At 38.2% G+C, this 141,110-nt stretch overlaps 2 protein-coding genes across 2 annotated transcripts; both read right to left on the bottom strand.

Moving 5' to 3' along the window:
• Positions 1–56,766: 56,766 nt before the first annotated feature.
• LOC132552111 (zonadhesin-like) lies at positions 56,767–58,374 on the bottom strand. Its single transcript, XM_060216253.1, has one exon. It carries the CDS (start codon positions 58,372–58,374, stop codon positions 56,767–56,769), a length of 1,608 nt encoding a protein of 535 aa, XP_060072236.1.
• A 12,754-nt stretch (positions 58,375–71,128) lies between these two features.
• On the bottom strand, positions 71,129–135,185 carry LOC132552087 (neuropeptide receptor 15-like). The gene is made up of 3 exons (XM_060216229.1): positions 135,165–135,185; positions 106,657–107,172; positions 71,129–73,214 (listed from the first exon to the last, which is right to left on the bottom strand). The coding sequence occupies exons 2-3, from the start codon at positions 107,151–107,153 to the stop codon at positions 72,503–72,505; spliced, it is 1,209 nt and encodes a 402-aa protein (XP_060072212.1). The 5' UTR covers positions 107,154–107,172; positions 135,165–135,185; the 3' UTR covers positions 71,129–72,502.
• Between the last annotated feature and the right edge of the window lie 5,925 nt (positions 135,186–141,110).

Below are 141,110 nucleotides of genomic sequence, written 5' to 3'. Positions count from 1 at the left end.
TTTGAAACCTATCTAGAGCCGCCTCTTGCCACCAGTGGACAGTTCAGCCTCATCTCTGGACTTCTAATCAGAAGGTCAAGGATTCGAATCCCGTCATGGTGTGGTTTTTCATTTTTATTTGGCAAAGAATGCATGACTTATCCATATTCGGTTTTCAAATGTCTTGGTAACAATTCTTGAATTCCTGTTGTTCATAATTTCTCTTTGACAACGAATTGAATATGTGACCAAGGAAGGTTTTCTTTAACACTCACAAATATTTGAATAGGTACACTTGTAGATGTTTCGTTTACAAAAGAGACATCCTTGTAATTCAGCAAGCGAAGTCCCTTATAAAGGCACCGTCATATCTGGGTCAAACGTCATTAGTCTAATGCCATTAATCAAAATTTGTCCTTCTTCAGCATCCTTAACCTTATATTTGATCTTTGTAGACTTTGAGGAAAAAAGGAAAGCCTTTCATGCAATCCAAATTATTTATTATGACACCGAAAGCTAACTGCTCCTAACAAGGAGAGACTGACAAGGACTGGTGCTGGTGAGGACCATAAAGATAGATAACTCCTCCGGGCTTAAAATGAGACATAAGACTCTGATCTAGAATGTCCACGATCAAGACCGTCCGCAGAGAATTATGGATCACATGAGTCTCCGGCGTGATAATCCATGGCTGTACCAACTGAGAGGAAAAAAACCATGTGCTGTCATATGAGTGACTGTTAGCGTAATGTACACCAAGCCATTCGGGCCAGTTCCTTCAACAGTTTATAATAGGACACGAGCAAATGATATTTTATCACAAAATATAATTCTCAGTATCGGCTGGAATAAAATCAGTCATTAAAATCGTGTAAACCGTGAATGATTACACCAGTTGTTATCAGTTTTTTTGTGGATTTTTCCATCGGTCTTTGCTACTGTTATATGAAATGGTTGGAAATAAATACATTGCTATTTTAAGTTTGTTGTAAGTAACACAGAGGACATGATAAAAGGGAGGCAACTCTTGTTTTATTATTCCATTTAATAGCGCATGCAATGCTTTGGTATAATTTCAGATATTCATAGCGATCAAGACTTTAATATCCTCTATTTGATTATTCCATCTAGCTGTCTTAAACAATAATTTGGGTTCTCGTGCCTGTAAGGGTAGTTTTGGTGTTGGACTGATCATGTGTGCTATATATTGGTGATGGAGTCTGTTCTATAGCTTTTCCTTGTTGTGATTTAGTACTCATGCTTTTGATATCAAGTTGTATTTCTTTGTAAGAGTAACACATACTTTACTTATTGATAAATAAACTGTTAAAGTTGCATTGATTTGATCAGTTCCAAATTACACTGATACACTTTTTAGAATTGTTCATAGTAACTAACCATAAAGCTGGTCATTGGTAAACACAAATACAAAGTCCTTTTTCACAACTAAAAATCAGGTGTAACGACAGTTAGTTATTTATTTCAGGGACTAAGTTCTAAAAACCGCAGTTACTTACCCAAATACACATCTAGTAACATCATGTAACAGCATTTACCGAATCCACAGCATGTAACCTTATGTATCTGTATTTATGCTACATCCACGGTCTTTACCCTTCGGGTCACCACTTAGTAAAGTGTATAATATATTGATGTATATACTTGACTTTACATGGTAGCAATTAAGTGGAAATAAATCCATTTAGTAATTGGTGTGTAAAATGCTTAATCCTCCAATATACTCTGTGTGTGTGTGTTTGTATATTATGATTGGAAAGTATATAATCTTAATGTCACCCAGCATGTTTTTTAATTAATTACATAACCCTTTTTGATAATCAGTGGCATAGTGTACATAGACTATCTATATATGTGTGTGTATGTGTGTACATTTCAACTACACGAATTGGCTATCGTTAAATGTGATGAGAAATACTATTATTGAATCAGTAGATATAATTTGCACACTTTCTGTCAGTCTACCTCATTAGATGGTTTTAAATCTTGATGTGTTTTTAAAGTATCTCATTCATATAGATTCATTACAGATAGAGAGAGAGAGAGAGAGAGAGAGAGAGAGAGAGAGAGAGAGAGAGAGAGAGAGAGAGAGAGAGAGAGAGAGAGAGAGAGAGAGAGAGAGAGAGAGAGAGAGAGAGAGAGAGAGAGAGAAAGAGAGAGAGAGAGAGAGAGAGAGAGGGGGGGGGGGAGAGAGAGAGAGATTCTTTATTTCTTCATTCATTTGAGATTACAAACAATTTAACATAGTGCAGTGCATAGAATCATAGTATGTGACAAAAGAATGACCTTAATATTTAAAGATGAAAATAAAGTTTTTTTCCCAGTTCGATATTTCGTCAGTTCAGGATTTAAGTGTTATGATATCATTTCATTCATTTTCATGTACAATGTCACTTGTGCGTTTTCCAAGAATGAGGTCTGTTTGTTGTCTTTCACTCATTTCTGAGAATCTTATATAGTCGTTTACCTGTAGGAAGTTAACAATTATTTCTAGAATCAAATCTCTTTCAGCGAACAGGGTGTGACATTCTATGATAAAATGTACAGCTATGTCAGCGACAGTTTTACCACATAGTTCACAAACAACGGGATCAGCTTCGGAGACAAACGATAGATATATTAGTTCAGATAATATCCATGTGTCCTTCACATTAAGTTTGGACACTCTTCACAGCGGATGTATACCTAATTTTACATGAACATTTGAGAAAATTTGTAGGCTACCTTTATCGCCAGAGTTTCCCTGCATTTCTGCTCTTTTTTCGTCTTTATAACTCGTTTCACAATTTTTTTCCATGAAGATTTAACCGGAATTTCGTCTTCAGGGTGATATAATCTAAAGAATGTTTCTATATCGTAGTTTTTCATAGTTTTTTGAATGTCTGGTATAAAACCTAGAGATTTGTCTTTGTTTGTTGTATATTCGTGTAATCTAAACCTTGCAATGAATAATTGTTTCCACAGAAATAGATCGTCTCCTAAACAAAGCTTATTCCAAAGAAGCGGTTTTGCTTTATGGATCTCTCCGCTTATTTCTTGTAATCCCAAGGAAGAGATAGTTACGGCATTCGGAGACCGTGTATCAAAGCCTTGAATACGTCGCGCCGCTTTACGTTGAACACTTCCATGTCATTCAACGTAGTGTTGGAAAAATTACTCCACAGTTCACATCCAAAAAGAAGAGACGGTAATATTACTTTACACCATATTGACACACTGGCACCAGGATTCATTCCATTATAATGAACACCATTGATATAGGGCTATTCAAGTCTGAGTTGGAATTATGTCTTGTCCGAGGGAGATATTGCATTTTCCATAGTCAGTCCTTCTGCCGCCTCCTTTACGAAATGATATACCTGCACTTTTGCTAGAGTTGTATTTTAGTCTCCATTTACACAAGTAATCATATACAATATCTAAGAGTGCTGCATTGCTTCCGTATATGACACAGGTATCACCTGCTAACAGTATACAAGGAACATGTATGTTTCCGATTAGTATTCCATTTTGAGACTCATCTAATTCTTGCGCGAGACCGTCTATCATTACCAGAAACATCCAGGCGGATAGGATTCGGCCTTGACCGACCTCCAGTGTTACGTCATAGGGTTCCGACATTTTCCCGTCATAGAATACCCTAGATTTTACTCCTTGGAACGAGTTGTACAAAAGTCTCCATGTTTTCAAATTTATTCCTAGCTGATAGAGTTTGTGAAATAGCCCTGCGATCCAGACACCGCTAAATACTTTCTGGTTATCTAGAAAGGCTACACATATGGGGGAGGAAGACTCAATATAACGAGCTATGCATTCTTGTAGGATAAATCCCGCTGTAATACTGCCGCAACTCGGACGAAACTCTTCTTGGAATTTTGAAGGAAAATCAATCATCTCCGAGAACAAACGTAGTCGTCTATAAATCACTTTCTCAAACAGTTTTTGGATAACTGACATCAGAGTTATGTCTCTATAACAGTTAATATCAAGTCTGTCTTTATTATGTCCTTTATGCAATGTAACAACTGTTCCTAATTTAAAATGTTCTGGACAGGATTTTAACTAGTAATTCTATTATAATATCAGCCACACATTGAAGGTGTTCAGCTGTTATTCTGTAGTGGCCAGCCGCCTTACCTTTTACTCAGTTTGAGTTCAAACAAAATGTCGTCTTCAGTTATTGGTGTATCTAGAATTGTTTCAACATGACTAAACGACCGCACGCGAATATCGTCTATTTCCATTTCGATTCGATTTTTAAATGCTTCATCAAAATGTTCCATTTGTGCAGGATTACTTAGAGTTTTGTAGTGTTGGTACCATACATTCCTTAGTGCATCGGGGTCACGTACAATTTCAGGTAGAACTTGAATTTTTTGTGGGGTAGATAATCCTTTGCAGCTCGGTTTAGCAGAGAACAAAACCTTGTCAACAGCGTATCAGTGTCGTTACAATTTACAGAAGTAATATTGTCAAGTTCTGTAATGCCTTTTTGAACTTCTGATCGGAAGGTATTCAAATGGTCCCGGGTAACTCTTTTCCAATTCATTGTGAAACCCTCGGTGCGGCGCGTATTCGAGTCTAGCCTATGGTATGTGTCTGTAAATGATACGCTGATAGGTAGATGCACTGGCGTAGGCAAGGGGGGCAAGGGGTGTGTGTGACTTTTGTGAAACGTGTAAATCCGTTATTTTCCTTCAAAATACGCTCAAAATGCAAGAAATGGAGCCAAAATTTTCAAAATTCTCTGGGGGAGGGCCCCTAGACCCCTAGCCAAAGCTTCGCGCCTTCGGCGCTCGCGACGCACGGCTTCGCCGGCGTTGCCAGATTTTTGCCCCCCTCCAAATTTAGATCCTGGCTACGCCACTGGGTAGATGGTCGGGTGTATTTGTAGCATACTCGTCTATAACTCCACTTCTTAAATCTTATAAAATCCATCAAGAGAAAGTGTAAACACGATTGATAAAATTTGTCGATAAATTACACAATTATTTCAAAGAGCTGAACAAGGGAGATAATTCTAATGAAATCTAGGACAATGATATTGTACATGGAGATGGAAGATTTGATGACCTTTTGAATGGAGAAATTATCGGAAGTGAAGTTACAACATTTTTTGTTTGTTTGTTTTTTGTTTAACTTATGATAAGGCTTTAGATTGTGATGGAATCCTGAATGAGAGACTAAAGTATAGTGTAGAAACATTTAAACATTTGTATCATAAGCTATTTGATATTATATCTAATACAGGTTAGACGCCTCATTCCTGGAACACATGTGTTTCTAAACCTATATATGAATAATTAATTTTTTCGTTGTTTGTACTCAAAATACAGCTTTCTAATTCGTCGATGTTTTCTTTTCGATTCTCGAAAAAGATAATCTAGCTCTGCCCACTTGATAATAACTGGAGGAGTCAATGAAAACGCGACACCTTGTGGCAGATTTAATGGAACTTTTTTGGTAAAAATATAATATTCGTTTACATTAATCTGGTGTGTGTGGATTGCTGTCATTCAAAAATGATAAAATATACAAATATATTACAATGTACATAAACAATAAAAACCCAATAAATAATGGCTTAATCAGGGTGAAAATAGCATTATTGTAAACATAACATTACTTCAAGGTCATCACTGTAAACATAACATTACTTCAAGGTCATCATTGTAAACATAACATTACTTCAAGGTCATCATTGTAAACATAACATTACTTCAAGGTCATCATTGTAAACATAACATTACTTCAAGGTCATCATTGTAAACATAACATTACTTCAAGATCATCACTGTAAACATAACATTACTTCAAGGTCATCACTGTAAACATAACATTACTTCAAGGTCATCACTGTAAACATAACATTACTTCAAGGTCATCGCTGTAAACATAACATTAATCCAAGGTCATCACTGTAAACATAACATAACTTCAAGGTCATCGCTGTAACTATAACACAATCATTATTCCAAGGTCACAGCCTACTTTTGTAGTGTAGGCTGTACAGTGAAACACAAGATAAAGAATATATATCGTTGTTGATCAGCTTTTGATCCCAAAATTGGTTTAGAATTCACAATATAACTTGTTGCTAACGGTATACCAACCACAGCGATATGAAGTTTATCACGTGGCTTGTGAAAACTACATAATTCACGAAACACGGAGAAAATGAAAATGGCCCAAAACATACTAGATTAACGTTATGATGAGGAAGATTCTCGTGGGAGACATTGTGACTAATGTCAGTTGGAAGGGCAGTTATAGGGTAGCGGGTTTTCTCAACAGTCAATTAACTAATCAAGCTATTTAGTCCTTCACGGCCTTGCTTTAAATTCAGCATCTGTACCTATTCTGTAAGTTCTAACCGATGTCCCTTCGGATTTAGTCGTGAACACCAAAATTATGTGTTAGAGAGTTCAAAACGTATCATAGCCCTGACGAGCGATAAGGATTATGAGTGAGTTTGTCGTTAACATCCAATGTTGCATTGGGTAACATGTTAACCTATGATCGCCAGAAAAATTCAACAGACAGCCAATGATATTGTCAGCTAGGACCAATAGATTACCGAGCTAAGCATTGTCATAGACGATTTCGATCTTATGAAAGCAAACTGTGGCCAAACGAAGAAAGGGCCTGGTAACAGCGTTTTCAGTTGTAGGGTTTATTTAATTCTTTCAACAAGTCATGTGGATGAATGAGTCAAATCTTGATCGTTCTAAAGAATTGTTAAAATAAAAACAGCATCATTCAGCTGTTTATATAAACTTTATTTATTTTGCAAAAATGCGAAACAAAGCCTAAGATTATATCAATCAGTTTAAATTGTTAAAGCGGAGGAAGCGATTGAGGAATCAGAACGGACAGCAGACTGACATTTACACGTCACACATGTCATGGAGGGTAATTATCACCAAAGTCTTGTGTGATATTTTACTTTTATTTTAAGTCTATGGTTCCAGCTCCCGTTTATGGACATCAGACGTACCATCCCTACATGCACGAACCTTAGATACTGCCAGATTCCTTAAAGTAGCGGCGAGGCGATTTATTGGCAGTAGATAATCTTACACAATCGGACGACGAAGGACCAATATCATTATCCTGGATGATACTAAACGTCTGTCTACATGATGACAACAGACCAACACTACCAGTATGAGAGGCCTATTTCGTAATACTAACCTTTGATTTAAATATTTATTTCCAATAGAGGTCAGCATCGATGTCTTCCTATGTTTTTTTATGTCAACATTATATCCGTATCATAGAAAAAAATATATGGGTCATGGTATTAATGCCACGAGTCGTCAGAGCTGAACTTCTTATATAGTTTGTACTTACATTAAGTATACAGTTGTTTTACTTATGGTATACACTGGAGAACATTTATCTTATTTATTGTGAAATAACCTAAATTATTCCCAACCGGTGTAATAAAAATCTGTATGTAATTGTAGATCACATCAATTAAAAAAAGTATATCTCAGTGTTACTTCACCTCAGTGTTACTTCACCTCTATGTTACATCACCTCAGTGTTACTTCACCTCACTGTTACTTCACCTCTGTGTTACTTCACCTCAGTGGTACTTCACCTCACTGTTACTTCACCTCTGTGTTACATCACCTCACTATTACTTCACCTCTGTGTTACTTCACCTTAATGTAACTTCACCTCAGTGTTACTTCACCTCACTATTACTTCACCTCTGTGTTACTTCACCTCAGTGTTACTTCACCTCTGTGTTACATCACCTCAGTGTTACTTCACCTCTGTGTTACTTCACCTCAGTGTTACTTCACCTCAGTGTTACTTCACCTCAGTGTTACTTCACCTCTTTGTTACTTCACCTCAGTGTTACTTAGCCTCAGTGTTACTTCACCTCACTATTACTTCACCTCAGTGTTACTTCACCTCAGTGTTACTTCACCTCTGTGTTACTTCACCTCAGTGTTACTTCACCTCACTATTACTTCACCTCTGTGTTACTTCACCTCAGTGTTACTTCACCTCACTATTACTTCACCTCACTATTACTGGAGAGTTACAAACACCATTTACATCAACAACATCCAGGAGATACTATGGAGTCTGAAGTCACCAAGGATGCTACTACAAATGATGCTAAAAAAACAGGTAACAAACGCCCGTTTGAGGTGTTTACAAAGACTCAGATCAAGTTAATTTCTGGGTTAAATTAAAGCGGAAGGCACTAGAACTGTTGAACTGATTTCTTGAGACGTTGAGTGCTTGCTGAGTGACCGGGCTGATCAAACAGATATCATGTCAATGGGTCGAATGAAATGAAATTTGGAGACTGATTAAATGTCATTTCGCTGATTGAGCTGATTTCTTGTGACGTTGATTAAATGTCAGTGGGTCTATTGAGCTGATTTCTTGTGACGTTGATTAAATGTCAGTGGGTCTATTGAGCTGATTTCTTGTGACGTTGATTGAGTGTCAGTGGGCTGATTGAGCTGATTTCTTGTGACGTTGACTAAATGTCAGTGGGTCTATTGAGCTGATTTCTTGTGACGTTGATTAAATGTCAGTGGGTCTATTGAGCTGATTTCTTGTGACGTTGACTAAATGTCAGTGGGCTGATTGAGCTGATTTCTTGTGACGTTGATTAAATGTCAGTGGGTCTATTGAGCTGATTTCTTGTGACGTTGATTAAATGTCAGTGGGTCTATTGAGCTGATTTCTTGTGACGTTGATTAAATGTCAGTGGGTCTATTGAGCTGATTTCTTGTGACGTTGACTAAATGTCAGTGGGTCTATTGAGCTGATTTCTTGTGACGTTGACTAAATGTCAGTGGGTCTATTGAGCTGATTTCTTGTGACGTTGACTAAATGTCAGTGGGTCTATTGAGCTGATTTCTTGTGACGTTGACTAAATGTCAGTGGGTCTATTGAGCTGATTTCTTGTGACGTTGACTAAATGTCAGTGGGTCTATTGAGCTGATTTCTTGTGACGTTGATTGAGTGTCAGTGGGCCGATTGAGCTGATTTCTTGTGACAATGTGTACCAGAAGGCCGATTTGACCTATTTATCGTGTGTTGGGTGCCTTAATGACTCTAAAATATTTCAGTATGACGTCATGGTATGCCACTATGGTATGAACATATGCCAAACGAAAGTTATTACAGCATCTAGGATGTGTTTATTTTCGCCGCCATAATTAGCGTACTTCGGCGAATATACCTGGTAATGAAAAAACTGGTGATCTAGCCAGAACAGCTCTTCATTAAAACACAATAGAATATAAGGTGAAGCTATCTCAGACAGAAGTATATTCTGTTATCAATCACCATATCAATGATAAATGGTCAGAAACACGGAACAATTTGGATAGATCCAACAACCTAAAACACATTATAGATCAACCAAATACTAAAAAGCTTTAGGCCGAAATAAATTAGAAGATATTATCATCACAAGACTAAGATTAGGAACCACGAAATTAAAAAAGTAACATCAGTATAATGGTAAAAGATATCTCACCACCCTGTACGAATTGTAGAACAGAGGAGATGATAGGTCACAATTTTTCAATATTGCAATAAATTCTATCATGAAAGAAAAGATCTCATTGCCGAATTCAAAAGAATAAAAATCCGATATACATCCATCAACCAGATTTTAAAATCATGTGAAAATAAAAGACTAGTGCATAGACTACTCGTCGAATTCCTAAGAAAAACTATCTACTTTAAACAAAATATAGACGGTAGACAGAATGGTCAAAGGGAGACAACTCCCAAACATCAGAAATCTACAGAACATCATACACAACAGGTATAATACCGACACAAAGTGACACCTCATGAGGTATGTGGTGATCTCATCTGGGCCCCATTCCCACCTTCACATTTGTAAAATTACATGAAACAGTACAAATAAATTAAGCAACACACACAAGTAAACACGCTCCTTCAACTATTGATTAAAACATACAACTAAAAAGGAAGGAAAATACACAAAGTCCACATTTAAAACCCTACGACCAATATAGATCAAACATGGAGGGAACATCCGGGTACAACGGTCATGGACTGGTTTACAGTCGGATTCGTGTCTTGTACCCTGGCTTATAGCATATGGAACCATGTTAGGTAGGGCAATGTGGATAAACAGTTCTCGATAATTAATGTACAGAACTGTTTATTCAACACTGGCGATAGGGTCTAAAACTGGAAATCTAAAATCTCACATAATTTAACTCAACACACAAACATACAAACCAAATAAACACTTAACAAGACCTCCTCCCCACCCACCTACCACCTCACCACCCCAGCGTCCATCACATCTCAAACCTTATTTAAATGATACTACGCACAAACTGCGTGGGGTATAATAGTACATAGTTTAGATTACACAACTTAATCCCTCTCTATCTATACTAAAATGTAACTAGTTAGAATTATCAAATTACTCTTACTAAACACATAACCTAAAACATGATCCAACCATCCTACCCATGCATGCACAAAGAATCTCTCTGGCTCCAAAATCTTTCATCTTTTACAGATAATCACAGTCTATTATAACACTTTCTACTTCAATTTAAGTTATCGTGCCGAAACCTCCCATAACCCTTCTAAATCAGCACATTCACACAGAGCACATATATAACTATAAAAGTCGGTACAGTGAACAGATGTTTGTAGAAGGAATGGAGTGAAATCACAGAAAGCAATAGACATTTACAAAGTGATCAAGTAGCTTACACCTTATGATTGGAAAGGTTTTCAAGACGGGACAACAAAAGATAAGTGTTAATAATAATGTTAATTATAATTTCACTTGCACCGAACTAATCACTAACCATAGTCCGACGGATGGGACTTTAAACGGTGGCCCGTGTGAGGATTGTCCACTCTCGCACGCTTAAGATCCCTCTGAGACTGTTAAAAGAGTAGGCGTGATAATGCCGATTCATGGGTCTAGGGATAGCATCAGACGATACAATTGTTTTTAAGATATTAGACGGACTTCAAATTTACCCTAACACAGACCAAATATAGATAGGCCCCAAACTTTCTCTCAGCTTCTGGACATGTTTAACTGCTAGAGTTAGGTTACGGCAACATTAGGTCCTGGAGCCGTCTTCTAAGACTAGTATTATTAAAATGATCATAGCTACAGACGGTTCCATCCCACTGAGGGGGATGCAGGTCGCCAGAATACTGGCGTTCGTCGGTGAGACGATAACCAAACACAGGATGAGTCAAGGAGACGAAAATCCTATTAACCAACCGACCAATGCCGTCAGGTTCTGTCGTTCTCGCACAGACAGATGATACGAATACTTAAAAAGGTAAACAAATAACAGAGACAAAGCTGGACAAGTTTGGGTCTAGCTGCATGAGTAAGAGGTCCGGTATCACAGTACACAGTGACGTACTGCCAGTACAGGGTAACGGTACCAGGGCACGTGGTATCACAGTACACAGGGTGATGTACTGTCAGTACAGGGTTTCAGTACCACGGCACGGAGTATCACAGTACAAAGTGACGTACTGTCAGTACAGGGTAACGGTACCACGGCACGTGGTATCACAGTACACAGGGTGATGTACTGTCAGTACAGGGTAACGGTACCACGGCACGGAGTATCACAGTACAAGGTGACGTACTGTCAGCACAGGGTAACGGTACCAGGGCACGGGGTATCATCGTACACGGGGCGACGTACTGCCAGTACAGGGTTACAGTACCACGGCACGGAGTATCACAGTACAAAGTGACGTACTGTCAGTACAGGGTTACAGTACCACGGCACGGGGTATCACAGTACAAAGTGACGTACTGTCAGTACAGGGTAACGGTACCACGGCACGGAGTATAACAGTACACAGGGCGATGTACTGTCAGTACAGGGTAACGGTACCACGGCACGGAGTATCACAGTACACAGGGCGACGTACTGTCAGTACAGGGTAACGGTACCATGGCACGGAGTATCACAGTACAAAGTGACGTACTGTCAGTACAGGGTAACGGTACCAGGGCACGTGGTATCACAGTACACAGGGTGATGTACTGTCAGTACAGGGTAACGGTACCACGGCACGGAGTATCACAGTACAAGGTGACGTACTGTCAGTACAGGGTAACGGTACCACGGCACGTGGTATCACAGTACACAGGGTGATGTACTGTCAGTACAGGGTAACGGTACCACGGCACTGAGTATCACAGTACACAGGGTGACGTACTGTCAGTACAGGGTAACGGTACCACGTCACGAGGTATCACAGTACAAAGTGACGTACTTTGTTACGGTGACTGAGACAACGTATGGCTGCGTTTTGGTAAACGGATGACTCGGTCAAAATAGGTCTCTGTTTTGTATATGTTGTCGGCAACAACTATATATTTACTAGGTTAAAGATGGAACTTGGTAACGGAACGTAGACACGCAATCGTTATAGTATAGACATAGATATCAGGTCAGCTGTCAAATTATCACGGCCCATTTTTAGTTTTGAACTTTACCTTACATGGTGACCACAAGCACACCCGTTATAGACATTGATTAGATATGAAGTCAATGATTCCAATTTTCTTTTTCAAATTTCTATCACAAGGTTAGCGATACTAATAGCCCACTGGCCGATGATGCCTTCCGCGCGGCAGTGTCACGGCATGAATAATTGACAAGTCGACCGAAAGTTGGATGTCAATTGAATGTGCATAATTAGGAACAGTGTGCGAGAAACGGAACGACTTCAGCATGAAATCAATCAAATTTTAATTTGCTTGAAACCAACTTCCCTACGTAAAAAAGAATGCAAAAATAAAGCCAGGACAGAAAAAATAAAGGTTCGCGAAAAAGTACAGGTCATTAACATGATGTTTTCCTTAATGTCATTTCGTTTATTTAAAGGTTTTGTGTGATGTCCGTAAAATTGCTATGTTCGATTCCAGTCTTACTTAAACATTAGAAAATCTGTACACACATACCGTGCCATGTTTGTAGATTTATTGTTTATCAACAGCCACAAGTTGCCTATCGAATTCTTCTCGTATCACTGATGGTTTAAACTGAATTATCCCACAAACGCTGTCCCGATAATGACGATCTGTGATGAGGTTAATGACTACCAGTCGTGGTCTCTACCTGATCGTCTGCTCAGATTAGGGTCACTTCCTGTCTGACGTGAAGCATTCCTTCTGAATTGTTTAGTAATAATACGTGTATTTTCACAGGTCGTAGTTCTATTTAGACATACATCATTAAACTTGCTATGCTGGTATCTTTGGCAAGAAATCAATGGTCACCTAGCATCCGTTATTTTATCGAAATGAGGCTGTGTCACGTGACCCACCAATTTCCTGTTCCACTCATACGATAGATAGCACGGTTATTGGTTGAATTCCGAATGACAATCGGACGATATCTCTTTCGCGCAATAATTGTGCCACAGGGCTCTATCTTATGGCGAGGTTGTTCAGGTTGAATTTTCTAGGAGGGAATAAAGATTAGATCTCATAGAGACACATTTAATCAAGAAACTAAAGCCCTTTACGTAGCTTCTATAAACACCGGATTCATGCTTATTCAGACTTTGGTGAACCTGTGTCAGTTTGAAACAACAATCAAAATTAAACACAAGCGCAAATCGAAAAGATGAATGTCCAGTGGATTCAACAAAGGGTTCATAACAAAATATAAAATGGTTTAGAGTCAAACATTTCTTACTGTAGTAAACAAAAACAAATGAAATAATAAGATGAAAAAGAAGGACCTGTTTAAGTTATGGATCTATGTAATGAAAGAAAAGACAAGTATATATTACATGAGAGCAAGATCACTCAGAAGGTATGACATCAGGTTATGATCGATACTGAGGTATGACATCAGGGTATGATCGATACTGAGGTATGACATCAGGGTATGATCGATACTGAGGTATGACATCAGGGTATGATCGATACTGAGGTATGACATCAGGTTATGATCGATACTGAGGTATGACATCAGGGTGTGATCGATACTGAGGTATGACATCGGATTATGATCGATACTGAGGTATGACATCGGGGTATGATCGATACTGAGGTATGACATCAGGGTATGATCGATACTGAGGTATGACATCAGGGTATGATCGATACTGAGGTATGACATCAGGGTATGATCGATACTGAGGTATGACATCAGGGTATGATCGATACTGAGGTATGACATCAGGGTATGATCGATACTGAGGTATGATCGATACTGAGGTATGACATCGGGGTATGATCGATACTGAGGTATGACATCAGGGTATGATCGATACTGAGGTATGACATCAGGGTATGATCGATACTGAGGTATGATCGATACTGAGGTATGACATCGGGTTATGATCGATACTGAGGTATGACATCAGGGTATGATCGATACTGAGGTATGACATCGGGTTATGATCGATACTGAGACGCACGATACAGTATCGTGCTCACAACTTTGCGATAGAATCGAACATTTTGTGCGGTTAGATAGATTTATCTTGGTGGTATTACGGATAGAAAATTAGGATGAAAAGTTGTGAAGTTATTACTAAATAGCGATCACACGAACCTTAAAATTGTTCGGTTTTATAAAAGTAATTTCTAATTTGACAGTTTTCGAAATAACACTGGACCTGCATCAATTAGTCTTGTTGTATATAGTTTTACACCTGAGAAAGTGGCTAGTACTAGTGTCTCGGGCAACAATAATTTACTTGTATACGGGTATATACGCTACAGGTCCGATCCACACAACACTTAGAATTTACCTGAGCATATTTTGTTTTGTTTCACAAACAAATGAAAATCAGGTTTCTGGTTTTGGTTTTCCACAGGGCTTTATGATTTGTCAGTTTTATAAACGTATTTATGTTCTCTCTTTTCATTGGTGGAAGTCCGCACTTTCATCAATGTAATATTCTCGATTATCCACTAGCAAGAATATAATGTATTAATGGCAAGTACAGTGCTTAATCTATATACATAAATATACACATAGGTATTGAAAATTGTGCTTTACGTATATTTTTTTTAAATCCCATTGCTTTAGTATGTTCCCACACAATCACTCAGAAAACTCATTTTCATTCCTGTCAGTTCCAGTTTGAAGTTAATATCTCACTTGCGTTGTACGTCATGGTTTTTGCTGAACACGTGACTCGAACTATGTCGCGTGATATATGTACTTAAGCGGACCATATCCCCCTACAATATGTCACTCTGTAGTACATTATCTCTTTTTGAAGACTTTTCTACACCAAAATGAGGCCACAATTCTTTTTCTGTTTGTAACCTTTATAAACATTTATATAACAAACGACCTGTCATAGAATTTACTGGAACTTCATCACCTGAGTAGGCCTATTTAATCAACGGTTATCAAAAGAAAGCGACTGTGTTTTGTTTGGTGCATGTACATGTAGCTCAACCAGAGGGTGTTGGGTGATCTTAAGTTGTCGAAGACGGGGCTTGGCTTGCCGAGTGTTTGAAAGCTTGATGTTTTCCCGATGGTTAAGATCCCCCTATCTCAGCATTAAGGAGTTTAGGATTAGATTCCCTTATATATATCTATACATTATTAAGACGTGGATTAAGACGAGTTTCAATCTTGATGATAACACCGGTTTTTTAAGGTTTAAAGCAGCAAACGAACTTGTGTATATGTGTGACGTCACTTAAATTGTTTTCTGAACGTGCAAATAGCACGTGTAGCTTGTCTCAACCCCGCTGAGACAAGGAAATCTCACACCGGAAAAAAAATGTTCCCTGTTCAGGGGAAGAGGACAATATTTGCTCTTCTGTGCTAAAAACGGAAGTAAAAATCTGTTATGAAGGTTGTTTGGTTTGATTTAAAGCTTCATGTGGATATTTTTTACACGTATCACGGACATTTTGGGAGCCATAATGCTAATAATTATTGATATAAGCGAGAAGACTTTCTGAAGTATTCAGTCATTACTGATACCGCTTATATATGAATTTTGTTTGCTCACATTCCGTAACGTAATTTAAACGTGTTTGAAAGGCGATGAGACATTATGATAGCTAGATTAATTTTACGTTGTACATGGACGTCAGTTTAATATTCTATTTTTACTATTGTGTTGCTGTTTCCGTTGTCGAGGTCCTGGCGCTGCTTTCGTTATGACTATTTCATCAATCTTGACGCTATTGGATTGGCGCGTGTGAAATGTTTCTTTTATTTGTTTTTTTTCCTTAAACTTTATGAACATCGATAGTTTTTTTAATGAAATGTTCTCAGTTGTAAAGACTCTCAGTTATTTACTGTAAATTCATCGAAATGTATTTATATAGGAGTAATAACGCTGATCTATCGTCACGTGACCTGCTCCGAACACTACATAGTAATCCTACTACAGTTTCGACGTAAAAAATATCAGCCTTTATTTGTGATATATGTAATTGCAGGGGAAATTTTGAATTGCGTCATTATTCGTGTTCCAGATACACACATTTCATTACATGTTTGTATTCATATTGAAAATAATAAGATGGCGCCGCATTTCGATTTAAACATATTTTATTGCCATAATCATCAGCCTCAGGATTGGGCACAAGTTACTACAACATTATTTAAGCCTCCTCCCAAAACACATTTACAGCATTTGGTAAACAAACAGGTGATGCATTAAAGCTTATAATTAAATACGTAATAGTTACCTTGATCTCCGAACTAAGAAAACAAATTAGATTTATTGTAATTTCAATATACCGGTATATTAGATAAACGCGCTTATATGTATATAGGTGTGCTGTTCTTGAGTTTTTCTAGAGCTGAACATTTCTTTATTTTCTTTTCATTTTACACATTTGTTTATATTTATTTATCTATTTATTTATCTATTTATTTATTTATTTATTTATTCGATTTTTAAGAAGTAGCAGATTGAAGAACATTTTTGTTAAGAAACCTAAGAAGGGAAAAAGGTTTATGAAGAAGAAATTCCGTATATGGTGTTAGCTCCGTGTGGGTTCTGGTATTAGCAAAAGCGTCAGTGTTATTAACAGTAATTCCAGGCTAGAAAGAGATCTACACTGTTGGCCATGTTTACCTGTCAATCTAACGTCGTTGATCAGATCCTGAACCAGAGTGAGGGAGGGGTTTCCTTTCTATTAAAACCAATCACTGGCAGGCTCTCCTGGGAGACATATTTAGTGTACTGTAGTAAACGTGACACGATATTGCGTTTATCAGGGCAAACCCTGACATTATTGTGTCAATAATACTTGACCTCCCACCGATAATGTGTCCAAGTGTCCGAAGTGGTCATTATTAAAACGAGGGACCGGACATCGGTTTGATTAATTACACGAGGCAAAAAGTCCGCATCATGACATTAGGATCCCTATGGATTACATCTAAGTGAAATTCGGAGACAGTTTTAGAAATAGAGAGAGTAGTCATTGCCTCCATCCAATACTGCTGTTCTTCAATAATATATTTTCTACAAAATATCACTGACATGATTTCCGTATGAAGTGACATACACACGTGTATAAATTATCATAGATAAATTAATATAATAAAGTATGATAAAATGATGATATGTCAGAGTCTTTTCTGTATTGTACATGTGTATTTCTAAAAACAAGTTATTTATCATTTTGAAAATATTAGCACTATGCTACGTATAGCTCACATGAGCACATTTATGAAAGCTTAAACTTGCGTTTTTCAAACTTTGCCTTCAGAGGTCATATCTAAGTCGGCCGTCGGAACCGTCAAGATTTTACGAGCGTCTCGATAGCTTTGGTCGATACCCAATGGAACACAAAATCTAGCATATTTCCCAGTGTTACTTCCCAGACCAAATATGGTAATCTGATTAACGGGTGTTAGCCTCGAGATATCCACGAGCTGCTATAGAAACGATGTACTTAACGATGACTATTCGTAAATGTATCTTACGCACTTGATATTAGTTTTTTGTAAGGGCTACGAATGTATTTTCTCGTGAACATTAAGGGTGTATGCTACCATACGTTTGACATGCGTTTCCGCATCAACGTTATAGACACGCATTTCATACGTAATTTCGTTTCAAAGTTACATGTAAAGGTGCACGTGCATGCTGCTTTACGCATTTTACACGTGATCTGTGTCAAAGTTGAGGCTACACGTTTCTTACGGTAATAACATGTGCTTTTGTGTCAAATTTATGCATTTTAGACCATAACGAGTTTTCCGCTTTCTCCTAATACCTATAGATTACTATTTAGTTAGATATTAACCACTGCGTTCCTTTGAAGAACTCTTGTACAAAAGTACGAGTGATGGAGTAGTACTGGTGACAAGCATCTCAAAAACACCACTTGTAACATACACGGAGGATAATTTTAAATCAGACAGGTAATAGTGAGATACATGTATGTAGATAGGGTTCTGTCTATTACCTATCTACATAAACGTGTTATCTCTTTTAATGCGGAGATATTTGTGACGTAGTGGCGTTTCTGTTGGACTGGCAAACTTGGAACATTCCTTGAGTGATGTCGATGTCAGAGTTATTGCTGTATAGGTGTTACGTATTACAAAGATGTCACAGGTCTAGCATCGTACCCCTCCCTATCACTCTCTAGAATTCCGATATTATTCTCAATGCTATATAAATTCTTCCTTCCGAATTATGTCTCAATCAAAAATTACCTCCATTAAAACAAGAGGCTCTAATATCTGACTAGCAATTTAGGAAAAGTTTCTTAACTTCATGAACCAATCGACTTCGAGACATGGAGGTGTTGGAGTGGGGCAGCGGAAGGGGAGAGGCATCTATAAATATAAAAAATGTACCGAATACGTTCACTGCCACAAATAGTATACCCAACTAAAAAAATAAGTGTTGTCTTCGATAGAGCAAGCAGGAAAATAACATTACACCTTTAATATGTGTGGTAAGGAATCATCCTAGCTTTGTTCTAATTTATACTTTATACAGCAGGACGAATTAAGTACATACGTCGCCTTAGACTTTTTTTATTTAATAGTCAGTACCTTAGTATACTGTGGATTCATTTTATTTCGTGGGGGTCCAATTTTCGTTGTTTTCGTGGATGAGCAAATCCACGAATTTAAAAACACAACGAAATATGAACTACTTACTAAAGTAATTTTGAAATTTGACCAAGTAATCTTTGCCGACACCGGAAACGTCCACCGGTAATGACAGAAGCCCCGTAATTAGTCGGGAGTCGGGTAGTCTGAGGCTCGACATGGATACGCTAAATTGGTGTCAACGATATATAATTATATATTATTAAACATAACAAAGGGTAAGTACACGTTGTGATGCTAAGTATGATGGGATCGCAGTCGTTAGCGACACTGTGGACACTAGGCTTGATCGGACCATCCTGTCGATTGAAGATTGGATCCGTATTTCTATCCGACTACAGGTTCACAATAATTATTAATAATGCAGATCTTGTTTACACACCTGTTTACACACATGGTCCCATCGATACGCGTGGTGTTTTCATATGACTGCGGTACACCGACTGATCAGCACACAATGTTTATCCACTGAAAACAATTGTTTCTGATAATTACCGATTGATTACACGCCAGGATATATACTGATTTGTGGTTTGATATTAATGCGAGACTGTTGTAAACAGCGTTATAAAAACACAGGACGCCATCTTGAAAAAAAAACGTTCTTTTATTCTTGTCATTAGTGTTAATTCCTGTGAACATAGCCTTAATACAAACAGAAAAAAATTCGACTGGAAGCAAAAAGAGAAAATTCTAACGTTTTTATTTTTTTCCCACAGAATCAAAAATCCACGAATTTATGAGTCCACGAAACTGTCTAATTTGTAGAAACAACGAAAATTGAACCCAACGAAAATAAATGAATCCACAGTAATACCTGTGCTAACAATTTTAACGGACAAAACATCTTCTGATTTTGCCAACGTTCAGGGATCTTTAAAAATATATTAAAGATCACACGGGCTTACAAAACACAATTTTGAGTAACTGTTAGACAATAAGATGATATATATTCAATATTTCAAAATTCCGTCGAGTTTTTCGTCAGAAAAAAAATGGATTATAAGATAACTTGCCGATATGTGACTGAAGATGTAGTTACCTGTGTATTGTACGTCTTCAATCTTACGCTTAGATAGTCTACTTATTGTACCTTACAGAGAAAACTTCTCTATTCTAACTTCAATTAATTTTATGAAAGCAATTTATGTGAGAGATTTTTTGTTTTTGTAATGTTTTGTTTTTGTTTTTACAATACCGTTCAAATTTTTGAGGGTCAGATGGAAACTCTGTAAATTTGACAAAATGTAGCTGTGCTTGAGTAAATAGCATTCAATTTGGTTAAAGGCACCACGTCGTATAGTGTTACTTCACGTGCGTGTTGCACGCGCCGTGTTACGGCCATGATCACGTGAGTATGTGCCTGCCAATGTGTCAGCTACTGGTGACGTACTTTCAGATACAGGTGATGAAACAGAGATGCTCTTCAGGTGAAAAGCTAATAATTAATTGACGAGAACCCCGGTGTGAATTGATTGTCAGTTGTTCTGGAGGAGAATAGAACAATAAAACTTGTCAACATACATTGCATTCTGTCGAAAAAAACGACGAAAAGAACTTTCGGCAACTCAAAAAACGTGCAATCTGATTATCGAAAGTTGCCATGTTTTTTTTAGGGTCAAATACCTGATTATAGTACAAACATGGCACTGACCGACATATGCTGATCAAAATAAGACTCAACCGAAAACAACAACTTCCCGTAAACTTGTCAATTCAGGCATTCGTTGTTATTTGTTATGACAATGATTTTATTGAACTTTGATATAACAGCAAGTTTCTCAGGGACTTAACGCGTAGTTTGTTCATCATCGTGACTTTACGCGTAGTTTGTTCATCATCGTAACTTTACGCGTAGTTTGTTCATCATCGTGACTACGCGTAGTTTGTTCATCATCGTGACTTTCCGCGTATTTTGTTCATCATCGTGACTTTCCGCGTAGTTTGTTCATCATCGTGACTTTCCGCGTAGTTTGTTCATCATCGTGACTTTACGCGTAGTTTGTTCATCATCGTGACTTTCCGCGTAGTTTGTTCATCATCGTAACTTTCCGCGTAGTTTGTTCATCATCGTGACTTTACGCGTAGTTTGTTCATCATCGTGACTTTACGCGTAGTTTGTTCATCATCGTGACTTTCCGCGTAGTTTGTTCATCATCGTAACTTTAGGACTGTATGTGCGTCTCGACCCCGCACCCATGTGTCTCTTGTCTCATTAAATAATCAAAATAGCGCTTCATCCGATGACGTCATATCCGATGCCCGTACGTCACGTCCGTCACGTCACGAAGGTGTTGTATGTTGTTGTTTCAGAATTATACTTCGTGACGTTATCATCTTAGGATAGAAGGAGGGCTGACTGATAAGTTTTGAGTCTTGTATTGAAGAAGTTAAGCAGGGATGTCCTGTTTCAGCCCTAATACTCCCTGACTATTTACGACTGAGTACCAGAGGACTGGCGTCATTTGGTCAGTTTGTGTCGAAGAGGTAGCACTCTAAAGTAAACAAGACACGTGATTATTGCAAAATGGACAGAATCACTTAAATGAGCAGTAATTCAACATTTGTGTAAGAAAGGTCTAGTACCTAAGGATATCCATACTGATATATAGCAACACTTAGGAATGATGTTCCTTCATATGCTAGTGAAAAGGTGGGTAGCGGAATTTAAGCATGGCAGGCAGACAGCGTCTATGATATCATTATGGCTGACAGGCGAGTTACAGAGAGACATAAAGCCAGAAAAGTTGGGAATTCACCTGCTTCGGAATTGTTGTACAGTTTGTTATAATTCTAACTTTTTTATTGAAACATTTTTTCTCTTGTGCGTCTTTTTTTACAACTTGAATAAGTGAATTATCACAAAAATATACGCATTTCCAGAACAGAAAAAATAAGCAAATAATTGGAATTTTCATTTTTGATTTCCTATATTACAGGTCTTGTACATCTTCATGATTCTCGATAAAAGTTCGTCATGGCTACTTCGATAAAATTCTGGATGTATTGGGGATGAGGGATGTGTCTATCGTGGTGCTGGAGTTTATGTCGTAATAACTTGCGTGCTCAGTCCGTTTTTATGTCGTTAATATCCGTTGAGGGATCCATATCTATATAACGGATGTGGAAATTTATGGTGAATTTCTGTCTGTGTCGGCTATCAGGGAACGCGATTGAAATTCTCTCAATACTTATTGTCTCCAAGAATGAGCATTGGTATATACCTAGCTCAGCTTAATTATGGTTAATTACCCGTTTGTTTACACTGGCTAACCCTGCCTCCGTCGCTATATAGCCGATAAAACAATTACAACAGAAAGCAAGGATGCATCAATATTCTAATTAAGGATATCTATGTTTCTATATATGAAGTATGACTAGTCAGTGATACGATCAGTAGGTCTGTATTCACAATGCAGTTTTGTTTTTATTGAAATCAATACACAATTCGAGCAATGTCTTATCATACTCCTTGTAAATAGAACAAAGTATATACTTACAGCTTCCCGCTTTATCACTGATGTGAATCTTATTGTTTCCAACCCTTTATAAACTCAGAGCTTGTAAATAAAAGTGTTTTAGAACGACTCGACATAATTTCTCCTTGCGTTGTATTTTTCATGTGAACGTATTGTCAACAACAAAACATTTTTTTATCATTTTTCTTACTCATCGTCTTTATTATTTTTGGATAACTTTTGTAAACAGGAAATTCCTAGAAAAAAAAGTTCATAAAAAATATCATTGCGTTTTTGCCAGTGAAATATAGAGAAATGTCTCATTAATAAAAACGTTATTGAAACAAAAATAACACTTTTGTAGACTTACGCCAATGAAAAGAGACAACACAAATCATCTGACAAAATTAACGAATCATAAAGCCCGGTACAAAAAACACAAAACCAGAAATCTGAAGGCGTTGTTTACTTGTGACACGACCCTCAATTCTATGGTAAACTTTAATTTCCATGTAAGTAGGCAAATTACCTATCAGAGGTAAAATCCAATCCCCAACCGAACGTCTTGAATATGGAGCTAACACGTTAGACATTTGAATGGAATTCGTATCATAAACAGCAACAAATGTAGATTGCCGCAATATTTGCATCCGCCTAGTAACTTGTCACAGGCTTAACTAAATCTCTTACAGAGTTGTCGTTCCTTTACGGTCACAAAACACATTGTAGTACCGCAACGCACTCTGGAAGATATTGGTTAAACTATCTTTGAACGTTTTACAGCAAATTTTGTCTCTTAGTGACATGAATAAGTAACATTTTCTATATGAATATCAAAATTAATTGACATTGAATTTTACTTTTTGTGTTTATATATTTTTAATGTTTTTTTTTCAGGAAAATGACTATTTTGTCCCATACAGCGAAGTTACACTGTACAATGAGTGAGTAGTGTCAGCTTCCTCGTTTTATTTTTGTTCTAAACATGACAGTAATTTGGCCAGTGTGCTTATGAAAATGTGATAAACAGAATATCTAATAGTGTCTTCAGAAATAACAAATATATTTCACTCGCCTGTCTTATATTTTTTATATCTTTCATACGAAAATATTAGACACGCTTGGCTAGCCTATGAAGTTAGATAAAAAAACTGGATGATATATATTTTTTTCTCCTGCCAAACCTTCCTCCCTGTGAGAAGTTAGGGATAATTTAAGACAATAACATTTATCGGCTGAGTTAGATATGAACGTATGATTTATAGAGTTCTATTTGATAGTTCTTGGAATAGTACGGGTATGTTATCCAGTAGAAAAAACACCCTCTAGCGATTTATTTATGGGCTAGTCTGGCCTGCTGTTTTCTATCTCTGCTTCACATGTAAATAGATATCTTAATTGCCGGAGACGTATACTTCCTGAAATGACAGTCGATATTATCTTACCTCAGACTGGAGACTTATCACAAAGCACTTGTCGCCATCTTTACATGTACGTAATAATTCAACTGACTTCAATATATTGGTATAACAGTATATCTCACATATATATATATATATATATATATCATAGTATATCTCACACACACGCATATATATATACAGTATATATATCTCTCTCTCACACACACACACACACACACACACACACACACACACACACACACACACACACACACACACACACACACACACACACACACACACACACACACACACACACACACACACACACATATATATATATATATATATACAAAGTATATCTCACACACACACAAACACACACACACACACATATATACAAAGTATATCACACACACACACACACACACACACACACACACACACACACACACACATGTGTGTGAGATTTACTATATATAATGAATGAATGGATGGATATAATGAAATTATTTTTATCATACAGCTGTTTCATCCTTCTAGGGCCAGATAGTCACGCTATTGGCAAAAAGTTTTTAAAAAAATCTAATTCCATCACTAAACATGAAAATCTTGGAAGGATTAGAATATCGGACACCAGACATGTCAATCTTTGACAATCTAAGTAAGTAATATCGCTTTCTCTAGTGAGAACACTGACAACAACAACAATAGAACCAGCTTGTATATTGACGAGTAAAGAGTGACAGTATTTATCAATGAGATCATGACAAGGCCTGTAGTTTTGAGAATCCTTCAAATTGCATCTCTTGTAATTTTATTTGTAAGTTAATCTAGAGTATCGATATTTCCGTTTCATTTGATTACATCTTACTACATTTCTAAGAAGAAGGCCAACATCAGACATGACCTATATGAGTTCTGTTCAAGGAAACAACAAACAATATTGTAAATTATTTAAATTTTGCGAAAGGTTTCTTTTTGCGTTAATACGCGAGGAGAATCAATCATGAATTCAAATCCCTAGCGATTATTTGTGAAAAAAATTTTTGCATGGCTTCCATGTTTATTTGCTTACCGATCTTGGAGTCCTGAAGAGTCTAAGTAGCGAATTCAAAGTCATTTCCAGATCAGCGGTTCCGACATCATGTCTTTATATTTGTATAGGAAATGTAAGAAACTGATTTTGTATGGTACATGTATGTGTTGTGCACAACGGGTAACAAAGACTAGATTGGAAAAATTAATTTGTAGTGGCCGTAGTCTACTCTTACTTCTGAAGTAAGTGTCCTCTGTAGCGGCCGTAGTCTACTCTTACTTCTGAAGTAAGTGTCCTCTGTAGCGGCGGTAATCTACTCTTACTTCTGAAGTAAGCGACCTCTGTAGCGGCCGTAGTCCACTCTTACTTCTGAAGTAAGTGTCCTCTTTAGCGGCCGTAGTCCACTCTTACTTCTGAAGTAAGTGACCTCTGTAGCGGCCGTAGTCCACTCTTACTTCTGAAGTAAGTGTCCTCTGTAGCGGCCGTAGTCTACTCTTACTTCTGTGGTAAGTGTCCTCTGTAGCGGCCGTAGTCTACTCTTACTTCTGAAGTAAGTGACCTCTGTAGCGGCGGTAATCTACTCTTACTTCTGAAGTTAGTGTCCTCTGTAGCGGCCGTAGTCTACTCTTACTTCTGAAGTAAGTGTCCTCTGTAGCGGCCGTAGTCCACTCTTACTTCTGAAGTAAGTGTCCTCTGTAGCGGCCGTAGTCCACTCTTACTTCTGAAGTAAGTGTCCTCTGTAGCGGCCGTAGTCCACTCTTACTTCTGAAGTAAGTGTCCTCTGTAGCGGCCGTAGTCCACTCTTACTTCTGAAGTAAGTGTCCTCTGTAGCGGCCGTAGTCTACTCTTACTTCTGAAGTAAGTGTCCTCTGTAGCGGCCGTAGTCTACTCTTACTTCTGAAGTTAGTGTCCTCTGTAGCGGCCGTAGTCTACTCTTACTTCTGAAGGAAGTGTCCTCTGTAGCGGCCGTAGTCTACTCTTACTTCTGAAGTAAGTGTCCTCTGTAGCGGCCGTAGTCTACTCTTACTTCTGAAGTAAGTGTCCTCTGTAGCGGCCGTGGTCTACTCTTACTTCTGAAGTAAGTGTCCTCTGTAGCGGCCGTAGTCTACTCTTACTTCTGAAGTAAGTGTCCTCTGTAGCGGCCGTAGTCTACTCTTACTTCTGAAGTAAGTGTCGTCTGTAGCGGCCGTAGTCTACTCTTACTTCTGAAGTAAGTGACCTCTGTAGCGGCCGCAGTCTACTCTTACTTCTGAAGTAAGTGTCCTCTGTAGCGGCCGTGGTCTACTCTTACTTCTGAAGTAAGTGTCGTCTGTAGCGGCCGTAGTCTACTCTTACTTCTGAAGTAAGTGTCGTCTGTAGCGGCCGTAGTCTACTCTTACTTCTGAAGTAAGTGTCGTCTGTAGCGGCCGTAGTCTACTCTTACTTCTGAAGTAAGTGTCGTCTGTAGCGGCCGTAGTCTACTCTTACTTCTGAAGTAAGTGACCTCTGTAGCGGCCGTAGTCTACTCTTACTTCTGAAGTAAGTGTCCTCTGTAGCGGCCGTGGTCTACTCTTACTTCTGAAGTAAGTGACCTCTGTAGCGGCCGTAGTCTACTCTTACTTCTGAAGTTAGTGTCCTCTGTAGCGGCCGTAGTCTACTCTTACTTCTGAAGTAAGTGACCTCTGTAGCGGCCGTAGTCTACTCTTACTTCTGAAGTAAGTGTCCTCTGTAGCGGCCGTGGTCTACTCTTACTTCTGAAGTAAGTGACCTCTGTAGCGGCCGTAGTCTACTCTTACTTCTGAAGTTAGTGTCCTCTGTAGCGGCCGTAGTCTACTCTTACTTCTGAAGTTAGTGTCCTCTGTAGCGGCCGTAGTCTACTCTTACTTCTGAAGTTAGTGTCCTTTGTAGCGGCCGTAGTCTACTCTTACTTCTGAAGTAAGTGTCCTCTGTAGCGGCCGTAGTCTACTCTTACTTCTGAAGTAAGTGTCCTCTGTAGCGGCGGTAATCTACTCTTACTTCTGAAGTAAGTGACCTCTGTAGCGGCCGTAGTCCACTCTTACTTCTGAAGTAAGTGTCCTCTGTAGCGGCCGTAGTCTACTCTTACTTCTGAAGTAAGCGTCCTCTGTAGCGGCCGTAGTCTACTCTTACTTCTGAAGTAAGTGTCCTCTGTAGCGGCCGTAGTCTTACTTCTTTGTAGTGGATGTATCCTAAACTTTCCACTTACCCTTGACAACTTTGATTTGATAATCCAACAACAACCAAATAAATGTTATCTAGCGTGTTTTACCAACAAAGTCGTTGTTTTGTAGATCTTCACGAAGATCGACTTTTCATGATACAGACAATGGCTTTAACACAGGGTAATGCTGTACAATACATGTATTGTCTGAGACATTGTTTGATTAGGCCTGTTGGGCCGATATACCATACTTATCAAACTCTCCCTACAAACATTTGTACAGAACAGCTTGACGACATGCAGTTTATCCGACACTGCTTTTAATGAAGTTAAAACCAGACATAACTCTACATTTATAAGACTTCCGAGAACCGCGCACGATAACAATCAACTGTCGTCTACAGTTTCCGGTATTTGGCGCCATACTGTGTTTAGCCAGATTAGAACATATTAGATTAGATTTTTAAAGTCTTTAAGACGGTTATAGGACAGACAACCTGACATTGAAGGCGAAAAACCTGCCATGGTCCTTGTGAAGAAGCTTGGCATTCCAATGGTGAAACATCGAAATACATAGTTACTGTTTTGAATATTAATTAAAACGAATAACGTTATTAACAAATAAATCTGAATTATTTACCCGATATTATGATATCGTTTATTATATTGTATTTTGAAATAGAAGTAATATTTACTTTGTCGTTAACCTCGTCGTCCTCGCAAAATCTGTTCCCAGAACAACTCGTACAGAAAGTCTAGATAGTCAATCCAAGCCTTGAACAGAGTTCTTAATCTCTCTTTTCCAACATCGTTTATCCAACTATTGGGAAAAGATGTTTAATAATATTTCCCCCGGGTTGAGATCCATCTATCCCAATCGAAGGAGGGTGAGGGAGATTCTGTCATTCATCTTAGCTTTAGATCCCTCTTTGACAAGTCTACACCCAGTAAAAGCCTAGGTAAAGGCTCCACTTTATTGGTCCATAATGAACTTTCGATAGTCGCAACACAATCCTAAAAAAGACGAACATCTTTGACATCTGTAGGTCCTGGTCAGTCTTTCATAGATCGGCCGCTGTACCCTTCTCTGAATCAACAAGTTGTGGAATACATGGGAATTTCACTGCGAAGAAGTGACTCTCCCCGATATGCATTCTCCGGCGCCGAAACTTGACAGTAATCTGAAATACCTATTTGTATCTTTCCATGTTATAGCGTTAAACATTCGGTAATTAAGGCAAAACCGAAATAAGCTACACTATTTTGTTTTCAATTTGACATTTGAGGAATGATGTCTGAGTCTTTGGTTACATAAACCTGTACATCAAGGTCCTCTTTGTAAAGCAGGATAACTTCTCTTACATACCGGAGGGTGTCATCCGATAGACTGTTATTCTGTTACAATGGCCTAGCATCAATGAAGTTGTTATTATATTTGACGAATCCCGTATGTTTTAGGTCAAAAGGACTCGTGAAAAATGCATGTATCTAATTTCCGACCTCTTCGGCCTCAGTTTGAGTGTCGGTGTTAACATAAGAAGCAAGATGGTTGACACTCACCCCGAGACACATTGCAGGAAATATGATCTAGGCTGGGATAGGTTTTCCAGTTGTGTGATGCAGATTAATCTTCAGACTCGTAACTTGATTTTGATCTGAAAAATTCGAGGACAAAAAGTGAAAGATAAATGAATACTATTAGGGTTCTCAGTGAGAACGTCGGTAGTTTTTGGAACTTCGTAACCCTCGATACTCCAGGGGTTACGATCAACTTTGCTCTCTGCACCCCTGGATCATGTTATGGCAAAATTGAAAGTTCCATGTGTGACACCTTGTGGACAAGACGAAAAGACTAGTTTTATCCTTTGTTGTACGTTAAACGAATCTCGAGGTCGTATAACAGTATATTATTATTGCTTTCAAGGTGGGTGTCGCTTTTTCGTAATCTTCAAAAGGTGTGTATCAGCCTGTGATTGGTTATTTTTGTTCTACTGGAACCAATCAAATTTCTTAGCTTGTGTGGTAAACTTTGCTATGACATTTTCCAGGAGTACAGAGAGTAATCCCTGGAGTGTCAGGGATGGATTTTAGTTATCACCTTTTCCCTGTATCCAATATCGTTCACACTATAAGCAGCATTCACAACGTTATTTTCCTCTCATAAGGAATAATGGCATCTCTGAAAAATCTTAAATACGATGTTTGTGTCAATAATAAACAGCAGGGCAAAGTTGATCCATTGACAATTGTCACCATAGGATCCAACATGTCAAGGCTTTTGATAAAAGACTATTTTTTCTACGTCGTAGCTAGACTTACCTATTGTACATATTTGGGCCCCACTGTCAACAAAGTTTGATTTTTTTTTCACCCTGGACATTTTTCCAAGTATGTCACTGTTCGACTAACCTATCATTTATGCTGCATTCCGGTCTTTTATTGCCGGCCCCTCAATGACAAATGCTTCATTTAACCCTGACACTTCCAAAAGTACCAGAATACCTGCGTAGCATGGTATTGCGAAGCATGGTGAAATGAACACAAGCACATACCCCACCTCCCGGTAAAGTAAGCCACTTTATATTCTGTTTTCTGCACTTACTTTTTTTTCTAGTCACACTGATTCATTATATAAACACAAAATATGTACGGGGTGGGGAAATTTAGGGTAGGGTGGGGGTTCACTTCACCATGGCCATGGAGAGGGGGCGCTGTTCACTTTATCATAGGGAGAGGAACGCGGTTCACTTTACCATTGGCTTCACTTTATCATGCTACACAGGAAGTAATTACAAATTTCGTGATTTCTTATTCATTTAACTCTGAAACTTGACCAGATTGTCCCTCACCCTTACCTCTGTAGCCAACACGGCCTTGACTTTGTCATTGATTATGACCTTGACTTTGACATTGATCATGATTATGACCTTGACTTTGACATTGAGTACTGGACGACTAAAGTTTATTTATGATAGTACCAAACTTGATATATACCTTGAAGGTTACACGTTCCTCAGGTTTCTTAAGCTTTTCGTCAAACACTTTCTCCAATCTGGAATTACTTCCCACCGGAGGATCGCTTTCACAAGTGATCTCAGGCAGAGGAAGTTGAGCTTTCTGGTAGAGACAGGCGTTGATGAAAAGCATGTCTCCACAACAACGTCACTGGTTCTAGCCAAAACTATATCAAATAACTTACGTGAAAACCTCTGGTTTATTTTTTTTCACAACGAAGCGAAGCCCAAAATTTGTGGTGCAACTAATCGTTTTTTTTTTCTGGGTTCAAAGGAACCATTGCTGAAAGTGGCAAAAATTCTAGCAAAATCACTTATGAAATGGAAATGTCATTAAGCAGCGTTAGAGTATCTATTTTCAATGATTTTAGGGCCCCTCTCGGTCTCTTTCTTTGTCTCTGTCTCTGTCTCTGTCTCTCTCTTACCCGCATTTCGGTCTTATGACGAAACAAGTACATCACCTTCGTTATGGGGAATCCCACTTCCCGTGACGTTATAAGAGCAATTTCTCTTGTAAACGACGCCCACCTCTGTTCTTATTACAGACACATTAACATCTGTTCCCTACATAACCTATATGCACACTAGAAATAGAGAATTATCTTATGAGGATTTTATGTGAACCGATTTGTGAGACAATAACAATACTATTCTGACTAACATCTCGTTCTGTTAAAATTTGTGTTAGATCTCTGAGGAAATCCCCGAAGAGGACTTTTCTCAATTATATAACAAAAACTATAGGGGGACCGATCTCAAACATATTCTTTAATCTATGATTTTCAACCTTCCGAAAGTATTCTTGCCATACAACAGAGATAGGCAATTATTCAGAATACTCGTTTTTCACAATTAGTTGTCAAGGAAGTGTGTTGTCTTTTTGCGTGATTACCCAGTTTTTTTTTTTGTTTTTTTTTTCATTGTTTTGCTACATAGTTGTAAAGAACATTGTATTTGAAAGATATACAATCTTTTGCTAACAGCTACACAGTTTTGAGGAATTATCTCATACTTGTGAGTAATACGTTTCCGCACTGCTACATGGGTGTGGGTAGTGATATCTCGCATTTGTAAGGAATACACTTTTTTAACGCTGTTACATGTTTTGGAGAATTGTCATCTCATTACGGGATTACAGAATAATTTTACACTGCTAAATGTTATGGGAATGAAATTTTATAATTATGAGGAATTCAGTTCTTTCACACTGCTACATGGTTGTTGGTAAAACCTTATGAGGAATGCACTTTTTACGCGATAACATGTTTGGAAGGAATGCCATCTCATTTCTGTTAGCAATACAAAATGTTTTCGCATCGCTTAATGTTAGAGGGAATGATATTTCATAACTGTCAGTAAGGAATACAATATTTTTCATATTGCTGCCTGGTTTGATTTAAACATATTTTATTTGTACAAAGTATACAAGCAGGATTGGGCACAAGTTTTCTAACTTATATAAAGCCCTTTCCTATAAAATTTTACATAATACATATTAGCAAGACAAGACGACATGTTTAAATACAATTATAATATACGAAAAAAAAACGAGAGAGAGAGAGAGAGAGAGAGAGAGAGAGAGAGAGAGAGAGAGAGGGAGAGAGAGAGAGAGAGGGAGAGAGAGTGAGAGAGTTTAAATAACTTCATGTAGAGCGGTCTCTCCTGATACAAACAACACAAGTAAAAATACAAAACGCTTTTCATAACTTTCAAACTTTTCTACGGTTCATCACATCCCGTGCGAATATCGCTTTTTCCTGGTATCCGGGTCCTTCATAAAAAAAAAAAAAAAACGTCACCACTTGTGTCGGAGCAAGGAGTGACCAAATATTTTTTACATTTATCACGGAAGGAGATAGAGGGAGGTAGATAGAGAGATAAAGATCAAAATCTGTTTGAATTAAGTATATATTGCTGAGTGATTTGACATATTTTTACATTATCTTCATATGAGTAGATAATACTACCATGTAGGAGTAACTGCAGGTCTATAGGGATAAAATTATTTAGTTCTCGGTACAGAATGGCTCTCTGGTCCGAATAAATTTTACAAACAAAAAAATAGTGGTAAGTATCTTCAACAGGGTGTCCACATTGACAGAAACGATGATCTATTAGATTGGATCTGAAAAGATCATTATTTAAGGTACTGGATTTATTTCTTAACCTACCGTGTAGTATATTAGCCTTACGACTACCAAGCAAATAATAATATGGAACTAGTGTAGTGGGTCGAAGAGAATGTTTAAAGATAGAGTAAGAAACACTTTGTCTAAGTTCAAGTTCAAGTTGGTTCCAAAGTCGGATAGTGGACGGAAAGAAAGATAAGTTTGTTAGTTGTAGTCTGAAATTTAGTAAAGAATAATTTTGTGCATTACGGAGGTTATATTGTGAATTTTCAGATACTAAAGGGGGCAATAGAGTAGACACATAATTTGGAGTGAGATTATTAACTATTTTGTAGAAAAGCTGTAGTTTTCTTCTAGTGCGTCTTTCTGATAATGGTTCTAGACCACTCTCAGAATACAGTGATTCTCTACTGGTATAAGAGGGTAAACCAGTGATAATTCTGATAGATTCTAACAGAAGTTTTTCTAGTTTGTCTGCATCACTGAGAGAACACCCATCCCAAACTTCACAACAGTATTCTAATAATGGAAGTATATAAGCCTTATAGATTTTGACTAAAGTTTGTCTATTTAACATGTATTTTAATTTACGTAGGATACTTACCTTTTTAGATGCATCTTTACAAATGTTTTCTATATGTTTACCCCATTTACAATTCTCATCTAAAGTTACACCTAGATGTTTATGATGTTCAACAAAATCGACACTCACATTATTAAATTTAATATCTATGACATGATCATGCTCTGTGTTTGAAATAAGTAAGGCTTCCGTTTTTAGGGGATTAAATTTTACAAGCCACTTTTCTGCCCAATGTTGAATTTTAGCTAGGTCGTTATTAATTTTGGTTTCAATGTCCAAAAGGGAAGTACCGGAACATAATAATGAAGTATCATCGGCAAACAGTTTAGAAAGACTTTCAAGGTTATCAGCTATATCATTTATATACAAAATAAAGAGTAAGGGGCCTAATACTGAACCTTGTGGAACACCTGAGCTTGTAGATTTAACGGAAGACTTACTATTTCCTTCACAAACTTGCTGTTTTCTGTTACTGACATAGTTGTTCAGCCAAACTAAAAGTTTTCCACATATACCATGATTTTCTAATTTCACATTCAGTCCCTTGTGCCATACCCTGTCGAACGCCTTAGAAATATCACAAAAAACTAAACATGTTGACTCAAAATTTTCCATATTTTCACATAATGTATGATAAATTTCAATAATTTGATGAACAGTAGAATGAACAGGCTGGAAACCTGACTGGTATTTAAAAATCAAAGAATTATCAAGTAAAAAGTTATTTAGATATTTTACAACCAAACGTTCAAAAACTTTGCCAAGAGTACTGAGAAGAGCTATTGGTCTATAATTAGAAGACTCATTTTTATTCCCTTTTTTGTATAATGGCATAATTAAAGCTAGTTTCCATTGTGACGGAAAGATACCAGTATCCAAGGAAGATATGAAAATTAGAGATAATGGATATGCTATCGACTCTGCAGTATTTTTTAACATAATGTGACTTATTGTATCACTGCCAACAGCTTTATTAACATGTAAAGATTTTAGAATGTCAGTAATGTCGTCTAATTGAAATGGTATATCTGATAGAGTAGCGTCCGTCCGTAGCTCTATTTCTGGTATGTCAACGTCAGTATCGTCAATGGTAGAAATGGAAACAAAGTAATCATTTAGAATATTGGCTTTACCTTCATCTGTCATTTCAAGATTTCCAAAATTGCTAATAAGGGGAGGTATGTTATTTGTTGAGTCAGATGTTTTTAGAAGTCTGCGGACAATTTTCCAAAAATTTCTGGGGTTCGAGTCAGAATAACGATCTAAAATACCATTTATGTCCGCATAGAAATTTTCTTTAGTACGTTTCTTTAAATTATTAACATGATTACGTTGTTTCCGGAAGTTAGTCAGATTGCCTGGAGTGCGGTTAGTTTTAAATTTTTTTAGTAGTCTGTTTCTTTTCCTAATTTCACGTCGTAATTCCGAATTGAACCAGGGCTTGTCGTTAGGTCGGATAGTAACAGTTTTTGTCGGTATGCATTCCCTGGCAATGTCTAGGTATCTGTTTGTAAATGATTCACACATATCATCCGGGGAATGCGACGTCGTAAATAAATCTAACCAGTCAGTGTCGTTTAGTTTGTCATTAAAAAGTTCAAAATTTGCTTCTCTATAACAAGTAATTTTGCGTTCATATGCCCTTTTAACAGCAGTCTCAACAGTCAGTTCAACAGATGTCGCTTTATGGTCAGAAAGGCCGTTATCTATGTCAATTACGTCAGAAAAATTAGAAATACACGTGTCGGAGAGAAAAATTGGGTCAAGTAGTGTAGCAGTCGTGCGTCCAATGCGTGTCGGGCTGTCTATAACGTTGGTCAGGTGAAAAGAGTGAACAATGTCAATAAGTGCATGTGTGTTTTCTATGGTCAGGAGATCAACGTTAATGTCACCAACAACAACTATATGCGTAGTTTCATGAAAAGCGGATTCTAGAGAAAGTCGAAAGTGATTCCAAAAGGCGTGTGAGATATTCGGAGGTCTATATAAAGTACACATCAAGTATTTCTTCCCTGGAAACTGGATCTCCGTCCAAATAACTTCACCCACCCGAAATTCTAAATCAGCTCTACGACGGGTGCACAAGAGCCTGGATGTGTATACAGCTATACCCCCACCCGGAGATCCCCTATCCTTACGGTATAATTCATAACCATCTAAGAGTACGTCAGCATCCGCTATAGATGTATCAAGGTGAGTCTCAGTGACACAGACAATATCAAAATCAGATGTCAAATTTTCTAATTGAGATAATTTATTCCTCAAACTACGGATGTTAAGGTGAAAGATAGATACATCGTTATTTTCAGAGGGGCCAGGGTTAGGATGGATATCATTACAGACTAGTAGAAGGAGATGCAGTATTATCAGGAAACATGAATTATCAGTTATACAAGAAAGAAGGACATGAAAGAAACAGCACAATCTTGTTAAGATAAATATCACTCTAAACCTGAAGTCATTAAAACACTTAAACATATTTATATAGATGAAAAACTTTTGTGAAATAGGTATACCGGTGATACGAAGATAGAAACAACCGATAGCCGCCCGATACTGGGCTAGATCATTACCCTTGATCGTCAAACAATAACTTAAACATCGAGAGGCCATCGGTCAAATAAACCACAGTTAAATTAAACATGTAATTGTCAAAACACTCAGTCTTAAGGGATGATATATAAAGGTCGTGACAGGAAAGGTGAAAGGTGAGAAAGAAGAAAATATAGAGAAAGGACACATAAACAAAACACCTAAGTATTCTTATGTGGAATGTCATAATAGGATTGATGGAGAGGAAAAATAGAAAATGGTGAAGTACCTAGATTTGTTATAGAATAATTCTATAAAACAATATGAAAATTCTTTAGTCCCTAAGTGAATATAGCTTTCTTTAAAATGAATTTCTATGTACAATAATATGATTCCATCTAGACATGAAAATATTACAGAAAGTAGAAATATTACCAGACTTGCACACAGACACACTTACACGAAACCACACACACATGCATACCCTATACACTGATAAGGACAATTTACAGAAGTATTCATACAGGCACACAAGTAAAAATGCACATGTAAAAAATAAACACATACAGCAACAGGAACTATGTACAAAAATATGCAAATTCATTGCATAGATCAAAATGACAATACATGTACAAAAATATCTTATCGGTATACTACACACTATATGTCGATAAACATATAAATTACTGTGTAACCAAGTAAATGCCTGGTGTTTTAACACACAATTACAATGCAGCCATGTAAATACCTAATGTATAAACATATAATTACTGTTTAACCAATAAATACTTGATGTATAAACATGTAACTACTATGTAACCATGTAAATATCTGATATAAGAAAACATGTAATTACTCTGTAATAACTGATATTTAAACATGTCATTACTATTAGAGCCATGTAAATATCTGATGTATAAACATGTGATTACTGTGTAACTGTGTTATCATGTGAGGACCTCCTATATCAGCATGTTATTACTGGATAACCATGTAAATATTGGATGAATAAACATGAAATTACTGTAAAACCATTTGACATAACATAAATCAACTTGCAATTACTGGATAACAAATTAATTACCTGATGTTTCAACATGTAATTACTGTTTAAATATCCAAATACATCTTGTAACAACATGAAATTAATGTATAACCATTCAAATACCTGATGTATTAACATGCAGTTGCTGTGTAACCATGTAAATACCTGATAAATAAACATGTAGTTACTGATTGAACATCTAAACTCATCTTGTAAAAACATGAAATTTATGTATGACCATTTAAATACCTGATATATCAACATGTGATTTCTGTGAACCATGTAAATAACTGATATATTCACTTGTAATTACCGTGAACCATGTAAATACCTGATATATTTACTTGTAATTACTGTGAACCATGTAAATACCTGATATATTCACATGTAATTACTGTGAACCATGTAAATACCTGATATATTCACTTGTAATTACTGTGAACCATGTAAATACCTGATATATTCACTTGTAATTACTGTGAACCATGTAAATACCTGATATATTCACATGTAATTACTGTGAACCATGTAAATACCTGATATATTCACATGTAATTACTGTGAACCATGTAAATACCTGATATATTCACTTGTAATTACTGTGAACCATGTAAATACCTGATATATTCACATGTAATTACTGTGAACCATGCAAATACCTGATATATTCACTTGTAATTACTGTGAACCATGCAAATACCTGATATATTCACATGTAATTACTGTGAACCATGTAAATACCTGATATATCAACATGTGACTTCTGTGAACCATATAAATACCTGATATATTCACATGTAATTACTGTGAACCATGTAAATACCTGATATATTCACATGTAATTACTGTGAACCATGTAAATGCCTGGTTGTGTGGAATTATTTCTCATACTTTTGAGGAATAGAATATTTTCACATTGCTAAACGTTTGTGGGCAACAGTATCTCATACTTGTGAGAAAAACAATGTTTTCACACTGTTAAACGTTTGTGGGGAATATCTGGAACATATATGTAATTGTGAGGAATATAATTTTTTCACATTGCTACACTATTGATGGGAGTGATATCTCATATTTGTGAGGAATACGTTTTCACGCTGTTTCATGGTTGTGAGGAATGATTGCTGATATTTATGAGGAACACAATGTTTTCACACTTCTGATGGTTGTGAGGAATGATATCTCAAACTTGTGGGAAATACAATGTTTTCACACTGCCACTTGGTTGACGGGAGCGATGTCTCATCTTTGTGAGGAATTAAATGTTTTCACATTGCTACGTAATTGTGGGATGTGACATCTCTTTTTTGTCAATACCATGTTTTAACATTGCCAAATGGATGTGGGAAAAGTTATCTCATATTTGTGAGGAATTATTTCACTCTCTAAACGTTTGTGGGGAACAATATATCATACCTGTAAGGAATGCAATGCGGTGACGCGGCTGAACGTTTGTGAGGAAGGATATTTCATAATTAGATGTCTGAAAAGCGAAGTTTCCTCATTTTTACTTTCCTGTTTTGCCCGTTAGTTTCTGCTCGAATCTGGAATTCAATTACCAATATTGGGTCTGGACTTGATACAGAGCAATTATCTATAGTGAATTTAGTTGATCCGATTCTCTGAAATGTGAATTAAATTATTAATGAACTCAAATTGCTTAATGATGAAAAGTTAAATACCACGTGTACTGCGTATGTATTTAACTTTCAGAATTAAGTAACGAAAGAAAAAATATAGTAATCAAATTAGAATTAAAGTAAATATTTCTCCTACACCTAAAACTACATGCATTTTGTTATCTACATTGTAATTTCACTTCATTGCTTTCACATTATTCGCCCTAGTCCGTCGATAACATGCAAATTGAAAAAATCAACAAAATAAAGATCTTTTGACCAGTGTACAGGATGTAAGAATGCCACTCTAGACTCAGGTCCCTACCTTCTCACCGTTTACATACTGACATTCGTCGACTACAGCCCTATATAAACAAGAGTACCACCAACGGTACAAAGCTCGCCTCACGTTAAATATCCCACACCGAAATAAAGTACGAACATTTATAACTATTTTGTAACTTTTAATACCTTTTCTGTAACTTTTTGAAACTAATAATGTTTGAAACCTATAACATAGCAGCCAATATTTATCATGATCAATATGTAAAGGGTTAAACATTGTATGGTTTGGTTTATGGGGCTTAGCTTCCTATCAATAACATTATTAATGATCAGTTTTGGAATCAATTTCATTACACATTGCAACATATATCTATACCTGGGAAACAGTTGCCACATATTTTCGAAGGTTTGTGGTCTTCATAAGCTCTGGTTTCTTCAAACTGCATTTCTTGCAAGCCGTACTCAGGGCATCCCAACCTTTTAAATAACCATTGCTTGTTGTTGGTGCTGCAAATATGATATTGTTTTCTTCTGGCACTCCAACATCATTTCTGTACCTCACAAGGGCATCTATAGCATCAGTCATGTCTGTTGTCAGCAGAACTGGTACTTTCCTATCTCTTTTTCCAAGAATTTCTACTAGTTCGAGTCTGCAACAAAATTCAAAGATGCCTGATAACAACCCCTATGATATACCTGAATTCAAACAGAAACTATCAGTACAACATGATAACTAACAGAACAATTTAATTTTCTCTCTCTCTTTTTATGGCATAATTCTTCCTATGATTACAAAAAACACCGATTTCATAAGATACACTGAACAAATGTTGAGTGAACTGAAACATTCACTGTTTTTTTTTTATATTAAATGTACATAAAAATTAGTCAGAAAACAACATCATAATGTGATCTTGGCGCCCACCATTGAGTGATCTTCAATCATTCTTTAAATCTGATGACATTTCCCCACGTTTTATCTTTTTATGTCAGTGGCCAAATACATGCACAAATGCCACAACGAAATAAAGTTACATCTCTGTAATTTTGTTTTAATGCTGAAACAGAGAAAACTACAACTGTCAAAATTCCCTGGAAGCCATGTTGATTTTAAATTGGGTTCCAAAACACCCCAATGCACCATTAAATGCCAAAGGAAACCTACAAATGAGTTTGGAGAAAGATCCATTCAGTACTTATTGAGAAATAGTGGTCAAGATTAGCTGGTCACCTAGTTGCCATATATTGTGAATAATAGTGGTAAAAAGAATTGCTGACAAAAACAGGAGACAGAGAGACAGATGACGGCCAGACTAATAGAGGACCACAGACAAAAGGCGATTTGATTACCCTATAACCATTTGATGATGATGGGCTGAAAAACAAGAATTAAGAATCACTGAAACATGTTTACATATCTCAAAATCTAAGCAGATTAGCCATATCATCTTGTTATGATATGACGCCTACTTCTCCATTAGTTGCTGTTCTATCGGGGCCAGTGATGAGATAATCTCTTTGTTGCTATCCCAGTTAATTCTCCGATTGATGTATGATGTAAGCAACATTTGGTCCGTTTTACCTCCTCGCCTCTTCTTCAATACCGTTACCAGACACACAGAGCAACCATTGCAAGTGTTCTCCAAGTACCGACATCAGGGGACTTCTTCAGATGTGCTATTGATTTGAAACTATCATTCAACATAGTTTCTCAGCTTCACAATGTCCTCTGTAAGAGGAAGAACATCAGGTTCATTGAACTTGCGCTCAGAGAGTGTTTGCATAGCATTGCTGCTGACCTTCTCTGCCCATTCAGAATTAGTTACCTACTTCCTGCCTTGCCAAGTCATCACATTTTCTAAGAGCTTGACCTCTTTTTATTTCTGCTAGCTTTTTCAAAGAATGATCCAGTTTCAACGCAAGTGATGGTTTGTCAAACTTAGGGCATCCCCTTTCTGTATTTTCTGCCAAGCTTTTACCATTGCAAAGTTTCTTGACAGCTGTTGTAATTTCATCAAAATTGGCTGGTTTCAGAATATCTGAATACAATTTAGTAGAATTAGTGCCTCTCAACTGTTGAAGTAGTCTCCCGAGTTCTCGCAGCTTCTGTCTCACATTGGCTACTCTGGCAAGCCCATCCTTCTGAAACGAAGCAGGAAATTGTCACTTCTTATAACATTTTGTCAGCCTTCATACCCGATAACACATGTTCAGTGAAACATTTTTCTGGCCCACTATATGTTACACTATCGAGAAGTAATCTTGCCGAGTATTTCACATGTGAACTCGTCAAATTTGGAGTAGTTCCTAACTCTGGGCATAACTTTGAATGTCTCCACAAGTCTTCTTTGAGGAAGAACCCAAATTATTTTGGACAGGGTACAAAGTTCCCATTTTCTCTATCTGTTGAAGGTCGCCTGTTGACTATGAGAATCCTTTCTTTGCTGTCAAGACATTTTAAGTTGTGATGGAAATTGCCCTTGTTCCTTAATTTATACCATAATAACTGTCGCTCTTTTGGTCCTTTCTTCAGTTATAGAATTCTGGCTACATCCATTTCAGTAGCATGTTTGTTTTCCATATGATTAGAAAGTTTTGCGAATCGGTTACCACAATACAGGCAGGCTTGTCTTTTGTCATATACTTTCCCGCCTTTTTCAGACTTTTTAGGAGCAGACACAACTGAAATAATGGAAATAGTCATTTACATATAAAATAGCGGATACAATTGCCTAAAAGAATGGTTATAATAATATGGTATTATGGTCGATTCCCTTGGGAACTGTTTTCCGATAGTGTTGTCTTGTAAGGTATGGTACCCGAAACTATCCCTAACCAGACAGCACCGTAAGAGATCAATTCACCGACGGAAAGGGCCATAGTAATTGCATACTGTCGATGTAATGTATGATCTTGTGTCGGTATGTATCCAGTTCCGAACAAAATGTAATAATGCAATTTATATTAAATGATATCTTATGGAGAGAGAGAGAGAGAGAGAGAGAGAGAGAGAGAGAGAGAGAGAGAGAGAGAGAGAGAGAGAGAGAGAGAGAGAGAGTACCCGAGATGTAAGGCATGTGAAGAATTTCGTGTGATTTTAGACCAACGTTTCGAGGAAAGTTCGCTTTGTGAGGAATATTTTCGTTACTCACATTTCAGACACACGTATTTTCGGATTTTGCGCGCCAAAATCATTCAGATTACGTCGACATTTTAAAATAGTAACATTTGCTTATTCATGACTTATCTCACCACCGTAAATCGACCCTTTGAGAATCATGGCTAATTTTGTGCATTCGGCACATATCTAGATTTTTCCACTAGACAAGTTATTCCAGTCACCTGTAGTAGTTCTGTTCCTCTCCACAGTCGATCCGTCTTCAGTGGTTTCGGCCTAATCCCAGTCCGGCCTCGTTTTCGTATTGGTTTCGGACCCATGCCATCTCTTTCTTTCAGCAACTAAAGTGTTTTTGTGAAATATCTATTTTTTCACTCACTTCAATCATTAAGTTGGTTTGTTTTTACCGAATAAAATATTTTAATTTGCTTTGTGATTTTTGCTTATGTTGCACTGTGCAGTAATACTGTCGAGTAAGTGAACTACATTAATTCGAGTGAAAAAAAGTTTTCTTTCTGTTTTCTTTCTTTCTTTTTTTTCGGAAGGGGAGAAAGTGATTTAAACTTTTCTTAATTTATGTCAGCTTGTAATGACACCTATATCAACACGATCGTTGGTATTGTGCACTTTTTTATCTACTCGGCTTGCGGTTGTATATTAGGTGTCATCACATCTTACCGTAGGCTTCAATTCTTCCACCGTGAAAACCACTAATATCAATGATTAAACAAAACATATAAAACACATCGTGAAGCCTTGAAACATCGGAACAAAAATAAAAAGGGATATTGTTGCTGAACAGAAAGTCGGAAATTTTGATGGAATTTTTAATTATTACTTGGGTTGTATTTCAGTCTTTTTTCATTATACATGGATTTCTTTACTTGCTCACTATGTGTACATCATGACAGACAACTGCAAAAATTGAAAAGAAAGAGTTCCCCCTCGTCAGGATACCATCTGCGGCAGCACATGTGAGTGATGGATTCGCTGGACTTGTCGGAAAGGTAGATTTATTGTGTTTCCATTATTATTGATTATTATCACACAATCTGCTCTCAGTTATATATTTAAAGGGACATGATGTGTGATGACATGTCATTTTTCAAAGAGGTACCGCCTGATTCGACCTAAGTATGACTACTTACTTGCATATTAGTTAAATACAAGTCTGTGATATGACCAATAATAAAATGGAAAATACATTTTCTATTTTGTCAAATTTGGATACGTAATTTCGATGGGATATATCCAAATGCTAACCTCAGGTCCTAATTTCACCAATATTTCTTAACTAAAGGAACTTTCTTTTACTTCAAATTGCCCATATATATACAATGCATTTATTTACGCATGAAAATTTCATGCAATCATATTTGCTGGATCTATTACACGTGATAATTCCTCAGAAACTTGTGTAGACTGGTTATCCAATGAATGTTGGTTTATGACATAGGTGCTAGTGTTTCAGATGATTGTTTTCAGCAATTGATAAATGACAAGGATGAATTCTACAATACAAACTAGGCTAGAACATACCGTACATGTATTTCAGGCTATCTACAGGAAAGGAGACTAGAAACTAACTTTGAATCGCGTAGATAAGTAACACTATATAGCCAGATTTTACACAGAGTTTTGGTCCAGCCAAGGTGAACATCAAGTAAAACAGTTATGGACTTTATTACAATGTACTGAATACTGCTGATGAAGTCATTGGATATGATGTAATATGAACCCGCACAAGTTATGTTAACCTCAATCAATATCACTTGTCCAGGCTCATGTCTCATCATACAAATGTACATAATGGTATATTAGTATATTATGACTTGTGCTCATTCTTACTTCTAATTGGAGGAGAGATGTCAAGTGAAGAACCTGTAGATTCACACGTGTTACAGACCTCTGTGAAGATGTTCAGACTGCTGCCAAGGGTAACAATTACATCATCATATTTTTGGCGTGAAATATGAAAACAGAAATATAATGGGCAGCACATTCATATCTACTCATTGTTAATTAATTTTCCTGGCCACTAATTGTCATATATATGTCATATTTGATATGATTAAGACTCAATACATTCAAGATCAACATGATGTCAACAATTGTTGATATGAAAATAAACAAGTCATACTTTTGGATTACTTTAGAATCTTAGCAAACCCTTTCCAAAAATAACAAAAACAATTAAATCGTTGATTGTTTGAGATGTGAAATATAATCTGAACATTAATCTTTTAATTCTCAAATGGTTTCCAATCACTAGAACTTCAGTTCATCTCTTGAGCGTGCGAAATTCTTTTTCTCATCAACAACAAAGAAGTGGTATGACATATACATTTAAATCAATTATCAGTAAGACAGAACTACTACATGACAAATCCTTTTAGGTTATGGAATTTACGTAATTGAAACACTTCATTTCCGTTTGAGAAATCCTGCCAGATTTCTTGATTACGCATTTTCAGAGCAAAATGTAATACAGCTGAATGTAGATGCAGCAACCCTTGTGAAGACTGTTATTACTATTTTGATGTTTGTCCCCAATACATTCATAATCGAAATGTATTAATGAGACAGTTACAACCTCTCTGAGAATTTTTATTAGATTTACTCATATATGGCGACCAGAAATTAAGCAAAGATGATGATATCTCTTAATTGCAAAAAAGTAAAATAGGGAATTTATTGAATGTGGCATGTTGCTCTCTCTCTCTCTCTCTCTCTCTCTCTCTCTCTCTCTCTCTCTCTCTCTCTCTCTCTCTCTTCTGAAGAGAACAGTTTCCTTCACTCTGAAATCATATAATCGCTACATCTCTCCTTTGATTTGCGTATATAAGTCTGGTAATCAAATCATAGGTCTCTTGATAGACGTAAACATAATCATGAGGAACACAATATGACTAGGTCTAGCCATCAGGTTTGCGAGGAGTCTAGATATATAATCGCGCGACTGATCAAACCTTACGGCAGAGCTCTACATCAAAGTTGATGCATTAGATTCAAATATCTCCTGACTGAGATACCCTAACAAACGTGCTTTCGTGTTCAACATAGACGATAAATTTACAGTTTTTCTACAATCTTAGTAAAAATCATCTAAAATTTTAAAAAAATCGCTATTAGTCAATATCAGGTAAAAGTAACAACTATCATTTAGTAGAGGCAAGTACCCGGATGTAAATGACACACAAAGTCAACCTTTTGTTGAAATACTTGATGAACGTACAGCTTACACTCATTCCTACCAGCACTACACTTATACAAGTGTGATTTCTATCAACACTTCACTCACACAAGCGTGATTCCTACCAACACTTCACTCAAACAAGTGTGATTCCTACAAACACTACACTCATACAAGTGTGATTCCTACCTACACTACACTACAATCATAAAAGCATGGGCCCTGTCAACATCCCTCTCCTCACTGACTGGTGTGTGTATATACTGTACTATCGTCAGGTAAAACATCCGCTCTCCTCACTGACTGGTGTGTGTATATACTGTACTATCGTCAGGTAAAACATCCGCTCTCCTCACTGACTGTGTGTGTATATACTGTACTATCGTCAGGTAAAACATCCGCTCTCCTCACTGACTGGTGTGTGTATATACTGTATTATCGTCAGGTAAAACATCCGCTCTCCTCACTGACTGTGTGTGTATATACTGTATTATCGTCAGGTAAAACATCCGCTCTCCTCACTGACTGGTGTGTGTATATACTGTATTATCGTCAGGTAAAACATCCGCTCTCCTCACTGACTGTGTGTGTATATACTGTACTATCGTCAGGTAAAACATCCGCTCTCCTCACTGACTGTGTGTGTATATACTGTATTATCGTCAGGTAAAACATCCGCTCTCCTCACTGACTGTGTGTGTATATACTGTACTATCGTCAGGTAAAACATCCGCTCTCCTCACTGTGTGTGTATATACTGTATTATCGTCAGGTAAAACATCCGCTCTCCTCACTGACTGGTGTGTGTATATAGCACTATCGTCAGGTAAAACATCCGCTCTCCTCACTGACTGATGTGTGTATATACTGTATTATCGTCAGGTAAAACATCCGCTCTCCTCACTGACTGATGTGTGTATATACTGTACTATCGTCAGGTAAAACATCCGCTCTCCTCACTGACTGTTGTGTGTATATACTGTACTATCGTCAGGTAAAACATCCGCTCTCCTCACTGACTGGTGTGTGTATATACTGTACTATCGTCAGGTAAAACATCCCCTCTCCTTACTGACTGGTGTGTGTATATACTGTACTATCGTCAGGTAAAACATCCGCTCTCCTCACTGACTGGTGTGTGTATATACTGTACTATCGTCAGGTAAAACATCCGCTCTCCTCACTGTGTGTGTATATACTGTATTATCGTCAGGTAAAACATCCGCTCTCCTCACTGACTGGTGTGTGTATATAGCACTATCGTCAGGTAAAACATCCGCTCTCCTCACTGACTGATGTGTGTATATACTGTACTATCGTCAGGTAAAACATCCGCTCTCCTCACTGACTGGTGTGTGTATATAGCACTATCGTCAGGTAAAACATCCGCTCTCCTCACTGACTGGTGTGTGTATATACTGTACTATCGTCAGGTAAAACATCCGCTCTCCTCACTGACTGATGTGTGTATATACTGTACTATCGTCAGGTGAAACATCCCCTCTCCTCACTGACTGGTGTGTGTATATACTGTACTATCGTCAGGTAAAACATCCGCTCTCCTTACTGACTGGTGTGTGTATATACTGTACTATCGTCAGGTAAAACATCCGCTCTCCTCACTGACTGTTGTGTGTATATAGTACTATCGTCAGGTAAAACATCCGCTCTCCTCCCTGACTGTTGTGTGTATATACTGTACTATCGTCAGGTAAAACATCCGCTCTCCTCCCTGACTGTTGTGTGTATATACTGTACTATCGTCAGGTAAAACATCCGCTCTCCTCACTGACTGTTGTGTGTATATACTGTACTATCGTCAGGTGAAACATCCTCTCTCCTCACTGACTGTTGTGTGTATATACTGTACTATCGTCAGGTGAAACATCCCCTCTCCTCACTGACTGTGTGTGCATATACTGTACTATCGTCAGGTAAAACATCCGCTCTCCTCACTGACTGTTGTGTGTATATACTGTACTATCGTCAGGTGAAACATCCGCTCTCCTCACTGACTGTGTGTGTATATACTGTACTATCGTCAGGTAAAACATCCGCTCTCCTCACTGTGTGTGTATATACTGTATTATCGTCAGGTAAAACATCCGCTCTCCTCACTGACTGTTGTGTGTATATACTGTACTATCGTCAGGTGAAACATCCCCTCTCCTCACTGACTGTGTGTGCATATACTGTACTATCGTCAGGTAAAACATCCGCTCTCCTCACTGACTGTGCGTGCATATACTGTACTATCGTCAGGTAAAACATCCGCTCTCCTCACTGACTGGTGTGTGTATATAGTACTATCGTCAGGTAAAACATCTGCTCTCCTCACTGACTGGTGTGTGTATATACTGTACTATCGTCAGGTGAAACATCCGCTCTCCTCACTGACTGTTGTGTGTATATACTGTACTATCGTCAGGTAAAACATCCGCTCTCCTCACTGACTGTTGTGTGTATATACTGTACTATCGTCAGGTGAAACATCCGCTCTCCTCACTGACTGGTGTGTGTATATACTGTACTATCGTCAGGTGAAACATCCGCTCTCCTCACTGACTGTTGTGTGTATATACTGTATTATCGTCAGGTAAAACATCCGCTCTCCTCACTGACTGTTGTGTGTATATACTGTATTATCGTCAGGTGAAACATCCGCTCTCCTCACTGACTGGTGTGTGTATATACTGTACTATCGTCAGGTGAAACATCCCCTCTCCTCACTGACTGTGTGTGCATATACTGTACTATCGTCAGGTAAAACATCCTCTCTCCTCACTGACTGTTGTGTGTATATACTGTACTATCGTCAGGTGAAACATCCCCTCTCCTCACTGACTGTGTGTGCATATACTGTACTATCGTCAGGTAAAACATCCGCTCTCCTCACTGACTGTTGTGTGTATATACTGTACTATCGTCAGGTGAAACATCCGCTCTCCTCACTGACTGTGTGTGTATATACTGTACTATCGTCAGGTAAAACATCCGCTCTCCTCACTGTGTGTGTATATACTGTATTATCGTCAGGTAAAACATCCGCTCTCCTCACTGACTGTTGTGTGTATATACTGTACTATCGTCAGGTGAAACATCCCCTCTCCTCACTGACTGTGTGTGCATATACTGTACTATCGTCAGGTAAAACATCCGCTCTCCTCACTGACTGTGCGTGCATATACTGTACTATCGTCAGGTGAAACATCCGCTCTCCTCACTGACTGGTGTGTGTATATACTGTACTATCGTCAGGTGAAACATCCGCTCTCCTCACTGACTGATGTGTGTATATAATGTATTATCGTCAGGTAAAACATCCGCTCTCCTCACTGACTGGTGTGTGTATATACTGTACTATCGTCAGGTAAAATATCCGCGCTCCCTACTGTCTGCGTGTTTTGTATTACCCACATCTCTGAAAGCTCGCATGGACTTAACATGGAAATGCGGACCTTCAATCAGCTTTTTTATTTTAGATGGTAGGGTGGCGCACTCGTCTTTCACCTAGCCGACCGGGGTTCGATTCCTGGAACGGACGTGAAAAGGTAAGTGGTCATCTGCCCGACCACGAGGGTTTTCCCCGAGTTCTCCAGTTTCCTCCCACAATAAGACCCATCGCGCGCTTACATCCAGGCCAACAAGAGTGATTAGTATAAGTTGACATAACTTGTTTCGCAATTGTTGTAAAAATAAATAAAGTTTATATTTATTTTATTTTGAAGTGACACACATGGAGCTTATTTTGAAATGGTAAATTATCCCTCCTGCTCTTCGTAAAAACGTGAAAAGAAGCCAAAGCTTTTAAAAGATAGGCTGTCGATAGACCTCGAAGTAAGGGAGATTTGAATAGCCCACCATCTCCATCTGTCTACAATGGATGGACCTGAACTTCCTCGTGGATATAGATTTCCAGGAATTGAGAAGGGAATTTTTTTAAATGTACCCTTTAAACCAAATTTTTGGATCAGGGTCAGATCCAAGGGGTCGAAAAGGAGACAAGAAACCTACACGGCTATGTAGATATTTCGCGTGATGAAATCATCATTTCTGTTCTACAACACTTTATTTTTGTAAAGATCCCATGAAAATCCATCCCTCTGATCCTGGTACTAGTCTTGGCATTACAAGGGCGTTAAATCCTCACAGATATATGCCATTGAAAGTTACATAACACATTAAATTCCATATATGATAACATGGCGGTTGTATGTTACAAGCCAAGAGACAGATCACCAAAAGTTTGAATAAAGCCAAGCTTGAAACAGCTCTCTCTGTAAAAACTTTAGCTATCTCAGGTGTCTTGGTCGAATATTAAAAAAAATTCATATCATTTTACATTTTATCCTAAAAGATTTAAATAAAAACGTTTGAAACGTTGCTCTTTGTCTCTTCTTAGATACCAATTTTAACCGTAGTGTCTTAAATCTGACATCGTGCAGGCTATAAGATAGAGAGTGAGCTAAGGAACGAGTGTCTAGGTCGATGTTTAAAGAAACTATTACGTTTAATACTTTTTTATTTCTTTAATTATTATTTCCTAAAAGTTTGATGTGATGGCATTTGAAAGTGAAAGTTCATTAAATTGCAATTCTTTATTTTGAAAGTTGAAAACAGCCTAATTTTAAACGGCTTCGTTAATGTTTGATTTATCTTGGGTGTCTGAAGTCCGTACTTTTCATCAAACTAAACAGAACTATGAAGATCACGAGCAGATCTCAAGGTTGAATATTAAAGAAATTGTAAAGTTTCATATTTTTAAATTTCCTTATCCTGAAAGCTAGACATCCTAATACGGGCCCTTTACTGTCAATACTTAATTTATCTCTGGTATTATACGTCTGTCAAGTTCTTCATCTTACGAAGAAAAGAATAGGAGCACGAGCAGGTGTCTTGGTCGAGGATCAAAGAAATTACACCGGATCATACATTTTTATTTATCCTAAAAGTTTAAAACGATAACATTTGAAAATGCTCCCTCTTTGTATAAACTTTATTTTAACTCAGGTGTCTTCAGTTCGTGATGTTCTTTACAGAAAAAGATAACTATTCCAAATGCAGGTGTCAAGGTCGAATATTTAAGAAATAACATCGTTTCATGTCTGTTTTATCTTTTAAACTGAATGTTAAACAACGCCCACAATTGAAATGGCTCCCTCTCGTTAGCTACTTAATTTATCTTAGATAACTTAAGTCCGTTTAAATTCTGTATGTTAAAACAAAGAGGATGTGACCAAGTGCATGTACAGAATTTCTTTCAATTTCATTGTTATTCCTAAAGATGAAAACGGTTACATTTAAAACGTCTCCCTCTCTGTAGATACATAATTCGTCTCCGATTATTCAACGCTATCAAACTCTGTATAACTGTTATAACAAGGAGAATGAGACCACGTACAGGTGCCTAGGTCATGGATTGAAGAATGTATAACTTTTCATATCTAGTCATGGTTGAGTGATCCTCAATATTCCGTGGATTAGGTAATTTTTGCTCTCTGTACCCCTGGAGCATGTCATGGCACCATTGCACCACAAAAGGTAGGGCTTTCATATTTGTCACGTGTATTTCTTGTTACAAATCTTCCTGGTGATCCCAAAATTTTTCACCATGTGACCTTGACTGTGACCTTTGACCTACATTTGAAAAATGCAACATTGGTCATCACTACTGCACAATAAAGAGGTATTGCTTTCATATTTGACAGATGTTGGTTCCTTGTGACAAGACCTTTACGTTGGTACCATCATTTTTGTTCATCTTATCTTAATTCTATTATATAGTGTTACATTAACACATATAGTTAAATACAACTCTCGATAAGGGAGATAACTCAATGAACAAATGCGAAAGTATTGAATTTCTTTCAGTTGGCATTTATTGAAAATGTAGATGCCAGCTAGATAAAGAAAAAAATCAGTTGACTTGCCGTCATCAATACTTCATTCAGAATGGCAAGAAATGGCGACTGAAATCAAACCAATGCTAATTTCAATTTTCGTTTAAGTTATAAAAGTAACTTTCAATCAACTGTTTAATATCACCTGGTATATTCCTACTTTGTAAGTTATTAATGAGGTATATATACATTTCTACCATAACCTGCGTATGTTATCTCACACCCAGACTATTCATTAAACACCATATCCATTGTTTATTCATACGCATAATACACACGTGTATTATTGGTGACAGCCAAATCTATTGGACGAGGCATTGACATTTGACCCAACAATGATCTGTGACCCCGAACTACTTTCGCCACGTGCGATTGTTTTCATCGTCTGCTGTCCATCATCAACATAGCTGACAGTGACGAGCTGTCAGTCTTGCCGGCGGTCAAGATCGGTGATGCGGCAAAACTGTGTGGAGGGGGAAAGGGGATAGTAATTGGTAAATGCAGTAATTTTGGTTTCCCAACCTTTGATATTGTGATGTACAGTTCTAATGAAAGTGATCAGAAGTTCTCGAAATTAGACGCCATCTTAATCGTGTCTGCATTCACATTTTCCCGCGAAGAAGCACTACTCTTATCCGCAATAAAATCTAGTTCCAAATTATTTTTTTTAAAAGATAAACAATTTGTGTAATTTTGTAACGTGTTTCAATGAACTAATGTTATGGGATGTTTCCAAACAATATTACTGAAGAAATAAGTCTTTTGCATCAAAAATAGATATTTTGTCTCTTTTTGCATATTAATGAGCCAATGAGACAACCTATGATGTATTCTTACGCAAAAATGTCAATGGGGCGAAACAATGTTGTACACAATATATATATATTTACGTTAAAAGGTATGGTAGAAAGAAGTTCTACAACTCGTGGCAGTTGATTATAATCGTTATCGGCAGAAAATTAACTAACGAGAGTTAGATAACGATGATATTCAACTACCACTCGTTGTAGAACCTCTATCTATACTGTGCGCTTCCGTAAGGTTACTTAACTGGATCTGATGTTCATATCTACTGATATCTCAATACAAAACAAAGAAGTTCAAAGAAATATACACAGTCTACGTGTCCAGCAACAAATCTTATGGCGTATGAAGTGGACCCCAGTGAGTCCAGTTTTTATTAAATTTGTCGTCATGGAGGGTTAAATCGATGTACGATGATGACATTAAGGCAGTGTAATTTTTCCAATGGGTTTCAATTTGGACGAACAAGAGGCGTGGAACTGAATCTAATGAGAAAATCCTCTATAGTTGGTAAGTTTGATAGTTCACGGTTCTGACTCGTAAAGTACAATAAAGTCATGTTTAAGTCCATATTAAAATTCAAAGTAATCTGCTATATAATTGTATACATTGTTTCGTATAATATTCTGTCAAATTTTTGCTGAAATGCTTCGATGCCATTTCACATTTAACAAGGGAATTATAATAATCCGAGATCATTGAAGCTCCAATTTAAACCGACACTTCCAGAGACGAGATAATTAGATGGTAATTGTGAAAAGGAAATGATTAAAAACCGATCAACTCGCTTCCAATATATAAATGCTTAGTTTTAAATGATTCAGATAAAATAAGTGAGGTTTCATGGAAATAACTAACGTTTTAATGAATATAGCGAAATGTATTAAATGGATTTATGATAGATTTAATGCTTTAAGAAATGTGTACCTACCTTTTGATACAACAACTATAATCACGGATGGCACTTTTATTGATTAATCTGATCGACCCCATCCCCCATATTCCAGGAGTTACAAATGTACAATCACTCTGTACCCCTGGAACCATCCTCGATACTCCAGGAGTTACGATCACTTTCACTCTCTGTACCCCTGGAACCATCCTCGATACTCCAGGAGTTACGATCGCTTTCACTCTCTGTACCCCTGGAACCATCCTCGATACTCCAGGAGTTACAATCACTTTTGCTCTCTGTACCCCTGGAGCCATACTCGATACTCCTAGGGGTTACAATCACTTTCTCTCTCTGTACCCCTGGAACCATCCTCGATACTCCAGGGGTTACAATCACTTTCTCTCTCTGTACCCCTGGAGCCACCCTCCTTACTCCAGGAGTTACAATCACGTTCACTCTCTGCACCTCTGGAACATGCCACGACAAAATTGAAGGCAGAAGCGAAGTAATTTGATTGGTCCCAGAAGCAAAAAAACTGACCAATTACGCTTTTTTTCAAGATAACAATAGAGCGACACCCATCTTCACTGCCATCATGAAATAACTGACCTCGAGACTCGTTTAATGTACATCAAAGGAACTAATTAGTCTTTCCGTCTTGTCCACAAGGTGTCGCACATATAACCTTCGATTTTGCCATAAAATGTCCCATGGGTTCAGAGAGTGAAAGTGATTGTAACCCCTTGCGTATCTAGGATGAATCGGACTTTACTCCCAAAATGGCAGGTTGGTGGTGGAGATACGAAGACAATAATAGATTAACGAATAGTATTGATGAAGGTCCCTTTAAATGCGCGTCACGCGTGACCATACCGACACGACAAACTGTATGTGAGGTTTGTGGAAAACATGATAACCTTGTTGGTCACAATGTACTATGTACTCAAATCGGGGAAAAAACGAAAAGAACAAACGTTCAATTATGTACCTATATACAGTTGTGGGATCGCACAATGTTACACGATGTGGGATGTGTACACGACTGGAAAATTGGACGAAATAAGCTATCACACATTTGTACACATGTTGTGCGTTATGGTTGACATAAATTTAGAAATGACTTACAAATAAGTGTGGGATAGGGTTTATTTTTAAAAAAATTCTAAATTTATAAGATTACAACTAAGTATATTTCCTAATTAAGCCATTAATATATAGGTCGGACACGTGTAGATATATCAGATACACACTGAATAGTTAGATACACTCGTAATTTTAAGTGTTTTGTTTACAACGAGCCACACGTGACCAGCCTTAATGTACGGACACACATTATATATACAGTATATATCTAAACGTTAAACGGACGTCCTTTTTTATCGCAGCAATTCATCTTTTAAAATCTCATACCGTCAGAAAGGAAATTTTGTTTTCATTCCTTCTGTATTACTCTCATTTTTCATTCATTTTTAAACAAAAAATATATGCTTATGTAAGCCTTTAGTATCGTTGTTTTTCGGTTTTTACGCGTGCGACCCAGCCAGTACGGACCGGACCTGTAACGTATATACCCGTATACAAGTAAATTATTGTTGCCCGAGACACCATAACTCGCCACTCTCTGAGGTGTAAAACTATATACAACAAGACTAATTGATGCAGGTCCAGTGTTATTTCGAAAACGGTCGAATTAAAACTCACCTTTACAATCACCGATCAATTTTAATGTTCATGTGATCCCTATTTAGTAAAAATTTTCCGTTATTAATTTTCAATTCGTAATTTTACCAAAAGCAGAAAGGATCAGTATGCATGTATATCAAGATTTTTTTCGTTTAACTTTGTGAAGTTGACATAATCAATAATAAAATGTGTTGATTTGTTTAAATCTTTAAATGATCACTTAATCACCAAACTATGGAACTTTTTATCAAACAGTCTAAGCAAGACGCTCACTAAAGCCTTGTTAACGGACCTATTACAATGTATACATGCAAGCGTGTCCCTAGCATACAATGTAGTTGTTTTCTTTCATCCTCCATAATGCCTTGACTATTCTAGAGTGTTTAACTAAAAGGGAGAACATATTTTGTTCAAATTAAGTAGTAGAAAGGAGCTGCTGTATGCCTGAAGACAACTTGGTAACCTGATCATTCGAATATTATGTCAGGTGTCTACCCATCTTTCTACAGCGGTTGTAGTTTCTCCAGGAAATATGCTAATCACGATCCGTCAGCACTCTGGAAGGAACTTCAAAGGGACATAGCTGTTACTGGCAAGGGCCAGTTACAAGGTAAGACGTGTGTAACAAGCCCATACAGTGAAATGAATAGTTCTCTCGCCCCAATATCTCTGTCTGTAAGACGTCCATCTGACAGTCAACACAATGAAACAAAAATATATTCGTGATCGTTATAATCTATTCACAGGAATGACTTCCATTTACAAGTTCCATGGTTATTCTATACTGAAAATCACATTACTCTACACCATGACACGAAATTGTAAGTATTCCTAATGAAACACTAGACACGTCGCCGCGTTAAATCTGACTGAGAGCCGCACCACTTCTTAATTACATGTTAATGCGCAATTAACACTGCATTTATTCAAAATAAACGGAAAAAAGAGTACTGTTATTAAGAATTTTGCGGCAGTACTATTATAAAAATCAATTTCAATTTGAGATCATTCTATTTGTACGGTTGCTGTTTATGACGACATGAGGAACCGTGTTATTTTGGCTGCATATTTGAACTTGCTGACGTAAGCATTTGGTTAACCGGAAAACTTAAACGTGATCTTTGTTTCAAATTATGAAAATTGCATAACAACGGATGTCAGTCTACTGATCTGTCACTCAAAATGTATTCCTATCGACTTTATATTAAAATCTGGTAACAGTTTCTCGCTCATTGTTAACTCCGGAGGTAGATCTGGTGACAGTTTCTCGCTCATTGTTAACTCCGGAGGTAGATCTGGTGATAGTTTCTCGCTCATTGTTAACTCCGGAGGTAGATCTGGTGACAGTTTCTCGCTCACTGTTAACTCCGGAGGTAGATCTGGTGACAGTTTCTCGCTCACTGTTAACTCCGGAGGTAGATCTGGTAACAGTTTCTCGCTCACTGTTAACTCCGGAGGTAGATCTGGTGACAGTTTCTCGCTCACTGTTAACTCCGGAGGTAGATCTGGTAACAGTTTCTCGCTCACTGTTAACTCCGGAGGTAGATCTGGTAACAGTTTCTCGCTCATTGTTAACTCCGGAGGTAGATCTGGTGACAGTTTCTCGCTCATTGTTAACTCCGGAGGTAGATCTGTTAACAGTTTCTCGCTCACTGTTAACTCCGGAGGTAGATCTGGTGACAGTTTCTCGCTCACTGTTAACTCCGGAGGTAGATCTGGTGACAGTTTCTCGCTCACTGTTAACTCCGGAGGTAGATCTGGTGACAGTTTCTCGCTCACTGTTAACTCCGGAGGTAGATCTGGTAACAGTTTCTCGCTCACTGTTAACTCCGGAGGTAGATCTGGTAACAGTTTCTCGCTCACTGTTAACTCCGGAGGTAGATCTGGTGACAGTTTCTCGCTCATTGTTAACTCCGGAGGTAGATCTGTTAACAGTTTCTCGCTCACTGTTAACTCCGGAGGTAGATCTGGTGACAGTTTCTCGCTCACTGTTAACTCCGGAGGTAGATCTGGTGACAGTTTCAGACTCATTGTTAACTCCGGAGGTAGATCTGTTAACAGTTTCTCGCTCATTGTTAACTCCGGAGGTAGATCTGTTAACAGTTTCTCGCTCATTGTTAACTCCGGAGATAGATCTGTTAACAGTTTCTCGCTCACTGTTAACTCCGGAGATAGATCTGGTAACAGTTTCTCGCTCACTGTTAACTCCGGAGGTAAATCTGGTGACAGTTTCTCGCTCATTGTTAACTCCGGAGGTAGATCTGGTGACAGTTTCTCGCTCACTGTTAACTCCGGAGGTAGATCTGTTAACAGTTTCTCGCTCACTGTTAACTCCGGAGGTAGATCTGGTGACAGTTTCTCGCTCATTGTTAACTCCGGAGGTAGATCTGTTAACAGTTTCTCGCTCACTGTTAACTCCGGAGGTAGATCTGGTAACAGTTTCTCGCTCACTGTTAACTCCGGAGGTAGATCTGTTAACAGTTTCTCGCTCACTGTTAACTCCGGAGGTAGATCTGGTGACAGTTTCTCGCTCACTGTTAACTCCGGAGGTAGATCTGGTGACAGTTTCTCGCTCACTGTTAACTCCGGAGGTAGATCTGGTAACAGTTTCTCGCTCATTGTTAACTCCGGAGGTAGATCTGGTGACAGTTTCTCGCTCACTGTTAACTCCGGAGGTAGATCTGGTAACAGTTTCTCGCTCATTGTTAACTCCGGAGGTAGATCTGGTGACAGTTTCTCGCTCACTGTTAACTCCGGAGGTAGATCTGGTGACAGTTTCTCGCTCACTGTTAACTCCGGAGGTAGATCTGGTGACAGTTACTCGCTCACTGTTAACTCCGGAGGTAGATCTGGTAACAGTTTCTCGCTCATTGTTAACTCCGGAGGTAGATCTGGTGACAGTTTCTCGCTCACTGTTAACTCCGGAGGTAGATCTGGTGACAGTTTCTCGCTCACTGTTAACTCCGGAGGTAGATCTGGTAACAGTTTCTCGCTCACTGTTAACTCCGGAGGTAGATCTGGTGACAGTTTCTCGCTCACTGTTAACTCCGGAGGTAGATCTGGTGACAGTTTCTCGCTCACTGTTAACTCCGGAGGTAGATCTGGTGACAGTTTCTCGCTCATTGTTAACTCCGGAGGTAGATCTGGTGACAGTTTCTCGCTCACTGTTAACTCCGGAGGTAGATCTGGTAACAGTTTCTCGCTCATTGTTAACTCCGGAGGTAGATCTGTTAACAGTTTCTCGCTCACTGTTAACTCCGGAGGTAGATCTGGTGACAGTTTCTCGCTCATTGTTAACTCCGGAGGTAGATCTGTTAACAGTTTCTCGCTCACTGTTAACTCCGGAGGTAGATCTGGTAACAGTTTCTCGCTCACTGTTAACTCCGGAGGTAGATCTGTTAACAGTTTCTCGCTCACTGTTAACTCCGGAGGTAGATCTGGTGACAGTTTCTCGCTCACTGTTAACTCCGGAGGTAGATCTGGTGACAGTTTCTCGCTCACTGTTAACTCCGGAGGTAGATCTGGTAACAGTTTCTCGCTCATTGTTAACTCCGGAGGTAGATCTGGTAACAGTTTCTCGCTCACTGTTAACTCCGGAGGTAGATCTGGTGACAGTTTCTCGCTCACTGTTAACTCCGGAGGTAGATCTGGTAACAGTTTCTCGCTCACTGTTAACTCCGGAGGTAGATCTGGTGACAGTTTCTCGCTCACTGTTAACTCCGGAGGTAGATCTGGTAACAGTTTCTCGCTCACTGTTAACTCCGGAGGTAGATCTGGTGACAGTTTCTCGCTCACTGTTAACTCCGGAGGTAGATCTGGTGACAGTTTCTCGCTCACTGTTAACTCCGGAGGTAGATCTGGTAACAGTTTCTCGCTCATTGTTAACTCCGGAGGTAGATCTGGTGACAGTTTCTCGCTCACTGTTAACTCCGGAGGTAGATCTGGTGACAGTTTCTCGCTCACTGTTAACTCCGGAGGTAGATCTGGTGACAGTTTCTCGCTCATTGTTAACTCCGGAGGTAGATCTGGTAACAGTTTCTCGCTCACTGTTAACTCCGGAGGTAGATCTGGTGACAGTTTCTCGCTCACTGTTAACTCCGGAGGTAGATCTGTTAACAGTTTCTCGCTCACTGTTAACTCCGGAGGTAGATCTGGTGACAGTTTCTCGCTCATTGTTAACTCCGGAGGTAGATCTGGTGACAGTTTCTCGCTCACTGTTAACTCCGGAGGTAGATCTGGTGACAGTTTCTCGCTCACTGTTAACTCCGGAGGTAGATCTGGTGACAGTTTCTCGCTCATTGTTAACTCCGGAGGTAGATCTGGTGACAGTTTCTCGCTCATTGTTAACTCCGGAGGTAGATCTGGTGACAGTTTCTCGCTCACTGTTAACTCCGGAGGTAGATCTGGTGACAGTTTCTCGCTCATTGTTAACTCCGGAGGTAGATCTGGTAACAGTTTCTCGCTCACTGTTAACTCCGGAGGTAGATCTGGTAACAGTTTCTCGCTCACTGTTAACTCCGGAGGTAGATTTGTACAGATGTTTTATCAAAACTTAAAGCGACTATAATGTTAAAATAACACTACGAGAAAACGATATAAAACATTGTGTTTTCCAATAGTATATTACAAAACTAAGACTTTCTGTTAACTACTAAAATTTAAGGTCACTGCAACCATTTTTATTGATATCTACAAAATAAAGGATGTAAACATTGCGGTCTTGATCTAATTCATACATTACCGCTCAAAACCCTGATGTTGCGCATGCTTATAAGCCTAGAACGAAGCAATATGGCGGACGCAAATACGAAAAGGCGACGAGGACCTAAAAGTTATTTTACAGAAAATATAAGAAAGCGTAAGAGGAAGGAGCCAGACCAGAAAAGAGGACAGGCAAGAATCTTTAATAGACAGGAGATCGATAGATGGCAAAAAATGAATGAGGATCTTGGACTGAATACGGATTCGGAATTTGCGAAGCTGCTGCTTGACTGGGTAGCATAACGTTAGCCCTAAAATTATAACGTATCCGCCTGTCATTGATTATAATCAAATATCAAGTGTTTGACGCGTGAATATGTTATGAACAACACTACTAAAAGTGATAAGTGTTGAATGAAAATAGTTGTGTTATTCGCTTGAAATTACTATCGACAACGTGTGTTTGTTGATGACTGCAAGGCGGGGCCCAATTGGGGGTATTCGTTTTAAGTGTAAAAATATGACAGTACTGGTGTTACTGTGAGAATAACGACCGTGGTGATAAACATAACCTTCATAATAAACAGTGCAATATCTATTAATATGTACAGACAAAGTATCAATTTCTGTGCGTTTCTGCAAAATGATTTTTTTTCTTTTCCGATTGTTGGCCTCACTAGTTTAGCGCCCGCGATTGATAATTCTCGCACGACAAAGTCAAAACAAAACGAGGGATGTTTTTATGGTCGCCATAGTGATCACATTGAGCAATATTCTATTTCTTTGTGTGATAAGAAGCTGTACGTGTTTGGTGCTAGTGAATTTGCCTGTTGGTTCCGATGTAGTATACCTTGTTCTCATTTGAGTACGTGACATTACTTACTTGGAGTGACCAAGATTTACATGGCGGGTGTCGTCGACGTTACCGCTTACACTTCCGGAACACCTGATCTCATTCTTCTTGTACCTTTTCAGGAATCTGTATGTAAATTTTCTTTGGTTCATATTTTGCCCTAGTCTTATAAAATTTGAGTTTGGATTATAATTAGGTTGCCAAGTTGGTATAATCTTAATGATTTTTGCTGTCCTCGATATACCTTTCATTTATTTTCATCCTACTTTGTTTGCGTATCTTTGGGGGCCGATAATGTTCCAGTGGCGCAGAGGGCGAAAGTGGTCGTTACTCAACGAGTATCGAGGATGTGTGTCAATTTCAGTTGATTTTGACTCGTTTTTTTCTCATACAGCGAGAACGTGTAAACAATGTAGTAACGTCCATGCAACACCACGTAATGTTGTGTTTTTTGTTTTTTGTTTTTTTGTTGGGGGATGGGAGGTTGGGGGGTTTGGGGGGGGCGGTATTTGGTATTCAATTGGTCTGTGAATTTACATAAACACAGAAAAGAACAAAGGAACAACAATAATCTTCTTGTATGAAAACAGAAATATTAAAAAAAAAAAAAAAAAACTGGAATAGTTATCCTTTACAACTTCTGAAAGTGTGTCTACTGACACCAAAGTCGTGCTCCTATATGGGAACAGGGAAACTGCTAGGAGACAGTGAGGAACGTAGTGGAAACTATCGAACTGTATATTCTTGCAATGAATATTTCAGTAAAGAAAATCTCCACAGAGACAACTAGCCATTCTCATTAATTTTATCAAGTCGCATCTCTTGAAACTAATGCTTAGAGCATTTTGTAAGGACATAGGCTAGTTCGTGAATTACTGGGATGGAAAATCCTAAATGATAAAATTCAGTAGAAACACAAGTTTTGAAGTGTTGTTTTCTAGAGTTGTTTTCGTTTGTTTGAAGTATCTTATCAGTTTTCAAAACATGGATTGCTGCTGGTTAGATACGGTCACAGAGATATTAAAGATTTTATAGCATAAAAAATATAACTGTAAGGAATATGGTATTGATTTCTCGATCAAAAAATAAATCCGACATTCGAGAATCATCGGCGAATCTTGTCTACTGAGAATTTTCTTGTCTGAATTCAAATTGGTGTTCCTTATGATACAACTACATAAATAATATAAATATGCAGATAATGTAAAAATCCAATCATTTAAAACAGATTATATACCTGAAAGTTCATCACGCTTATGTCATGTTCACCGAAAAAGCTGCCCCTGACGACTTTTAAAACAAGGGGGAAAATTAAACTCGTATTCGATGAAACTAGGGCAAAATATGAAAGATTTATGAAACTAGGGCAAAATATGAAAGATTTATGAAACTAGGGCAAAATATGAAAGATTTATGAAACTAGGGCAAAATATACACGATTTATGAAACTAGGGCAAAATATGAAAGATTTGCACGTCTTGTCCGCAAGGTGTCGCACATGGAACATTAATTTTTTCCATGACATGTTGCAGGGGTGTAGGCAGCGAAAGTGATTGTAGCCCCTGGAGTATCGAGGATGTAGATGTAAGACCTATCGAGTGTTTGAAGTGAAACTGTATTTTTGAAAATGTGGAAAATGTACGGAAGCCTTGTTGAAACAGATCAACTAAATAAGATAAAAAGGATTTCATGAGCAACTTTATGTAAAAGAATGTCGTTATTACATTTATCTTATGAAGATGAAAAGATTGGTACAAACAAATGGAAACAAAATTATATTTATTACACATATATCGTTGACCTGAGGAATCCTCTGTTACTTCACTTATACACAATAAAATGGTTTAAACGTTAACTGAAAAAAAAATAAAAACAATGTTTGATCAATTCTTCCGCGCATGAAAAAGTATGGCGCCATCCTAGTCGCTGTCACTATTAATGACACGGATTCTTTTAAAATGCCTTGGTACACACTCAAGACTCTCGGAACGGGGATGGGTTTGACCACTGACAACATAGTTAGAGTTACTGGCTTGCATCGTCTGCTGACTGCCATGAAAATGGAAATTTACGGTGGAGTTGAAGGTTGTGTTCCCAGTGAACAAACCCCCGACAGATGGGAATGGCTGCTGATTTGGCCCCGATGTAGCATCACTCTCCCGACAGGTTGTAGTACAATCAGGTACTCCTCTGTTCCCTTCTCCTGTTGATGATATATTTGAAAGTCCCTTGAATTAGTCAGAGTTTAATCGGCTGTAATAATTCAGACTATTCACATTTTTGTAACCAGTTATCTGAACAATCTGATTACGAGGCACTCCACTGCCATCCAATTTCTTTACCAGTCGTTGTCTCACACTGAAATAGTAAAACATTATTTACCGTCATTTACGTCAAATCATCAATAAGGTTATAATTTTAACATTTATGCCAACTATATGGTATCTCACTATATTGGTCATGTAACTGTTACGACAAAACGTCGTAGTGATTAAATTTCTTTGCTTTTATATTATCATTTTTTCTTGAGCTGTTTAACGCATGTTTAGGCAAAACTAGGACAAATGTGCCTGTAGTTGGTCAAACGCCGATCAGTCTCAAGTCCTGAAGCCTCTTTCATTTCTGTCATAATTTGGTACGTCTTGTTGATTCCCATCGGACAGTTTTTCTACCATTGGGAGTTGGATGATTCTGGATTACAATATTTAAGACTTTTAATAAACATATTAAAGTGATTTATTTGATATTTTATTAGACTTGTAATTTTAAACCTTTTGTTTTCATGCTTTTCTGTTATATTTTAAAGACATCGTCTGTTGTGAAGTTGTAATAATAGTCTGATAAATTCTCCTTTTCCTACCTATTCAATCTTCAATTCCTGTTTATTCATTTTATTAGTTTGACTTTTTCAGTTATTTGTCATCGGAATTTGTTATTGTGTGATATTTTTATTTTAGAGTGCTATTTATATTACACAACGTGTGATTTACTGTAATTACTTATGTTTGCATCTCTGTTGATGGTCAGAAAAAAGGATTTGTCTGGATCACTTATTGCTGTAGGCCGCTTGGAAGCATATATTTTGTACAAAGCTACTGGATCTTTGTTAACAATTCCTGGCAGTGCATAAGCGCTAGGTTTTACTTTTCGTAGGTCACGTGGATTGGAACCTGTTCTGGTTTTTGTTTGGCGTTCCTGGCTGTAAACAATGTACTATTCACTATTTTCTACATCAGTTTTCAATTCAACATCTCCCCATTTCAAATCATGGGTTTCTTTTCCAGGGCGCATTCCAAAATGCATTGTACAAATCATACACATAGAGTAGAGAAGTGCAGCAGGTGATTGCATTCCTAATGTATTTGTTTCACATAATTGTTCCAGTTCCATGTCTGTTAGCTCATCTGCTGCCCTGGGCTTATTTCCTTTCCCCATTCCTTTCAGTTGCTTTTGTTTTGTTTTAAGAACAGCCCTGCATTTTTGAAATTGTAAATCACACATTAGGCCAACGGGATAATTCTTTTCCTTCAAATATCTTTCTAAACTGCCCATATAGCTTCTAAGTGTAGTTGGCTCATACTCAGAACCATTCTTGCGTTTAACAGAGGAAGAAACATTGAAATGTTTGTGTCAAGTTCACTCGGTGGGATTACTTCCGGTTGTCTCCCCTCCCCACACTGTATCAGATAAACCTTGAAAACACTCAGATCTTGCTCAGTTTTCCTTTTAGTATCAAGATTTTGTTGATTTTTAAGAAAGTTGTCTAATTCATCCGCATTAACTTTCCTAAATTGCTTACTGTTGGTTGCTGCTGTGGCTGGTTCTGATTCTACATCAAGTGCAATCTTATCAGCTGCTGGCTCATTCACTTGATCAATTAGTTGGAAATTCATAAAATCAACCTCCCCTTGCGACAAACCTTCTAATATTTCATCTAAAGTCTTTGGGGTTGTCTCCATTTCCTTCAGATAAGTTTTTTCTTAAGTATATGTTATGCAGATCTATAGCAGACGACAGTCAAAGGGAGATAATTTGTTAAAAGGGGGAAAAAAGGAAGTAATTTTGTATCGGGCTCTCTAATTGGTCAATCCTCAAAGAAGTGAAAAATATCACTTTTAGCAGTTTGAGATATCCCTATATTTCACTGCTAAAAATGTAATAAAACCTGGTTACATGTACGGTATAAGTTCAGTGTATATTATATAACCTGGTTGTACGGTGTAAGTTCAGTGTATATTATATAACCTGGTTACATGTACGGTATAAGTTCAGTGTATATTATATAACTTGATTACATGTACGGTATAAGTTCAGTGTATATTATATAACCTGGTTGTACGGTATAAGTTCAGTGTATATTATATAACCTGGTTGTACGGTGTAAGTTCAGTGTATATTATATAACTTGATTACATGTACGGTATAAGTTCAGTGTATATTATATAACCTGGTTACATGTACGGTATAAGTTCAGTGTATATTATATAACTTGATTACATGTACGGTATAAGTTCAGTGTATATTATATAACCTGGTTACATGTACGGTATAAGTTCAGTGTATGTTATATAACCTGGTTGTACGGTATAAGTTCAGTGTATATTATATAACCTGGTTGTACGGTATAAGTTCAGTGTATGTTATATAACCTGGTTACATGTACGGTATAAGTTCAGTGTATATTATATAACCTGGTTACATGTACGGTATAAGTTCAGTGTATATTATATAACCTGGTTGTACGGTATAAGTTCAGTGTATATTATATAACCTGGTTACATGTACGGTATAAGTTCAGTGTATATTATATAACCTGGTTACATGTACGGTATAAGTTCAGTGTATATTATATAACCTGGTTACATGTACGGTATAAGTTCAGTGTATATTATATAACCTGGTTACATGTACGGTATAAGTTCAGTGTATATTATATAACCTGGTTACATGTACGGTATAAGTTCAGTGTATATTATATAACCTGGTTACATGTACGGTATAAGTTCAGTGTATATTATATAACCTGGTTACATGTACGGTATAAGTTCAGTGTATATTATATAACCTGGTTACATGTACGGTATAAGTTCAGTGTATATTATATAACCTGGTTACATGTACGGTATAAGTTCAGTGTATATTATATAACTTGATTACATGTACGGTATAAGTTCAGTGTATATTATATAACCTGGTTGTACGGTATAAGTTCAGTGTACATTATATAACCTGGTTACATGTACGGTATAAGTTCAGTGTATATTATATAACCTGGTTGTACGGTATAAGTTCAGTGTATGTTATATAACCTGGTTACATGTACGGTATAAGTTCAGTGTATATTATATAACCTGGTTACATGTACGGTGTAAGTTCAGTGTATATTATATAACCTGGTTGTACGGTATAAGTTCAGTGTATATGATATAACCTGGTTACATGTACGGTATAAGTTCAGTGTATATTATATAACCTGGTTACATGTACGGTATAAGTTCAGTGTATATTATATAACCTGGTTGTACGGTATAAGTTCAGTGTATATTATATAACCTGGTTACATGTACGGTATAAGTTCAGTGTATATTATATAACCTGGTTGTACGGTATAAGTTCAGTGTATATGATATAACCTGGTTACATGTACGGTATAAGTTCGGTGTATATTATATAACCTGGTTACATGTACGGTATAAGTTCAGTGTATATTATATAACCTCGTTGTACGGTATAAGTTCAGTGTATATTATATAACCTGGTTGTACGGTATAAGTTCAGTGTATATTATATAACCTGGTTACATGTACGGTATAAGTTCAGTGTATATTATATAACCTGGTTGTACGGTATAAGTTCAGTGTATATTATATAACCTGGTTACATGTACGGTATAAGTTCAGTGTATATTATATAACCTGGTTGTACGGTATAAGTTCAGTGTATATTATATAACCTGGTTACATGTACGGTATAAGTTCAGTGTATATTATATAACCTGGTTACATGTACGGTATAAGTTCAGTGTATATTATATAACTTGATTACATGTACGGTATAAGTTCAGTGTATATTATATAACCTGGTTACATGTACGGTATAAGTTCAGTGTATATTATATAACTTGATTACATGTACGGTATAAGTTCAGTGTATATTATATAACCTGGTTACATGTACGGTATAAGTTCAGTGTATATTATATAACCTGGTTGTACGGTATAAGTTCAGTGTATGTTATATAACCTGGTTACATGTACGGTATAAGTTCAGTGTATATTATATAACCTGGTTACATGTACGGTGTAAGTTCAGTGTATATTATATAACCTGGTTGTACGGTATAAGTTCAGTGTATATTATATAACCTTGTTACATGTACGGTATAAGTTCAGTGTATATTATATAACCTGGTTACATGTACGGTATAAGTTCAGTGTATATTATATAACCTGGTTACATGTACGGTATAAGTTCAGTGTATATTATATAACCTGGTTACATGTACGGTATAAGTTCAGTGTATATTATATAACCTGGTTGTACGGTATAAGTTCAGTGTATATTATATAACCTGGTTACATGTACGGTGTAAGTTCAGTGTATATTATATAACCTGGTTGTACGGTATAAGTTCAGTGGTTATTATATAACCTGGTTGTATGGTATAAGTTCAGTGTATATTATATAACCTGGTTGTACGGTATAAGTTCAGTGTATATTATATAACCTGGTTGTACGGTATAAGTTCAGTGTATATTATATAACCTGGTTTAATTTGTATTATGTTTTTTTATTGTATTCCAATCTATAACGCAATGTGTTTTCGTCACTAGGTAACATTATTCGTCTTTTTTACTTACATCTATCTTAAAGAAATGTCACAAGGGGCTAATTTTAATGTAAAGTGCCATTTTTTCAGATTTGCGTATTAAATATTTAAAATCGTGCTATTTGCGTAAACTTAGCGTATCCTTATTTCTCCTTGTGTGAAGTGTTAATAACGTCAAAGAATTAAGTAATTTTGGGAAATTCCTACATTTTACATTTAAACGACATTCAGAGCACAGTAAAACATGTTTCTTAATATTCGTTGTTAATGTTAACAATATTGTTGTTATCTCACTCTCCTGTACAACAGATACATATCATTCTTGGACGTAGTTAGGTTGATTCTAAGTGTGAATGACAGCAGAAATAACAAATACGTTTAAGTGAACGTGTGTTGAAGTGATGGATCGCAGTGTATGAGAATGAGAGCCTGTAAGAACTCATTGGTATCACTCGTGCATTATGATGTTCTATGTATATTGTTGAATATTATAAGCCGTAGGGCTTCCGGAATAAAGAAATTGAATTGAATAGAACGTAACTGTCTGTATGAAAAACAGCAGGCCTTCCTATGACAATGGTAGCCCACGGCCGACCAGAGCGGACGATGTTTACCTCCGCCTATGTCCGCTCTGTTACAATTTGTGCAGTCTTGAATTCCGTTTAACAATCGTTACATTATCGCCAATCTTTGATTTGCTCATTAAGAAAACGTATCATCAGTGTATGAATGGAGACATCAGGTCGGATGCATTGAATTTTTCTCTGTAATTGTCATCGATTCCAACAGATTCGCAGCCAACACATTGTTTCAAACCTGTCTCTGGGCATTGCCCCCATAACTTCGACGAAAACATTTTTTTCTCAATATGCAAATTTGCGTAAAGTAAATATCGATTCACGATAAGATACTTTTGTGGATATTAGCGGGGCAGATCGTAGAGTTCTGGTGACATTCATGAAAAAATAACGAAATAAGAAAACAACAGATATGGGTCGACGTCTTACACTTCAGAACGACTCTTTCTTACCAACACACTTTTCTAAAACATTAGCAGCATTACACTTTGACAGCATGCATATACTACACACATATCAATGTTGCTTTCCTATTGTTTCCTATACAGCCGTTCGCACTGGTAAAATCTGACGGGTTTCCTTGTTTTCCTCAGTATCGTATGTATTTCATCTGGTGTTATGTTACATAAAATAGTGAGTATTCAGTATTACTAGATATTATGCGTGTTTAGTATTTGACTTTTTTTTAAAAACATCTTGACATTTGATTCTATTTTCAGTATCTAAGTAAAAAAAATCTTCCCTTACACATGCTACCACATGTACGCTGCATTTCTATCCCCGCCCCTCTCTCGAGACATACAGGCGTGTTGGGCAGGTACTGGTCGCAGGTTAGGTGTTATTCTCCTGGAACTCCGGCTGTTCTCCGCTACCTAAACCTGGGACGTCCTTAAAAGTCCATTGTTGTTAATAGGACGTAAAGCAATAAATCAAATTATAGTATAAAAGATGCGTGGTTGTTTCTCTGTGATATTGGTCAACTGTGAGACCACAGGGACAGCGTAAGGGCGGTCTTATGATGTAGAAGTATCGAGTACAGGTCACCTTTCTAGCCTCAGCTAGTGGGAATTTTACTTCAGTCGACCGGTCCGGTTAGAGACCGAAGGGTCCCTAGTTCGAACCCCAGCGGAAGGTGGTGATTTTCATTACTCCTTCCTATTACAGATTTGGTGCTGTGACCACTCTAAGGGTAGAAACTATAGAGGATTGCGATGCTTCCTTGGGTTGTTGTTGTTATGCTGAATCATTGAGTGACCACACCCATACTAACAACAAAAGACAGTTGTCGCATCGTTTCCTTGTTGTTGCTGTTATCATTACTATTTCAAGCAAACCGGTAAGACATATTTATATATTGATGTGTAATGCACGATATCTGCGTTTTTTTATTTAATAAAAACCTCTGGCTGGATTCATCAAAGTGACATTAGGATACAGATACCACACCACTGATACTGCTTAACACAAACTCATATCGATTGGGAGCTACATCAGATGAATCATTTTTAGTGATGCAGATATTACTTGTTTCGATTTTTTATCTTTAAACATACCATCAGATGGTTAACATTATTGACAAGATCAAGAACTATCCAGTTACGGCACCGTAGTTTCATCGACTGTTTGTTCCACAGTACATAAGCAGTTAACCTATAAATAACTCGAATACATACTTGTTACTTCAGGAAAAAGTAGTCGATAAGTCTCTGGTGTTTTTGGATTCCTTGTTTAAAACTATATATCTACAGCATCATATGTAATCGACTGTTTACTCCTTAATACATCAGCAACTAGCCCAGAAATAACCCAACATGTAGCTGGCTTGCTTCTTAAGGAAAAAGTAGACGATAAGTGATTGGAGTTTTCAAAAGTGATTCAAACAAAATATCGGATTAACGAAAAGACGTCGTGAATTGTGATTCAATAACGTAAACTTTATACAGTGTCCTCGTGTGGTGAGATCATCTAGTTTAGTCAAGATGTACTCAGAACAGTTAATGTGTAGCCGCAGTGGTCATTTACATATAATATATAAATGCCAGTATAAGTATTTATGTAGAACTATACGTAAACTGCCCCAATTTCTACCAAATTTTCGTTAAAAGTCCCAATACATCCTGTGACATATGAGTGGGTAGAGAGAAACATTTGACAAAAATGAATGGAAAAACATATTCGAAAAAGCAAAAATAAAATCCAAGTTAAACTTGAACCCTTTAGTCGTAACCCGTCGCATCGTCCAGGCTATGTTTACAGGTCGCCTCTTCTATGTGAACTGTGCCTCCATTTTGCGATAACCTAACCATGTCAGTGATGTACATCACACAAATATAAGGATTATATATCACTTATATAAATTCTATAAACTTAAAGTACACCTAATTTACATTATATGTTGCTGATTCACATTTCACATGGACGCCGCCATCTTGTGTATCTATGACCTTGACCGTGAGCCAGGAAGCAGACGTCATAATAAAGTTTTGCACTAGAACCGTATTTTTCCATAACATGCATCGAAAAGAAATTTGTTTGAATAAAAAATCAAGTTTATTTTTGCGAATTAGAGTTTGATCATTGAGAAGCTTTACGAAATTACATCTTTCAAACTCGCATGCGATATCGACCGGCAGTGTAAACAAGATGGTATTAAGAACATTAACGGGCGTCTAGATTGGAATTTAATGGCATATATTTTTGTAAATAAACAAGGTACAATATTCTCGTGTGGTAAGATCATCTAATTTGACATGATCTACTCAGACAAGTTATTGTTTAGTCGGTTCGCCCAGTAGCATAAAATTAGTATTGTTATATAAATACTTACTAAATTATTAATGTTTTTATCCGCCTTTTTGTTCTTTATTATCCTCTTTTATTCTTATGCGCTTTGTCCGACACATTTCTCAAAAACTCTGCATGAGCGTAGGTGGAAATGCGACTATTCTTTTTATCGATCTGACATCAAATATGGCGACAAGAGCCTCTGATTTATTAAAATACAACAAGCCATTCTGAAAAACCGTCGGTCAGATTGAAATGAAACTTGATGTGAATATTGGCGACCATGTCAAGGTATGTTTGAGACATTTTTTTAAAAAATTCAATATGGCCGCTGCTGAAAAGGACATTTAAATGTCCAATTTCGATGAAAATGGACACAGGTAGGTGCCTTCTAATATCGAAGGAACACATTGGTGCAGTCAGTTTGTGTTTTGATTAAACAACTGACATGGCCGCCAAAATATTTAAACTTGCAACTTTAATTTGTTACGGGTGTATGAGGGTTCTTGTCTAGATGTTGATAATCACTACAGTCTATATAGTTATCTGTTTTCAAACGTTGTCTGTTAGACTCTGCTGACTGGTCACTGGTTTACCAGAGTCATGCATGACTACATCTCCGATCTGGAGTATGATAAGCTTAGCTATTGATTAAAATTGTTTCCCACTTCAATTTGCATTACTTTGCTGAAGCAGGGATAGTTTGGGGGACTTGTGTAACTTTCTCCATTACGATCAGTACTTGTCGATGTTGATTTTCTCGCGGTAAAACCAAGGGCTTAAAGCCATGTAAATGCTTCCCAAGCAGTTGTCATTGTTTATATTTGTGATCACTGGGTGTGTAATTGTTAATGAATATTAGGTGGTAGATTTAGAAGTTGACGAAGTGTCTTAGACACTTCTCTTTCTTCCCTCTACACCACATTGTATTGTATGAGTAAATCTGAAATACTTGATTAAAAGAAAGTATCAATTAAACTATTTTTCATTTTTCTATCTTTTTAATTTCTTTTTAAAGAAAATCACATATCACATATGACTATATAAGCTGTTTTAATCATTTGGCCTCTGTGACCCTTTGGCTTAGGTGATTCATTTCAACAATCATGGTAGTATTTTACACGTACACAAGTTACTGGCATGTTGGCTATTGACAAGTTATCTAAGAAGTTAAACACATGAACCATGACCTTAATTTGAACAAACTTGGTAGTCCTTCATCCCAGCAATGTGCAGGCCGAATGCCAATGTGCTGGAATCTTGCTTATTGAGAAGTCGTTTAAAAGGAAAAGTTGGTGCCGGTTTGACGACGGGTCATGGACGTTGCATCATTGCATACAGAAAAGGCAGGTACTTTCTCAGCTTTTTTTTATAAATAAAAAACGAGGAAAATTACTTTCATTACTTTTATTAACAAAATAACCATATGACGCATGACATATCTACATCGTGTTATCTTACGTCTACGTTCATTATACATTCAGTACCAAGTCAAAATGAAACTTTGAAGGCAACAAATCGTTTGCACACGATCTTGCTAATGTTTAATAGACCGTACATGAAAGAAACCTTTCATGTTTCATTTACATAATCGTAACTGATAGTAGCTAGATCAGTCATTTGAATAATGATATGCGTGCTAACAGCTCTCCTGCTGACTATTGATTTCTGGTTCAAAGATGAGAGGACTAGTGCAATCAGAGATTTCTCTATAAGTAGAAAAAAATCGGTAACACAGATACTACAATACACTAGTTTCCTTCTTAGTAAAGTTCAAGATAAAACGGATGAAATAAGTATATCGTAACATCCTGATATCTGTGATCAAACGGAGGGGGTGACATCAGTGTATCGTAACATCTTGATATCTGTGTTGATCAAACGGAGGGGGGGGGGTGACATCAGTGTATCGTAACACCCTGATATCAATGACAGGGGTGACACCAGTGTATCGTAATATCTTGATATCAATGACAGGGGTGACACCAGTGTATCTTGATATCAATGACAGGGGTGACACCAGTATATCGTAATATCCTGATATCAGTGACAGGGGTGACACCAGTGTATCGTAACACCCTGATATCAATGACAGGGGTGACACCAGTGTATCGTAATATCTTGATATCAATGACAGGGGTGACACCAGTGTATCGTAATATCCTGATGTCAGTGACAGGGGTGACACCAGTATAACGTAATATACTGATATCAATGACAGGGGTGACACCAGTATAACGTAACATTCTGATATCAATGACAGGGGTGACACCAGTATAACGTAACATTCTGATATCAATGACAGAGGTGACACCAATATAACGTAACATTCTGATATCAATGACAGAGGTGACACCAATATAACGTAACATTCTGATATCAATGACAGAGGTGACACCAATATAACGTAACATTCTGATATCAATGACAGATGTGACACCAGTATAACGTAACATTCTGATATCAATGACAGAGGTGACACCAATATAACGTAACATTCTGATATCAATGACAGAGGTGACACCAGTATAATGTAAGACATTAATGATGATATGATGATGAATGCGTTTCATGACAATCAGAGAAATTCTAAATGTATGACCGGAGACGGAATACAAAATAAAATGTAATCAGACAAACAATTCATCCCCTTTACAAACATGACCATGAATATTAATGGCGTCCTTAGATCGTGGAATGCAAAGTTGTTTTTTTAAAGAAAAAGCACTGAAACAGCATCACAAGTTATATGAGTTTTTTACAACAAACACGATAAAGATAAATACCAGTAAAAAATAAGCATACAAATTAAAGCCTTGATATTGTTGTTTTTGTCGTTGTACTAACTTTTCTAGACAGACCACGTGACTCAAAAGAATCGAATCTCGCTCTGATATATTCCTTCCTGCGGTGACGTAAGCATAAACAAAACAAACACTTTTTGAAGTTTCGTCGAAAATTTTGACTAAATATACTATACAAAACAGGATTTGCTGCGGAGTTGATGTTCGCTACTACCGTGGTAAACACACCAAATGACCAGCTCATGTGAAACGGCCGATCAGCAAAAGTATTGTAGAATGTGAGCACCTGCGGGGCGGCGTAACACACTATATATACTAATACACTTGCAACCAACATCTTCACCACGCCCTTCCTCGCCTTAATTGTCTCCGCGGCACGATCCGTTTTACAATTGTTCTCCTTCCGCATATGAAACTTAGTGCTAAGTTCATCCGTACTGGCATACAGTCTTTTCCCAATGACGGCGTAAAGTGTGATTTGTATACACACAGGTACAAAATAAAACAGGGCAAATTCTGTAAACTTGAATATCTGAATATCCCGGATGTGGTTGGGGAACACTATTTGGCAGTATCCCGGCGGTAGGACTTGGTTGTACACCGCGGTGGGAAGTCCACAGGCAAACGAGACGATCCACACCAACATGACGGCTACGGCGTTCTTACGTCTGTTACAAAGGATCTGGGCCTTGATGGGATGGACAATGGCCACAAACCTACAGTGCAAAAAAGGTAGAACATATTCATTAATTATGAAAAGTTATTTCAACTTATTTTTGTCACTCTCGCTCGCCCGGAAGTGGCGCTCGAGAGATGTTACAAGCAGAAAACTCAGCTGGTCAAGCAGGTGACCCTATATAGTTTTATGTCTGTTCTGGGAATCGAACCCTGGACGTCTAGGTTGAAGGCAGGTGCTTATCAACTGCACCACAGCACCGTCCTTATTGTAAAGTAAATTGCTAAAATTAGAAGGAAAAAGAGATTTCTCTAACAATAATAAAACAGCATTAGTGATTCAGAACGATTTGATTTAATAATTATTTTATTGCAAAACTTTGTACAATTGGATTGGGCACAAGTTTTTCCAACTTATTAAGCCCTCTCCATTACATGGATGGTAAAACAATACTTAACTACAAGCAATGTAACAATATATTGAATCATAATATTTTTCATTGAAACAAAAAAAAGAAGGATGTAAAGAAGAAAGGAGGATAGGTGAGGAAGGAAAAAGGGAATATATAGTACAAAGGAAGAAATGCAGAAACTAGCCAAATCGCCCAGAGGCATCAATAAATTTTTGAACAGCTCTAGCTAAAAGTGAGTTTTCAGCTGAACTTAGTCGTACGTCTCCATTCAGAACGAGGTTATAGTTCACCAGTAAAGTGATACAAAACGAGGTAATCAGTCCACCATTAAAGTGATACAGAACGAGGTTATCAGTTCACCATTAAAGTGATTCAGAACGAGGTTATCAGTTCACCATTAAAGTGATTCAGAACGAGGTTATCAGTTCACCATTAAAGTGATTTAGAACGAGGTTAGCAGTTCACCATTAAAGTGATACAGAACGAGGTTATCAGTTCACCATTAAAGTGATTCAGAACGAGGTTATCAGTCCACCATTAAAGTGATTCAGAACGAGGTTATCAGTTCACCATTAAAGTGATTCAGAACGAGGTTATTTGTCCACCATTAAAGTGATTCAGAACGAGGTTATCAGTTCACCATTAAAGTGATTTAGAACGAGGTTATCAGTTCACCATTAAAGTGATTCAGAACGAGGTTATTTGTCCACCATTAAAGTGATTCAGAACGAGGTTATCAGTCCACCATTAAAGTGATTCAGAACGAGGTTATCAGTTCACCATTAAAGTGATTCAGAACGAGATTATCAGTTCACCATTAAAGTGATTCAGAACGAGGTTATTTGTCCACCATTAAAGTGATTCAGAACGAGGTTATCAGTCCACCATTAAAGTGATTCAGAACGAGGTTATCAGTTCACCATTAAAGTGATTCAGAACGAGATTATCAGTTCACCATTAAAGTGATTTAGAACGAGGTTAGCAGTTCACCATTAAAGTGATACAGAACGAGGTTATCAGTTCACCAGTAAAGTGTCTCAGAACGAGGTTATCAGTCCACCATTAAAGTGATACAGAACGAGGTTATCAGTTCACCAGTAAAGTGAGTCTAAACGAGGTTATCAGTTCACCATCAGTTCACCAGTAACGAAACCAAAAATCAAAATTTTCACCTAATTCATAAAAATCACAATGTATACTCCATTACTGACCATATTTATCCACAAGTTTTTTTTCATCTAACAAAAATTTAAGTACTTCAATGGTGTCACATAGCATGTTGGTTGGATACAAAAGAAATATTAGTGTATGCCCAAAAAAAAACCTTAATTTCAAACAAAAACATGTGTGTTTACATACCATAATAACAGCAATGAATAATAAAATAGCTGTTATTCATATCACATTCACATACAATATACGATATGTGAAAAAGTGTTATCTCGGTACCCTCGCTGTCACCCTTAGAAAAGTGACAAAGACACTTTGTAAGGTAAACTGAGTGTGACAAGAGAGTTTTCAAATGAAAAATCTGTTTAAATACTTGCTGGCACACCTTCTGCAAATTTTCAAATAACTTTTAGAAACTTTTACCACATGAAATTAGATATTTCTAAGTTTTAATACCCCTGTCCCCTTAATTTCGATGACTCATTAGATTTCAGGAAAATTGCATACAACAGCATCATAGCCAAACAGACTATAAATACTAAACTCTTTGAAGGCTACAAGTAGAATAGTAACAAAAATTAACTATTTCTGATATTTTCTTACCTTGACCTCTGACCTTGACCCGGATTATGACCACATAATTCATTATGTAACAAAAACGAATAAGAAATCAAGTCCTTTTTTGCACAAAAAAGTGTTACCATTATAGCTATATAAAAAGTTCATTTTATCCCATTTTTCAAACAGTTCAACAAGCTTTGGAATTACATAATCCAGAACACGCTTTGCAGAAGAGATCCGCGGCTGTCTATTACAGTTCTTTTGCACAAATATTGTTCTCAGACCATCTTCACCATCCCTTTGGAATAATTTTTTTAGATGTTGGAAGTTTAAGCCAGAGCCTGAAATATTTTCAGCAGTAGCATGTTTTAAAATGCCTTGTGATATTAAAGGATGTAAGGAAGGCATATTTTTGCCTTTTCCGCGCTAAAATTAAGGACATGAACGTCAACTCTTTGACTTCCGAAAATTCACGATCTATAAAACATCGGCATTCGTCGGGATTATAACCGGAAGTGGTCCATTAGGGTGGGAATACCTTAACGAGGTTATCAGTTCACCGTCAGTTCAACAGCATCAATCAAAACAGCTTCACAATAAGCTAGGTTACGAAGTACTTGGAGAATAAGATCAGGCGTCCCGGAATAAGATAATTCTACTGCATCAGCGACCAATCATGTAAATTTGGTCAATTCAATGAAGTTATGCCACATTTCAATGAGTAGGAGACTATTTATAAAGACTATTCTACCATAGTTACTGACTGATGTAAAGCATTACGTCACTTACTTACATTGAGACGTAGCACACTTTCTTTGCAGCTGGTAGATTGAATTTGCTCATATTTGCAAACAAAGAACACATACATTAAGGTTTCGACAGGGACAAGTAGGCAAAGTTCTTTGTAACAAGCAAAACGAATTAGATCTATGTCACGGAATTAGATCGTTTTTAAACTTTTATACTAATATTGAAGATACATACAAATAAAATATAAAATTTTGTTTCCTTGGTATCGCCTAACGCCATACTAATATCCCTGGGTTAGAGACTGTAAGTAGTCAGTATCGAAAAAGATCAAAGCCTCGGGTTACTTTAATTATAATTTATTATTAATTATTTTAAATCAATAATAATTATTTATTTCAAAATCAGTACGATAAAGTCACAAACAATGGACACTGCAATAGAAAACATTCAACATCTCGTAGAAAAGATATATATGTTTGCTTGTTTGTTTGCTTGTTTGTTTGTTTGTTTGTTTGTTTGTTTGTTTGCTTGCTTGGTTATCCTCAGCTGTATGATGTGGCATCACTGACAAGTCCTGGAAGGACGAAACAGCTGTATGATACAGTATTACTGCGAGTTTTTAAAGGTCGAAACAGCTGTATGATGTGGCATCACTGACAAGTCCTGGAAGGACGAAACAGCTGTATGATACAGTATTACTGCGAGTTTTTAAAGGTCGAAACAGCTGCATGATGTGGCATCACTGACAAGTCCTGGAAGGACGAAACAGCTGTATGATGTAGCATCACTGACAAGTCATGGAAGGACGAAACAGCTGTATGATGTAGCATCACTGACAAGTCATGGAAGGACGAAACAGCTGTATGATGCAGCATCACTGACAAGTCATGGAAGGACGACACAGCTGTATGATACAGTATTACTGCGAGTTCTGGAAAGGATGAGACAACTGTATGATGTTGCATCACTGACGAGTCTTAGAAGGACGACACAGCTGTATGATACAGTATTACTGCGAGTTCTGGAAAGGATGAGACAACTGTATGATGTTGCATCACTGACGAGTCTTAGAAGGACGACACAGCTGTATGATACAGTATTACTGCGAGTTCTGGAAAGGATGAGACAACTGTATGATGTTGCATCACTGACAAGTCATGGAAGGACGAAACAGCTGTATGATACAGTATTACTGCGAGTTCTGGAAAGGATGAGACAACTGTATGATGTTGCATCACTGACAAGTCATGGAAGGAGGAAACAGCTGTATGATACAGTATTACTGCGAGTTCTGGAAAGGATGAGACAACTGTATGATGTTGCATCACTGACAAGTCATGGAAGGACGACACAGCTGTATGATACAGTATTACTGCGAGTTCTGGAAAGGATGAGACAACTGTATGATGTTGCATCACTGACAAGTCATGGAAGGACGAAACAGCTGTATGATACAGTATTACTGCGAGTTCTGGAAAGGATGAGACAACTGTATGATGTTGCATCACTGACGAGTCTTAGAAGGACGACACAGCTGTATGATACAGTATTACTGCGAGTTCTGGAAAGGATGAGACAACTGTATGATGTTGCATCACTGACGAGTCTTAGAAGGACGACACAGCTGTATGATACAGTATTACTGCGAGTTCTGGAAAGGATGAGACAACTGTATGATGTTGCATCACTGACGAGTCTTAGAAGGACGACACAGCTGTATGATACAGTATTACTGCGAGTTCTGGAAAGGATGAGACAACTGTATGATGTTGCATCACTGACGAGTCTTAGAAGGACGACACAGCTGTATGATACAGTATTACTGCGAGTTCTGGAAAGGATGAGACAACTGTATGATGTTGCATCACTGACAAGTCATGGAAGGACGAAACAGCTGTATGATACAGTATTACTGCGAGTTCTGGAAAGGATGAGACAACTGTATGATGTTGCATCACTGACAAGTCATGGAAGGAGGAAACAGCTGTATGATACAGTATTACTGCGAGTTCTGGAAAGGATGAGACAACTGTATGATGTTGCATCACTGACAAGTCATGGAAGGACGACACAGCTGTATGATACAGTATTACTGCGAGTTCTGGAAAGGATGAGACAACTGTATGATGTTGCATCACTGACAAGTCATGGAAGGACGAAACAGCTGTATGATACAGTATTACTGCGAGTTCTGGAAAGGATGAGACAACTGTATGATGTTGCATCACTGACGAGTCTTAGAAGGACGACACAGCTGTATGATACAGTATTACTGCGAGTTCTGGAAAGGATGAGACAACTGTATGATGTTGCATCACTGACGAGTCTTAGAAGGACGACACAGCTGTATGATACAGTATTACTGCGAGTTCTGGAAAGGATGAGACAACTGTATGATGTTGCATCACTGACGAGTCTTAGAAGGACGACACAGCTGTATGATACAGTATTACTGCGAGTTCTGGAAAGGATGAGACAACTGTATGATGTTGCATCACTGACGAGTCTTAGAAGGACGACACAGCTGTATGATACAGTATTACTGCGAGTTCTGGAAAGGATGAGACAACTGTATGATGTTGCATCACTGACGAGTCTTAGAAGGACAAATCAGCTGTATGATACAGTATTACTGCGAGTTCTGGAAAGGATGAGACAACTGTATGATGTTGCATCACTGACGAGTCTTAGAAGGACGACACAGCTGTATGATACAGTATTACTGCGAGTTCTGGAAAGGATGAGACAACTGTATAATGTTGCATCACTGACAAGTCATGGAAGGACAAATCAGCTGTATGATACAGTATTACTGCGAGTTCTGGAAAGGATGAGACAACTGTATGATGTTGCATCACTGACAAGTCATGGAAGGACGAAACAGCTGTATAATTAATATTATGCACTGTATCTAACTCTTAATCTTAATAACATAGCTCAATCTTATACGGCGATTGTGCTATTCTTAACAATCTATATTTTCATCTTGTTGTAGGTTAGTTCTCGCACAGACCTGTCTTTATGTAACGCTGATCAGACATGCGATATGCACTGTGAAATACATGATGACATCGCGTAGCCCCGTCAAAAGTCATTACTATCCTGACATCTGTTATGTTGGCCCTTGTAGGTGCATGCCAAGTTTAAACAACCTGCTTCTTGTGTTCGTACGTTTGTAATATTACGTTTGACATGTAAAAGACAATGGATTCGTGTTTGCGGGTTATTTTTTATTAAGAAAATAGTGAAGAGTATTGGACATGAGAATTCCCAAGAGTATCATTATAAGATAAATAGTGCCAATGTTATCTGAAACAGCAAGATTGCCGCATCCGTCATGCTTGGTTTCATTTCGGATGAATCATCCGATTTATGATATATATAGAAAACGAATCAAAATTCTTTATTATGGTTTGACGACATCAAGGTCACTAGATAATTTAAGAAAAAAAAAGTATGACTCTTCAAGGCAGTAATAATGATAAAGGTGAAATTTGATGTTTAAAGTGAATCTATCATATACTGCTGAAGATTTTGGTCATTTCGAATTGTGTTGGGATTTTATTGTTGGTATTCTGAATGGGGCAGCAAAAAAACTCATCTACCTTTAGTCTAACAAACATATCAATGTAATTATTCCACATATATCCGTGTACTTTAAGAATAAGGTCTTCCGGATTATATCTTTAAATGTTTTATACCCAATTTCATTTCTGTGTGGAATGGTGTATGTTACTACCTTGCTGACCCACTTTGTATTCTGGTAAGGACACCGCGTCTGCCTTTAACCCTATATGGTCACTTTACCGAGCTTTATTGCTAAATCAGAACAAATATCCATGACCTCATAAAATCACGTCTATTCATTAGTTGGTTGGATAAAGGCCGTCAACTATTGGACAGAACTATTGGTCGCGTGATTTAGAAAAGGTTATGTAAAATTACGGATCACGGTTATAGCGGAATGGGTCGGGTTCATAATTCGAACATCTAAACTTGTGCCATAAGAAATGCAACAGGGATCATATGGCTGAAGGTCGTATTTTATATCTCTGATACATTATGTATATTGACTGGTATCTCTGGTACATTATGTCTATTGACTGGTATCTCTGATACATTATGTATATTGACTGGTATCTCTGGTACATTATGTATAGTGACTGGTATCTCTGGTACATTATGTATATTGACTGGTATCTCTGGTACATTATGTATATTGACTGGTATCATGGTACATTATGTATATTGACTGGTATCTCTGGTACATTATGTATATTGACTGGTATCTCTGGTACAATATGTATATTGACTGGTATCTCTGGTACATTATGTCTATTGACTGGTATCTCTGGTACATTATGTATATTGACTGGTATCTCTGATACATTATGTATATTGACTGGTATCTCTGGTACATTATGTATATTGACTGGTATCTCTGGTACAATATGTATATTGACTGGTATCATGGTACATTATGTCTATTGACTGGTATCTCTGGTACATTATGTATATTGACTGGTATCTCTGGTACATTATGTATAGTGACTGGTATCTCTGGTACATTATGTATATTGACTGGTATCTCTGGTACATTATGTCTATTGACTGGTATCTCTGATACATTATGTATATTGACTGGTATCTCTGGTACATTATGTATAGTGACTGGTATCTCTGGTACATTATGTCTATTGACTGGTATCTCTGGTACATTATGTATATTGACTGGTATCTCTGGTACAATATGTATATTGACTGGTATCTCTGGTACATTATGTATATTGACTGGTATCTCTGGTACATTATGTATAGTGACTGGTATCTCTGGTACATTATGTATATTGACTGGTATCTCTGGTACATTATGTATATTGACTGGTATCATGGTACATTATGTATATTGACTGGTATCTCTGGTACATTATGTATATTGACTGGTATCTCTGGTACATTATGTATAGTGACTGGTATCTCTGGTACAATATGTATAGTGACTGGTATCTCTGATACATTATGTATATTGACTGGTATCTCTGGTACATTATGTATATTGACTGGTATCTCTGGTACATTATGTATATTGACTGGTATCTCTGGTACATTATGTATATTGACTGGTATCTCTGATACATTATGTATATTGACTGGTATCATGGTACATTATGTATATTGACTGGTATCTCTGGTACATTATGTCTATTGACTGGTATCTCTGGTACAATATGTATAGTGACTGGTATCTCTGATACATTATGTATATTGACTGGTATCTCTGGTACATTATGTATATTGACTGGTATCTCTGGTACATTATGTATATTGACTGGTATCTCTATTGACTGGTATCTCTGGTACATTATGTATATTGACTGGTATCTCTGGTACATTATGTCTATTGACTGGTATCTCTGGTACATTATGTATATTGACTGGTATCTCTGGTACATTATGTATATTGACTGGTATCTCTGGTACATTATGTATATTGACTGGTATCTCTGGTACATTATGTATATTGACTGGTAACTCTGGTACATTATGTCTATTGACTGGTATCTCTGGTACATTATGTATATTGACTGGTATCTCTGGTACATTATGTCTATTGACTGCCGAATACAGGAAAAAATATGTAGTAGATGTATTTCGAAAATAGCTGCGTTGTTGACGAATAAAATGATGTAGGTGTGTGTTTATCTTTTTACATTGATGTACGTGTGTGTTTATCTTTGAACATGATGTACGTGTGTGTTTATCTTTGTACAATGATACACGTGTGTTTATCTTTGTACAGTGATGAACGTGTGTGTTTATCTTTGTACAGTGATACACGTGTGTGTTTATCTTTGTACAGTGATACACGTGTGTGTTTATCTTTGTACAGTGATAAACGTGTGTGTTTATCTTTGTACAATGATACACGTGTGTGGTTATCTTTGTACAGTGATGTACGTGTGTTTATCTTTGTACAATGATGTGTGTGTGTGTGCTTATCTTTGTATAGTGATGTACGTGTGTGTTTATCTTTGTACAGTGATACACGTGTGTGTTTATCTTTGCACAGTGATGAACGTGTGTGGGTTTTTTGTACAGTGATGTACAGTGTGTGATTATCTTTGTACAGTGACGTACAGTGTGTGATTATCTTTGTACAGTGATGTACAGTGTGTGATTATCTTTGTACAGTGATGTACAGTGTGTGCTTATCTTTGTACAGTGATGTACAGTGTGTGCTTATCTTTGTACAGTGATGTACAGTGTGTGATTATCTTTGTACAGTGATGTACAGTGTGTGATTATCTTTGTACAGTGATGTACGTGTGTTTATCTTTGTACAGTGATGTACAGTGTGTGATTATCTTTGTACAGTGATGTACGTGTGTGCTTATCTTTGTACAGTGATGTACGTGTGTTTATCTTTGTACAGTGATGTACAGTGTGTGATTATCTTTGTACAGTGATGTACGTGTGTTTATCTTTGTACAGTGATGTACAGTGTGTGATTATCTTTGTACAGTGATGTACAGTGTGTGATTATCTTTGTACAGTGATGTACGTGTGTTTATCTTTGTACAGTGATGTACAGTGTGTGATTATCTTTGTACAGTGATGTACAGTGTGTGATTATCTTTGTACAGTGATGTACAGTGTGTGATTATCTTTGTACAGTGATGTACAGTGTGTGATTATCTTTGTACAGTGATGTACAGTGTGTGATTATCTTTGTACAGTGATGTACAGTGTGTGCTTATCTTTGTACAGTGATGTACAGTGTGTGATTATCTTTGTACAGTGATGTACAGTGTGTGATTATCTTTGTACAGTGATGTACAGTGTGTGATTATCTTTGTACAGTGATGTACGTGTGTGCTTATCTTTGTACAGTGATGTACGTGTGTTTATCTTTGTACAGTGATACACGTGTGTGTTTATCTTTGCACAGTGATGAACGTGTGTGGGTTTTTTGTACAGTGATGTACAGTGTGTGATTATCTTTGTACAGTGACGTACAGTGTGTGATTATCTTTGTACAGTGATGTACAGTGTGTGATTATCTTTGTACAGTGATGTACAGTGTGTGCTTATCTTTGTACAGTGATGTACAGTGTGTGCTTATCTTTGTACAGTGATGTACAGTGTGTGATTATCTTTGTACAGTGATGTACAGTGTGTGATTATCTTTGTACAGTGATGTACGTGTGTTTATCTTTGTACAGTGATGTACAGTGTGTGATTATCTTTGTACAGTGATGTACGTGTGTGCTTATCTTTGTACAGTGATGTACGTGTGTTTATCTTTGTACAGTGATGTACAGTGTGTGATTATCTTTGTACAGTGATGTACGTGTGTTTATCTTTGTACAGTGATGTACAGTGTGTGATTATCTTTGTACAGTGATGTACAGTGTGTGATTATCTTTGTACAGTGATGTACAGTGTGTGCTTATCTTTGTACAGTGATGTACAGTGTGTGATTATCTTTGTACAGTGATGTACAGTGTGTGATTATCTTTGTACAGTGATGTACAGTGTGTGATTATCTTTGTACAGTGATGTACAGTGTGTGATTATCTTTGTACAGTGATGTACAGTGTGTGATTATCTTTGTACAGTGATGTACGTGTGTGCTTATCTTTGTACAGTGATGTACGTGTGTTTATCTTTGTACAGTGATACACGTGTGTGTTTATCTTTGCACAGTGATGAACGTGTGTGGGTTTTTTGTACAGTGATGTACAGTGTGTGATTATCTTTGTACAGTGACGTACAGTGTGTGATTATCTTTGTACAGTGATGTACAGTGTGTGATTATCTTTGTACAGTGATGTACAGTGTGTGCTTATCTTTGTACAGTGATGTACAGTGTGTGCTTATCTTTGTACAGTGATGTACAGTGTGTGATTATCTTTGTACAGTGATGTACAGTGTGTGATTATCTTTGTACAGTGATGTACGTGTGTTTATCTTTGTACAGTGATGTACAGTGTGTGATTATCTTTGTACAGTGATGTACGTGTGTGCTTATCTTTGTACAGTGATGTACGTGTGTTTATCTTTGTACAGTGATGTACAGTGTGTGATTATCTTTGTACAGTGATGTACGTGTGTTTATCTTTGTACAGTGATGTACAGTGTGTGATTATCTTTGTACAGTGATGTACAGTGTGTGATTATCTTTGTACAGTGATGTACGTGTGTTTATCTTTGTACAGTGATGTACAGTGTGTGATTATCTTTGTACAGTGATGTACAGTGTGTGATTATCTTTGTACAGTGATGTACAGTGTGTGATTATCTTTGTACAGTGATGTACAGTGTGTGATTATCTTTGTACAGTGATGTACAGTGTGTGATTATCTTTGTACAGTGATGTACAGTGTGTGCTTATCTTTGTACAGTGATGTACAGTGTGTGATTATCTTTGTACAGTGATGTACAGTGTGTGATTATCTTTGTACAGTGATGTACAGTGTGTGATTATCTTTGTACAGTGATGTACAGTGTGTGATTATCTTTGTACAGTGATGTACAGTGTGTGATTATCTTTGTACAGTGATGTACGTGTGTGCTTATCTTTGTACAGTGATGTACGTGTGTTTATCTTTGTACAGTGATGTACAGTGTGTGATTATCTTTGTACAGTGATGTACGTGTGTTTATCTTTGTACAGTGATGTACAGTGTGTGATTATCTTTGTACAGTGATGTACAGTGTGTGATTATCTTTGTACAGTGATGTACGTGTGTTTATCTTTGTACAGTGATGTACAGTGTGTGATTATCTTTGTACAGTGATGTACAGTGTGTGATTATCTTTGTACAGTGATGTACAGTGTGTGATTATCTTTGTACAGTGATGTACAGTGTGTGATTATCTTTGTACAGTGATGTACAGTGTGTGCTTATCTTTGTACAGTGATGTACGTGTGATTATCTTTGTACAGTGATGTACGTGTGTGCTTATCTTTGTACAGTGATGTACGTGTGTGCTTATCTTTGTACAGTGATGTACGTGTGTTTATCTTTGTACAGTGATGTACGTGTGTGCTTATCTTTGTACAGTGATGTACGTGTGTGTTTATCTTTGTACAGTGATGTACGTGTGTTTATCTTTGTACAGTGATGTACGTGTGTGTTTATCTTTGTACAATGATGTGTGTGTGTGTGTTTATCTTTGTACAGTGATAAATGTGTTTGTTTATCTTTGTACAGTGATGTACGTGTGTGTTTATTTTTGTACAGTGATGTACGTGTGTGCTTATCTTTGTACAGTGATGTACGTGTGTGTTTATCTTTGTACAGTGATGTACGTGTGAGTTGTAAGTATACATGCGAAAAATATATTTCTTTTTAAAATTGAGAGAAAGTTCGGTATAAATTATAAACATGATATTCCTGACACAAAATCATATTCTGAAATGGAAACAAACGAAAAACCATCCAAGCGTAAAAATGTCTATTTGAATATTGCTGTTTTTCTAACTTTGCACGTGCAGTGCACGCTATCGGTGTGTATCGTGTTACCTACGCTTACATCTTTACTACTGACGTACCCTGGCAATTCGTCATTGATATTTGACAAATACAGACATGCCATGACATACAAATGAACAAAGAGACAGTGCAGTTGGAATGCTCCTAGTCAACGTCAGACAACGTAACAAGACTGACAATCGATAAATTGTGGAGAAAGTATAGGATTCGCGGGAAAATAAGAGATCTGCCAAGAAGTGGTCGACCACGTAAAACGTCCGCCAGAGAGGACAATTAGATCAGCCTTTGTCATCTCAGGGATCGTTATTTGACGGCGACGTTGACGTCACGACTTTATTTAAGGAATCGTGTCAGTCCATGGACAATTCAAGACATCTGAAATCGTTTTCGTTAAAAGCTCGGCGGTTTGGTTCCGTCACAACGCCATCGACGTCAACGTCTTCAGTGGGCTCGCCAACGTCAATTTTAATACCAACGGGTCTGGAATCGTGTAGTTTTCACAGACGAATCGAGATATTGTCTCGGCATGAGCGATGGACGCTGTAGAGTATGGCGACGTCGTGGAGAACGTTTTTCACGATAACTGTGTACAACATTTCGACCGTTAGGGAGGGAAAAGTGTTATGGCGTGGGGATGAATCAGACATAATGACAAAACATATCTGATCACGATTCCGGGGAATCTTTCTGCAGCAAGGAACTGCGCTGAGGTTTTGAACCGAGAGGTTTTTACATATTTTAGACGTCATGGCCCAAATTTGACGTTAATGCATGACAACGCCACCCCGCACACTGCGCGGGCGACAGAAAACTTCCTGAGGACCAATAACATTAATGTGTTGCAGTGACCATCCAAATCCACGGATTTAAATCCGATAGAGCACGTCAGGGATGTCTGAAACCGCCCTGTTCGTCGACGCCAAAACCCATCATCGACTTTGGCAGAACTTGAGCTGGCTCTCCACTAGGAATGGTGGATCATTCCTAGGAACGCTATCCCACGGCATACCAGGTCCATGAGGGGAAGAATCAACGCTGTGATTAATAGTGGTCACACGCGATATTAAATAGACTTTGTATTGGACGTTTCCATCAATGACCCCTCCCACATTGTCAAGTAACTGCCGTCAGTGTTCCGAACGTAACTTAACGCTTCATAGAGTATGATTAACTTATTAAAGAAGTTTCCAAAGATATTTAATATGTATCAGTTTGACATTTCTGCCTTAGAACGATTTTATCCTAAACTCCAATGTATACTTACTTTTGCACCTCAGTGTATACCTGCAGCAGTACACATTTACATGAGAGGCAGTAGCGTAAAGCTGTTCACGAGCTCCCCAGAATACCCCTGTATTATAGTAACCAAGCAATATTGTGGAAATTCACGAAAAAACATTCAAATTATTCACACAACTCATTTGGCTAACCATGCACGTACACAGCACGGTTGATTTATTTGGAAGTAGAGAGAAGTGTGATGATCTATAGATCTATATAAACACATACTTAGTAGCAGTACCTGTTTGTATCATCTTACGCAATACCAATAGGCTTGTTATTGGAGACTCGTTTGCCGATATGTTTTTACAACATCCCATACAATTTTTCTAAATTTAATCATTTTGGTCTGATATGACTAGGAACACGGGAGAAGAGGAACGGTACACATGTCCGGTGTTCTGTCAGGCTTTTTAACTCTGTCAAAAACTTTTGTTAACTTATAGTGTAACAAAGACACACATCCATCTGTTACGGTACAAAAACGAGCAGCTAATACATGTCAACAGAATATAATCCAAACTCAAATTCTATAAAACTAGGGCAAAGTCCAAAATGTATGAACAAAAGAATGATTTACACAGAAATCCCTGAAAAAGTACAAGTAGAATCAGACCAGGTGTTCCGGAACAGTAGGCGTCTTTTGTCACGTTCTCAAATGGGAACAAGATATACAACAATGGAACCTACAACACTCATCAAACAAACAGAATATTTCTTAATGTGATCACTATAGCCAACGTAAAACTGTAATTGTTTTCGTAAATGTTTCTCCTATTATGTTCTGTATAATGTAGAAAATTATAATGAAATTCTAACCAATTCATCAGAGAATTTCACAAAAACAGGAAATTAATCAATAATTGGTAACTGTGTAATTCATTACTGAAAAAATCAATGGACAATTGAGAAAGCTTGACAGAGAGAATTGATAAAGCTTGACAGACAGAATTGGTAAAGATTGACGGACAGAATTGGTAAAGCTTGACGGACAGAATTGATAAAGCTTGACAGAGAGAATTGATAAAGCTTGACAGATAGAATTGATAAAGCTTGACGGACAGAATTGGTAAAGCTTGACGGACAGAATTGGTAAAGCTTGACAGAGAGAATTGATAAAGCTTGACAGAGAGAATTGATAAAGCTTGACAGAGAGAATTGATAAAGATTGACAGACAGAATTGATAAAGCTTGACAGACAGAATTTGAAAAGCTTGACAGACAGAATTGATAAAGCATGACAGACAGAATTTGAAAAGCTTGACAGACAGAATTGGTAAAGTTTAATGGACAGAAATTTCAAAACTTGACGCACATAACTGGTAAAGTTTGACAAACAGAATTGATAATTTGACAGACAGAATCGGTTAAGCTTGACAGACAGCTTGACAGACAGCTTGACAGACAGCATTTGAAAAGCTTGACAGACAGCTTGACAGACAACATTTGAAAAGCTTGACAGACAGCTTGACAGACAACATTTGAAAAGCTTGACAGACAGCTTGACAGACAGAATTTGAAAAGCTTGACAGACAGAATTGATAATGTGACAGACAGAATCGGTAAGGCTTTACTGACAAAATTTTCAAAACTTAACAGACATAATTTGAAAAGCTTGATAGGTAAATGCTGAAGATTGCTTTGTAGATTTCACAAAGATTTGTTCATGGTTGTATTGATTTGCTTATGGTTTGAAGCACTGGAACGAAAGTGGACGGTTAAATAGACAAGAAGATTTAATTCTAGTGAGCTCCCAAATCTACGATTTTCTGACGCAGAACGGCGAGGTATTCTGGCTAAGTCAAATTTAAAACCAGACAAATTGTGCATTTATAGATTAAATCATCATTTTCTATGAGCAGGCGAATCAGAAAGGTCGACAACTGAGTTTAACTTCTTGTCTGGGGAAATATAATTCTTTCAAGACGGTAACAGTTAAGAATGCTTGGACTTAACGTCGCGACAATCAAACCTGAATAATTGAAGAAGTTCAGAATGATTAAGATAGACAAATGTCATCGACAAGACATGTAAATTTAATCAATTAAAAAAATTGATCCTACCTATCAATTTAGATAAAGATATGATTCAGCCTCACTAGACACTTGATGCGTCCGTTACTGGAACTCGTTGCCAGGGAACATATTGGAAAATAAATCTTTTGAAACATCTTTAGTTTTTCCGAATCAGTTTTGAATTATTTGAACAAAAAAATCTTCGAAACTATGGATTTCAAATTCCCAATCACACCATTTATTGGCTAACTGTAATGACCAACCATTTTTGTCGACACACATTTTTTTCATTTATTTTGGTACCGCCAGTTAATGCTACGTTATCATAACTTAAATTCAGCAATGTGTAGTGTTTTATACAAACGCTATGAACACAGGTGCATGCGGTCATGGTATTTAGATAGACTTATATCAGAAATGTTAAGCCACTGTTTATCTTAAAGGAAGAATAAGGCTGTGTTACGCAGCATATGATTTGAAGAGGCGACCTATGTGGATCACTGTTTAATAGTTGTACATTGAAACGAGCTCAGAGAAAACTTAATTTTTTTAACAATATAATGAAGTCCGTTTTACGCCAATTTCACACAACATAACCAAAAACAATGAAGAGCTGGAGTCGCCAAAAAACGCAGAGGTCTGTAACTACAGGTATGGCTTAACCGGAGGAACTGCAAAACGCATATTACATTTTAGACAGAACGGAGGGTGGGGTAAAACCAGAACTGCGGAAATCACTAAGTTCATGTCTCTATGTATCTTAAGCTTATAGTCGTTCGAAATGCTTGGAAAGAGGAAGCAAAGAAAAACAATACACACGAGGATCGTGGTAGAAATAAACCCGACGATTATTCTATATTGCTTGTTCCTGAATAAGAGTTTCAGTGAAAAAAGATTTTTTTGTGTGTTATTCTCTGGACAAAATAGAGTTATGGTTCTTGTACAATGTACTTCACCTTATTGAGATCTATTTACATATAAGTTTCATGTTGATACCTCTTATAATGTTTGTGATATGCTTCGGACAAAATTATGACACTGGAAGGACAGACGGACGGACAAAGCGGCGACTTCATGCTTTCTTCGGGAAGCATAAAATTACGGTTAGAAATTCTCTACTACAAATGTAAACAACTCTTAGTGATAATTAAATTCACTGTAGAATACTGATACGGCATTCTAAGGGCAAAAGTTCAACTCGGTATTGAAATGGAATCACTTTCCACGCTGATTTCGAATAAAGCGTAAAATTCAATATAAAATTTCGGTTAATCGAAACATTATGTTGCGATGATCTTTATACAGGAATTGATAGTAACCGTAATATCTTGATAAACAAAGACTTCACAAACGACTGTGGTAAGATTTATAGCAGGGAGGGGACACAGTAAATCATTTAAACATTTTTTTATGAATTTTCAGACATAACGGTGCAAGTAAAATGATCGATTTTATCTTTTTTGTAATGGCGCTTGTGTTCTGTGGACTTGTTCTACCTTCTCATTTCCAAAAGAAAGAGAGCTTCAATCTATTGTACAATGTATGATTGGGTTCGCACTCGCTCGTACATAGTATTCTGCTTGTTTCGTATGGTGGCGACTCCAGGTCTCGCGTCAAAATCACACCGGTATATCGTACATGTAGTAACAGATAGATAACGGGCATCACTCCAAATACAGGGTCACAGACAAGTGCTCGAAACTGTATACAGCAACGACCAATTGTATACAAAGGCAAATAAGACTGAATATTGCCGTTAACTTTTTTTTTTATTTGTTACGGCGCCAATACTGAAATTGGTCATCTTATTGTTCTGGCACGCAGTGTTGAGGATTTAAAAGGTATATATCATATAAGTAACGATATACAATAGAGTTCGGTGATTCTTGCGTCATTTCCGGTTTATCATAAGCAAACCGTAAACACCTCCGTCAATTACAAAGAAAAATGCGCAATAACGCTAGACTGAATGTAGAAAATGCGTCCCGCTGAAGCTGATTTACAGAAACATGCACGCTCCCTTTGGCATTTATAACGGTCATAATTGACAGCGATCCGCACACAAACACACGATTTCCAGCCTCAGTTCAACGCTGTGAGACTGATAAGCCATTTTAGAGGGGAATATCTTCTAAAATGACTTTATTGTAGTGTGTTTGGTGACAGGTTTTAGAAAACAAAAACAGATTGGTTGTAACGGAAAAGTTTGAAAGAAAACTTGACCACGTCTTACCAACAGTGCCTGTTTGAAACCAAACCTCAACAAAAAGTTGACATTACGGGGGCTTATCAACGGATCACAGAACTCTTTAGTCATATACGGTCAAACATGCTTGTCACAGTGTCTTACTTTAACCACATTTCAAAAACAGTGTGTTCAAGAATGATATATACTCTGAAATATCTTTGGTGATCTAGACCTAGTCGGGTAAGAGAGGCAGGGCCCAAAAGCTAATGAAAGCTGCATGTTTTTATCGATTTTTTATTCTGTTGGGATGACCATAATACTGACCAAGTTTTGATATTTCTCATACTTTGAGGGAAGTTTGATAGAATGGATGTAAATAAAGAATGTTTTAATATAAACACTGAAATATTCAGGTGATGTATACAGGCAAAATGGGCCTCTTTATTGTTAAATCTAAAAACGAAAAAAGGCATAGCATATCGCATTCTGTTAACGCTGCATACAATACACTCCAGTGTTTGTGAAGTAGAGTTAAGTTCAAGTGGATGAATGGTGAATTGATTACTTTTGGGAAACATATAGAAGATGTTTGAAATCACTCACACACAAATCGTGTTCCGGGATTTTGTTCAATAAGTGCGTGATTTAGCGGAGGAAGGGAGCTTTGTGGATATTGAGTCATCTGTATGTTGCTTTCATCTATTCCGTCGGTTCTAATGTAGGTCACTTAATCAGTTATTCATTTTTCAGTGTCGTCTCTTTAGTTATGTTGACATTTGATAGACTATGAGTACCTCAAACCCGCTGTAGATATCTACAAGTTATTGATAGCCACAAGTCTGCTACACGATGTACAGCGCTCACCGACAGGCATTTTTTATGTGTCGGCAAACGAGTCTACGAAAATTCACCAAAACGAGAAAGATCGAAAAAAAGAAACGATCCAAATAAATAGTTGCTCGTTAAAAACAGAGAGAGATATGAAAACAGGCAATGTTGCCAAGAGATCGTTTATAAAAAAACAAAATGAGTGAAAAAAAACGTGGTAAAAAGACGAGATTAATACTACCGAAATGTGTACTGGTAATATATTTAAACATTGTTGTATGAACAGAACGGTTTAAGGACAGAATGCTTTAAGAAGGGTTTATTTTATGAACAGGTTGATAAATTGTTGGACCTATTTTGTGTGGCCATTTTGTTACTTGGACAAATCACTTTAAATACGGGACCACAATAACTCTGTCGATAAAAGTTAGACATTTACAATTTCGTATAAAGATCTGGGGTCCGGTTTGTGTTTTTCGATGAGAGCGTACATGTTCTGTGATGTCAATGCTGTGACCTTAGGCAAGACACTGTCCCAAATAGCTCTGAATGGCATGTTACGCTCCTCCCGTATGTTGTTCAATGCGGTAACCACCAGCTATTGAAATAAGACCCCGCCTAAAAATACCCTGGTTACGATGAACCCAGCAAACGCACAAACGGTTTAATCACAAGGAACTGTTGAAAAGGTTGTTGCATGGACACTGAACTACACAACAGTAAGAGTGCAGTTCGTATTCTGAAGCCTGCTCATTATGGTATCATGAGATCTCAACTGTGACGTCATTGATCTCTAAGAAACAGACTCACTTCGCTGAAATTTACAAACTTACGTTTCGTGAAGGTGTACATTGTGTACACATGACATATAACTAATATCTACATGTAGAAGGTGTACATTGTGTACACATGACATATAACTAATATCTACATGTAACACTAATTGTCAGTGGTTGTGGTTGGTGTTTCTCAGAAAGCTGGGAAACAGGCTGTAATAAGGTAGGCGTGTCCTTGGGCAAGATGCTTTACTCTAATTGCTTTGGGTGACATGCAACGGGCCTTCCGCATGTTGTTCAATGAGGTAGAAACTTCAAGGAGACCCTGCCTCAAAATGGCTGTGGCTGTCTATAAATCCGAAAGACAGAGCAGAGATTTTTTGAGAAATTGAGACATTAAATAGAGTTATATGAAACTGATAAGAATATTTGATATGTGAACGCCCCCTATACTTAATGTCAGAGAGTACATACGTCATTCAATAGGCCTACGTTAACGACATAGGACGTATTTCTTCAGTAATAGCAACGGAGTAATTTACCCAGTGTGATGTTGTGTACACGATTTTAAAACATATATTTAATAGGATTTCTTTTCTTTTGTTATTTTTAAATTTTTTTTTTACTTTTATTAATTCATCAATCACTTGATCTAAAATTGATTAAGTTAAAAGTCTGAATGGTATTTTTTGTAACAACGCACCATAAAATCAATGCCATCTTGGTTTCGTACTGATCCTGACCTTAACGGTGAATCAACCGGACATTGTTCTCTGACAAAGCGTATAAATTATAAATAGCATTGTACTTTTATTTGCATTAAATTTCCGTTTGAATCAGTGAAGAGATGTTTACTTACTTAAAATTCCTTGTTTACGGAAGTGAAATTGACAACTTGTACGATACCATATATCTGGCATGGTAATTAATCAAACACCAATATCATTGAGATCGGAGTGACAGCAATTGGATGGTAATATCTTTTCTGCAAATATACAGGGTCGATTTAATCAAAGTGGACTGAAATCATTAACACTGCAAGAGAACATCAGTGTTTGCTCCGAAATTACAGTGATCGGAGCTATCACAGAGAGCAGAGTAAAACGTTTGTAAAAAGTCGAATATGGAATTAAAATTATTGTGTTCAACAGTATTTATCGTAGGTAATACCAGTCCTGTGAACGTCTGACATACTACCAGTCCTGTGAACGTCTGACATACTACCAGTCCTGTGAACGTTTGACATAATTGGGGAGAGTTTATTCTGATAAAGAAGTATTGATGTGTCCAGAAAGAAATTAAAATATTATAATTACGGAGAGCAGGAAACATCCGAAAAGAAATCAGTGTCGTCTCTGAAATATTAGTTCTCGAGATAAAATATCGGCTATTGCTAAAGTACAATGCTCATTGTACTGGTAGGTTATAGCAACATCCTGGCAAAACGAAATTTATACTAACATTCTTATTCTTGAATATATATTTTTTAAAGTGTATCGCCTTAAGAACAATAACAGTTTGTTTTCTATAGATTATCCACATAAAGAGGTAAATTAATAATCATAAAAAGGAAACCCCTTATCTGTTGATCAACAATCATGATGTGTGAATTTTTTAGTCAAATTTGATAACGCAAGCGCACACAACACCGTCGCCTGTCAACAACACTGGCTCCCCTCCTAAATCGACTGGCGATTAATGTTACTTGTTTCGTAATTCTGAATTTAAAGATTATCAAATAACATTTGCCATACTCATGACAAAATTTGGTGCTAAAAAACAGGATTTCACTGACTGTTATTACTGTCGCTGTCATGTCTGCCCGTCATCATGCTCGTGTTTACAAAATGGACTGACTCGTTTTCAGTACTATCGCGTGACGTTTTCAGCGCTGAATTTGATAGGGATATTCCGAACCAAATCACGAGACGTTTGTCAACTTTTGCGTAATAATGGGATGTAACTGGACGTTGAAACGTTCCACCCTTAACTGAACCGTACAGGCCTAAACTAACTGTGGTAGTACAATCATGTCCATGTCTGTGCTTTGTTTATTCACCACAATACACCATTCAACGCAAGATAGAAATAGATCTACATATTTCGCATGAATAACAACATTTTCATCTTAAGTATGTCTTTGTTTGCAAGAATACGACAATGAAATGGTAAGTTTGGGATATTTGTCGTCGTGAGATTGTATAAAGCTTACGATAAGTTAGAGTGGACAGTTGTTTCTGAATGTCACGTGACTGGCTCTGACCATTGAAGATATAACAAAAATAGACTTGATTGCCCGGCTGTAAATCATGGCGTTACGTTGTGGAATGTCGGTTTCAATGACCCCGATTGGCGACCATTAAAAATATTTTAATAGTTCATGTTCTGCAAATATTGAAGGTTTATCTTCTAGGAATGCATGTTAATTGTGGAATTCAATTTAAAAAATTATTAAACTACATGTGTATATATACTGTTCACCAGGATTATATCAATTCTACAGGACTTGTCTATACTACATATGTATATATACTATTCACCAGTCAGTTCTACAGGACTTGTCTATACTACATGTGTATATATACTGTTCACCAGTCAGTTCTACAGGACTTGTCTATACTACATACTGTTCACTGTAATTATGTGGACACTACTAAGGTATAGTCAATAAAATATTGCACTTTTTAAAAATAACGCCGTATTTGTTCACTGCCACTTATTATTTGATAAATTTGATTTCACTTCATGAATGTCAGATAAGAAGGCTAATTATAACAGCCACAAACGATAAATTTGTGCTGAATCAACTCCTATTTTTAAGAATTAACTGCAATTGAAATTCTGACGCGTGTTTTATTTAAATGTTACTTCGTTTGACTTTGATGCTTTTAAAAGTTTTCAAAACTTCACTGAAAATGAAAAGTTAACTGTTGTCCACAAACCCTTTTATCGCTTCGTATTGCCGAAAATCAACGGAAATCCTATTTTAATTAAGAATCATTAATTTTTTAAGTGAAAATCGAACTCGGGTCATTAGGTACCATGTTATTTTTTTGGTGGGATTGGTTAAGTTAGGAGACTTCTGCGCTTCAAACAATGCCCTCAACACGTGCGGAGATGTTTCACGCGACAAAACCTGTGTTAAGTCATTAGAAAGGTTAGAACTTTGACAACAATTAACAAAGCACGTGTTAATTACTCCGACACATTCTTAAAGTCACGTGTCAGCAAATGTGACAAAAACACGTGTAAATGGTCGCATCCTCTCATTATATAGTAATTTCCCTATTCGTACAGTTTCGGGATATTTTAGGATAAAACTCTCTTTTTCCGTTGTTTTGTTTAATGACTTGTAAATGATATAAAGAAGAACTCACGTCGTTTGATGAACAAAAACAGACATTTCCATACACGAAATATTCCAGAACAACCATTTTGTAATGAAAACTATAATTTAAGCAGAGTAGATCTAATTTGATGTCAAGGAAAGTAAAACGCAGATTCGACATTCCAACATTCAAATCAGCATATATCAGAAATTTAATTGCCTTCAATTACACCGTGGAATCGAACATTACACCTAAATGACACGTCAAATAAAATTTGTACTCTTTCAGAAAATAGTTTACCGGAATGGCTATCAAGTTGATGTGGTAATACGACGGTCATAAGAGCTATAGATTAATTTTATTAAAACAGACGCCAGGAAACACATGTCGATTTTGTAAATTCCGATATCATTTTGGTGAAAGTCAAAAAACTTCTAGTGTAATTTTTTGCCTACAATATGAAAAATGAACATATCTGGATACATATCGGGAAAGTTCCTTTTTTTTGACTTCTGGGATATCAAAGTATAGATTACGTTTGAAGATAAATTATGTTTGAACACAGATCGTGTTTGAGTATTTGTACGTCCGGCAATGTCACTTCATCAATTCAAAGAGAGTATTTTACGGATTGAAAATGTCATTGCTGACATGCGCATAATTGCAGGTATGAGTGACAGCGACTGCACGGCGTCAACACAACTGTCCCTAAACAACTTGTATTAGTTTAAATGAGGATATGTACAAGAAAATAAATAGTTGAAAATTTAAATATACGCATTGAGCTGACTAGTGATTTCACAGATATACAGACACAGGTATAAGATATTTTGCCTACTCTGGTGGTGTCGCCTGCCTACAAGCCCGTGTAATTTTAACTGACAATGTCATTTGTGACGTCACCGAACTCCGCCATATATTTAAATGATTGTACGACAGACAAAGAAAAATAACATCTTTTACTAAAGAAGTTAGATCCAGTAGAGCCGAATAATGAATTAAACATCCCCATATTGTTGTTTCTCCCTTCTAGGAATCGTGAGTGATGCTACATCATACAGCTGTGTCGTCCTTCTAGGAATCGTGAGTGATGCTACATCATACAGCTGTTTATCCCTTCTAGGAATCGTGAGTGATGCTACATCATACAGTTGTGTCTCCCTTCTAGGAATCGTGAGTGATGCTACATCATACAGCTGTTTATCCCTTCTAGGAATCGTGAGTGATGCTACATCATACAGCTGTTTATCCCTTCTAGGAATCGTCAGTGATGCTACATCATACAGCTGTTTCTCCCTTCTAGGAATCGTCAGTGATGCTACATCATACAGCTGTTTCTCCCTTCTATGACTCGTCAGTGATGCTACATCATACAGCTGTTTCTCCCTTCTATGACTCGTCAGTGATGCTACATCATACAGCTGTTTCGTCCTTTCTAGGAATCGTCAGTGATGCTACATCATACATGTATTTCTCCCTTCTAGGACTCGTCAGTGGTTATGACGGCCTACATTTTGAAGCCTAGGAGGCGACAGAGGAAAACCAAAGTCATCGAATGAAAAGTCAAAATCCAGACGGGGAGGTGCAGCATCCTTATAATTAAATAAACCTCGTAATTTCTATCTATCAGAATTTTTAGGACACGCGACACATTTGATTTTACTCCCGTGCTAGTTAATTTACGATTTCGATGTTCGCTCGGTAGCCATTGTATTTTTATATTTAAAGAGAGAACTTCTCATAATAATGTAGCAAAATATGAAGTTCAATTTACTTTTGGATTGACAAAAAGAAGATGATGCCCTGAGTTCTGCCTGGTAATGATAAATGTATTTTTTCGCCGCTAGCTATAATACTGCGTTTCCGTTAATTGAAATGTTTTTTTATCGGCTGTGAGTATAAGTGTAATTTTCAATAGTTCAAACAAGAATAATTGGTGTGTGAACCCTAAATAAAGTCACGACTTACGCTTTGACGTAATTCGTTTAAATAAGTCATTTTTTTCTCCCATTTAAGCAAGCTTATGGAAAGATTTCACAAAAAACTAAATTTGTGGCGAGTTTCGTAATTCTCGACAGAAAGCGGATATGAATTTTTGCGTCACACGTCTTTTGACAAATTTCCTCTTGATTGTGTCCCTCGTGTATAATATGTAATTTGATACTATAGCTTTGAGGATGCAATACATGTTCCCCGACAAAACCGACCCAGACAGTATTATAATACGTCAGGCTGTCAGTCTACGTGCGTGAACTCTAAAACGGATTTATGACAGGTTATTTTTGACGGTGTTGAAGTGAATTAAAATAAACAATCTCAGGCTTTGGACATTATCGGAGTACCGGAAATCGTTCTTTTTACCTTAATTGATCCCTACTTGACTGAAAGAATGAGCCAGCACGCGCACTCTTCTGACGAGTTATATTTCAATGTAACATATGACGTTGTCCACCAACTTTGTAGTAATTCTGCCGTACGGTCGGATTTTCAGAAATCATTGCACACTGTCTGTTTAGGTCGATCTAATGGTGTACCCACTCGCTTTATTCTAGATTACACTTGATACAGTGTATGACCTGAAAAACTCAAATAATCAACAAACTGATTAAACCTTCAATCAGACATAACATAAAACACCGACACAAAATTATAATCTAATTATAGAATATTCCCCATCATTGTGATCATCATTTTCGGATACCAAAAATTCACCTGCATTAGATCTACATCCTGGTTATCTAAAACCCCGTTCATACGACGCGACTTGTATACCTCAGTATATTTTACACATATGTAAATTTACTTACATGTGCATTTTTTGTCGTATGAACTGATTTGCTCATATGCAAATTCTGTACAGTTGAGTAAATTTGCACCTGGTCAGGACTAGGTGCAAATTAACTTTTGCATACATGTTGTCGCAAATTATTTGCTTCCGTGGGTAAATTTTGTCGTATGAACACGCAGCAAATTTACTTATGTAAGTATTTTGTCATGTGTATTGCATCAGTCTCTATTTTAACCGTTGTTATGGTTGTGTGTCCTTTGGCGGGAAAAAGTATAAGTCTGTAAACATGACGCCTTTCAAACGACCAAACGAATTTTCAATGGTCATTCGTGCTCTACTTAAACGATAGATGAAAGTAGACTGAGTTTCTGTAAGGGTAGATCTGATGGTGTATGGCTTCAAAATCCAAGTCTTCAAAGGATACGCTGGGTCGCCAAGAAGAACTACTGGTATAGTACTTTCCCCAAATGGCTTTCGCCACTCTGGAAACAAGGAGCCATTATTTCCTTTGAGATAAATTTCCGAATTTGCATCGTGGACCCTTCCTGGCCAACCTACATGTATGTCTCTAAAGATATAGTTGTGGTCGCAACACCCTGCAAAATCAAGGAGTAAAACCCTGTCCAGTTCAAGTAGTCTCCATGGGAATGCTTAGGAGCTATGATGGGAATATGCGTGCCGGGGCCAAAGCATTTTCCAATTTTTCACAAAATTTTAAGAATTTTTCTTTTTTCATTCGAAAATTCTCATACCAATCTTCGTCCTTAAAGTCATTAAGTACGGTTCTGTCGTACCATTCAGTGGATCGGACTTTTCTTCTAGTTTCCTTGATTCGGGAACATCCAATAGCTAGTCCTATTCCCAAATAGCAATGGAATACCCTTTTCTGTGAAAATTCACCAGTCTGAATCGGTCCATCTCCTTATTTCAAATAACAATTTGGAGATTTACTGACGGTACATAAATCTCTTATTAGCAAATTTTCGTCGTAAGAATGGGGTATCAGACTTTAATAATTCGGAGACAGCGTATCTATCATACCATGTCTTTGGTTCGGGCCGAGTAGATTCAGATCAAAGCAAATAAATGATCTTCTCAACTAAAATATAGATCATAACCGCATAACTTATACAGTGACACAACCATTCTAGCATTCGTCCTCGATACTAACCGCGACTGGAGGCTTGGTATCGGAGGGAGGTCTACTAACCCCGACTGGAGGCTTGGTATCGGATGGAGGTCTACTAACCCCGACTGGAGGGTTGGTATTGGTGAAAGTCTACTAACCCCGACTGGAGGGTTGATATCGGATGAAAGTCTACTAACTCCGGATGGAGGGTTGGTATCGGATAGAGGTCTACTAACCCCGACTGGAGGCTTGGTATCGGATGGAGGTCTACTAACCCCGGCTGGAGGATTGGTATCGGATGGAGGTCTACTAACCCCGACTGGAGGGTTGGTATTGGTGAAAGTCTACTAACTCCGACTGGAGGGTTGATATCGGATGAAAGTCTACTAACTCCGGATGGAGGGTTGATATCGGATGAAAGTCTACTAACTCCGGATGGAGGGTTGATATCGGATGAAAGTCTACTAACCCCGACTGGAGGGTTGATATCGGATGAAAGTCTACTAACTCCGGATGGAGGGTTGGTATCGGTGATAGTCTATTTACCCCGGCTGGAGGGTTGGTATGGGATGGTGGGTGTCTACTTACCCCGACTGGAGGGTTGGTATGGGATGGTGGGTGTCTACTAACCCCGACTGGAGGTTGGTATGGGATGGTGGGTGTCTACTAACCCCGACTGGAGGGTTGGTGTGGGATGGTGGGTGTCTACTAACCCCGACTGGAGGGTTGGTATGGGATGGTGGGTGTCTACTGGATGTCTTATTAGTTGGATACCAGGACACCTTGAATTCCTTTGAACAGTTTTGTTGACAAATCGGATAACACGTTTTAGAGACTGTATGTTACAGTAATTGTTTGACGAACTAATTAAAACATGACGTCATATTTTACCAACTGTACAACTAATTAATCAATCTCTGCCTACAATATTATTGTTAATACCATGCATAAAATTTATAAACACGTCTTATCACTTCTCGTTCGATATGCTATAACCTCACTCATATCTAAAACACAAACGTTCATATACTCGTAAAAATATCAAATATGATATATTAACCATCCCCAAATATTTTGTAACAGCGAAAACATATGGAACTTGAAAACAGACGTTGGGAAACTATCCCTTTAAACGTTTGTTTACATGTTTTTTTTATTGTTGGTTTTTGTCTATCTCCATAATTGCACGTGTAGTTACACGTATAATTGACGTTAAGGTGTTATTCTACGGAACTACAAACGGTTTGTGTAGTTGAGACTGGTTGATAATGACTCGTGACAACTTTGGACCGCCTGCTGATGATGTTTGCCCCATAATGCATCTTATTTAACACACCAATAGAGTTCTTACGTATTAAATATAGATTAAACCAAAATAAGATATCTCTGGTGTTTGTGTAATTTTTATGTACAACTTGTTTTTCATGTTTAATTAGTGGAAAGATTGAAAAAATAAGTGAAAAAAAAAGATCATCGGGGTGAAATATAGGAAGACCGTTTGATCCTTTGTGATGGATAAGTCCTGTAATTCTACCAGAGGAACTTATGGATCATGTTAAAGAGTTATCTTTTTTCTACTTTACATCATGCACGAGAAAAAGAAAGTAAGATAAACGTGCACTATATAACGTTGCGTTCCTATACAGTACTCGCGTTCGCGTGCAAGAATTACGGATGTCAGCCTGTTTCCCAAGATAATTCTGTTGTCAGACGTTTTCTTTGGAAAATGGTTGTGATGGCGTATAAATCACTAGGTTAGCTAAATAACGTTGATTTTAAAAAAGTAGTTCTTTCGTAGTCTGACTCAGCTACAGACGGACAAACCTAAATGTACAGGAGACAAAGATGTCTTCCGCTACAAAAAAAAAAAAAAATACATTTTAAGTCCATTAAGTGAATCTTTTGAAGTTGAATTTTGAATGGCTGCGGACTTACCCACAATGCACCGGTAGTTGTTATACAGGATCCGTCACCACAGTGACAGGCAGAATTGTTAGATTGTGTAGGATATCATTACAGAAAAGGGCAGTATCCTTCGAACACGTAATCACTTTTTACTAACAATAGTCTTTGGTTGGTTTTGTGTCATGTTTGATAGACAATGATACATGACACAAGGTTCTATCACAGATAACTCCGCTAAATTAGATAAAATGTCAGGAGACTTCAGAGCCTCTCATCATCCCCTCGGGAAAAAATATATCTACAAACTATTTTAGTTCATAGAAGTAATAAACTCAGTTTTAAGTCGATAGACAATAACCATTTATCGAACATTCTAGTATTTACTGCGGCATTTTAAAAAAACCTGTCAGACCGGAAGTTTGGATGTACAATATAAAATAGATCACGTAGCGCAGCACGCAGAGGAAAAATACGTTCTGACAAATGTATGTTTGCTTGGAAAGCTCTGTCATTTATATCGAATATAACTGCCATATCGAAAGAGTTCATTGGAGATAATTACTCATATCCATTACGTGTTTATGTCACTGTTTCGTGCATATTAGTATCTGTTTTAATTTCGGCGTTTATCTGGTTATATATACATAAATGACGTATGTATGGCCATGCGATGACCTTTTGACCTTCTTCTGTCGGTATACATTGGAGATGTGTATGTGATTAGCAGTAGATTCCAAGGACCTATATGTCACGATATTATGTATAATGTTGTTAATGCTACGACGTTTAGATAGGTCTGTACAGACACGCAAACATCATCATGACACCAGGAGACCAATGTCAGGCCTTTTCTAATGAGGATTAAGGTACCCTTACAGAAATTTATCAACAGCTGTACATACCGACAGAGTTGTGGATCTATATACGTCAGTCAATCTGTCACAATCATACTGTACGACAATGCGAGGAGAAAATCTAAAGCAATATTGGTCAGCTACCGGAAGTCGACAACGACCAGTAAGTGTCGATATGTGAAGTTCCCTGTCGAGTCACTGAGATGAATGGTCGACGTAATTTACGTTATTGGCGCCAAAGTGATGACCACGAGATATAGTGATAACGTTCTCACCAGTAAGCCAGAGGGACAAAGGTGACTGGGAAAACGTCCAATAAAAATCTGCAATAAATCTGATTAAGTTTGAATTAACCGTGAGTTAATACACTATTGCTTCTCCTCAGTAAGACATAAGACCTGAGCAAGTATTGACAGATTTACTGACGGGAGATGTACAAATGTAACTTCAACATCAGAGTTCCCGATACCTCTGTCGGTTAGAGCGTTGACCTCTCTAGGATCTGAGGTGGAGATCTAAAGTAGAGATCTGTGATAAAAATATGAAGTGGAGATCCGAGGTGGAGATCTGAACTGAATATCTGTGTTGGAGATCCGAGGTGGATATCTGAGGTGGAGATCTGTGGTGGAGATCTGAGGTGGAGATCTGTGGTGGAGATCTGAGGTGGAGATCTGAGGTGGAGATCTGTGGTGGAGATCTGAGGTTAAGATCTGAGGTGAAGATCTGATGTGGAGATCTGAGGTGGAGATCTGAGGTGAAGATCTGAGGTGGAGATCTGAGGTGGATATCTGAGATTGAGATCTGAGGTGAAGATCTTAGGTGAAGATCTGAGGTGGAGATCTGAGGTGGAGATCTGAGATTGAGATCTGAGGTGGAATTCTTAGAGGTGATCAAAGGTTGATATCTGATGTGGAGATCTTAAAGGTTATCCAAGGTGGAGATTTGAGGTGGAGATCTAAGAGGTAATCCGAGGTGCTGGTTTTGACGCTTCCTGTCTGTGACGGTTTGTATCCCTCAGGTATCGGAGAAACTGACCAGTGTGTGCTGACACGTTGTGTCCATGGACAAGACACTTCACCTGACTTGCTCTGGACGGCGATGGTCCTCCTGCATGTTCTTCAGTGAGGCAGTCACTACATGTACTAGGAGACTCGCCTCAAAACTACAGAACATTAGAAAAACGCGTGAAATCGAGGATCCCCTTCCCCTACCTCACCAATTATAGTTTGAACGCCAACCGAGCGAATGCGGATCGCTTTATAGAGCCGCGGTCTAACGCACGGCGACTTCAGACCTGTATTCCAAAAAGGGTCGATAGAATGTCAGAATAATTCACACTATCGACAAAGCTATAATGTGTCCGGTACATGTCGAAAACGGTTCACTTGGTTACATTTAGCGTACGTAAGATTAGTACAACAGCCGAAATGGAAAGTTTTGAGTTACGAAAAATCTTGGCCTGTACTGGCTAGGGAGAACAGTGATCTGAGACAAATTGCCTTCGTCAATTTATTTGGTCAACACTACAAGAGTTAACCCAGACAAAATGTCTGACGTATATCAGAGTCACAGATAAGAATAATAATTTTCACTCGATAAACAACAACAATAATCTTGTAATTCAGGTTTCCATCGCTTTCATTCGTGTTAAACCTTGTAACCTTTAATCAAACTTACGCTTTAGACCAGTTTTGTACATTGTATCATGTCAGATTGACGTCATATGAAAAATGGAACTCTTTTATGTTTTCATTTTACATGTGTACCTTAACACTTTAATGCTTCAATAAGATATCGCAGACATTTTTGATATTTTATTTATATTGGTCAGAAAATTCTTCTCCCAAATAGTTCAAAAAACATGTGTACTGTTCATTTATATCAGTTTATTGAAATGCTGGGAAAATATAGAAAACGCGAAAATTGCCTTGTCGTGTAATAAAATATTGGGTTTTTTTGTTTTTGTTTTCTTGTTTTTTGTTTGGTGTTTGTGTTTCGTTTTTCCCCCTTTGATGTCATGATGACGTAGGAAATGTACAACACATAGAATGATAAAATAACATCCCTTTCGATCCTGCCAATTAATGTACATATCACACTTTGTACATAAATTCTTCATCAATCGCGGTCAATTTAACGATAAAGACGGAGGTCATCTGATGAGAAAGTTAAAGATGAGACCTTGTTATAATGTTTCTGCAAGCTGACGAAAACAGAATCGACAAAACATCAATAAGACCCACCTCCACGTGTAGACCCCGGCAACCCTGCTCATTAGTCCGACAGTTGAGGTCGATTTCCAGAACGACAAAACAAAACCTATGACGTCATATAGAATGAGCCAATGAATCACTCTTTTTCATAAGGAAACATTTGTTCCGGTTCCCATTATCATTGTCCAACTGTCAACTTTAGCATTTTTTTTCAAAATCAGATATTTACAAACTTTTAAATCGCATTCTTTGATTCTGAAACCAACACTTTCTCAAATTTATTTGAGTGAATTTTCTCCGTTGCTATCCCATGGACTTCCTGTATACGACTTGGTTAACAACTATGAATGTGTTTTAAGCTTAATGACAATGGACAAAAACTGTCATTATATATCAGACAAAAAGAAAAAAAAATAACTAAGAATGACAATTTTATTTCTTGCGCTAACTGATGTCCTGTATTACGACCTTTACTACATACATGTAATGTGGAGATAATTCAAGTGATCAACACGTTCTTTACTGCAGCGCTGCAACATCTGCCATATTGAAATATTGGAGAAGGGTATTAAAATAAGGAAATGAAGCTAAGAAGCCTGTCTCCAATCCGGATATAGACATTAGTATATAATCAAGAAAACGACTTCGCTTAACTCGAGATGAAGTTAATTGTGACGCAGTGCGCGATCACCAAGTTGCACGTGTACTTTAGCTTGGTTAGAACTAAACTATTGTGAACGACGCGGAAATTGAGGTCTACTGTTTACGGTTTTGACTTCAGCCATTCTTCAAAAAATAACAATGTTTTTTACTAGTGCCTAAAGCGTTTCCCATTATCCTCTGTTTATCAGTACGGTACATACCCTTCTTCCGTTGCTGAAAGCGTTTTTCTGCATTTTCGCAGTTTTTAATTTATCTACGTTGTTTTTCAACTTATTTTTATTGATTTATGAGTACTTTCATGTCTTTTTATTCATTTCTACTCAATTTAGGAAACATTACCTCGTATTGAAATACAGTCAACCGTATTTAAAACAGCAACTACAGTCATACATAATCACGAGGTATATGTAGGTCTACAAGATCTACACATCTCGTGGATTTATGTAATTGATGATCTCGTGGATTTATGTAATTAATTATCTGGTGGATTTATGTAATTGATGACCTCGTGGATTTATGTAATTGATGATCTCGTGGATTTATGTAATTGATGATCTCGCGGATTTATGTAATTGATGATCTCGTTGATTTATGTAATTGATGACCTCGTGCATTTATGTAATTGATGATCTCGTGGATTTATGTAATTGATGATCTCGTGGATTTATGTAATTGATGACCTCGTGCATTTATGTAATTGATGATCTCGTGGATTTATGTAATTGATGATCTCGTGGATTTATGTAATTGATGACCTCGTGGATTTATGTAATTGATGATCTCGTGGATTTATGTAATTGATGATCTCGTGAATAATATTCCTTTGATAGACCTACATTGACCCTTAAAAACTTGGCTTACATATCTGCAATTCACAAACACAAAAACAAATGAGAGTTTTTTTTAACGCGTTCTTGAGTGTGCTGTGAATTTTTAGGTCACATTTATCAACGCATGCGCAAAGAAAAGAACAATGTTATCAAACAAACATTCCCTTAAGAAATACGTAATATAGAAAAAGAATTATGATGATTGTTAAGGAGTAAGAAACGAAAACTATTTGTAATTAAGCATTTCCCTTTGAACAGACTGTAAATACACTCTGAAACATCATACTTACCGCTCTATACAGACAGATACCAGGGACAAGATGGAGGCGTACAGCGATACCACTAGAACAAAACGATTAAATTTACAAAGGACAGGTCCAAGCACCCAACCTCGATTTAACATCACTTGGACGATTTCCGGTATCCCGAACACCATTATCAACCAATCAGATACCGCCAAATTCATGATAAAAATGTTAGTGACAGATTGTCTCATCTTTCGGTCCAACAGGACGACAATAACGACAAGACTATTCCCGACGATGCCGACGATTTCTATGATGAAAAACAGCAAGGAGAGACCGACCACAGCCTGGACTGATGTCGTGTGAACCACATGTAGTGGCATCTCGACTGTAACGTTAGAGTCTGCATTCATGGTAACGTTACAACCAAGATCGTAGCCGTTCAGAGTGGAGTTAATACCATGAAATATCTTTCCATTCAGCATCCCAAAAGAACAATTGAATTCGGAATTTGATGAAATTGAAGTTGTAGTTGATTCCATTGTCGAACACGTTTTCCATCTGAAATGAAAATGGAGAAAAATATTCAGAAAAATCTGGTAAATGTTTATCCGATAATCCGGAAACAGCGTTTACCAATCTACAGGTCACCGTGTACAAAACTTTCTGTAAATCTTCTAGAATGGCCATAATTAGGTGTAATCTACACAGAATCAGGCCCCTGAGTAAATATACTGTCTTAAGTTGTAAACTCATTCGTAGGTGAAAGGTAAATTGTTTAGGAAACTGTCCATTAATCTGTTTCACCTACATAACCGAAATATTCCGAGTGTCCCACTTTTGATCGTATATTTATGCTGGCGGGGATATCTACGTGCAAGAGGTCTCGTTTAAACACTTAGTCTTGCTGGTTCAATTAACACTCATCAAAGAGAATTTACAAGTTGATGCTTTGAATAATACAATAAACTTAATCTGTCATTAATTATTTTTTCAAGAATCTGATGATATTTCAAATAATCTGCCTGGCGTCATGCGTATATACCTACAAATGCAAACAACTTATATGTTTAGTTTACAAGGTAAATTGCCGAAACATTCCGCGCGTGGCCTTTATCAAACCCAGCCTAACAAGCATACTGCTTGTACGATCACTTCGGGGATACGCACCACTATACTGTAAACAGAATCTGACAAACCGAACAACGATCGAACAGATTTCATTAACAGTTACCAGACAGAAGTCCCTGATACTGGCACACATCGATACCCTACAAACATAGTATTTGACTTCATAAATATTATTACTGTCTATTTACATGACATGTTAAATCCGTGCTATAGTGATGTCAGGTATCGGCTAAACCAGTAATTCTCACCCGTGGAGATTTACGGTTCTGATATACATTATGTATCTGATAACTGATTTTTAAGATATTTGATTTTCGTTCATTTGCAATCGTTGGGGGCGTCAAAGAGAGAGGGTTGTCTCAGACAGAACTCTAAAATAAAAATATACAAATGTCTCATTTACACTAGAAAAATTGTAGAAAGTGTAAATTAGCGATATGTTATCATTATTCAACTGAAGGAAATAAAAAAAAATTCTTCTATTAAATAAAATATCGTCATCCCTACTATAGATCAAAAAACGTCATTTCAATGAAAAAAATGAAGAATTCTACTATTTGCGGATATTTACACTTCTATGCACGCACAGAAAAGTAAAAAAAAAATCTTTGATTAATTCTAATGCGCTCGAGATGTAACACGACTTTTGATTGGTCAATGTTAGAACTTGTGATAGTAATGTATAAACAAAAGTTTTTCTAATGCAAATTTCAAAATACGGTAGTGTTGTACGGCAGTGTTGTATGGCAGTGTTGTACGGTAGTGTTGTACGGCAGTGTTGTATGGCAGTGTTGTACGCAGTGTTGTATGGCAGTGTTGTACGGTAGTGTTGTACGGCAGTGTTGTATGGCAGTGTTGTACGGCAGTGTTGTATGGTAGTGTTGTACGGTAGTGTTGTACGGCAGTGTTGTACGGTAGTGTTGTATGGTTGTGTTGTACGGTAGTGTTGTACGGCAGTGTTGTATGGTAGTGTTGTACGGCAGTGTTGTACGGCAGTGTTGTACGGTAGTGTTGTACGGTAGTGTTGTACGGTAGTGTTGTACGGCAGTGTTGTACGGCAGTGTTGTACGGTAGTGTTGTACGGTAGTGTTGTACGGCAGTGTTGTACGGTAGTGTTGTACGGCAGTGTTGTATGGCAGTGTTGTACGGCAGTGTTGTACGGTAGTGTTGTACGGCATTGTTGTACGGTAGTGTTGTACGGTAGTGTTGTATGGCAGTGTTGTACGGTAGTGTTGTACGGTAGTGTTGTACGGCAGTGTTGTACGGTAGTGTTGTACGGTAGTGTTGTACGGCAGTGTTGTACGGTAGTGTTGTACGGCAGTGTTGTATGGTAGTGTTGTACGGCAGTGTTGTACGGCAGTGTTGTACGGTAGTGTTGTACGGCAGTGTTGTACGGCAGTGTTGTACGGTAGTGTTGTACGGTAGTGTTGTATGGCATTGCTGTACGGTAGTGTTGTACGGCAGTGTTGTACGGTAGTGTTGTACGGTAGTGTTGTGCGGCAGTGTTGTATGGTAGTGTTGTACGGCAGTGTTGTACGGCAGTGTTGTACGGTAGTGTTGTACGGTAGTGTTGTACGGCAGTGTTGTACGGTAGTGTTGTACGGTAGTGTTGTACGGCAGTGTTGTATGGTAGTGTTGTACGGTAGTGCTGTACGGCAGTGTTGTACGGTAGTGTTGTACGGCAGTGTTGTACGGTAGTGTTGTACGGTAGTGTTGTACGGCAGTGTTGTACGGTAGTGTTGTACGGCAGTGTTGTATGGTAGTGTTGTACGGCAGTGTTGTACGGCAGTGTTGTACGGCAGTGTTGTACGGTAGTGTTGTACGGTAGTGTTGTACGGCAGTGTTGTACGGTAGTGTTGTACGGCAGTGTTGTATGGCAGTGTTGTACGGCAGTGTTGTACGGTAGTGTTGTACGGCATTGTTGTACGGTAGTGTTGTACGGTAGTGTTGTATGGCAGTGTTGTACGGTAGTGTTGTACGGCAGTGTTGTACGGTAGTGTTGTACGGTAGTGTTGTACGGCAGTGTTGTATGGTAGTGTTGTACGGTAGTGCTGTACGGCAGTGTTGTACGGTAGTGTTGTACGGCAGTGTTGTACGGTAGTGTTGTACGGTAGTGTTGTACGGCAGTGTTGTACGGTAGTGTTGTACGGCAGTGTTGTATGGTAGTGTTGTACGGCAGTGTTGTACGGCAGTGTTGTACGGTAGTGTTGTACGGTAGTGTTGTACGGCAGTGTTGTACGGTAGTGTTGTACGGTAGTGTTGTATGGCATTGCTGTACGGTAGTGTTGTACGGCAGTGTTGTACGGTAGTGTTGTACGGTAGTGTTGTGCGGCAGTGTTGTATGGTAGTGTTGTACGGCAGTGTTGTACGGCAGTGTTGTACGGTAGTGTTGTACGGTAGTGTTGTACGGCAGTGTTGTACGGTAGTGTTGTACGGTAGTGTTGTACGGCAGTGTTGTATGGTAGTGTTGTACGGTAGTGCTGTACGGCAGTGTTGTACGGTAGTGTTGTACGGCAGTGTTGTACGGTAGTGTTGTACGGTAGTGTTGTACGGCAGTGTTGTACGGTAGTGTTGTACGGCAGTGTTGTATGGTAGTGTTGTACGGTAGTGTTGTACGGCAGTGTTGTACGGTAGTGTTGTACGGTAGTGTTGTACGGTAGTGTTGTACGGCAGTGTTGTACGGTCGTGTTGTACGGCAGTGTTGTACGGTAGTGTTGTACGGTAGTGTTGTATGGCAGTGCTGTACGGTAGTGTTGTACGGCAGTGTTGTACCGTAGTGTTGTACGGTAGTGTTGTACGGCAGTGTTGTACGGTAGTGTTGTACGGCAGTGTTGTACGGCAGTGTTGTATGGCAGTGTTGTACGGTAGTGTTGTACGGCAGTGTTGTATGGCAGTGTTGTACGGCAGTGTTGTACGGTAGTGTTGTACGGCATTGTTGTACGGTAGTGTTGTACGGTAGTGTTGTATGGCAGTGTTGTACGGTAGTGTTGTACGGTAGTGTTGTACGGCAGTGTTGTATGGTAGTGTTGTACGGCAGTGTTGTACGGCAGTGTTGTACGGTAGTGTTGTACGGTAGTGTTGTACGGTAGTGTTGTACGGCAGTGTTGTACGGTAGTGTTGTACGGTAGTGTTGTATGGCAGTGCTGTACGGTAGTGTTGTACGGCAGTGTTGTACGGTAGTGTTGTACGGCAGTGTTGTACGGTAGTGTTGTACGGTAGTGTTGTACGGCAGTGTTGTATGGCAGTGTTGTACGGTAGTGTTGTACGGCAGTGTTGTACGGTAGTGTTGTACGGCAGTGTTGTATGGCAGTGTTGTACGGCAGTGTTGTACGGTCGTGTTGTACGGCATTGTTGTACGGTAGTGTTGTACGGTAGTGTTGTATGGCAGTGTTGTACGGTAGTGTTGTACGGCAGTGTTGTACGGTAGTGTTGTACGGCAGTGTTGTATGGTAGTGTTGTACGGTAGTGCTGTACGGCAGTGTTGTACGGTAGTGTTGTACGGCAGTGTTGTACGGTAGTGTTGTACGGTAGTGTTGTACGGTAGTGTTGTACGGCAGTATTGTACGGCAGTGTTGTATGGTAGTGTTGTGCGGCAGTGTTGTATGGTAGTGTTGTACGGCAGTGTTGTACGGCAGTGTTGTACGGTAGTGTTGTACGGCAGTGTTGTAAGATAGTGTCCTTACCATATCGGTCAGATCACGGTTTCTCTTACAAGACAAAATTCATTTTGACGCAAGCTACTCTTCTCTTTTAATGTAGAAACCCCACACACAGAACTCTCGTCAACATTTACACATACTACAGAACTCTCGTCAACATTTGCACATACTACAAGACTCTCGTCAACATTTACACATACTACAAGACTCTCGTATACATTTACACAATCTACAGAACTCTCGTCAACATTTACACATACAACAGGACTCTCGTCAACATTTACACAATCTACAGAACTCTCGTCAACATTTACACATACAACAGGACTCTCGTCAACATTTACACATACTACAGAACTCTCGTCAACATTTACACATACTACAGGACTCTAGTCAACATTTACACAATCTACAGAACTCTCGTCAACATTTACACATGCTACAGAACTCTCGTCAACATTTACACATACTACAGGATTCTCGGCAACATTTACACATACTACAGGACTCTCGGCAACATTTACACATACTACAGGACTCTAGTCAACATTTACACATACTGCAGAACTCTCGTCAACATTTACACATACTACAGAACTCTCGTCAACATTTACACATACTACAGAACTATCGTCAACATTTACACATACTACAGGACTCTCGTCAACATTTACACACACTACAGGACTCTCGTCAACATTTACACATACTACAGAACTCTCGTCAACATTTACACATACTACAGAACTCTCGTCAACATTTACACATACTACAGAACTCTCGTCAACATTTACACAATCTACAGGACTCTCGTCAACATTTACACATACTACAGAACTCTAGTCAACATTTACACATACTACGGAACTCTAGTCAACATTTACACATACTACAGAACTCTCGTCAACATTTACACACACTACAGAACTATCGTCAACATTTACACATACTACAGGACTCTCGTCAACATTTACACATACTACAGGACTCTCGGCAACATTTACACAATCTACAGAACTTTCGTCAACATTTACACATACTACAGGACTCTCGGCAACATTTACACAATCTACAGAACTCTCGTCAACATTTACACATGCTACAGAACTCTCGTCAACATTTCACATACTACAGGACTCTCGGCAACATTTACACATACTACAGGACTCTCGTCAACATTTACACATACTACAGGACTCTCGGCAACATTTAAACATACTACAGGACTCTAGTCAACATTTACACATACTCCAGAACTCTCGTCAACATTTACACATACTGCAGAACTCTCGTCAACATTTACACATACTACAGAACTCTCGTCAACATTTACACATACTACAGAACTATCGTCAACATTTACACATACTACAGGACTCTCGTCAACATTTACACACACTACAGGACTCTCGTCAACATTTACACATACTACAGAACTCTAGTCAACATTTACACATACTACAGAACTCTCGTCAACATTTACACATACTACAGAACTCTCGTCAACATTTACACAATCTACAGAACTCTCGTCAACATTTACACATACTACAGGACTCTCGTCAACATTTACACATACTACAGAACTCTCGTCAACATTTACACATACAACAGGACTCTCGTCAACATTTACACATACTACAGGACTCTAGTCAACATTTACACATACTGCAGGACTCTCGTCAACATTTACACACACTACAGGACTCTCGTCAACATTTACACATACTACAGGACTCTCGTCAACATTTACACATACTACAGGACTCTCGGCAACATTTACACATACTACAGAACTATCGTCAACATTTACACATACTACAGAACTCTCGTCAACATTTACACATACTACAGGACTCTCGTCAACATTTACACATACTACAGGACTCTCGGCAACATTTACACAATCTACAGAACTCTCGTCAACATTTACACATACTGGAGAACTCTCGTCAACATGGGATGCTTTATTAAAATGTCAATATCTCTAAGCTTCGGTTAGATTACAATAAATTAGCGTAGCATTAAACATGGATGGACGAGTCAACAACATTCAACATGTGCACCAACATGGTGTACTAATTGTACTGCATCGACAGCGAAATTGAAAGCACGCTTAATGACCTCTTGCTAGTAGTAAAGTTAAGTAAGAAGTGGCGTATTCCCTGCAGTCCATCTGGATTTATTGACCGTCTGTTACGGATGCTGAATTAACGAGTGATAATTAATGGTAGTTAGGGCCATCTCGGACAAAACATAACATTGAAATATCTAGACATGTAAACAAAGCAAAGATAGATGAATTTTCCTTCTCCATCCAAGTAGGAATCCTAACTAATTTTCAGAATAAGTTCTAACTTCTAAAGAGGTATTTGATTTTTTGTAAAAATAATGAGATACGCCATTCGTTTGATCATGACAAATTAACATCGAACGATGCTTATACTAGGCATTTCACTTTAAAATCAGATTGAAAATAACTTCAGGACTGCTTCAAAGTACCGAACAGAGTTCACGTGATTCTTGGCTTTAACAGCCGGAAGTAACCGAACAACATCTCACACGAAATTTAGAACGTCCCTAAAATATGCGACAGATCTCCCATTGATGCGCATTCTCCCGCATTCTTTTATACCAATCTGTTTTTAGTTACATATCAATTTTGTTAAATAGAAATGCCAGACTGACATACGTTTTGGCACTGGTTTTACTTAATATGATAACAGAATGCGACTAGCTGCATTGCAAAAATGTAGTGTCTTAGATATGTCAGGAAAAGTAGGAACATTTACAATTCTATAATTGTGATTTCTCTAACCGAATTTGGAAACATTGACTGCCCATCACGTTGTCACTTGTCACAGTCAAAATGGATTTCTTTGTATATGGTCATTAAAAAAAGCATGGAATTTTAATGACCCCAGTCGAATATCTCATACATCCCACGAAGAATTTTTATATGCAAATATAATACATTCTGTTTTTGCAGCAATTGCAGCCTCGAGAAATTCAATAATAAAGTAATTTTTGCTTTTAATCTGGAATGCATTTTACTTTAGGAAGGTTGTTAGTTAATAGTCTAAAAACCTAGCCAGGGATAACGGAGACTTTGTAATAAATATCTGGTTAATATGGGCGTCCTAACCAGCACCATTTACAGCAGCCCTTCCGGGAATTCGTGGACTTTAATTCATTTACAAATGCATTACATAGATGTGTGTTTGTTTTGCCGGTTTATAACAATACATGTGTTACAGACCTATATATGTGTTTGTGTTGTTTAATTGTTACAGAGATGTTGCGTCGCAGTAGACAAGAATATCTATCAAGTTTTGAGTCCTGTTTTACAATTTTACAAACAACTTTTCTTAATTTCAACTGGTAACGACGTTTCCATCCCTTTTACAGCTAGACAATTATATATATTCACAGTGAAACCTGAACAAACAAGCGGAGTACAGGATCACAATCGCCTTATCGGTAAGAATGTTACGTAGTAGCGATGTCCATTTATCGGAAACAATTCCCGCTTAAAATGAACACAACGATTTAAACGTTGTGCCTCTTGTGTAGATCGTGCCAACTGAAATCGGATTTACACACGTGATATTTTAGGCGCCAATGAAATGTTCTCAATAAACTCTTAGTTTTACATTTCGGCCTTTTTTCACGATTTCTTTACCCTCGAAATAAATAATAAGACGGTTTTTATCAGTTGTGAGAGAAAAGGTCGTGTGTACAGATTTAAGCAGCGATGTATGTCGTTCTACGACCTCCGGAACCTCAGGTGTGGGTCCGATGTGTGTCGTTCTACGACCTTCCCAACCTCAGGTGTGGGTCCGATGGGTGTCGTTCTACGACCTCCGGAACCTCAGGTGTGGGTCCGATGTGTGTCGTTCTGCGACCTTCCCAACCTCAGGTGTGGGTCCGATGTGTGTCGTTCTACGACCTCCGGAACCTCAGGTGTGGGTCCGATTTGTGTCGTTCTGCGACCTTCCCAACCTCAGGTGTGTGTCCGATGTGTGTCGTTCTACGACCTCCGGAACCTCAGGTGTAGGTCCGATGTGTGTCGTTCTGCGACCTTTCCAACCTCGTCCGATGAGTGTCAATTTCCTCAACGTCAGGTGTGTGTCCGATGTGTGTCGTTCTACGACCTCCGGAACCTCAGGTGTGGGTCCGAGGTGTGTCGTTCTATGACCTCCGGAACCTCAGGTGTGGGTCCGATGAGTGTCAATTTACGACCTCCTCAACCTCAGGTGTGTGTCCGATGTGTGTCGTTCTACGACCTCCGGATCTTCAGGTGTGGGTCTGAGGTGTGTCGTTCTACGACCTTAGGAACCTCAGGTGTGGGTCCGATGTGTGTCGTTCTCAACCTTCCCAACCCCAGGTGTGGATTTGATGTGTGTCGTTCTACGACCTCCGGAACTTCAGGTGTGGGTCCGATGTGTGTCGTTCTACGACCTCCGGAACCTCAGGTGTGGGTCCGACGTGTGTCGTTCTCAACCTTCCCAACCCCAGATGTGGGTCTGATGTGTGTCGTTCTACGACCTCCGGAACCTCAGGTGTGGGTCCGATGTGTGTCGTTCTGTGACCTTCCCAACATCAGGTGTGGGTCCGATGTGTGTCGTTCTACGACCTCCGGAACCTCAGGTGTGGGTCCGATGTGTGTCGTTCTACGACCTCCGGAACTTCAGGTGTGGGTCCGAGGTGTGTCGTTCTACGACCTCCGGAACCTCAGGTGTGGGTCCGAGGTGTGTCGTTCTACGACCTCCGGAACCTCAGGTGTGGGTCCGAGGTGTGTCGTTCTACGACCTCCGGAACCTCAGGTGTGGGTCCGATGTGTGTCGTTCTACGACCTCTGGAACCTCAGGTGTGGGTCCGATGTGTGTCGTTCTATGACCTCCGGAACCTCAGGTGTGGGTCCGATGTGTGTCGTTCTACGACCTCCGGAACCTCAGGTGTTGGTCCGAGGTGTGTCGTTCTACGACGTTTTGTCGATGTTCTTAAAGACCGAGATATTGGACTGCTCTGCATTGTATCGGTTGTGCCATTGTGCAAGGCATTTCCTCCGGACTGTTCTGTATGACATGCGACGGGCCTCTTGTATGTTGTTCAGTGATATAGCCTCACGCAAAATAACACATGGAACGCCAACTTAACTACTTTAAGCCTCATGTTATTCGTACGTCTTCAATGACAAGTGCAAAAATGTGATTGAGATTAAATTCCACACATGATAGACAGTTTTCCTTCCGAGGAACGGGTTTGACGTGTTGTTTTAGGTAGGACGTAATTATCGAATTTTCTTTGCCGACGTCTTCAACTACCACACGATAATTGATTTCCGGTTACACACAGAAATCATCAAAATTACCGGAAGTTGCGAATTAGCTGCTTGTACGTGCAATAAACGGTCCGTAAGCGTTCGAAATGTTTTATTATATTATAAAGTTGCTCATTTCCTACCCGGAAGCTTTTTTCTATCCGTTAATGTACTTGGCACCAGTCTGGTACAAAGGTTCATGTCTGGCAATATGATTACACGGGCGGAATTCCCTTCCTGATGAGTCTTACAGGGACAACTTATTGAACTTAGGAATTTGAAATTGTAAGTATTGGATATATAGTGCTATGAAACTTTACATAATCGGCCTGAACTGAAAAGATATTTCTCCTGTAAAACTTTACATAATCGGCCAGGCACTGAAAAAATATTTCTTCTATAAAACTTTACATAATATATAATGACAGAATTTATAGACGATGTCCATTGCACCTAGTTATGAAACTTCTTGTGGTAAGACTTTTTACATTTCAATCAGTCAGATTTAGTTTTTAAATATTACGATAATTGTGTACAGTGAAGATGCGACATGTTTATGGAATAGGTTAAAGTTCAAAGTCAGAAATCGAGCCACAGATCTTTGTAGATATCGCTCATCATTTTACGTTGCGAAATGTTGTGATGGTTGTTTTGTTGTACAAAATACTCTCAAGTACACATCAAATAACCCCATTCATTATACACAAGCAGAGAGTATTTGCAGATTAAGTCCAATTTATTGTTCAGAAGTCTGAATCACATGTATGTGTAACTCATTAATCATCCCTGACAGAGAGGACCTTAAGCGTCTATGTGAATGAGATGCTGTTTAGTGAAGAGTTGTTGTGATCTGTTTGTATCTTCCTACACGTGCAGTGTATATATTATAAATACACGTACATGTTGGACAGGCGTACATTGCACTCGGACTATAACAATATTCCTGTGTTTATTCGTTATCTGGTTTTTATCGCCCCGTGAACAGTCAGGGTCATTTTAAGGCGGGGCCTCCTTCTGGTAGCTAGTGGCAACCTAAGTGAACTGAGGTTCTTTACATGTCATCCAGAGCACGAAGGTTAAAGTATCTTACACAGTTTGTGTCAGCATAAACCGTCTCAATTTCCCATCATACACACTCTTTAAATGATTGAGTGTTGGCATAAAGAAGTACATAATGTACTACTTTGTTGATGGCCTCTTCCAGACCGCTGAGTTGATGCTGGAATTTTTCGAAGACACACCGCACACCCCGAGGTCTAGTAGTTCCTAGAACTGTTCAAAGACACACCGCATACCCCGAGGTCTAGTAGTTACTGGAACTGTTCAAAGACACACCGCATACCCCGAGGTCTAGTAGTTCCTAGAACTGTTCAAATACACCGCACACCCCGAGGTCTAGTAGTTACTGGAACTGTTCAAAGACACACCGCACACCCCGAGGTCTAGTAGTTCCTGCATCTGTTCAAAGACACACCGCACACTCCGAGGTCTAGTGGCTCATGGAACTGTTCAAAGACACACCGCACACCCCGAGGTCTAGTAGTTCCTAGAACTGTTCAAATACACACCGCACACCCCGAGGTCTAGTAGTTCCTGGAACTGTTCAAAGACACATCGCACACCCCGAGGTCTAGTAGTTCCTGGATCTGTTCAAAGACACACCGCACACTCCGAGGTCTAGTAGTTCCTAGAACTCTACAAAGATAGGTCGCACACTCCGAGGTCTAGTAGTTCCTGAACTGTCCAAAGACACGCCGCACACCCCGAGGTCTAGTAGTTCCTAGAACTGTTCAAAGATATACCGCACACCCCGAGGTCTATTAGTTTCTAGAGGGGTTCTAAGATACACCGCACACCCAGAGGTCTAGTAGTTCCTAGAACTGTTCAAAGACACACCGCATACCCCTAGGTTTAGAAGTTCCTGGAACTGTTCAAAGACACGCCGCACACCCCGAGGTCTAGTAGTTCCTGGAACTGTTCAAAGACACGCCGCACACGCTCAGGTCTAGTAGTTCCTGGATCTGTTCAAAGACACACCGCACACTGCGAGGTCTAGTGGTTCATGGAACTGTTCAAAGATAGGCCGCACACGCTCAGGTCTAATAGTTCCTGGATCTGTTCAAAGACACACCGCACACTGCGAGGTCTAGTATTCCTAGAGCTGTCCAAAGACACACCGCACACCCCGAGGTCTAGTAGTTCCTGGAACTGTTCAAATACACACCGCACACTGCGAGGTCTAGTAGTTTCTAGAGCTGTCCAAAGACACACCGCACACCCCGAGGTCTAGTAGTTCCTGGAACTGTTCAAATACACACCGCACACCCCGAAGTCTAGTAGTTCCCAGGGGTGTTCAAAGACACACCGCAAACCCCGAGGTCTAGTAGTTCCTAGAACTGTTCAAAGACACACCGCATACCCCGAGGTCTAGTAGTTACTGGAACTGTTCAAAGACACACCGCATACCCCGAGGTCTAGTAGTTCCTAGAACTGTTCAAATACACCGCACACCCCGAGGTCTAGTAGTTACTGGAACTGTTCAAAGACACACCGCACACCCCGAGGTCTAGTAGTTCCTGCATCTGTTCAAAGACACACCGCACACTCCGAGGTCTAGTGGCTCATGGAACTGTTCAAAGACACACCGCACACCCCGAGGTCTAGTAGTTCCTAGAACTGTTCAAATACACACCGCACACCCCGAGGTCTAGTAGTTCCTGGAACTGTTCAAAGACACATCGCACACCCCGAGGTCTAGTAGTTCCTGGATCTGTTCAAAGACACACCGCACACTCCGAGGTCTAGTAGTTCCTAGAACTCTACAAAGATAGGTCGCACACTCCGAGGTCTAGTAGTTCCTGAACTGTCCAAAGACACGCCGCACACCCCGAGGTCTAGTAGTTCCTAGAACTGTTCAAAGATATACCGCACACCCCGAGGTCTATTAGTTTCTAGAGGGGTTCTAAGATACACCGCACACCCAGAGGTCTAGTAGTTCCTAGAACTGTTCAAAGACACACCGCATACCCCTAGGTTTAGAAGTTCCTGGAACTGTTCAAAGACACGCCGCACACCCCGAGGTCTAGTAGTTCCTGGAACTGTTCAAAGACACGCCGCACACGCTCAGGTCTAGTAGTTCCTGGATCTGTTCAAAGACACACCGCACACTGCGAGGTCTAGTGGTTCATGGAACTGTTCAAAGATAGGCCGCACACGCTCAGGTCTAATAGTTCCTGGATCTGTTCAAAGACACACCGCACACTGCGAGGTCTAGTATTCCTAGAGCTGTCCAAAGACACACCGCACACCCCGAGGTCTAGTAGTTCCTGGAACTGTTCAAATACACACCGCACACTGCGAGGTCTAGTAGTTTCTAGAGCTGTCCAAAGACACACCGCACACCCCGAGGTCTAGTAGTTCCTGGAACTGTTCAAATACACACCGCACACCCCGAAGTCTAGTAGTTCCCAGGGGTGTTCAAAGACACACCGCAAACCCCGAGGTCTAGTAGTTCCTGGATCTGTTCAAAGACACACCGCACACCCCGAGGTCTAGTCGTTCATGGACTGTTCAAAGATAGGCCGCACACTGCGAGGTCTAGTATTCCTAGAGCTGTCCAAAGACACACCGCACACCCCGAGGTCTAGTAGTTCCTGGAACTGTTCAAATACACACCGCACACTGCGAGGTCTAGTAGTTTCTAGAGCTGTCCAAAGACACACCGCACACCCCGAGGTCTAGTAGTTCCTGGAACTGTTCAAATACACACCGCACACCCCGAAGTCTAGTAGTTCCCAGGGGTGTTCAAAGACACACCGCAAACCCCGAGGTCTAGTAGTTCCTGGATCTGTTCAAAGACACACCGCACACCCCGAGGTCTAGTCGTTCATGGACTGTTCAAAGATAGGCCGCACACTCCGAGGTCTAGTAGTTCCTAGAGCTGTCCAAAGACACACCGCACACCCTCAGGTCTAGTAGTTCCTAGAACTGTTCAAAGATACACCACACACCCCGAGGTCTAGTAGTTCCTCGAACTGTTCAAAGACACGCCGCACACGCTCAGGTCTAGTAGTTCCTGGATCTGTTCAAAGACACACCGCACACTGCGAAGTCTAGTCGTTCATGGACTGTTCAAAGATAGGCCGCACACTCCGAGGTCTAGTAGTTCCTAGAGCTGTCCAAAGACACACCGCACACCCCGAGGTCTAGTAGTTTCTGGATCTGTTCAAAGACACGCCGCACACCCCGAGGTCTAGTAGTTCCTAGAGCTGTCCAAAGACACACCGCACACCCCGAGGTCTAGTAGTTCCTAGAACTGTTCAAAGATACACCGCACACCCCGAGGTCTAGTAGTTCCTAGAGGGGTTCAAAGACACACCGCACACCCCGAGGTCTAGTAGTTTCTGGATCTGTTCAAAGACACACCGCACACCCCGAGGTCTAGTAGTTTCTGGATCTGTTCAAAGACACACCGCACACCCCGAGGTCTAGTAGTTCCTAGAGGGGTTCAAAGACACACCGCACACCCCGAGGTCTAGTAGTTTCTGGATCTGTTCAAAGACACACCGCACACCCCGAGGTCTAGTAGTTCCTAGAACTGTTCAGACACACCGCACACCCCGAGGTCTAGTAGTTCCTAGAACTGTTATTAAGACCCGCGTTATCAGTTGTATCATTACAGATAATCTGTTATTGTTACATGCGTTATCAGGTGTATTATAGCAGATAATCTGTTATTGTGACACGTGTTATCAGGTGTATTATAACAGATAATATGTTATTGTGACACGTGTTATCAGGTGTATCGTTACAGATAATCTGTTACTGTGACACGTGATATCAGGTGTATCGTTACAGATAATCTGTTAATGTGACACGTGATATCAGGTGTATTATAACAGATAATCTGTTATTGTGACACGTGTTATCAGGTGTATTATAACAGATAATCTGTTAATGTGACACGTGTTATCAGGTGTATCGTTACAGATAATCTGTTATTGTGACCTGTGTTAACAAGCTTACTACCAAACTGTTCCCAGAAGATGTTCGTGACACCAGAAAAAGGCGTTCGTATCACATTTGTAAGGCCTCTGACTGGGTACCCAAATGATAAACACATGCTGAACTGTTAGTATCTTACTCCGTAACAATTAGAACTTTTATACCTTGTCCAAACACTGCGAATAAGTAGTATATATACCCAAATACCTCGTTAAAGATATGACCAAAAAGTAGATATAGTTCACAGAATTTATCGGAAAACAGTCAAAAGGGAGTTGTGACCAGTAACCACAGAGAGAACGGAGGGGAATATAGTGACAAGGGACTTGTGAACAGAAACCACAGAGAGAACGGAGGGAAATATAGTGACAAGGGACTTGTGAACAGTAACCACAGGGAGAACGGAGGGGAATATAGTGACAAGGGACTTGTGGGCAGTAACCACAGAGAGAACAGAGGGGAATATAGTGACAAGGGACTTGTGAACAGTAACCACAGAGAGAACAGAGGGGAATATAGTGACAAGGGACTTGTGGGCAGTAACAACAGAGAGAACGGAGGGGAATATACTGACAAGGGACTTGTGGGCAGTAACCACAGAGAGAACGGAGGGGAATATACTGACAAGGGACTTGTGAACAGTAACCAGAGAGAGAACGGAGGGGAATATAGTGACAAGGGACTTGTGAACAGTAACCAGAGAGAGAACGGAGGGAAATATAGTGACAAGGGACTTGTGGACAGTAACCACAGGGAGAACAGAGGGGAATATAGTGACAAGGGACTTGTGAACAGTAACCACAGAGAGAACGGAGGGGAATATAGTGACAAGGGACTTGTGAACAGTAACCACAGAGAGAACGGAGGGGAATATAGTGACACGGGACTTGTGAACAGTAACCACAGAGAGAACGGAGGGGAATATAGTGACAAGGGACTTGTGAACAGTAACCACAGAGAGAACGGAGGGGAATATAGTGACACGGGACTTGTGAACAGTAACCACAGAGAGAACGGAGGGGAATATAGTGACAAGGGACTTGTGAACAGTAACCACAGAGAGAACGGAGGGGAATATACTGACAAGGGACTTGTGGACAGTAACCACAGAGAGAACGGAGGGGAATATAGTGACAAGGGACTTGTGGACAATAACCACAGAGAGAACGGAGGGGAATATAGTGACAAGGGACTTGTGGGCAGTAACCACAGAGAGAACGGAGGGGAAAATAGTGACAAGGGACTTGTGGGCAGTAACCACAGAGAGAATGTAGGGGAATATAGTGACAAGGGACTTGTGAACAGTAACCACAGAGAGAACGGAGGGGAATATACTGACAAGGGACTTGTGGACAGCAAACTTCGGAGTACATTTTGTAAATACCGTTCTCTAACTAAATTATTTAGAAAAGATGATACTTTTCCTACAGACAAGTCGACTTTCAGGAACTCTCCGTGGTACATAAAAAACGATAGCACGCTGTGAGGAAATGTTCTACCGCGGTCATCTCTGCATTATGTAACGCGTTTTCAGTCACAATAGTATTTTCGGCTCCGAATGTTCAGAAGACATGACCTAGATGTCAACAGTAACGAAAACAAGCCCGCACGGCGGTGTTATTTAATATTAAACTGTCGAAAAGTGGGTTACTTCTCGCTCAGATATTCACACGCAGTCGCTTAGCATTTGTTTTTAATTTTCGAAATCGGAAATGTCATAGGCTTATTTACCGTTGGTCAAATTTAATACGAAAATATTGACTACCAATGCTTCTTACAATATACATATATATATATATTCGCCATTGACATTAATTTATCGGCTATCACAGAAGATCGACCAATCAACGATTGATTTTTTTATCTTGTATTTGGAACTATTATACACGACCGACGTTTCTCGCTGTAATAGTGTTTTTCTGTAATAGTTTGAATTGATAGTTATCTTTTTAACCAGATATTGGTTATTAAAGTGCGTCTGGAATAAATTGTAGATGTCAGTCTGTAGCCCGAGCTAAGTACAACATCTGTTGATCCATCAGTCGTTCCCTTTAAATGCTTAAAACTCGTTTAAAAACAAAACAGTCTTCTATTTTTGTCTTTTTCATGTACATACTGTATGTAATAAAGGTAGTTAATTTTCAATATGATTACATTGGATCTATTTTTTTTTGCCTGATACATAGCAAACAACTAGTTCAGACATTAATATGACATTTAAACCAATGTAAAAATTTTGGTGATTCTTCTTCACTTCGGCCGAAGGGATTATCGAGACACCTAAATTTACACCACCGTGACGATTCGCTTGTCCGGACTGTTGCTATTAATTCATTGATCATATATATATAAAGCTAAATATATATATATATGTATATATTATCTTAACTACATCATGAGATACATATGGTTTAGGACAATTGACAAAACGTGCGCCTTTAACCGACCAGCTATATTTAAGTCGCCATTAGGGAACAAACATAACTCTTTACAAAGAACAGAACAGCTATATAACGTCTAACACCTGTGGTAATGCTATCAAAACCATTTATAACCAGCACTCTGTAGAATCACAAAGGGCTTGTTGAAACAGTCACATAAACATCGGTATTGACAAGTCACGGTTTAACGTTGGTCGAAAAGTATCTATTATACCTCAGAATATCACATCATCCTGTACCGAAGATATTACGGGGAAACCAAATCGTACATAAATGAATTATATAACCCTCATAAACCGTATTGATCGCTACCCTGAACGGTTGGCATTTCTCAGGAAACTGAGATCAGGGACCGCCCAGTATTGTCTTTGTTATAGAAAATGGCAATGACACATAAACATGGATTCACACAAGTGAATAGCACATCCTACAGTCGTATCGTCCTTCTAGTACTCGTCCGTGATTTTACATCCTACAGCTGTTTCGTCCTTCTAGGAGTTGTCACTGATGCTACATCATACAGCTGTTTCGTCCTTCTTGGATTCGTCCGTGATTTTACATCCTACAGCTATATCTACAACGTATTATGAGGGGAGAGTATTTGGGGGTGGAGTATATCTACAATTTATTATGAGGGAAGAGTATTTGGGGGTGGAGTATATATACAACGTATTATGAGGGGGAGTATTTGGGATGCAGTATGTTTACAATGTATTATGAGGGGAGAGTATTTGGGGTGGAGTATATCTACAACTTATTATGAGGGGAGTGTATTTGGGGGTGGAGTATATCTACAACGTATTATGAGGGGAGAGTATTTGGGGGTGGAGTATATATACAACTTACTATGAGGGGAGAGTATTTGGGGGTGGAGTATATCTACAACGTATTATGAGGGGGAGTATTTGCGGGTGGAGTATATCTACAACGTATTATGAGGGGGAGTATTTGGGGTGGAGTATATCTACAACGTATTATGAGAGCAAAGTATTTTGAGGGGGTGGGGGGTGGAGGGGGGGTTGGAGTATATATACAACTTACTATCAGGGGAGAGTATTTGGGGGTGGAGTATATCTACAACTTACTATGAGGGGAGAGTATTTGCGGGTGGAGTATAGCTACAACGTATTATGAGGGGGAGTATTTGGGGTGGAGTATATCTACAACGTATTATGAGGGGAGAGTATTTGGGGGTGGGGTATATCTACAACGTATTATGAGGAAAGAGTATTTGCGGGTGGAGTATATCTACAACTTACTATGAGGGGAGAGTATTTGCGGGTGGAGTATAGCTACAACGTATTATGAGGGGGAGTATTTGGGGTGGAGTATATCTACAACGTATTATGAGGGGAGAGTATTTGGGGGTGGAGTATATCTACAAGGTATTATAAGGGGAGAGTATTTGGGGGTGGAGTATATCTACAACTTACTATGAGGGGAGAGTATTTGCGGGTGGAGTATATCTACAACGTATTATGAGGGGGAGTATTTGGGATGCAGTATGTTTACAATGTATTATGAGGGGAGAGTATTTGGGGTGGAGTATATCTACAACTTATTATGAGGGGAGTGTATTTGGGGGTGGAGTATATCTACAACGTATTATGAGGGGAGAGTATTTGGGGGTGGAGTATATATACAACTTACTATGAGGGGAGAGTATTTGGGGGTGGAGTATATCTACAACGTATTATGAGGGGGAGTATTTGCGGGTGGAGTATATCTACAACGTATTATGAGGGGGAGTATTTGGGGTGGAGTATATCTACAACGTATTATGAGGGGAGAGTATTTGGGGTTGGAGTACATCTACAACGTATTATGAGGGGAGAGCATTTGGGGGTGGAGTATATCTACAACGTATAATGAGGGGAGAGTATTTGGGGTTGGAGTACATCTACAACGTATTATGAGGGGAGAGCATTTGGGGGTGGAGTATATCTACAACGTATTATGAGGGGAGAGTATTTGGGGGTGGAGTATATATACAACTTACTATGAGGGGAGAGTATTTGGGGGTGGAGTATATCTACAACGTATTATGAGGGGGAGTATTTGCGGGTGGAGTATATCTACAACGTATTATGAGGGGGAGTATTTGGGGTGGAGTATATCTACAACGTATTATGAGGGGAGAGTATTTGGGGTTGGAGTACATCTACAACGTATTATGAGGGGAGAGCATTTGGGGTTGGAGTATATCTACAACGTATTATGAGGGGAGAGTATTTGGGGTGGGGTGGGGGTTGGTGGTGGAGTATATCTACAACGTATTATGAGGGGGAGTATTTGGGGGTGGAGTACATCTACAACGTATTATGAGGGGAGAGTATTTCGGGGTGGAGTATATCTACAACTTATTGACTAATTTTCGAGTTTCCGTCGGCTACTAGATGCGATAATTCAATACGCCATTTTGTTCTCTTGTTTATGGGGGTACAGGGTAATTAAGATAGTTTCAGGAAATAAGAACTATCAACGTTAAACAATTAAGAGAAATTACGAGAAGTCATAGTACACGTATAAAACTAAATAATGGTGTACCTCTACATTTCTCTAACGAAAGGGTCGCTTAACTAAATAATGGTATACCTCTACATTTCTCTAACGGAAGGGTCGCTTAACTAAATAATGGTATACCTCTACATTTCTCTAACGGAAGGGTCGCTTAACTAATTAATGGTATACCTCTACATTTCTCTAACGGAAGGGTCGCTTAACTAAATAATGGTATACCTCTACATTTCTCTAACGGAAGGGTCGCTTAACTAAATAATGGTATACCTCTACATTTCCCTAACGGAAGGGTCGCTTAACTAAATAATGGTATACCTCTACATTTCTCTAACGGAAGGGTCGCTTAACTAAATAATGGTATACCTCTACATTTCTCTAACGAAAGGGTCGCTTAACTAAATAATGGTATACCTCTACATTTCTCTTACGAAAGGGTCGCTTAACTAAATAATGGTATACCTCTACATTTCTCTAACGGAAGGGTCGCTTAACTAAATAATGGTATACCTCTACATTTCTCTAACGAAAGGGTCGCTTAACTAAATAATGGTATACCTCTACATTTCTCTTACGGAAGGGTCGCTTAACTAAATAATGGTATACCTCTACATTTCTCTAACGGAAGGGTCGCTTAACTAAATAATGGTATACCTCTACATTTCTCTAACGGAAGGGTCGCTTAACTAAATAATGGTATACCTCTACATTTCTCTAACGGAAGGGTCGCTTAACTAAATAATGGTATACCTCTACATTTCTCTTACGGAAGGGTCGCTTAACTAAATAATGGTATACCTCTACATTTCTCTAACGGAAGGGTCGCTTAACTAAATAATGGTATACCTCTACATTTCTCTAACGGAAGGGTCGCTTAACTAAATAATGGTATACCTCTACATTTCTCTAACGAAAGGGTCGCTTAACTAAATAATGGTATACCTCTACATTTCCCTAACGGAAGGGTCGCTTAACTAAATAATGGTATACCTCTACATTTCTCTAACGGAAGGGTCGCTTAACTAAATAATGGTATACCTCTACATTTCTCTAACGGAAGGGTCGCTTAACTAAATAATGGTATACCTCTACATTTCTCTAACGGAAGGGTCGCTTAACTAAATAATGGTATACCTCTACATTTCTCTAACGGAAGGGTCGCTTAACTAAATAATGGTATACCTCTACATTTCTCTTACGAAAGGGTCGCTTAACTAAATAATGGTATACCTCTACATTTCTCTAACGGAAGGGTCGCTTAACTAAATAATGGTATACCTCTACATTTCTCTAACGAAAGGGTCGCTTAACTAAATAATGGTATACCTCTACATTTCTCTAACGGAAGGGTCGCTTAACTAAATAATGGTATACCTCTACATTTCTCTAACGGAAGGGTCGCTTAACTAAATAATGGTATACCTCTACATTTCTCTAACGGAAGGGTCGCTTAACTAAATAATGGTATACCTCTACATTTCTCTAACGGAAGGGTCGCTTAACTAAATAATGGTATACCTCTACATTTCTCTAACGGAAGGGTCGCTTAACTAAATAATGGTATACCTCTACATTTCTCTAACGGAAGGGTCGCTTAACTAAATAATGGTATACCTCTACATTTCTCTAACGGAAGGGTCGCTTAACTAAATAATGGTATACCTCTACATTTCCCTAACGGAAGGGTCGCTTAACTAAATAATGGTATACCTCTACATTTCCCTAACGGAAGGGTCGCTTAACTAATTAATGGTATACCTCTACATTTCCCTAACGGAAGGGTCGCTTAACATCGCACAACAGGACAACGCCAGATGATTCGCCGACTTTAAGAGAAATATGTAAATTAGATGTAAGAAAAAAGATATTTTGAAGAAGGGGATTAGTGTTACTTCGGAAGGCACAGGGATGACATCCTATATAATATTCAGTAAGATAGTCACCTGTTACTACAAAGAAATCCGTCTTAAGCTGATCAAGGACAAACACGAAATTCTAACGTCTAGCAACATACTAAATATCTCGCTTAGACTATTTTTTGTTTTTGTTTTGTATTTTTTTTTGGGGGGTGGGGGGGTTGTAGAATTTTACATGTTCAAACATCCTGCGAATTCGTTTTCAATGTTCAATATTACTTATACTAGGATGTTATGTTAATTAATATTTTTTCAGGGTTAACTATACAGATATTTCTGGCGCTGTGGTGACCAGATACTGTGTACGTCCCCTTTAAAACTATATCGACCCCAGACACTGTGTACATGGTAACAGCACTACAGAATCTAGACGTCCCCTTAAAAACAATATCGACCCCAGACACTGTGTACATGGATTACAGCACTATAGAATCTAGACGTCCCCTTAAAAGCTATATCGACCCCACTACAGACGTCCCCTTAAAAACTATATCGACCCCATCGAAGCGCGAGATAGATCTTGCTGTAGGAGATAAATGGGGAACGCGAGGAAAATTCATTGATGGAATCGAACTTCGATCAGACAGAAAAAGGTATGTGATCCTGTTTCATCAACCATTTAGACTAAAAGTGATGGGATACACTGAAACATCAAACTGACCAGCTTCGGACACGTAATCTATATCTGCCAGGAGAGAATGATTCATCTACAAGGGCACATTATCTGACACCGACAGATTAATAAGATCGACACAAGATGCTGTCACGAGTACATCCTACACAAAATCCGTATTATATTAATCTTAACAATTGAGTATCTGAAGAATGTTGTTGGCTTTTTTGTCCAGTATAATGATCTGTCAGTAGTTGTCATTAAATTAGAAATTATATATCCGAATCATTGTTAGTGTTATAAAGAAATATAACTTTATAACGAAGGGCATATAAGCGAGGGACATTGTACATGTGTTATATTGGCCGGACACGGAAGATAGAGATCATTGTCGGTGAAGGATACGTGTTTTCCTGGTGTCTTTCTCCAGCAAACGTTAAATGGAACACGATAAATGAAAGAAAAGGTTCGACGGGCCTGTTTCGGTCCATGAACTGTATATCGCAGACATAAGTAATAAACTGTAGTTCAGTAGTAAACTTTTTATCTCCTGCATAAATTGTCTCTCACGCTATACTGAAATACATACACCATGTCTATTGTAAACTAAATCTCATTTTCCTCACATCTTACGACAAGTTTACGTAATAAAACACTAAGATAGTCTCAGCTTGATACAGAATAATCGCCCTAGCGAGGTTCAAAACATTGAGAAGAAACAAATTAAAAGAACAGCACACTAACATGTAAACTAAATAAAACAAAAAAAAACCGATAAAATAATGAAAATATATGGCCAAATGATACTTGTAATGACATAGAGCATTAGATCAAATTACAGTGATGTAAGGTTCACAAAATAAGAACTGAGATAACCAGAATTAAGTTGCCAATAATAATGGAGACTTTTAAAAACTCCGATATATATATATATATATGTAAAAGGATAAATAAAATTTCTCTAATTGAGACTATAACAAGATTAACGGTCGTCAGGTTTAAACAATATAAACCTTGTGACGTCATGACAACATTTTAAACTTGTTTTAAATTTTTATAAATCAAATTATTCCAAACCCAAACGATTTTCCATCAGTCAGGACATCTCTTTAATAGAAAACCTTCCGAACAAGCTCTAATAAATAATGTGAAAACCGCATATTGAGGAAGCACAGTGGAAACTGATATACTGATAAGGTTGAGTTCAGTTGTGAAGTTTCACTAATTATCATAGTGTACTGAACATTGACGTAAGTAGCTGCTGCTGAGGATTATTGATATCAATTTGAGGCAGGTATTGTTATAGATATCCAAAACTTACACGTGTCTCTTTTTTTCATTAAATTCAAACTCTGAGGTAATTAAGTTTTAAAGCCGCCTACAACGATTTAGTCCGTTTTCTTATTGAATAAAAGAGGTGATACAATTTGCAGCACAACGGTAACAGAAGTGCACTAGAATGTCAAATGTATCGGGTTTACCTCCGTGTACGTACAGTGGGGAATCGGAAACTGAATATACTAAATTAACGGCTAAAATTCGACAAAGTTGGTGCATCACCTGTGTACGTTTGGTTAGGTAACACTGTTTAGTGAAATAAAACAAAATAAGTTTAGAAATCAGCAAGTCCTGATAAGTCTGTAAATCATATGACTAAACAAAATTAAACAAACAAACAAAACAAAAACAAGGAAAGAAAAGGGAGAGAGAATAGAATAAAGAAAATAAAAAAACCGCAAAAATTGCCAGAGAAGCCCTCAGTCTATTACGACGGGTATGTCGTGAAGTCGTGATAGTCCACATACATTTTTCGACTTTGGAAATGTTAGTCACGTGATGTAAATATGGTCAAGTACAACAGACAAAAGCTTCTATATCGAATCTCTGATAAACAGGAAAGCTTTTCTTTAACCGGAATCTAAGTATGTTTTTTGATATAGTTAGAGTGAAATTTTAAGATGGAGATCAACTGGACAACTTTTATTCACACGCAAAATAGTTGTTGTATATGAAGATTGGGGAAATCCTTTGCGTGCTTCCTACTCTTACAGTATCTGGTGTGTGATAATGAAAGCTGTCTGACGTAGAAATCTACTATAAAGATATGGACAATTATCGATGGAGCTGGTCAGCTTACCAACAGTTGAGAGACCTACATGTAAAACACTCGTGACAACATCACGGGATATCTTTATAATCATACAAATGTTATTCGTGGAAGGAGGAAGCGCGCAGATAATAAGGCTTTCTATACCAAGTCGAGATTATCTCGTGAGCGAGATATAACAAGTCGAGATTATCTCGTCAGTGAGATATAACAAGCCGAGATTATCTCGTGAGTGAGATAGGACAAGTCGACATTATATCTTGAGTGAGATAGGACAAGTCAAGATTATCTCGTGAGTGAGATAGGACAAGTCGAGATTATCTCGTGAGTGAGATAGGACAAGTCGAGATTATCTCGTCAGTGAGATATAACAAGTCGAGATTATCTCGTGAGTGAGATAGGACAAGTTGAGATTATCTCGTCAGTGAGATATAACAAGTCGAGATTATCTCGTGAGTGAGATATAACAACTCGAGATTATCTCCTGAGTGAGATAGAACAAGTCGAGATTACATCGTCAGTGAGATATAACAAGTCGAGATTATCTCGTGAGCGAGATATAACAAGTCGAGATTATCTCGTGAGTGAGATAGGACAAGTCAAGATTATCTCGTCAGTGAGATATAACAAGTCGAGATTATCTCGTGAGTGAGATAGGACAAGTCTAGATTATCTCGTCAGTGAGATATAACAAGTCGAGATAATCTCGTCAGTGAGATATATCAAGTCGAGATTATCTCGTGAGATTATTTCGTGAGTGAGATATAACAAGTCGAGATTATATCGTGAGTGAGATATAACAAGTCGAGATTATATCGTCAGTGAGATAGGACAAGTCGAGATTATCTCGTGAGTGAGATATAACAAGTCGAGATTATCTCGTGAGTGAGATATAACAAGTCGAGATTATCTCGTGAGCGAGATATAACAAGTCGAGATTATCTCGTGAGTGAGATAGGACAAGTCAAGATTATCTCGTCAGTGAGATAAAACAAGTCGAGATTATCTCGTGAGTGAGATAGGACAAGTCTAGATTATCTCGTCAGTGAGATATAACAAGTCGAGATAATCTCGTCAGTGAGATATATCAAGTCGAGATTATCTCGTGAGATTATTTCGTGAGTGAGATATAACAAGTCGAGATTATATCGTCAGTGAGATAGGACAAGTCGAGATTATCTCGTGAGTGAGATATAACAAGTCGAGATTATCTCGTGAGTGAGATATAACAAGTCGAGATTATCTCGTGAGCGAGATATAACAAGTCGAGATTATCTCGTGAGTGAGATAGGACAAGTCAAGATTATCTCGTCAGTGAGATATAACAAGTCGAGATTATCTCGTGAGCGAGATATAACAAGTCGAGATTATCTCGTCAGTGAGATAGGACAAGTCAAGATTATCTCGTCAGTGAGATATAACAAGTCGAGATTATCTCGTGAGTGAGATAGGACAAGTCTAGATTATCTCGTCAGTGAGATATATCAAGTCGAGATTATCTCGTGAGATTATCTCGTGAGTGAGATATAACAAGTCGAGATTATATCGTCAGTGAGATAGGACAAGTCGAGATTATCTCGTCAGTGAGATATAACAAGTCGAGATTATCTCGTGAGTGAGATAGGACAAGTCGAGATTATCTCGTGAGTGAGATAGGACAAGTCGAGATTATCTCGTGAGTGAGATATATCAAGTCGAGATTATCTCGTCAGTGAGATATAACATGTCGAGATTATCTCGTCAGTGAGATAGGACAAGTCAAGATTATCTCGTCAGTGAGATATATCAAGTCGAGATTATCTCGTGAGATTATTTCGTGAGTGAGATATAACAAGTCGAGATTATATCGTCAGTGAGATAGGACAAGTCGAGATTATCTCGTGAGTGAGATATAACAAGTCGAGATTATCTCGTGAGTGAGATATAACAAGTCGAGATTATCTCGTGAGCGAGATATAACAAGTCGAGATTATCTCGTGAGTGAGATAGGACAAGTCAAGATTATCTCGTCAGTGAGATATAACAAGTCGAGATTATCTCGTGAGCGAGATATAACAAGTCGAGATTATCTCGTCAGTGAGATAGGACAAGTCAAGATTATCTCGTCAGTGAGATATAACAAGTCGAGATTATCTCGTGAGTGAGATAGGACAAGTCTAGATTATCTCGTCAGTGAGATATATCAAGTCGAGATTATCTCGTGAGATTATCTCGTGAGTGAGATATAACAAGTCGAGATTATATCGTCAGTGAGATAGGACAAGTCGAGATTATCTCGTCAGTGAGATATAACAAGTCGAGATTATCTCGTGAGTGAGATAGGACAAGTCGAGATTATCTCGTGAGTGAGATAGGACAAGTCGAGATTATCTCGTGAGTGAGATATATCAAGTCGAGATTATCTCGTCAGTGAGATATAACATGTCGAGATTATCTCGTCAGTGAGATAGGACAAGTCAAGATTATCTCGTCAGTGAGATATAACGAGTCGAGATTACCTCGTCGAGATTTGTGGAGATTCAAGACTCAAATAATGAATTCGCTGTCGACAGCGGATAGGAGTATAGAAAAACGAATCGCTTGCAAACTTATGAACATGGTTCTCGGTTATAGACAGTAGACAGACTGCTGTAACTACCATTTAAACAAAGATCCACTTAAGTTAGTACGTTCTGTTATCTTTTCGATGTTTAATTGTTCACGGAAGTGTTAATGTCGACAGGTGTATCTAATGATATGTGATTCACTTGGCCTACATCACTGACTCGTGTTAGTCTGGATAATCTGAAGGTGAAGGGAAACTGAATGACCCGCGGAACATTAACAAAGTCGAGAAAATTATAGACAGTTTTATGCAAGGTAATTGAAACCAGGCCGTCATTGACAAACTAGTCCCTTCGCCAATCAGCAATCTGTGTCCTTAGACTGTTACGGTAAGGAGACACAGAAACAATTATATTGTTTCATATATATTTGTTTTACTCCTTTTTTCAGATTTACATGAAGTGTGTTGAATATCAGTTTTCGACTCTTCAGACTACCTGAGTATAAAGACCACCTTTCTACATAAACCAGGTATACAACTGGAGACTGATATAAACCGACCTTATTTTAGCACGGACTTGGCTGTGTATTGCTGTTAAATGGGTTATTCTAGGACATACTACTTCCAACACGAGGTATTTATCTACAATACAGATACACGGGAATTTACTAACTGGGATCTATTCAGACTGACTCCCAGCCCCTCAGTTAATTTAAAGAATCTGGGATGTCTTCAGACAGACTGACTCCCAGCCCCTCAGTTGATTTAAAGAACCTGGGATCTCTTTAGACTGACTACCAGGTACTCAGTTAATTTTTAAAATCTGGTATGTCTTCAGATTGACAAATTCAATTATTTATTTTTAATTCAAAGAAATGCTCAGCAAACAAAACAGTTCATTAAATTATGAGCCCAAAATTTTAACTTCTAATTTTAGTGTGCCAGTGTAACATCCCTTTAATACGGTTTATGACTAAAAAAAAAACGGTTTCTTAAGGGAAGTGTTTTCTTAAAGTTATTAATTGCTAATTGTAATCACTTATCAAGGAATTAAGTTTTATTGTAACGATAGTGATCTTGCTCTACTCCTACAAAATTTAATATTATAATTATTTTTTCAAATAAAGTTTTATGATCGTTTTATAAGCTGTGAATTACGATACCTGCAATTTATCTGCTTTTAAAAATAGTTTTATAATTTAATGTGTAAGTTAATGTAATATATGAAATATAAAAAAATAATCAATATCACATATGTAAACTTATAAATATAATTTAAGTATATATTAGTTCTTACCTATAACATACTGTAAGTGCAAATGTTCCGCAGTTAATCCGCCCTGAAAGACCACCAGTAACAATCCTGCTGCAACAGATGCTGCGAGCCACGCTGTCTGTATCTGATGCTACTCACTACATGTGTGTGTAGTTTGTTCGCGATCAACACTGACTTCGTCATTAACAAAAACGCCACGTGAGATTCGATCGATCAATACATCCCCTCTCATTTATATCTGACGTAACAAAAACCAGCCAATACTAACTTGAGCATTGATAAATAACTTTTAACAAAGTCTGTTTAAATCCTAAAAAAGATCAAACGAAATTTCGCCATTGGAGGACGTTAAAATACTGCTCAGGTATCGCGGTAATGAAAATATCACATAGAAAACTGTACCTTACACCGTTACAATAAAAATAGGGATTGGTGACATGTACTGAATGTTTCTGGTGGTCCAACTTTACCATATTGGTGACTGTGTTACCTAGTTAGTGTCGGGTTTTATTCTGAAGACACGGTTTGGACGTAGGAAGATTTATCGTAAATATGCGAGACGTTTTCTTTCCCTTAATCTTGAAAATGTAGCCTTGTATTTTTCGATTTACGTCTTCTAGGAAATGAAAATCTGCCTGTATACACTAATGTTATGATATTAGGAAAGATGAACACTTTCATTAAACTAGCAATATATTTTGAATTACAATAAGTCTAACTCGTTTTCTCAGCTCGGAGATCGATGTAACTTTCCAGTATCTATTTACTTACAAGCTTAGATTCAGGACCTGTTTGTTTACCAAATGCTGTAAATGTGTTTTGGGAGAAGGCTTAAATAATGTTGTAGTAACTTGTGCTCAATCCTGAGGCTGATGATTACGACAATAAAATATGTTTGAGTCGAAAAAAAAATGATTGGATGGTTAAAGAGGTTGTTTGAGGTAGGTTGTCTTACGAGTTAACGATTTACGGTCAATACTGGAGACAGACAAATGGTGCCAGCCTGGACAATGTGTGCACATACCACATGTAGCCTCGAGTGTTTCTAAACATGGACACAGAAACCCAAACATATGACACGTAATTCTCGATCAAGTCATTTTTATTTAATCTTCAGAGAAAGATATTTGCCGATCGTAAATGATATAAGAGAGTCCATTCTAAACAAAATTATATAAGGCACATTGCATATTATAATTTCTGATAAAAAATGTCACAGAGTTATTAAGATCGACATTCACCGCTTGCTATCGTCAACAAGATTCACCTAAAATTCTTAAGTAGTATATGGAATTCCCTTATAATAATCTTGGGCTCCCTTATAATACAGTAAAACCCTAAATATTGTGCTCTCTTATGATACAGTAAAACCCAAAGTCTTGGGCTCTCTTATGATACAGTAAAACCCAAAGTCTTGGGCTCTCTTATGATACAGTAAAACCCAAAGTCTTGGGCTCTCTTATGATACAGTAAAACCCAAAGTCTTGGGCTCTCTTATGATACAGTAAAACCTAAAGTCTTGGGCTCTCTTATGATACATCAAAACATGAAATCATGGCCTCGCTTATGATACATTAAGGCGTAAAATCTTGTGCTCCCTGCCGCACTCAAATTATCCAAGAGTTGCGACCTAGACGTTGTCATTCAATAGCAGAAATAGATCCAGTCTTTTTTATATATCACTTATAGTTATACAGAAATGTTATTCACATCTCGAAAAGCGACAAAATGTATTCGCCATGAAGAACTGATAAAAAAACACCAAGAATGCACAAGAAGAGAAATTTGTTAACTGTTTTGTAGGAATTAGAAAAATAGTACAGTTACATGTTCATTAACAGTTCGTTCTGTGTTTTCCATGAAACAACGACAGTGGACCTTTAGATTCCTGATAGCACTTGGTACTAATTAAAAATTGCTTGGGTAGTGAATCAATTTCAGATAATTTCAAATATTTATTGGCATTTTGTGAAGCCTATCGATGTCATGGCTCTGTAATCCATTGAAGGATGACTTAATACAGATTGAACAAACACCATGTCTCTAAATTATAATTTAAATAAAGGAAGGTGAACCGAGGTTTGTACTTAAAAGTCATGACGAAGTAGATGTATGGTAAGGTATGTTACAAACCCGAATAATTAATGTCTGTTTCGGCTTTTATCATCGACTGATCCCCGGCTTAATCAAACCAAGATAATGTCTATACATCGATTGTTTTGTTTTGTTTATTAAGTTTTTATGTTTTATTTATATATATAATATGTACTAGATAAAGGGTATATCTTTCTATTCTCGTTATACAGCAGGGTTTTACAATGGGTATACAATTGAATACCAATGGTAGTCGAAAATAAATGAATTTGCATCAAACAACAACTGTATTGTACCAGTCATTGCTACAAGGGACGGGGTTGTTGATATACAAGAGGCCAAAATAGATACTTATCTATATACAGGAATACACTTAAGTTCAAACCAAAATTTGAAATATTATTTTTTAAATTATATTACAAACACATAATTTTAATGACAACAAATTTTACGGACGCCGACTGTCCGGATTCCTGCCTTTATTGACATAGGACGCTTACTGACATCTTAATGTACCGGACACCTGGCTCTATTGACAACTGACATTACTGTACGTAAGGCTTTGTTGACAACTGACTTTCCTGCACACCTTCTGTACCAGACACCTGACTTTGTTGATAACTGACTTTCCTGCACACCTGACTTTGTTGATAACTGACTTTCCTGCACACCTTCTGTACTAGATACCTGACTTTGTTGACAACTGACTTTCCTGCACACCTTCTGTACTAGACATCTGACTTTGTTGACAACTGACTTTCCTGCACACCTTCTGTACCAGACACCTGACTTTGTTGATAACTGACTTTCCTGCACACATGGCTTTGTTGATAACTGACTTTCCTGCACACCTTCTGTACTAGATACCTGACTTTGTTGACAACTGACTTTCCTTCACACCTTCTGTACTAGACACCTGACTTTGTTGACAACTGCCTTTCCTGCACACATGACTTTGTTGACAACTGACTTTCCTGCACACATGGCTTTGTTGACAACTGACTTCCCTGCACACATGGCTTTGTTGACAACTGACTTTTCTACAACATGGCTTTGTTGACAACTGACTTTTCTACACACATGACTTTGTTGACAACTGACTTTCCTGCACACCTTCTGTACTAGACACCTGACTTTGTTGACAACTGACTTTCCTGCACACCTTCTGTACTAGATACCTGACTTTGTTGATAACTGACTTTCCTGCACACCTTCTGTACTAGATACCTGACTTTGTTGATAACTGACTTTCCTGCACACCTTCTGTACCAGACACTTGACTTTGTTGATAACTGACTTTCCTGCACACATGGCTTTGTTGACAACTGACTTCCCTGCACACATGGCTTTGTTGACAACTGACTTTTCTACAACATGGCTTTGTTGACAATTGACTTTTCTACACACATGGCTTTGTTGACAACTGACTTTCCTGCACACCTTCTGTACTAGATAACTGACTTTGTTGATAACTGACTTTCCTGCACTCCTTCTGTACTAGACACCTGACTTTGTTGACAACTGACTTTCCTGCACACCTTCTGTACTAGATACCTGACTTTGTTGACAACTGACTTTCCTGCACACCTTCTGTGCTAGACACCTGACTTTGTTGACAACTGACTTTCCTGCACACCTTCTGTACTAGACATCTGACTTTGTCGACAACTGACTTTCCTGCACACCTTCTGTACTAGACACCTGACTTTGTTGACAACTGACTTTCCTGCACACCTTCTGTACTAGATACCTGAATTTGTTGACAACTGACTTTCCTGCACACCTTCTGTGCTAGACACCTGACTTTGTTGAAAACTGATTTTCCTGCACAACTTCTGTACTAGACACCTGACTTTGTCGACAACTGACTTTCCTGCACACATTCTGTACTAGACACCTGACTTTGTTGACAACTGACTTTTCTACACACCTTCTGTACTAGACACCTGAATTTGTTGACAACTGACTTTCCTGCACACCTTCTGTGCTAGACACCTGACTTTGTTGAAAACTGATTTTCCTGCACAACTTCTGTACTAGACACCTGACTTTGTCGACAACTGACTTTCCTGCACACATTCTGTACTAGACACCTGACTTTGTTGACAACTGACTTTTCTACACACCTTCTGTACTAGACAACTGACTTTGTTGACAAGCGACTTTTCTACACACATGGCTTTGTTGACAACTGACTTTTCTACAACATGGCTTTGTTGACAACTGACTTTTCTACAACATGGCTTTGTTGACAACTGACTTTTCTACACATGGCTTTGTTTACAACTGACTTTTCTACACACCTGACTTTGTTGACAACTGACTTTTCTACACACATGGCTTTGTTGATAACTGACTTTTCTACACACATGACTTTGTTGACAACTGACTTTCCTGCACACCTTCTGTACAAGATACCTGACTTTGTTGACAACTGACTTTCCTGCACACCTTCTGTACTAGACACCTGACTTTGTTGACAACTGACTTTTCTACACACATGGCTTTGTTGATAACTGCCTTTCCTGCACACATGGCTTTGTTGATAACTGACTTTTCTACACACATTCTGTACTAGACAACTGACTTTGTTGACAAGTGACTTTTCTACACACATGGCTTTGTTGATAACTGACTTTTCTACACACCTGACTTTGTTGACAACTGACTTTTCTACACGCATGACTTTGTTGACAACTGACTTTCCTGCACACATGACTTTGTTGATAACTGACTTTCCTGCACACATGGCTTTGTTGATAACTGACTTTCCTGCACACCTTCTGTACTAGACACCTGACTTTGTTGACAACTGACTTTCCTGCACACCTTCTATACTAGACACATGGCTTTGTTGACAACTGACTTTTCTACACACATGACTTTGTTGACAAGTGACTTTTCTACACACCTTCTGTACTAGACAACTGACTTTTCTACACACATTCTGTACTAGACAACTGACTTTGTTGACAAGTGACTTTTCTACACACATGGCTTTGTTGACAACTGACTTTTCTACAACATGGCTTTGTTGATAACTGACTTTCCTGCACACATGGCTTTGTTGATAACTGACTTTCCTGCACACCTTCTGTACTAGACACCTGACTTTGTTGACAACTGACTTTCCTGCACACCTTCTATACTAGACACATGGCTTTGTTGACAACTGACTTTTCTACACACATGACTTTGTTGACAAGTGACTTTTCTACACACCTTCTGTACTAGACAACTGACTTTTCTACACACATTCTGTACTAGACAACTGACTTTGTTGACAACTGACTTTTCTACACACATGACTTTGTTGACAACTGACTTTTCTACACACCTTCTGTACTAGACAACTGACTTTGTTGACAACTGACTTTTCTACACACATGACTTTGTTGACAACTGACTTTTCTACACACATGACTTTGTTGATAACTGACTTTATTACATACCAAGCTAAATTGACAACTGACTGTGCTGGACAACTGGATTAAGATTCAGACCATATTTGTTTCTTTTCCAATTTTAGACATAGCTCTACTGTAGAGTAGTCAGAGAGATATCAGAGAACCAGGTAAGAACCATTTACATCCTAGATAAACGGTTTTAATTCCTTGGAATACACGGAAGTCTGAAACCTGCTTCAAACATTGACATTTGTGTTTGGACAATAAAGAATGTTTAAGCGGTGTCGTAATGGCGATGGACAAAGTGGGTTTGTTTAGAGCCAGTGTTCTGCAGTTCCTTTAACCTTGGTTCCTGACATTTGCTAATGTGATTGTGAAATTTCGAATCGTAAACTTACCCGATAATGGACTAGTGTGTGAGAGGGATTTATATCTAATGTTCGTTTTATTACAACAGTACGAAATT

This window comes from Ylistrum balloti, unplaced genomic scaffold (genome assembly GCF_031769215.1).
Source record: "Ylistrum balloti isolate Yb309-2 unplaced genomic scaffold, AGI_CSIRO_Ybal_v1 Utg370236, whole genome shotgun sequence".
Lineage (NCBI taxonomy): Eukaryota > Metazoa > Mollusca > Bivalvia > Pectinida > Pectinidae > Ylistrum > Ylistrum balloti.
This window is presented reverse-complemented; position numbering and strand designations above follow the sequence as displayed.

Bases quoted from the DNA above. Each gene is read 5' to 3' on its own strand.
- LOC132552111 (XM_060216253.1), bottom strand. From the start codon at position 58,374: ATGAGCGAGAAACTGTCACCAGATCTACCTCCGGAGTTAACAGTGAGC.
- LOC132552087 (XM_060216229.1), bottom strand. From the start codon at position 107,153: ATGGAATCAACTACAACTTCAATTTCATCAAATTCCGAATTCAATTGT. The intron at 73,215-106,656 runs GTAAGTATGATG...TTTGCACTGTAG, and splicing joins GTATCTGTCTGTATAGAGCG to GTTTGTGGCCATTGTCCATC.